Source organism: Moschus berezovskii, chromosome 1 (genome assembly GCF_049115385.1).
Source record: "Moschus berezovskii isolate FMDL1 chromosome 1, NW_MosBer_1.0, whole genome shotgun sequence".
Classification (NCBI taxonomy): Eukaryota; Metazoa; Chordata; class Mammalia; order Artiodactyla; family Moschidae; genus Moschus; species Moschus berezovskii.
In genome coordinates, this window is record NC_142460.1 from 17,519,685 (window position 1) to 17,663,863 (window position 144,179).

The 144,179-nt window shown below is 41.3% G+C and overlaps 1 protein-coding gene across 1 annotated transcript; it reads left to right on the forward strand.

Moving 5' to 3' along the window:
• The first annotated feature begins 352 nt into the window (after positions 1-352).
• On the forward strand, positions 353-66,766 carry LOC129545946 (ankyrin repeat domain-containing protein 26-like). The gene is made up of 24 exons (XM_088835511.1): positions 353-2,072; positions 4,927-5,041; positions 5,204-5,377; positions 9,796-9,902; positions 11,402-11,539; positions 12,783-12,850; positions 15,337-15,370; positions 16,627-16,696; positions 26,230-26,405; positions 26,661-26,720; positions 27,826-27,996; positions 29,965-29,998; positions 32,140-32,200; positions 32,289-32,479; positions 43,623-43,798; positions 45,221-45,391; positions 47,422-47,455; positions 50,480-51,433; positions 53,063-53,215; positions 59,097-59,252; positions 60,281-60,495; positions 61,733-61,961; positions 65,076-65,121; positions 66,244-66,766. Exons 1-24 carry the CDS (start codon positions 1,840-1,842, stop codon positions 66,315-66,317), a joined length of 3,840 nt encoding a protein of 1,279 aa, XP_088691637.1. The 5' UTR covers positions 353-1,839; the 3' UTR covers positions 66,318-66,766.
• The last annotated feature ends 77,413 nt before the right edge of the window (positions 66,767-144,179 follow it).

Here is a 144,179-nt window from a genome sequence, read left to right on the forward strand (position 1 = left end):
TAGCATATTCTCAAGGAAAACCTTTTTGTACAAAATTTAGTCTATTTTTACAGAGTTAAGGCTCTTACTGTGAAGTAGCTGTATAAGAGGTATCGGACGCAGTGTTTATAAACCTAGCAAACGGTGTTGTTTATTGAATTATAGTTGATTAACTATATTCTGTTAGTTTCAGGTGTACAACACAGTTACTGAGATAAATATGTATATGTGTGTGTATATTATATAAATGGGGCTTCCCTGCTGGCTCAGACTGTAAAGAATCTCTGCAATGCAGGAGACCTGGGTTCAATCCTTGGGTTGTGAAGATCCCCTGGAGAAGGTGGAGAAGGCAGTGGCAACCCACTCCAGTCCTCTTGCCTGGAAAATCCCATGGACAGAGGAGCCTGGTAGGCTGCAGTCCGTGGGGTCTCAAAGAGTCAGACACAACTGATCACCTCTTTCACTTTTCACTTTCATGCATTGGAGAAGGAAATGGCAACCCACTCCAGTGTTCTTGTCTGGAGAATCCCAGGGACGGGGGAGCCTGGTGGGCTGCCGTCTGTGGGGTCGCACAGAGTCGGACACGACTGAAGCAACTTATCTGCAGCAGCAGCAGCCTGGAGAAGGCAATGGCAACCCACTCCAGTATTCTTGCCTGGAAAATCCCATGGACAGAGGATCCTGGCAGGCTGTAGTCTATGGGATCGCAAAGAGTCGGACATGACTGAGTGACTAATACACACTCACTCACACACACACTCACACATACACACATATTCCTTTTCAGATACCTTTTCAGATTCAGGAGGGAAAGGCTACCCACTCCAGTATTCTGGCCTAGAGAATTCCATGGACTGTATAGTCCATGGCATAGCAAAGAGTCAGACACGACTGAGCGACTATCACTTTCACTTTTCGTGCTTTTCATAAGTGGCCTTTACTGTACTGAAGAAATTTCTTTCCTATTTTATTGAATTTTTTAAAAATCATGAATGGGTTTTGAATTCTGTCAGATGTTTTCTCTGCATAGTCTTACTTTTAATTCTTCTGGCCTAGAGAATTCCATGGACTGTATAGTCCCTGGCATAGCAAAGAGTCAGACACGACTAAGTGACTATCACTTTCACTTTTCGTGCTTTTCATAAGTGGCCTTTATTGTATTGAAGAAATTTCTTTGCTATTTTATTGAATTTTTTAAAAATCATGAATGGATTTTGAATTCTGTCAAGTGTTTTCTCTGCATAGTCTTACTTTTAATTCTTACTTGAATGTTGGTAGAATTGAGCTTTGAATCCACTTGGTCCTAAGGTTTTAGCTTTTGGGAATGTTTTGTTTTTTTTCTAATTAATATTTAAATCTCCTTATTTGTTACTGGAGTGTTGAGTTTTTCTATTTTTTCTTATTTTAGTCTTGACAGGGTGTATGTTTCTCAGAATTTATTTATTTCTTCTAGGTTTCCCAACTTGTAATTGTTCATCAATAATAATGGTCCCTTATGATTATGCTTCTTTACTTCTGAGGTATCTGTTGTAATGTCGCTTTCCTTTCTGTGTTTATTTCAGTTTCCTCTCTTTCCTTCTTACCTTAGGTAAGGGTTTATTGATATTGTTTGTTTCTTTCGAAAAATGCACTTCTAGTTCTTTCACATGCACACTGGGCATTCTCACACACGGGCAGTGTGTTTAGAGATGTTGCTTAGCAACGATCATTCTGGGATGAAAGATTCCAAACCGTTGAGCTTCCCAGCTGGGAGGTTGTGGCGGGACGGCTCAGGCTTACCTGTAGTGCTTGTGTTGGGTTTAGGGGACTGTGCAGAGCCAAGGGGGAGGTGAGGTGTGTTCGGAGCCCGTAGGCTCTGCGATGAAGAAGATTTGGGGCTACAGGAGTAAGAAGGGCTTGTTGCCCTTTAGCTCCTCCATCATCCCGGGGACAGAAAGAGGTCATCATAGAACCAACTTCGAGCCCGGGTACTACATCCGAGACAAGGACCTCGGAAAAATCCACAAAGCTGCCAGTGTAGGCAGTGTAACCAAAGTGCAGCAGTTTCTGTTGCTCAGAAAGAATGGCCTGAACGACAAGGACAAGATGAACAGGTAAGTGGGGAGGAAGGGCCTGGCAGGGGTCCATCCTGTGAGTTTCCCTCCCAAGGCTCACAGATACCTTTGTGGGATCCAGCGCCCCACAGACTTGATAGGCTGGAAAAGCCTTAGCTGGTTTCGGACCCGCTTATAATTCCCCTTAGAGAGCACTTTACTGGTCGTTTGAAAGGTATTTAACTGAATGTCAGTAATCACAGAACTGAAATAAAAGATGAATAGCATCTTTGTTTCTTCTTCTTCTTCCTCCTCCTCTTCATTTGTCATTATGCATGCGTTAACATGATGTACTCATGAGTAAGAGAGCTCAAGTTCTGTTAGTCAGTCAGTTCAGTCGCTCAGTCGTGCCCGACTATTTGCGACCCCATGAATCACAGCACGCCAGGCCTCCTTGTCCATCACCAACTCCCGGAGTTCACTCAAACTCATGTCCATCGAGTCGGTGATGCCATCCGGCCATCTCATTCTCTGTCGTCCCCTTCTCATCCCACCCCCGATCCCTCCCAGCATCAGACTCTTTTTCCACGGAGTCAACTCGTCACATGAGGTGGCCAAAGTACTGGAGTTTCAGCTTCAGCATCAGTTCTTCCAACGAACACCCAGGGTTGATCTCCTTTAGAATGGACTGGTTGGACGTCCTTGCAGTTCTGTAGCCCTCAAAACATCTTCTGGAACTCCCTGGCTCTCACATTGTTTTTCTCATGGGATTGATGAAAACTTTTCTTCATGGATTGTCCATTGTGGATATTGGCAGTGGACAGATTTTTGATGTTGTCAGCATCTTATTTTTAATGTACACATTTTTATACCATAATGTTACATATTACAGAAAACTGCATAGTGAGAAAAATAATCCCCATGACAGGTCAACTTCTGAGTTAAAAGTGCTTCAAATACAATATCCGTTTTCTATCAGTGTACACTTATGTGTTTGTGTCCCTTGCTGAAGGACCTTAGAAGACCGCTTTGAAGTAGGAAGCTGGCTGTGTCCTTGAATAGGAAGACATTTTCTTAGGATATATCATCTTTCCGTATTTAAACCAAATAAACATATCGTGGTTTTAAAGATTTTGGGTTATACATACTGTCTTTAATTGTTGTGATGAAATTGAAAGGTTTGTATAGCAGACAAGATTTGCCCTTTTAGATATTAAAATTTGCTGGATGACATTTTCTATCAGAAAAGATAAATTATGTGTAGATGGTGGAGAAATAACCTGGTAACTATTTAGAGAAAAGTAACTACATTTTTATATCACCAAGAAGTTTCACATGGAGTATGGATCAAAAATTTTAAATACACAGGGTGAGAAAAGTACCAGAAGAAAACTGAAATTCCTACCTATACATTTTCTGTGTGCTGACAAAGACCTTCTTTTTTTTCTGGTTCTACTGTTTATTAACCTTAATATTTTTTTTTAATTGGATGGTAATTGCTTTACCATGTTGTGTTGGTTTCTGCTGTACAACATCATAAATCAGTTGTAAGTATACATATATCCCACCCCAGAGACTTTCTCGGAATGATTTCAAAGGCACGAATTCCTGAGTTTCCTGGGTTTGGGCACCAAAAAGAAAAAAGGAATCTGACAGTTGATTTAAGTGAAGTGAAGTAGCTCAGTCATGTCCGACTCTTTGCGACCCCATGGACTGTAGCCTACGAGGCATCTCCCTCCATGGGATTCTCCAGGCCAGAATACTGGAAAGGGTTGCCATTAGCAACCCCCCAAATTTAAAAATCTCTGTAGATCAACCTATCTGTAGGGAAGTCGGATGAGCAGACAGGGCTTATCTTTCTGGCAATAATAGGAATGTGGCACAGGTACAAATTGTCGCTTTCAATTTAATTTTGAATTTTTTGTGAGGATTGGTATCCTGTGACAACTTTCAGCCTTTTCAAAAGTCAAGGGAATCTTGGGAATTTCCTGGCAGTCCAGTGGTTAAGACTCACTGCTCTGGGCCCAGGGATCGATCTCTGGTGAGGGAACTAAAATCCTGCAAGCTACAAGGATATATTGTCCAACATGAGGAATATAGCTCCTATTTTATAGTCACTTTAATGCAGTCTAACCTTTCACGATTGTGGGTCACTGTGTTGTGCACCTGTTTTATATCATAATATATAACATACATCATCTCTAAAGCAACCTTAGGCAAAAACACCTCATGGGAATTAGACCAACAGGAAAAATGAGAAATGAACAAACAAAAATGCTACAATTTATAGTTGTAAAGACTGTGAGTTTTAAATTATATTCCAATGTCAGAGATGTTAAAATGTGAGAAAATGAGCATATTAGAATCCTCAAAGTACAGTGTTGTCTCTAATCCTCAAAACAGGTCTGCAAAGGAGGTGTAATATCCTTTGACTTCATTCAGATGTTGTCCTTGTAAGAGAGTAGTAACAGTAGTAAGTATGGTAATATAATCTAAGAGTTACTAGCTGTTACCTGTGCGAGGAACCGTTCTGAACCCTGTGCATGGATCTCAGTGAGGCATCGCAGCGGTGTCCTGTGAGATAACTGCTACTCTCTCTCCATTTTGCTGATGAGGAAACTGAGGCACAGAGAGGCTGAGCGGCAGCTCCTGAGTGACAGAGTGAAAGTCAAGGTCAGACCCACGTCGAGCTGAGTCTCCAGGTCTTGCACATTCCATTCAAGTAGACTGTTCTTTCATTACTGTGTAAGGGGAGCTAAAGCTAATATATGCTGCTCTTTCTCCAGAAGAAAACGAAATATTTGTTTAGAGGGAAGGGAGTACCATGCTGCTGAGTGTTTTCAATCACATGAACAGTTGTTTGTTTTGGAACAGTTACACGGCAGTTTCCTGAAAACTGCTCTTGCTCTCGTAGGACGGCGCTCCACTTGGCCTGTGCCAATGGCCATGCAGCGGTGGTAGCTCTCCTCCTGGAGAGAAAATGCCTGCTGAACCTCTGTGACGCTGAAAACAAGACCGCGCTGATGAAGGTATGGGGCAGCGAACCATAACCCTGTGAGGGGGATGTGATTTAACTACTGAGACTAAAAATGAATTTATGTCATTGAACTATAGGGAACTGGTGAAGCTTGTGGAGTGTTTCCTTTGAATTCCTAGAATTTACACTCTTTTTCTTGGCATGACACTGACAGGCCATAGAATGCCAACAGGAGGAGTGTGCGACTCTTCTGCTGGAGTGTGGTGCCGACCCGAATGTCGTGGACGTCTGTGGCAACACCGCTCTCCACTATGCTGTCCTTTACCAGAATGTCTCACTTGCAGCAAAGCTGCTTTCCTATGACGCCAATATAGAAGCCAGGAACAAGGTATAGCTCAACTAACTTTATTGACCAAATATTTGCCAAGCATTTTTTTAAACTAGGTGTGTTTTACTGATAACAGTATGTAAATAGGTAGACTGAGTAGTGTCTAGCAGGCCCTGTTACCATGGAAACAACTCCAAAGCCAAGTCGGGGTGGGTGGAAAATGTCAGAGCCCACAGAAAGGGCCAAGCTCTCTTTCTCAGCCACCCTTCTACCCCAGAAGGAAGATTTTCCCACTAGAACGTGCTCAGGAGAGGGTGGTAGGCTCAAGTCCAACAAAAAATGAAGGCCTCGGGGGAGTGCAGTGGCGTGGTGGGTGGCTGCTTCCAGGGGCTCAGGGAATGGGTGCAGCTGCTTGGGGAGGGATGGGGGTGAGAGGAAGGAGACCCAGCGCCCAGCAGGGGAAGCTGGGGCGGCGCAAGTGGGCGGGGGAGGCACGGGCCTGCAGCCCTGAGCCCTCCAGGACCCCGGTTCTGAGATCGTGTCAAGTGGCTCAGGTCACGTGACGCCCAGCAAGGGCAGTCACTTGTGCTGGTGACCACTTGGCTTGCCAGAGACACACCTCGGGTCTCCCACGCTCAGCCCTGGGAGGCTGCTCGGTGGGGTTGCAGCTGAGTGAGGGGAGCTGGTGATGGTGAAGCTGCCCCTCCTGCTCTATCTCCTGTGGCTGCAGCCCCGCCAGGAGCTGCAGAGAGAGCTCCCCCACTCTCACAAGTGGACTCAGTTTTCATTGTTTGGAAGCTCCAGCCTTCCCTGAGTGAAAATACTTTGGAAGCACTTGATTGTCTAAGATGTCACTTTAAATCATGATATTACTCAAGAAGCATTAGAGAGTAAAGCGTTCTTTTTTGTGTTTATGGCAGATATCTGTGATAACACTGCACTCGTTAAAGGAAAAACTTTTTCCAAGTATTTTTCCCTTACTGAAAAAAAAATTGTTTTTTTCCTAATTAGTCTAAAATAACACAGTAAAGCAAAATTTGCCTTAGAAATAGACTTTGTCTTAAAACTCATACACGCATTTGACACCATCATAGAAATCTTGCTGCTGTTAACACATTCCAATTTTATGAAAAAATTATTTATATAAAAGTGATTTCTCTCGCATTGCTCAAGGCTTCCGAGGCTAAAAGGACAGGCAAAGGAGCAAGCAGGTGAAAAATGCAGATCAAGGTGGAATTTTGGCAGTTGGGGTATGCCAAGAAGAGGGTTTTGTTTTTTTTATTTAGCTAATTTTTTAAAAATTTATTTATTTCAATATTTATTTGGCTGTGCTAGGTCTTGGCTTCAGCATGCAGGATCTAGTTCCCTACCAGGGATGGAACCCAGACCCCCTACACTGTGAGCACTGAGACCCAGACACTGGACCACCACAGAAGTCCTGAGTTGTTGGTTTTTGTTTTTTATTTCCCCTTCACTTTATATATTTTGGTAAGGTGCTTTTCAGTGTCAGGGATAATAGTTGTTATTTTGAGAAAGAGATTGAGTGAATTGGAGACTTGCCTAGGTATCAATTTTAGGAAGACTCTGCAGAAATCAGATCAGCAGTGAAAAGGTGGTGATTAAGTTGGAAAGAAGAGAGAAGAACAAATATTTAACAGAAATATTATCCTATTCTGGCAGAAACACCCAGTTAGATAGGAGTCTAGACTCTGCTCTCAATCTGGGTCTGGATAGAAAGTAAGGGGTTTATAAACAATGAGATCAGGTTGCCTTTTGTGTTTATTAGTCCCTGTTCTACCACTATTTACCCAGGAAAATTTAATGCCGTTTTGATGACTCTTATGTCTCACGTGTTTCTTTTTTCTTCAAATCCTCAAGTAAGAGAAGGAATTGGCCATGTGGGTGAGAGATGAGACTGGAATGTTTTCTGCGCTAATTCTCAGCTAGATTGTGATGGTGAAAACCACAGTCACTTGGGAAAGCTTATAAAAACATTTATAAGCCTAGGCTGTTCCCTGAAGATTTTGATGGAATAAATCGAGGAAGGCCTGGACGTGTGTCTTTAGAAATATTTCCATGAGATTCTGATACGATCCTTGGTGAAGAACTATGGAGTGATTAAGTATAATTTCTAAGTGCACCTATCTCAAACATAAGTAATCTATAGAAGAGTTGGAGTTTGATCCAGTGCCAGCTACTTCCATCAGCTCCCTCCTCTGCAACACTATTAGCCTGACTTTTTCCTCTGCCTCTGTGATGGAGAAGTTAAAAGGAATATTTTTGGCAATATCTATTGGCTTGAATGATATAACTCCTTTGCCTTCCAACCACTAATTATTCAGTGACACGCCAAGAGTCTTTAGAGGTTTGGTCATGGCGAAGTTACTTCATCTGGAGTCTGACCCTTTAAGACTTTTGCACCTTCTGTTATCAACCAGGTCATTAGGTCAACAGATGTTTGTTACCAACAGGGTTTTCCTGAGTGCAGTAACAGTAATTCACGAGCCTTCTTTTGGTGTCAGCAGGACAGACTCTTGCAGTGAGTCTGCTAGATTTGCTGAGCCTTGGCATAAGCAAGATGATAGCTTTAAACATCAGAACCCATGAAGTTAGTACAGATGGGGATTGTTTTAATCATTTAGTTTCAGCAGTCTCAGGAACTCATTATCCATTTGGTTAATAATCTGGGAGAATCCTAGAAACAGATTGTAGTTTTAACAAGCAGTGGAAACATTCTTCAAGTGGGAATTTTGAGTCTTGTTTTTTAAATTTATTTTAACAGAATTATGAGTCCAGAGCAATTTTTACTACATACTGAGACCCACTTTTCTTGTGAAACATATGATACTAAGGAAAGGAAAGCTTTCACATACAAATATTTGCTTTATACCCACCTGTTTGGAAACAGCAGAATGTAAAACCACAAGTGGGCTACAGACCAAATGTGGTCCTTGGATATGTTTCGCTTACCTACCTCCACAAACTCAGTCAGCATTAAAAATTTAGTAACCTCATGCAGAAATCTGCATTTCAGGCTTCTCAGAGAACTAAATCTGGTCCCCGCTGAGCCCATTCTACTGTTTGGTCTGCATGTGGCGGCCTCCCCTTCTGTACGGGGCGTGTGTTCGCTGGTTTGCCAGTCTCTCCTGGCTTTTTCACTTACTCACGTCACCAGCTTTCCCTCCATAAGCATTTGAGTTTCCAATTCTTGTTTTATAGTTTATTTTGATAACTCTTTCAAGGTTTTAAAGACAGTCTAGTTAATCTATAATTGATTTCATATTGTAAAAGAATCTCTTAAGGATGGGATTGAATTTTTCAAATTAGAATTTTTAAGTTGTTTGTGGCGGTTTCACGCTGAATGAGCCTCCCAAACACACAGGATTCTGAGAGAGCGCAGGGAGAGTTCACGGAAGAGCAACTCCCCGAGAAAACGCTGAGTGCATATTTATTGGTAGCTCACCTCGTAATCTTTAACGAAGAGCAGTAAAGCAAGACAGAGACCAGAACTCTGGGATTAAGGCAGCTTCCTCCTGGAGGTCTGGAGGTAATCACGTGAGAGTCCTCAAGAAAGGTCTTTGAAGATAAGCGGTGTTGTTCTGCGTCAAAATGGCATCTAAGTAATGCTGACCCGTCAGTTTAACTTAAGGGCGGGGGAAGGAACAAGCAAGGGAGAACGAGTAAGATTAAATTTCAGGAGTCTTTCCTGAGAAAGCCGAAAAACAAGCTGCCCACAGTTGGTGTTTTGGAAGAAAAAAAAACAAAATAACTTTTCTCTTTGCATGTTCATGTAGAGGATAATATTCCCACTGCAATGTCTGTAACCTCCTGAGGTTACTCTTGGTCATCCTTGGACAGGTTATGCACGCTACAGATAATATTATATATTCCTGCCTCAGCACTGTTCCTAAAATATGCAGTTGATTTAGTAGCTAATTGATTTTCTCTGGAGGAGTGTTGAGACTAGTAATAGAGCAAGTAAATACTACAATATTCCTGATAAATACTCTGATAGAAGGAAAGATCCTTGGAACCAGTGAATGTTGAAAGTGAGTTTTAGAGAATGACTCTGTGGTTCATCTTTAGAAGAGGTAGAGGAGGAGCATTTTATTATTTATTTTTTCAAGAGACGTATTTGGCTGCACTGGGTCTAGTTGTGGCACGTGGGATCTTTAGTTGTGGCACGTGGGATCTTTAGTTTCGGCACGCGGAATCTAGTTCCCTGCCCAGGGATGGAACCTGGACCCCCTGCCTTGGGAGCTCAGGTCTTAGCCCCTGGACCCCCAGGGAAGGCCAGAAGGAGGAGCATCTTGAAGAGATAGAAGGTGCCCCGGGGGATGAGGAGGAAGGGCTCCCTTTTTTTTTTTTTTTTTTTTACTTTCTGAATTGTATGTTCAGAGAATCTGTTGCATGATTTTCAGTTCAGCTTAGAAATAGGTTAACTATATACATTAGAAATGGTTTTTCCCGTTTTACAGGATGACCTCACACCACTCTTATTTGGCATAAGTGAAGGGAAACAGCAAATAGTGGAATTTTTAGTAAACAAAGAAGCAGATATACATGCAGTTGATAACATGAAAAGGTACAGTTGTTCTTTTTCTTTTTAAAAACCTTAGTGCTGTTCTCTGGTGCTAACATCAAGATTAAATTAATAAGAGGTTTCATTTGTGATCAACGCTTCATCAGTTAGGTAGAAAATCAATTATTCTGACTGGGAATCGTGAAAAACTATATAGCAGAAATATATAGCAGGATTCATATTCCTTTTTAATATTGAGTGATGTCATATGCAACCTGTTCCTGTTTCTGGTTGATCTTGGAGTAGCTGAGGGATTTCATACTAGTTTCATTAGCTTTATAAAATATGGATTCTGCTTTTTAGTTTACCTTATGACAGTATCGAGTTTCTTAATGCTTTTATAATGATTGTTTCACCTCTACTTCGTATCTATTTTTCCTTAAAAGATGCATACTAGACATAAAGGGCTTGATTTTGTCTTTTGGGTGACTCTTTGCTTTCAGTTACTTTCTTTGAAAGATACTGATGTTATTAAATTGAAGAAAAGTCCTTCACAGTTTAGTGACTAAACAACAACAAAACAGTGATTAGTAATCACTGTCCCCAGATACTGTGGGGTCATCAGTTTTTATCCTTTTTCATTTCTAGTACATTTTGATGTTTTCATTTTCAATGAATGTAGAAGGAAGAATGATAGGTTTAATTGGATAAACCGTTCCTTTAAGAAAGATAAGTCAGAGGTGGATGATGCAGATGAAAATGATGGGCTTTAGATTCAGACTGGGTTCAACTCCTAGCTTTCCTACCTGTTAGGGTTATGACCTTCTGCACATAACTCATCATCAGCAAATACGTTTCCTGACACAAAAAGGCAAATAGTAACACATCCTTCAAAAGTGGCTGTGTGTATATATAGTATTTCCTTTAGTGAAGAGCACATGCTTGTCAACATCAGTAAGTGCCACGATGACTATTTTTATTTCCATTGTTGTTAATATTTTTGTTTCAAGCCTGCAAATAGCCTTTGCTTAACCCAACCTCTAGCTGACTTTGAAGTATAATACATCAGACTAAGGAGGAAATGGGGGATTCGTCCCTTAAATACTCACCTGCCTCAGATAAGCGACCTCAGCATAGTTTCTCGTCCATCAAGGACTTTGTTATTATTTTTTAAAAGCACTTATTTATTTGACTGCGTAGGGTCTTAGCTGTGGAAACTCTCGGTTGCGGCATGTGGGATGAAGTTCCCTGTCCAGGGATGGAACCTGGGTCCCCTGCATTGGGAGCCTGGAGTCGTAGCCCCTAGTCCACCAGGGGAGTCCTCATCAGGGACTTTTGAAATAGTAAGTGCTGCTACATGCCATCCCAGTGGGACAGGAGGCTTCTTTTCCATCCCTTCATTTTAGCCTTGGAAGTAATTTACGATGGTGTACACTTGAACATGTAAATGGTCCGCTCTTCATGGACGGGCAAGATGTTATCTTGGCAAAGCATATCAAATGAGCTGTTTCTGGAAGTTAACTCAACTTCCTGAGAGTGACGTTATCTATCTGTTGTTTTAGAACTGCCCTCATGCTTGCTGTCAATTCTGAATGTATAGATGTAGTCCGTCTTCTCCTTCAGCGAGGTGCTGACATCTTTTCTCGAGATCTCTTTGGATGGACTGCAGAAGAATATGCTGCTATGAGTGGTTTTAAAATGTAAGTGTTCACATTAAAATGCCAGTTCTCACTAAACTGCAGCCAAAAAAGAATTTTAACTGTTACTTGTTCCATGACCAGTGAGAGTTGTCTGTTTTTTGCAGGCAGCTTCTATCCTGTGGGGGCACCTTTCCTTAGGTCATAGGTTCCCTGTCATCCTTCCCAGAGTAGTGGGTGTCATCTTGCCTGAGATTCCATAGTTACAGTTGGCCCCCTTATGAGATCTGTTTCCTGTAATAATGAAAATCTTCCAAAGGATTTATCTGCCTTGACTGTAAATGTTTTCTGAGTCTGCCCCATTCACTGGAAATCCTTAAATCTCACGTAAGTTAATTCAGAGAGGAATTTAGAGAGGTAAGCCCTGCCTAGGACTTGCCAGCATCCATTGTAAGAGTAGGGTTATGTCTTCCAAGTGAATCGGAGATGCACATGGAGATTAAGCATCACTGTCAGAAAGATCTGCTGGTTGAGAGTTTGAGTAGGTGGAGAAGGGTGAGTAGTGGTCCAGGCCAGGTCTTGATTGTGATTAGTTTTCTGCACTTGGTGTAATTAGCTGCTGTAATGGGGGATAATTATGTTCTCTAGTGTAGTGAGTTCATATCTTATAAATAAATTTAGGTACCAATTATATAAGGGCTGAGATTCCCTAAACAACAAACCACAAAGAACAACTAGTCACCATAATTAGTCACAGTTTCCTGCAACCCTTGAATGCTAAACATAGAAGAAAACAGACATTGGTTTTGTTGGGATTTCAAAGTAGTTCCAGCAATAAAGTTCAAGAACCATTCCTTTCTTTGGCTGTCTCTGCAAGCATTTGGGGATATATTGCCTCAATGAGTCCTCTTAATCCCCTTGTGAAATAAGGCAGTAGGATCCCGGTTGTGCAGAGGAAGACTCTGAACTCAAGAGAAACAGCTTCTCCAGGAACACAGAGCAGCTGTTTGCAGAGCGGGGCTTTGCGAGTCTGAAAGGGTGTTCGTGCGCCAAGCCAAACCCAGTGAATCCACTGAGCTGTATCGCCCTCAGTGCATGACTGCTGCCTCTGCCTTTCCTTCCTCCTCTAAATCCATGCTGAGTGAAACGCTGTAGAACTTAGAAACGTGAAATGTAGGGCACAGTTGTAGTTTTGACATTATCGCTGACATTGTCTGTCTGAAATAATCTAAGAATTTAACATATATTTGGTAGTTGTTTTTCATATTAGTGTTAAAATATTATTTATCACATTTTCAACACATAGCATTTGCAAACTGATCTCTGAGTATAAAGAAAAGAGGCCTAAAACTCCTCCCGAAAAGAGCAAACCAGGTACGTCATCTGATAATAATGAATTACTCTTGGTGATTCTACCATAGATAAACTAGGAGTGAGGAAGTTTCAATAATGAAAGAACTATGATAAAGTTAGTGTAAATTGAATGTGTGTTTTATTTTTAAATTAATTTCTTAATAGTCTAGTATTCAGAATTGTTAAAGAAGTTAATTGTGTAATTTAACATCAGAGACAGTATTGTCTGGAAAGAATTCCATGTTTTTAATCACGGCCCCTAAAATCCTGTGTTAGATTTTGGTGTAAATGAGAAAAAAATGTTTGTTAGCATGATATATATGTCGTCTATAATCATATTATAGCAAATTGGACTTCTTATAAAAGTGGAACTTTAATTTTTATAAATAGTTTGCATTTAGTGAATGAATAGTTATTAGTTACTGTGTAGTGATTAGTCTCATTGAAAAAGCTACCATAGTTTAAACTGGGAACCTCACTCAACAATCCCTTCCTGGTAGGATAACTAATGATAAACAATGGCCTGTATCTCGTGCCTTTGTTGGTTTTCTGTGAGCTGTAGTTTCTGGGAAATGAGCAGCTCTCATATCTGTAACTCTTGTAACCCTGTCATTCGTGTGCCTTCTTTATGAGGATTCAGTGCAGCTAAGGTGCTGTTATCCCTCTGATAGGAACTCTAACTCAGTGTAAAGCCCCAAAGATCTGTTACTTATTTTTATTTTATATTGTACTATATTTTATTTATAGTGTTGTGTTTGTTTCAGGTGTATAGCAAAGTGATACAGTCATATACATATATATATATGAATTAACAAAAGCAGTTCCCGTCTTTTGATGGGGAGCTCATGGTTTATAATATAAATGGCATTATTTTGAGAGAGGGATAACTTAGGGAAGGCATTGGGTTTTTTTTTCTTTTTGCAGCTTGAGACAGTTGTAAAATAACTTAATGTAGCTGGAGAAGGCAATGGCAAGCCACTCCAGTACTATTGCCTAGAAAATCCCATGGATGGAGGAGCCTGGTAGGCTGCAGTCCGTGGGGTCGCTAAGGGTCGGACACGACTGAGCGACTTCACTTTCACTTTTCACTTTCACACATTGGAGAAGGAAATGGCAACCCACTCCAGTGTTCTTGCCTGGAGAACCGCAGGGACGGGGGAGCCTGGTGGGCTGCCATCTATGGGGTCACGCAGAGTTGGACACGACTGAAGTGACTTAGCAGCAGCAGCAGCAGCAGCTTTTTGCAACTGTGTATTCTATAGTATTTTTTTATTTGGTGATATTTTAACTGTTAATGTTTATGGCACTTTGCTAACTATTTATAATAATTAGTAAAAAAAAAAAAAAAAAAAGAACTGCCATGCTGAGCCAGTGTGCAGCATACCAGGAAGAGATTACTTTTGAAAGATACCTTCCAATACTACAGATTAGAAAAGCAATGCCTAGTTGAGAAGCACCGGTTATTTTGCCTGTTTTACCAACAAGGTCTCTATTACCAACTTTATTCCTCACAGATCCAAAAAGAGTGAGATACGTTGACTTTATTAGACCCAGATGTTTTCTTCTGTGTGTTGGATAACTGTCATGATAGTATAGTTTTGTAAGAACAACATGTTCTGTTGCCATTATTTAAAAGAGTATCATAATAGATTTTCAAATAGATCAACTTGGGACTCTACAGATTCTAGTAAAAGAGTGCAAACACTTCACATCAGCAAAAACACCACTATGTCCGCTCGATGTGGCATCTCGCACATTGTACGAGGTGTCTGAGAACACCTTTCAACTTAGTAGACCTCTATCTAATCAAAGGGGGCTTCCCAGGGGCCTCAGTAGCAAAGAATCCGCCTGCCAATGCCTGAGATACTGGTTTGATCCCTGGATCGGGAAGATCCCCTGGAGAAGGAAATGGCAACCCACTCCAGTATTCTTGCCTGGGGAATCGAATGGACGGAAGAGCCGGGGGAGCTGCATTACATTCGGAAAGAGGGCCAGGAAGACTTTGTTTCCTATGTTTTACCACGCTCTGAAGTTCAGCGCCTGTAGACCAGGCTTCCTTGTGATAGGGCGTTTTCATCCTGAACTGAGGAGCCAGAGAATTTGTGTCATGTCCCAGCAAGACACCTGCAGGCTCTGTTCTCTGCTCAGGGAATGGGAGTCCAGAAACACTGTGCTGTTCACGTGTGCCCTTGTCAGCTGACAGTGTTGATTCTAATGATGTAGTGTCATTTTCTGTCCGTCTCCTGGAGTTTGGTTAGGGTTATGGTCATTGTCCACAGCAGGTTTGTCCTCTTTTTTTCTGTTCTACATTTGATGACTGTAAAGGAGAGGAATGGTTCTTAGGCATTCATGGCCCATGAGTGTAGTACAATCAGTATTCCCTCTAGTGTGGGCTCCAGGTGTGGTCCTAAAGGAATACTTTTAAACACAACATCGGTCTTGAGGTTTTAATAGTCTGTATGTTTCTTTTGTTGATTTAAAATGTGTCTTACTTTTTTCTTTAATAGTGGATAAGAGTTCTGAAGAAGACTGTTTAAGCAGGTAGGATTTGACAGATTTTTAAAAATTGCATGTGTTGCTAAGAGAACACGCAGAGAAGAGAAGCTGATGTTTGCTGAGTGTTCTACCCTGAGTTAGAGACTGCATTATGTGCTTACCATTTGTGACCGCATGGAGTCATCGGAGGAGCTTTGGAAAGTAACTGTGTCCTACTTTTACTTAATTAGGCAACTGTGGTTCGGGGAGGTTGACGAATTGACCCATGATTCCATGGTTAAAATGAGTTGACCTGTGATTTGACAGCTGGCCTACCTGGCTGCAACATCCACACTCGTGTCCCTCAGCAGAGACTGAGAGGTACCCGTGCAGCCTATCAGTGAAACATATAAATTAGTTCTTTGACTTGTGTCCATTTTAAGTTTCAGACACTGCGGGGCACTCCTGTACTCCCTCTACAGTAAAGGGGAGGAATGGGGCCTTCTCCATAAGTGATTTCCCTGCTGAAGGACCAAGACTGCCATTCTTGATGGACGCAGATTAGTCTCTGAACCAGGGACAGACAGTGGAGAAGGAGCAGCATATCCTCCTGCTTTAAGTCATCAGGTTTATTCCACTTTGGGCAAGCAAAAGTTATGTCAGTCCATCAATTAGATTTTCAGTTCAGCTCTTAGGACTTGGTGAAAACATATTATTTTCAGGCTCTGCCAATATATTGGGGAAGGAAATTGCAACCCACTCCAGTGTTCTTGCCTGGATAATCCCAGGGATGGCGGAGCCTGGTGGGCTGCCGTCTATGGGGTCGCACAGAGTCGGACACGACTGGAGCGACTTAGCAGCAGCAGCAGCAGCCAATATATTGGCTGTCAGTCTTTGTTATGGAAACTAAGAATGAGTCTTAAACCTACATATGTCCTAGGCTGGGAGAGATGGAAGTAGAAATAGGTAACTAAAATCTGTTTTGGAGACTTCTCTGGGGGTGCAGTGATAAGATGGTTAATAAGACTTCTCCTTTCAATGCAGGTGGTGTGGGTTCAATCTCCTGTCGGTGGAGCCGAGATCCCACATGCCTTGGGGTCAAAAAGCCAAAACATAAAACAGAAGCAACATGGCAAGAAATTCAATGAAGACTTTAAAGATGGTCCACATCAAAATATCTTAAAATGTTTTAAAGCAGGCCAAATTTTAATTATGTCAAGAAACTTTGTTTACTACATAGATAGCCAGACTTGCTTTTTTTTTTTTTTTTTCGTTTAAAGAAATGAACTCACTCATTTTTGTTGTATGTTTTTGCTCTAAAGGCTTTCCAGCAAACCTCGTGTTGGTTCACGGCTTACATCAGATGATGAAGTCTTAGATTTTGAAACCAAGGTAAAGTGCACTCTTGTGAAGTTACTTTTCGTGCTCTGAATTTAGTTTCATGTAGTATTTACTCTTAAATTCAGCAGTGGTGTCCGTCTTACTGTTTTAGTTTGTAATGGAAAGTCCTTCAGAGCAAACTATTTTATAAAAATATGACTAGTTGATTTTTTTAATTTTTAACTTTGGTAAATACTGAAGGTGGGGTGAAGAAAACAATGGGCTGGAAAATATAGAGTGACAGGAAAACAGTATTGGGAAAGGTTTTCCCACAATAAAGGAAATAGGAATTTTGGTCAAGGATAAAGAGTCGTCCTGTGAATTTTAAACCATAAGGACATGACTTTCTGCCATAAGGGTAGTGTCATCTGCATATCTGAGGTTATTGATATTTCTCCCAGCAATCTTGATTCCAGCTTGTGCTTCTTCCAGCCCAGCGTTCCTCATGATGTACTCTGCATAGAAGTTAAATAAGCAAGGTGACAATATACAACCTTGACGTACACCTTTTCCTATTTGGAACCAGTCTGTTGTTCCATGTCCAGTTCTAACTATTGATTCCTGACCTGCATACAGGTTTCTCAAGAGGCAGGTCAGGTGGTCTGGGATTCCCATCTCTTTCAGAATGTTCCACAGTTTATTGTTATCCACACAGTCAAAGGCTTTGGCATAGTCAATGAAGCAGAAATAGATGTTTTTCTGGAACTCTCTTGCTTTCTCCATGATCCAGAGGATGTTGGCAATTTGATCTCTGGTTCGTCTGCCTTTTCTAAAACCTGCTTGAACATCTGGGAGTTCACGGTTTACATACTGCTGAAGCCTGGCTTGGAGAATTTTGAGCATGACTTTACTAGCGTGTGAGATGAGTGCAATTGTGCGGTAGTTTGAGATATGCAGATAACACTACCCTTATGGCAGAAAGTGAAGAGGAACTCAAAAGCCTCTTGATGAAAGTGAAAGAGGAGAGTGAAAAGGTTGGCTTCAAGCTCAACATTCAGAAAACAAAGATCGTGGCATCTGGTCCCATCACTTCATGGGAAAGAGATGGAAAAACAGTGGAAACAGTGTCAGACTTTATTTTTTTGGGCTCCAAAATCACTGCAGATGATGATTGCAGCCATGAAATTAAAAGACGCTTGCTCCTTGGAAGGAAAGTTATGACCAACCTTGATAGTATGTTAAAAAGCAGAGACATTACTTTGCCAACCAAGGTCCGTCTAGTCAAGGCAATGGTTTTTCCCTTGGTCATGTATGTATGTGAGAGTTGGACTGTGAAGAAAGCTGATCGCCAAAGAATCGATGCTTTTGAACTGTGGTGTTGGAGAAGACTCTTGAGAGTCCCTTATACTGCAAGGAGATCCAACCAGTCCATTCTAAAGGAGATCAATCCTGGATGTTCATTGGAGGGACTGATGCTAAAGCTGAAACTGCAATACTTTGGCCACCTCATGCGACGAGTTGACTCACTGGAAAAGACTCTGATGCTGGGAAATGTTGGGGGCGGGAGGAGAAGGGGACGACGGAGAATGAGATGGCAGGATGCCATCACCGACTCTGTGGACATGAGTTTCAGTGTACTCCGGGAGTTGGTGATGGACAGGGAGGCCTGGCGTGCTGTGATTCATGGGGTCGCGGAGAGTCGGACACGACTGAGCGACTGAACTGAACTGAACTGAACTGAAGGACATGACTTTTGCAATACTCATAATGATATCTTTTATTGGATATAATTACTTATTTTAATAATCTTGGAATCTTCCTGGAGCCTTTCAGTTCCAAAACTATATAGCATATATCATCTAATTTTGCCCCCTACCTGTGACCCCCGGACTTTATTTTGGTTTCTTAGAGTTGTTAGGAGGGCCTTTTTTTTTTTTTTTTTTTTTGTCTTTCTCTGTTTCTGTCGTGGCTCTACATTAAGACTAAAATAAAAGTTGAAATTATGGAGATTTAGAAATTTAAATTCTGTTTCTGCAAAATCCATATTATAAAGGGATTCCACTGTGTTTTCTCAAGCATTCCATTAAGAGTATATTCACAGTTCTTCATCTCACTGAAGAATACATGTTTGCCTAAAATAATCACCAGCTATATAAGCAGCTTCTCTTGTGGCTCAGACAGTAAAGAATCTGCCTATAATGCGGGAGACCAGGTTCAATCCCTGGCATGGGAAGATCCCCTGGAGAAGGAAACAGCTACCCATTCCAGTATTCTGGCCTGGAGAATGCCATGGACCGTATACTCCTTGGCGTTGCAAATAGTCGGACACGACTGAGTGACTTTCACTTCATGAAAGCAGAGACTTTTAGTAACCATAAGATAAAACTTACAACTTGAGATTTTTTTTTCTATTGTAGTTTAAAAAAAACCTATTCCAAGTCCTTGTGTCACATTCTAAGACTTCAGATTTCAGACATTTTCTATTACTGTGATTTAAGTATTCATCTTACAGCCCCGTATCAGTGTAAGCTAGTGGAGTTCAGGAAACAATTGTGCATCTCCTGGAGCATGTAGCATAGGACTCGAGTGTAAGAACCATGTTAATAGTTTTTGAATGTGACTAAATGAAGAGACAAATGGTATCCTATATAATGTTACAGGTAACATAGTTCAGTTGAGTTATGTTGAGGAAGGAGGTCCTGCATAACAAGGAAATAAAGAAGAAACACGTGAAAAGTATAGGGTTGCAGTATTTTTTTCAGTGTCCACCAATTGTGAGATGAGAATTTTAGGTTAAAATATTTGACCTTTTTAGCCCCATCTTGTGTTCCATTAAATGTTTCTTTTCAAGACATATGTCCTCCTCAGAATTTTGATTACCAGTTCTTTTCCCAGTGAATAGTTAAAAATATTTGTTAATCAATTTTTCTCTCTCTCAAGTAATACTTTACAACATTCAGGTACTGACTGATGACCATATGGGTCCAATCGAATGGCATTGTTTATAGTGGCAAAATTCAATTCTAATGCAGTAGTGTTTATAAACAAAAACTTTCAGAGTAATACAGATCGGTATACAAGGGCTATATTATGAACCAAAGCCTCTGTCTTAAATATGTTTTATGTAAATGTATGTTGATATTTTCATAAAACTTGAAGAACATTATAGATGCATAATTTATATATTAATAAAAGCATATAAAATATACTCCCTCCCCCAAATCTTCCCAGCATCAGAGTCTTTTCCAGTGAGTCAACTCGTCGCATGAGGTGGCCAAAGTATTGGGGTTTCAGCTTTAGCATCAGTCCTTCCAGTGAACACCCAGGATTGATCTCCTTTAGAATGGACTGGTTGGATCTCCTTGCAGTATAAGGGACTCTCAAAAGTCTTCTCCAGCACCACAGTTCAAAAGCATCGATTCTTTGGCGATCAGCTTTCTTCACAGTCCAACTCTCACATCCGTACATGACCACGGGAAAAACCATAGCCTTGACTAGATGGACCTTGGTTGGCAAAGTAATGTCTCTGCTTTTTAAGATACTATCAAGGTTGGTCATAACTTTCCTTCCAAGGAGCAAGTGTCTTTTAATTTCATGGCTGCAATCAGCATCTGCAGTGATTTTGGAGCCCAAAAACATAAAGTCTGACACTGTTTCCACTGTTTTTCCATCTCTTTCCCATGAAGTGATGGGACCAGATGCCATGATCTTTGTTTTCTGAATGTTGAGTTTCAAGCCAACCTTTTCACTCTCCTCTTTCACTTTCATCAAGAGGCTTTTGAGTTCCTCTTCACTTTCTGCCATAAGGGTACTGTCATCTGCATATCTGAGGTTATTGATATTTCTCCCGGCAATCTTGATTCCAGCTTGTGCTTCTTCCAGCCCAGCGTTCCTCATGATGTACTCTGCATAGAAGTTAAATAAGCAAGGTGACAATATACAACCTTGACGTACACCTTTTCCTATTTGGAACCAGTCTGTTGTTCCATGTACAGTTCTGACTGTTGCTTCCTGACCTGCATACAGGTTTCTCAAGAGGCAAGTCAGGTGGTCTGGGATTCCCATCTCTTTCAGAATGTTCCACAGTTTATTGTGATCGACACAGTCAAAGGCTTTGGCATAGTCAATGAAGCAGAAATAGATGTTTTTCTGAAACTCTCTTGCTTTCTCCACGATCCAGCGGATGTTGGCAATTTGATTTCTGGTGCCTCTGCCTTTTCTAAAACCTGCTTAAACATCTGGGAGTTCACGGTTCACATACTGCTGAAGCCTTTAGCAATGTTTTAATAAGTACACACCATTTTGGATTGTTTAAGTAGCAAGGGGGCTTCCCTCGTGGCTCAGATAGTAAAGCATCTGCCTACAACGTATTAGAAGAAGGTTCGATCCCTGGGTCGGAAAGATCCCCTGGAAAAGGAAATGGCAACCCACTCCAGTACTCTTGCCTGGAAAATCCCATGGATGGAGGAGCTAGGCAGGCTACTGGGGTCGCAAAGAGTTGGACACGACTGAAGTGACTTAGCAGCAGCAGCAGCAGAACATAAGATGACTGAATGTAGGGGCTTGCTGGGTAGCTCAGCTGGTAGAGAATCTGCCTGCAATGCAGGAGACCCCGGTTCAACTCCTGGATTGGGAAATTTCCCTGGAGAAGGGATGGGGTACCCACTCCAGAATTGTTGGGCTTCCCTGGTGGCTCAGACAGTGAGGAATCCGCCTGCAGTGTGGGAGACCTGAGTTCGATCCCTGGGTTGGGAAGGCATGGGTTGAGGAGGGTGTGGCAACCCACTGAAGTCTTCTTGCTTGGAGAACCCCCATAGACAGAGGAGCCTGGTGGGCTACAGTCCTTGGGGTCGCAAAGAGTCAGACAGGACTTAGCACACACATAACTGGATGTAAGCAGGTAAAATGTATTGATGTATAACACTATCATAATATATAATTTGCATTAAAATTTAGGAATTGGTTCCTCTTTCTGATTAGTGTTAATTGATTTTGGCTCTTGGTCACAGAAAGTTTGTCTGTTCACCAGATATTAGACCTTAAAACAGAAAACCAAAAACCTTCATGTAAGGGCGGACCTCAGTGGCCATTTTGACCTCTTCTCCTTCCCCCCTTCCCTTTTTTCCACTGGCGGAAAAAACGCTGACTGTTTTGCTCTCTTTCCTCATTCCCTCCCCCATTGCTGGAGTGTCCTTGATATAGCGGTTCCTGGTAGAAATCAACCCTCTCCTAACCTCCCCCTCCTGTCCAGAAACAGCATTCTACCCAGAAACAGCAAAAACTATTTCACTGCATCAGCCCAACCTTGAGCAGAACGGGCAACCAACCCAGTCTTTCCACCCGGCTAAGTGACCTATGAAGGACCACCACTCCAAATCTTGCCTTATCCGGGTAAAATTTCGCTGTTTCTTCCTGTAAAGCTATATAAGGTGCCTCTTGCCTTTGTTCGGGCGTGGACTTCCTCGACCTCACTTGCTTGGGTCCGGGAACCCCGCCAGGGAGCTCCTTGCCACGAAAGCTTGTTAAATCACCTGTTTGGTGTCTGAGTTCTTTTATCTAACATCATTGGGCCGTTTTGACCTTACACTTAACAGACGTGCTCTAGGGACTCCCTATATACGGTCGAGTGAGGTGAACTATTTTTAAGGGAAGAAGCATTTATAACATTAAAAATCATGTAATTCATTTTCGGTAGATTTAACATGTATGAATTGTTTAATTCAATCAAACCGTTGCAAAATTGGGTTTGTGAATGAATGTTTTTCTCCTATTTTTGGGTAAGACAAGTTATTTTTCACTTCTTAGTTGTGATCTGGTGATTTGTGATTAGTTTCATATAAATTAAGAAGTTTAATGAAATTTTAATAAGTTTCTTATTTTTCTTTACCCATACTGGATTAGTTAAAAATTATATTATTTTGCACACATGTACCCTGCCAGAAAAGACACCTGAAAATCAAATCAACTCAATTAATTTTCCTCTCTTGCAGCGGCAAAAATTACCTCAAGAACCAGAAATAAATAAGGAATATTGTAGACAGGACAGATCTGTATGTTCAGGGCCTCCTTATGTGGAGAAGTATGAAAACATGTGGATCAAACAAGGCAAATTAGAATGGAAGGAGAAGTCAAAACCATCACAAATGCATTAAAGCAGAAGTTAGGTGAAATTTGTGAGAAATAGAAAATTATTATTTGTCCTAAGGAGGAGTCACTACATGATCACCATAAAGAAGGAACAAACAGAAAGGAAATACCTCCTTCATAACAAATAATATACCTGATTGTGGGGAGAAAGATGCATTTGGAGTATCTGTCTCTCTAGTATTCCAAGTATGTCCTGAACAAAAAGAACCCAGTCTTGAAAATGTTTTCTTCGTCGAATACACTGTGGGTCCCCGGGATACGCTTGTCAGTCACCTTCAAAGCTTCGTTTCAGTGAAAATAAAATAGACCTTGAAAGTGATAAACTAGATATTGAACATGTGTTTATCAAAAATGAGGAGAGTTTTTATAATGATGTAGAAAATAAAAAATTAGGGGACCAGGTAGTTACATTTGAAGTGAAAGAAGACCAAGGGTTTGATATGACAATGTCAGACAATATGAGGCAAAATCCCACTAGTCGGAAGTTAGACATCGGAGAGACACATCAGTCTAATCTGTGGCTTGTCTGCTCCGGTAAGATGAAACACTTAACTCAAATAAAACCTCACGGTACTCCTGCAGTCATTAAAAATACTGATAAGAAAAGCAAACCAATACAGGACTGGTTCCAGAAGCTACTGCATGGAGATAATTGCAGGGCTAGTGACGATGAAAGCGTGGAACCCGAATTAGAAGATGGGAATTCTTCTCCACCGAAGAGTCACAGAGCATCCAAAGTGTATCTCAGTGAAGAATTGCAGAAGATTATGCAGAGGTTTAAGAAGGCAATAGACATGGTGCAAGTAGTGTTGTTAGCTTCAGAAAAAGAGAACATTCTGCTTCCCAAAGAGGTAGAGGTTCATTTGCTCTTGCTTTGGTTTCTCCCTTTCAGGATGATCTGGTCCATTTCGATTTTCTACTTATGCATAAAGTAGGGTCATCTAAATAGTTACTTGTGTAGAAATAGATTATTTCTGCCATCCAAATAATAGGAATTCAGGAAACTGTTTTCATGGCTTTTGTCCTTCAATCAGTCTAATTCTGTCTCTGTCAGTCTTTCATATGGCCTGGGAAACTCATGTAGCTACACACCATGTAACATCCTGAGCCAGAATAAGCACCGAGGAAAATGTTTAAGGACAGTGATCAACTAGGGTTTTGCAGTGTTTTTTTTCTTTTTAACTTTGTTGGCTTAAATATAAGTTGCATTTCCACAGAATGGGAAGAAAGCAGAAACTGTGTGAAGGGACAGAAACACACATTTCCTCTAATCTCTTCATTGTGGTTGAATATGTGTGACCTTCTCTGCTTTCCTCAGTCCCTGGGCACTAAGATATCCAACATGGCCACTTCAGGATGTTTGTAATAAGCAGTACATGTGCTCCCACCTATGCTTTAATCACCACTCTCAGTTGTCTCTTTTGAGAGATACCTCTTCAGTGTGTTGTTTACTAAAATGTAGTAAGTTTTGACATGTGTGATTTTGTCACATAGGTAGTATATGTGTGTGTGAGAGTTGGTCAGTCATCTCTGATTTTTTGCCACCCCATGGACTGTAGCTGGCCAAGCTTCCCTGTCCATGGATTTCTCCAGGCCAGAATATCATTGGAGAGGATAGCCATTCCCTTCTCCACAGGATCGTCCCAACCCAGTGATCGAAGCCAGGTCTCCTGCATTGAAAGCAGATTCTTTAACATCTGAGCCACCAGGGAAGCTCACATATAGTATCAATCCTCAGAAAAAAAGAAAAAAATCAAGTGATTATCTCCAAAAAAAAAACACGGATGTTTGAGATGCTGTGAGATATTTCTTTCTTCCAAGGTTTTTAAACTTGTTTGCTCTTTCGTGTAAGACAAAAAAAAAAGCAAGGAAATGTAGCTATTCTCCTTTAAAGAAAAAAGAGAATAAACCCTACCCCCAGCTTACGAATTAAATTACTTTGGCAAAGTCACGCTTTTCACTTACCTGATTCATTTGAGGAATTCGTTTGGTAATTTTATCGGATTCAAGATTACAGAATTGTATCATCTCTTTTGGTGCCATAAAATGTTAGGGAATGCCAGTTTAGGGGCTTTGAACAAATCATTTAACATTTTTTTTTATTTTAAAGCTGTTATTGGTAAATAGTGGGGCAAAGTTCAGTTCTGTTCAGTCGCTCAGTTGTGTCCGACTCTACGCGACCCCATGAATAACAGCACGCCAGGCCTCCCTGTCCATCACCAATTCCCCGAGTACACTCAAACTCATGTCCACAGAGTGGATGATGCCATCTAGCCATCTCATCCTCCGTCGTCCCCTTCCCCTCCCACCCCCAACCTTTCCCAGCATCAGAGTCTTTTCCAGTGAGTCAACTCGTCGCATGAGGTGGCCAAAGTATTGAGGTTTCAGCCTTAGCATCAGTCCCTCCAATGAACATCCAGGATTGATCCCCTTTAGAATGGACTGGTTCGATCTCCTTGCAGTATAAGGGACTTTCAAGAGTCTTCTCCAACAGCACAGTTCAAAAGCGTTAATTCTTCGGCAATCAGCTTTTTTCACAGTCCAACTCTCACATCCATACATGACCACGGGAAAAACCATTGCCTTGACTAGACGGACCTTGGTTGGCAAAGTAATCACTTCATGGGAAAGAGATGGAAAAACAGTGGAAACAGTGTCAGACTTTATTTTTTTTGGGCTCCAAAATTACTGCAGATGCTGATTGCAGCCATGAAATTAAAAGACGCTTGCTCCTTGGAAGGAAAGTTATGACCAAACTTGATAGTATATTAAAAAGCAGAGACATTACTTTGCCAACCAAGTGGATCAATGGTAGATAGTTATTTCTATACCCTCTAGCTATAAAATTTGATGGTTATTGAATGTGGAGTTGGGAAGCATTACTTATATTCCAGAATTCCACACTAACTAAGACCTCCTCAGCTTCATTCTACTCCTTGTGTTTTGGTAAGCTTTGGTTCGTATATCTCAGTGAACACCATCAGGTTATTGCTATCACCTGGATCCCAGTGAAAAAAGAATTGGAAAAGGCAGTGGGGAAAGAATAGCTTTAGTGCAGAAAGAAGAAAGATTGCTTTCTGTCTCTGAGGCACTAAGGTGTCACATCCTCTACATCTGACTGTTTCATGGAAAATCCAGGTGGTAAAGACCGAAGAGGGCAGATGTTGTGTGTGTTTGTGTCTCTATCTCTGCCAGTCAGATGGGGAAGACTGGATGTGAATAATTGTATCTTATTAAGAAGGCCTTTCTTGAAATTTTGGGAATTTTGTTTCTTTCCCTCAAACAGAAGCACGTTTTACAAAAATTTCAGTGACTTGTAAGTGATAAAATTAATGTAAGCACAAAAATATCTTTATCACTTAACATCAGGGCAAATGCTGAGTCAAATAATAAATTGAAAACAGAGTCTTTAGAATTAAGTCATAGCAATTGTTCTTAGTGTCAAACTTTCATTAAAGGTTGAAGAAGAAAAGAAGCACAGAAGTAGTGAAGTGGAAGCATCAGACAACGTGTGCCATGCTGCTGCACAGAGTCGATGGATTCAGCAGAAAAAAAGTGGAGGAAACCACAAGCAGGAGTTTCCTGCCATGCAGATTGAAGGTTCTGATAGGGAAGCCTCTATCAATATGCAACAGTAGGTCATTTTTTATTTTCCTGTAAAATCAAATCTAACTTGAGCTAATGCTTGTGATTGACGAATTTTATATTTTAAGAGAGAGATGGATATTTTGAATCCTCTCATTCTTTAGCCTTAATACTAGTTACTTTGTTAACATACCACCATGTTACAGTAGTAGAGTATTCTGGATTTGACTGCATACTTGCCTTAAACAGTGTGTTGTATGTTTAAATTTATTTCGTGTCACTAATGAACATCCTTTCATTTCAGTTTGGGGACTTCTTTCAGCGTTTCTTATGAGGTGGGACTAGTGGTGATGAGCTCCCTCAGGTTTGGTTTGTCTGGAAAATTTTAATTTCTCCTTCATCTGAAAGACAGCTTTTCTGGACAGAGCACACTTGGTTGGCAGTTTTCTCCTAGCACTTTGAGTGTGTCCATGGATGGAGGCCAAACTGTTGTTGGTGGCAAGAGAACTGACGAAGCACCTGCCTTTCATCCTTGATGCTGACATCACCCATGTGGGTGGTTTACAAGTAAACTGCCCCCCACCCGGCTAAATTTCATTTCTTTTTTCATGGTTGGATGTGCCACATGTCATTCTAAAAACCATCTAAATTGTTACTTTTCTCTTTGAGTTTTTTTTTTTTTTTCTTAATTTATTTGGCTATGCTGCGTCTTTGCAGCTGCAGTGCTTGGGCTTCTCATTGTGGTGGCTTCTCTTGATGCTGTGCATGGGCTCTAGGGTGCTGGCTTCAGTGGTTGTGGAGCACAGGATTCATTGCTCCATGGCATGTGCTATTTTCCCTGACCAGGGATCGAACCTGTGCCCCCTGCACTAACAGGCAGATTCCTCAGCACTGGAGTACCAGGGAAATTCCAAAATTAAACATTACCGTATTTAAAAGCAAAACAAAAAATATAGTGTAAATCTAATTATGGCTCCTATGTCTAAGAATCATTGTGTTTAGCCAGTGGACTCCAGGTTTTCAGGGTAGCCCTTGAGGTTCTTCCTAATGTCTTTCCAGATGCATCTCTACTTTCTTTCATGTGTTTTGTACTTTTCCTTCCAGGTTCCTAGGAAACAACCTAGATGTTGTGTGCCTGACCTGTGTGCTCACGTTCTAATCTCCCAGTGGAATGATTTCTCGCTTTTCTCTTCCTTTTGGCCTCCTCTCTTCACTTCGTCTGTGAATCCTTCCTTATTCCACTTATGACTTTCATATGTCAACTCTTACATATCATATTGTATCATAATTGTATATCTGTGTTTGGAGGAAGAATTTGTTTTCTTGCATATGGTTGGTACTTCGTAACTGTTTTGTGAATTAATTAATGACTTAAGATGGGTAAGATTTGGAATTTTAAAAGAGTTATTTTTTATTCTTTATTAGTTGAATTATTTGAAAACATTGGCATTTTTGTGGATTTTTTAAAGTAGCGATCCTGGCGTGCCCAGGAAGGAAATAGAGGAAAAGAATATTGGCAACTGGACACAGGAAGAATGTGTGATTGCACCAATATTTGAAAAGACCGATTCACTGACTGGTGGTCTGCTGCATGTGAATGATGACAGCATTTCAAGGAAAGTGGATCGAGATGATGGCAGGTAACACGGACAAATTCTTTATTTCTAGGGGAAAAAATATTAGCACTGAATACTTCTTCTGGAAATAGAGCAGCATAATATAGTATACAGGCCAAGAGAAGAGAATCCTCAACTCTACTGGATGAACACCACAGAATGGTTACGGAGAGGACCCGTGCCTTTGGCCGGAAGTCGTTTCAGTAAATAGTCCACTTGGAAGCTGGACTGTAGTGAATACACGTAAACAGCTCCGTAGGGAATATTTACTGGGGCAGGCAATGAAGAACTGGATGGTAATTGAAGAGGAATGTGGAGTTCAAAGGAGTTTCTTGTTTTATATTAAGAGGGGAGCTGGTAGAGTGTTTATGCTGTTGGAAATGAGCCAGCGGGGGAAGTGTTTATTGAGTTTAATCTTGTTTGCATTTCTAATATTAGAAAGCCTATTGATTGTATGACATTATCTTTAAACTATGACAATAAATTAACTGTACATTTTTATTATTGTACATGCTTTATTATCTACATATGTACTTCTGTAGCTATGTAGTTTTGGGGAAGGGCTAGTTCATTGGCTATGAAGCATAATATTCTTATGTAAATGAATATGTAGATGATTACTTAAGTTAATTCTACCATACATAGATTTTCTAAAATTATATATCATGAATTTACAGATATTTAGGTTATACTGAATAGGATTTAATCATTCCTTGATGATTCTATTTGATAGTATCATCGAGGGTAGCTCTGATTTTATAAGTACTGTGAAACATCACATCATGTTAACTTCATTCAAAAGGGGAGGATTTTGTTTATTTTCAGTAAAAACAATTAACAATCTTGTACGCTTTATTACTTCGGATGATAAAGATCTAAATGAGAAAAACCATGCTTCCTGTACTGAAAGTGTCGTTAACACATACTGTGTGCTCCACAAGTGTATGTCGGAAGCGTAAATAAGCAGCAGAATACTTGAATGAATGTGTATTGATGAATTTCTTTAGAAAAAGCAAATCTTTATTGAAAGTCGATTTCCAATATTGCCTACATCTAAAGTCTTTTTGTTTTGTTAGAAATATGTTTTTAGATTCAGAATTATCATTTGTACTTATAGCTAGACATGAGATGATAATGTAGATTCATGTTGTATCAAATTACTTAAAAAGACTTGACGCAGAGGGAGGATAGGGGGAGGAGGGAGGTGGGAGGGGGGTTCAAGAAGGGGAACACATGTACACCCGGGGCGGATTCATATCAGTGTAAGGCTAAACCAATATAATATTGTAAAGTAATTAGCCTCCAAAAGAAAAAAGAAAAAAATAGTTCAAGGTCAAGCCAATTAAATAAATAAAAAGAATTTTCAGTATCACTTTCTCAGCATATTTTGGAACAGCAGCATTCTGGCCAGATTTCCTGGGTTTGAATTCTGGGGTCTTGGTGAACTGCTGTGTGGTCTTGGGCAAGTGCCTCAGCCTTTCTTTGCTCCATTTCTTCCTAGCTAAAAGATCTAATATACTACCTATCTCCCAAAATGATCGTGAGGCCTAAAATGCCTTTATGGCATGGCAAATGCTTGTAATAATGCATAGCCATTGCATAAAAAGCCCTCAAGAAGCTAATAACATCGTGATAAAAAATGGGTTTCTTTCTTATAAGGACTTAGGGAATACTTCCGAGATAGGATTTATTTCCATAAAAGTTAGTTTTTATTAAAAATGACAACGGCAAAACCCCCTGTTATACTGCTTCTATCACATAGCACGAGTAATGTTAGGATTTTCCTTTTTCTTTGATCTAAATTTAATGTTTTATTACTATTACAGATATATTTTCTTTTTCCTTTAATGCTACTCTTTTTTATTATTTCATCCTTTTATAGAAATTACTTATGAATGCAAGGATGTTATATAAAACACAAACGTTTAGTTATTGCTTATGTTTTTGAGTTATTAAATTTTAGCCTGAAAAGAATCATTTGTGTTTTTTTAGGCCTGCAAGGAAAACTGCATATGAAAAGAAGAAGGTATAGTAAAATAAAAAAAATTAACTTTAACATATATTATTCTCTAAAAAATACTTCGTAAAAGGAATAGTGGCAAAATAGAAAATCTTCCTTTGTTGAAGAGACATTTACTCTGAAAACATAATTTAGAAACTCTGTTGATGAAGTTATCCTTTTGATAAAAACCTGTTCTTTTAAGAAGTCTCTGCTTTTGCTTTGAGAAAGGGATTTATCACCTTTGTACACTGGGTATATTTTATACATATTTTAAGGACATTGTGAAACACTATTGTTCATGTGTAGGTCAAAGAACAAAGTGATCACCTGAATTCCCTTGATGATTTAACTCAGTCATCTGAAACTGCTTCCGAGGATGGCGACATGCTTTCCTCTAAAAATTCCCCGTTGCCATCTGGCAGGTGCCTGAGCGTCGTGGACCCCTCCCTCTGTGCCCGTCAGCCCTCCAGTCCACCTGCCCCGTGAACAGCTCAGAGCTGGCTCCAGCTTTCCCAGCTGAGTTCTCCCTCACAGTAGAGTCCTCCAGGCCGGGTGTGGTTAACTGGCATCCTCGAGAGGTGCAGGAATGCTCCCCGTGGATTTTTTCCAGCAGTTGGTAGAAGCCAGACACTCTTGAAGTTGATTGTCCTTCATTCTGCAGAGTTCTCGAGTGGCATCTCAGAGCAGAGGAATTCACTGCCCCAACCGATGTCCCTCTCAAACACGGCCTGGGTCCCATCCCCGAGGTCCTGGCCGCAGATCTGCCACAACGAAAAGCTCTCGGGAAGAATGGGAAAGTAGTTATGTTGAGGAAGGAGGTCCTGCATAACAAGGACATAAAGAAGAAATGCGTGAAAAGTAAAGGGTTACAGTATTTTTGTCAGTGTCCACCAAATGTGAGATGAGAATTTTAGGGTAAAATTTTTGACCTTTTTAGCTCCATCTTGTGTTTCATTAAATGATTCTTTTCAAGCCATATGTCCTCCTCAGAATTTTGATTACCAATTCTTTTCCCAGTGAATAGTTAGGAATATTTGTTAATCAATTTTTCTCTCTCTCAAGTAATACTTTACAACATTCAGGTACTGACTGATGACCATGTGGGACTAATCGAGTACGTTGTTTATAGTGGCAAAACTCAACTCTGATGTGGTAGTGTTTATAAACAAAAAGTTTCAGAGTAAAACAGATCGGTGTACTAGGGCTATATTATGAACCAAAAACTTGAAGAACATTATAGATGCATAATCTATATATTAATAAAAACATATAAAATAGAGGCTTTGTTCATAGTATAGCCTTAGGAAACCTGATATATTACTGATCTGTTGTGTATGGATTTTAAATGTATGTGTTCTTCAACAAACCTTGTTATACTTTTTTTTTTTTCCTTAAGTTTGTACTTGACTAGGAATGTCTCTCTGTTTCTTTTCCCTCCTCCACTTTTTTTTTTAACTGGAACCTCATTTTTCCTTGCAGAATCCTTTTCTTCAGGGTCTGTTCTTTCTGTCCATCTCTCTCTGCGTCTATTGTGCACATGTTTGATTACAGCGTTCTGTTTAGTGTTTGTGGCTTTCATTTGTGATCATTTCCCTACAGGTTTACTCTTGGTTTTTTTTTCCCTTTTTCTTCGAAGGAGCGGAATGGAAACAATCATTTGTCGTTAGTTGTTTAACAAACAGAATAGAAGCAGCATATCCTGTTTGCGCTTGTAACCTATCTAAATAAGGTTCTACTGAAATCTAAACTTTCATATTTGCTTTCCCAAGTGATAATTCATGCATGTAGAATTCATGCAAGCAAATTTCAATATATAGCAATTAATTTAAATGCCTTAGTGTTTCAATAGTACTCTAAACTACGCCCAGGGATAATTCTTTTTTCTAGAACAGTTTGGCAGAGCAAATAATCTAGTGGGTGTCATGGTATTTGTCCAGCAGTCAGTTAGGGGTAAGGAGAGGAACATCCGGGGCTTCTGATGTCATCTGTCACAGTGCTTACCCCATGAGAAGGACAGTCAGTGGCAGAACTGGGGTTTGAATCCACATCTGAATGACTGCAGAGCCTGTACTCTTTGTGTTCGATCAGAGAGGAATGGGGGAGGTTATAATTCTTTTATCCGAGTTGATACTTGTCATTCTTCAAGCTCTTATTTTCTTCTCCAGCATGTCCCGAAATCAAACTTAGCAAGGCTAACGGAGGCTTTGCAGCAATTCAAGAGAAACAGTAAGTTATTTGAAGACTGTCCTCCTGGTGTTCTTCCCTGATTTGAAACGACCCAGGTTCTCATAACTTCCTGCTTTCACTGTATTAGAATGTGGCATTGTGAGGCCAGGGAGTACCGCCTTCTCTGAGGACAAGAATTCTGATCATGAAATTGGAGACGTGGTTGAAACCTTTCCCAAAACATCACCTGGAGTCCAGGGCTTCTCCCATCCTGCCTTCCCAAGGCCTGAGCCTCTTCCAGAACCACTCAGGACTCCCGCAGGCCTTGGTCTAGCAAAGGTTAGTTGTTTTGTTTTTAACTCTGTTTCCCCTGTACTTTCTCACACACCATTCCCTGGATGCTTATGATGACAAAACGGATCCCACCGCGGAAATGGAAGACTTCAAAGTCATGATACAAAATGATGTGATAAGAGCAATATATCTGCATGATTCAGATTTATAAACGTTGGCATACTAAGTATGCCATTATGAAAGAAACAAATTACAAAGCAATTAGGAAAAACAGCTAGATGAATATGAAGCTGGGAGGGCGATGAAGGGGAAGAATTCATTTAAGAAAGATAAGATGAATAGGAGATGGAATGAAGGTCAAGATGAAACAGATTATTTTAGAAACACAACCGAAATAGTGGGGGTAAGTCGGATGAGGTACTCTATGTTATAAATATGAGATGAATTATTTCCAATTCCACTTAGGAGAAAGTGAGGTTGTGAAAACTCAGTACTTATACTCTTCTGAATGGCATATAGCTGATTTTTGTGAAGAACTGAAAGAACGTTTGCTCCTTAGCTGTTTTGGTGGTTGTCTTTGAGGTTGATGGTTGTCTTTGTTTTTTTCTTTCATTGAAGTGTAGTCATTTACAATACTGTGTTAGTTTCAGGTGTATAGCAGTGTGACTTGGTTACGCTTGTATATGTATATATCTATATTGAATATGGTTCCCTCTGGAAGTTCATTTCAATTTGAAGTGAGTTCTCTTTTTAAAAGAATTCTCACTTTGAAACTAATGAAGCGATGTCTTCTATTTAATCTAGCAAAACTTTAATTCATACGCAGTTCTAGATGAGCTCTGTTTTAGGCCTTAGCAGATAAATTAAGAAGTTGTGGCCCTTCTGTTTCTTGTGGTTACTAACTTAGTGTTTGATACATACTTAATGTACTTAACTAATTTATCTTCCGGTTTGGTATAATCTTGGTGGAGGTTTTGGATCTTTTTGAAAATAAAGGGGAAATAAATAAGCATTTTATCTTGTCTTTTATTGAAATTTTAATTTATAATTATATACATGAGATTCTTAAACTCTCTTCATGACATGAGACAATTTAAGCTGCAACAGTCTTAAAGAAAAGATGTCGAACTTCCCCCCACGCCCCTCCCCCCGAGAGATTCTGATTTATCTTTTCCTAATATCTGCAAGTCATGGGCAATTACACCCATTAAATGAATGAAATCACAATTCATGATTTTTTTCTTATGTAGACTACTTGTTATAAAATCATAAGGAAAGAAGCATTACCAACAGGCTTTATAAAATTATCTCAGAAAGATAATGCTTTACTTTTTAAAATATCTCTAGTAATATGTATATTCCATTTTAAGAATTTTATTACAGAATAAAATTTAAAGAAGTTTATTTTTAAGAAGTAATTTTTTAAGTTAAGTTATTTTTAAGTTAGGTTTCAGTTTTAAGAAACTTTATTAGCTTCCGTATTTATAGGTGTTAAATTAGCATGTCAGTTCTTTGTTATGCATGTTAAACTAAAATGCAAATTCTTCCATATGTAAAACTCAGCCATCGTGGTTGCTTGATTTTTTCAGCTCATTTGTTCTTTCCTGATGTGAATATTTTATCCTGCTTGATAATCATAGATGTATGTGAAAACTTTTAAATCTCCGACTTGGATAATCATAGTTTTACTAATTTTCGTACATCCAAATTGTTGCTTCAGTCTTTATCTGCCGTTGCAGAAGGCATAGATAGAAAATCAGAGCCGTTAGTGTGCTGTTTACAGGGAAATAAGAAGAAAACGACGAAATTTTCAAATAAATGGGGTTTTTATAAAATGTATTTATTTTTTAATTGAAGGATAATCGCTTTACAGAATTTTGTTGTTTTCTGTCCGACATCAACAAGGATCAGCCATAGGTACACCCAATGTCCCCTTCCTCCCAAACCCTCCTCCCATCTGCCTCCCCATCCCACCCTTCTAGATCGTCACAGAGTCCCTTTCTGAGTTCCCTGGGCCGTACAGCAAATTCCCATTGGCTGTCTATTTTACATATGGAATTGTAAGTTTCCATGTTACTCTTTCCATCCATCTCACCCTCTCCCTCCTCCCCTCCCCGCCATGTCCGTAAGTCTGTTCTCCATGTCTGTTTCTCCATTGCTGCCCAGGAAATAAATTCATCGGTACCTTTGTAGATTCAGAATTTTTGTAGATTCCATATCTGTGCGAATAGTATATGATATTTATACTTCTCTTTCTGACTTGCTTCACTCCGGAGAATAGGCTCTAGGTTTGCCAACCTCGTTAGAACTGACTCAAGTGTGTTTCTCCTTATGGCTGAGTAATATTCCATTGTGGACCTTGTTCTAGTTCTGTGAAAAATGCCATGGGCAATTTGAAAGTGATCACACTGAATCTGTAGATTGCATTTGGTAGCATAGTCATTTTCACACTATTCATTCTTCCTACCCGGGAATATGGAATCTCTCTCCACCTGTTTATGTCGCCTTTCTTTTCTTTCCTCGGTGTCTTAGAATTTTCCGTAGACAGGTCTTTTGTCTCCTTAGGCAGGTTTATTACTAGATATTTTATTCTTTTTGTTGCAGTGGTGAATGGGACTGGCTCATTAATTTCACTTTCTGAGTTTCCATTGTTCGTGTATAGGAATTCAAGTGATCTCTGTGTATTGACCTTGTATCATACAACTTTGCTAAATTCATTGTTTAGCTCTAGTAATTTTCTTTTACTAGAAAATAGATAGTTTCTTTTGGGTTTTCTATGTGTAGTACCATGTCATTTGCAAAAGTGAGAGTTTTACTTCTTCTTTTCAGATCTGGATTCCTTTTATTTCTTTTTCTTCTCTGATTGCCATAGCTAGGGCTTCCAAAACCATGCTGAGTAATGGTGGTGAGAATGGACAGCTTTTGTCTTGTTCCTGATCTTAGAGGGAATGCTTTTCATTTTTCCTCGTTGAGAATAGTGTTTGCCGTGGGTTTATCCTATATGGCCTTTACTATGTTGGCGTAGGTTCCTCCTGTGTCCATTTTCTCGAGGGCTTTTGTCATAAACAGCTGCTGAATTGTGCCAAAGGCTTTTTCTGCCTCTATTGAGATGATCATATGGTTCTTAGTTTTCAGTTTGTTAAGATGGTGCATCACATTGAAATTGGTTTGTGTATATTGAAGAATCCTTGCATCCCTGGCATAAAGCCGAATTGATCATGGTGTATGAGCTGTGGAATGTGTTGTTGAATTGTGTTTGCTGGAATTTTGTTGAGGATTTTTACATCTGTGTTTGTCAGTGATTTTTTTTGCTAAGTCACTTCAGTCGTGTCCGACTCTGTGTGACCCCATAGACGGAAGCTCAGCAGGCTGCCCCGTCCCTGGGATTCTCCAGGCAAGAACACTGGAGTGGGTTGCCATTTCCTTCTCCATTGTCAGTGATATTGGCCTGTAATTTTCTTTTTTGGGTTCTCTCTGCCTGGTTTTGGTATCAAGGTGATTGTGGCCTCATAGAATGAGTTTGGAAGTGTTCCTTCCTCTGCAGTGTTTTGGAAGAGTTTCAGAAAACTAGACATTAGCTCTTCTCTAAATGTTTGATAAAATTCCCCTGTGAAGCTATCTGGCCCTGGGCTTTTGTTTTTGGGAGATTTTGGATAACATCTTCCATTTCAGTGTTTGTAATTGGCTTGCTTGTAATTTTTATTTCTCCCTGATTCAGTTTTGGGGGGTTGAACTTTTCTAAGAATCTGTCCCTTTCCTCTCAGTTGTCTCTCTTATTAGCATATTGTTGCTCATAACATTCTCTTGTGATCCTCTTCATTTCTGTGTTGTCTGTTGTAACCTCTCCTTTTTCATCTCTAATCTTGTCAGTTTGATTTTTCTCCCTTCTGTTCTTGATGAGCCTGGCGAGTGGTTTGTCCATTTTGCTTATCTTCGCAAAGAACCAGTATTTCGTCTGATTAATCTTTGCTATGGTTTCCTTCATTTTTTTTTTCATTTATTTCTGCTCTGATCTGTACCATTTCTTTGCTTTGGCTGACTTTGGGGGGTTTTGGTTCTTTTTCCAGCTGCTTTAAATGTAGAGTGTTGCCTGTTCAATGCTTTTCTTGTCCTTGAGGTAGGATTGTGCTGCTCTCGACTTCTCTCTTCAGTTCAGTTCAGTTCAGTTCAGTCGCTCAGTCGTGTCCGACTCTCCACGACCCCATGAATCACAGCACGCAAGGTCTCCCTGTCCATCACCAACTCCCGGAGTTCACTCAAACTCATGTCCATCGAGTCGGTGATGCCATCCAGCCATCTCATTCTCTGTCGTCCCCGTGTGCTCCCGCCCCCAATCCCTTCCAGCATCAGAGTCTTTTCCAGTGAGTCAACTCGTCGCATGAGGTGGCCAAAGTATTGGAGTTTCAGCTTTAGCATCAGTCCTTCCAGTGAACACCCAGGATTGATCTCCTTTAGAATGGACTGGTTGGATCTCCTTGCAGTCCAAGGGACTCCCAAGAGTCTTCTCCAGCACCACAGTTCAAAAGCATCAATTCTTCGGCCATCAGCCTTCTTCACAGTCCAACTCTCACATCCATACACGACCACGGGAAAAACCATAGCCTTGACTAGACGGACCTTGGTTGGCAAAGTAATGTCTCTGCTTTCTAATACACTATCCAAGTTGGTCTTAGAAGTGCTTTTACTGAATCCTGTAGGTTTTGGGTGGTCGTGTTTTTGTTGTCATTTGTTTCTAGGAATCTTTTGATTCCCCTTCTTATTTCTTCAATAACCTTTTCGTTATTTAGTAATGAATTGTTTAATCGCCATGAGTTTGTGTTTTCTGCCGTTTTTTTTTTTTTTTTTTTCCTGTAGTTGATCTCTGCTCTCATAGTGTTGTGGCCAGAGAAGATACGTGATATATTTTCAGTTTTTAAAATTTCCTGAGGCTTGATTTGTGGCCCAAGATGCGGTCTGTCCTGGAGAATGTTCCATGTGCAGTTGAGAACAAAGTGTATTCTTCTGCATTTGGATGGAAAGTCATGAAGATATCAGTTAGGTCCTTTGGGTCTAATGTTTCATTGAAGTTTTGGGTTTCCTTATTGATTCTCTGTTTGGATGATCTGTCCATTGGTGTAAGGGGGGTGTTAAAGTGCCCCACTATGACTGTGTTGCTATTGAATTCCCCTCTTATGCCTGTTAGTGTTTGCTTTGTGTATTGAGGTGCTTCTATGTTGGGGGCATAAATATTTCCAGTTGTTATGTCTTCTTCTTGGATTGATCCTTTGGTCATTATGTAGTGTCCTTCTTTGTCTCTTATAATATTCTTTATTTCAAAGTCTATTTTGTGTGAAATAAGGATTGCCACACTGGCTTTCTTTTGGTTACCATTCAAATGGAATATCTTTCTCCATTCATTTACTTTCGGTCTGTATGTGTCTCCAGGTCTGAAGCGGGTCTCTTGTGGGCAGTATATATTTGGCTGTCGTTTTTTTATTCATTCAGCTATTCTGTATCTTTTGGTTGGTGCGTTGAATCCACTTACATTAAAGTAATAATCAATATATACGTTCCTGTTGACATTTTCTGAATTGTTTTGGGTTTGCTTTTGTAGGTCTTTCCTTTCTCTTGTGTTTACTGGCTGTAAATCCCTTTAGTGTTTGTTGTGAGGCTGGTGTGAAAGTGAAAGTGAAAGTCACACAGTCGTGTCCGACTCTTTGTGACCCCATGGACTGTCCATGGAATCCTCTAGGCCAGAATACTGGAGTGGGTAGCCTTTCTCTTCTCCAGGGGATCTTCCCAACCCAGGGATTGAACCCAGGTCTCCTGCATTGCTGGCAGATTCTTTACCAGCTGAGCCACAAAGGCTGGTTTGGCGGTGCTCAGTTCTCTTAACTTTTGCTTTGTCTGTAAAGCGTTTGATTTCTCCCTCCATTTTGAATGGGATCTTTTCAAATAGGCTTTCTATTTCTTTCTTATGTCATAGTAGTACTTTAAACTGCCTCATAATTCCATCCTCACATAAGCATTTCTCTTCGACAAATTAAAACGTGTCTTTTAAGGTCAGTTTTAAAATAGAGTCTTCTTGTCGCGTCTTGAATTGGTGTTTTACAATTAAACCTTTTCATTAAACTTAAAAATGCTTATTATGGTAACATGACAGAAACGAGTATTTGCATATATTTATAACAGTATATTTTTATATCCTTGAAACATGTTGAAATATATAATTGACAGTTTTAGCCTCACAGCTTTCCTCCCCTGGTATTGTTTTATTTTCAAAAGTTCAGAATTCTGCCTAGGTTTGCATTAATTATGCCAGGTTAGTATCTTTTACAAATAATTATCTTTACAGTATATGTTTTACCTGAATAAGTTTATCTATGTCTAATTCAAATGTATTTACCCAACTCCTTTCTTCTGAGTCCCTTGCACGCCTCAAAATAATTTATTACACCCCAAACTGAAGGCATTGTCTCTGACGCTTCCCTCATCCCTGACTCTTTGTAAGCTATCCCTTCATCTGTCCTCCCCATCCTAGTAGACAGCATCACAGCAGGAAAAATCCTGGACTGCAAACTTCCTTGAAAATACCACCTCCAGTCAGTCAGGAAGTTCAGTATTTTCTGCCTGCTTATCATTTGTCATATCTTATCAGCATAACTCACCGTCTCCCCTATAATCTTGAAATATTCCTTTCTAGTTTTGCTACCCTGAAGTTCTTTTTTGCGTTGCTGCCAGAGTAACCTTTGTAAAATATACTTGTCAATCTTTTCATTCCTCCTGGCTCTGCAGTTTGTTTTAGAATGACTGTTACCATTTTTATTTGGCTGTTCTAAAAGCCAAATTTGCTTTTTAATTCCAGTTTCACGGACACTTTGGGAGATGTACGGCGTCTAGTGTGCTTACTGTCCACTCAGGAGCATTGCTTATAGTTTTTTTTTAATTGTATTTTTAATGCTCTCCTGTAAAATACGGTCATATTTTCTACTTCCTTCAATCTCAGTCTGAATTTGGCTCTAAGGAGTTCATGGTCTGAGCCACAGTCAGCTCCCGGTCTTGTTTTTGCTGACTGTATAGAACTTCTCCATCTTTGGCTGCAAAGAATATAATCAACCTGACTTCGGTATTGACCATCTGGTGATGTCCATGTGTAGAATCTTCTCTTCTGTTCTTGGAAGAGGGTGTTTGCTATGACCAGTGCGATCTCTTGGCAGAACTCTATGAGCCTTTGCCCTGCTTCATTCTGTACTCCAAGGCCAAATATCCAAATCGGGAAAGGGGTACATCAAGGCTGTTTATTGTCACCCTGCTTATTTAACTAATACGCAGAGTAGTACATCATGAGAAACTCTGCGCTGGATGAAACACAAGCTGGAATCAAAATTGCCAGGAGAAATATGAATAACTTCAGATATGCAGATGACACCACCCTTATGGCAGAAGGCAAAGAGGAACTGAAGATCGTCTTGATGAAAGTGAAAGAGGAGAGTGAAAAAGCTGGCTTAAAACTCGACATTCAGAAAACTAAGATCATGGCATCCGGTCCCAACACTTCATATGACGTAGATGGGGAAACAGAGGAAACAATGACAAGCTATATTTTCTTGGGCTCCAAAATCACTGCAGATGGTGACTGCAGCCATGAAATTAAAAGACACTTGCTCCCTGGAAGAAAAGTTATGACCAATCTAGACAGCACATTAAAAAGCAGAGACATTACTTGGCCAACAAAAGTCCGTCTAGTCAAAGCTATCATTTTTCCAGTAGTCACGTATGGATATGAGAGTTGGACTATAAAGACAGCTGAGCGCCAAAGAATTGATGCTTTTGAACTGTGGTGTTGGAGAAGACTCTTGAGAGTCCCGTGAACTGCAAGGAGATCCAACCAGTCCATCCGAAAGGAAATCAGTCCTGAATATTCATTGGAAGGACTGAGGCTGAAGCTGAAACTTTGGCCACCTGATGTGAAGAGCTGACTCATTCGGAAGACCCTGATGCTGGGAAAGATTGAAGGCAGGAAGAGAAGGGGACGACAGAGGATGAGATGGTTGGATGGCATCACCGACTCAACGGACCTGAGTTTGAGTAAACTTTGGGAGTTGGCGATGGCCAGGGAGGCCTGGCGTGCTGCAGTCCATGGGGTCACAGAGAATCGGACACAACTGAACGACTGAACTAAACTGAACTTGCTACTTCCTAGTGCAGTGCAGTCTTTCCCGTCATTTGAATAAAAGCGTGGCACCACCAAAACAAAATATGTTTGTGATGATGTGATGCCTTTACTTGTTTAGTAGATCCCTGTCACCGGAAGGAAGAAGATGACACTTGCTTTTTCCTGTTTGAACCTGGTCCTCCAGTTTTGTCTCTCTATTCAGTTCCCAGTACCTGTGATCTGGTTTTCCACGTGACTTGTTAACGTTGTTGCGTACCTCATCTGTTGGCTCGGGCCACCGTTCTAGAATCCCCTCACCCCCCCGGCTCTGCACTCTCCATCTTCTGAGACACACCCCTTTGTCACAGCGGTCCTTGAGCTCGCAGGTACACCTGCCTCCTCTCTCCTTGGTGCCCCTTCCTGTGCTCTGTCCGCTTCAGCTGCAGAGTTGTCGGAGGATACTCTTCTGCTCTTGTTTGTTTCCATATGTCTCTGCCTCGGATAGACTATGGGTGGCCGGGATACGCTTGTCAGTCACCTTCAAAGCTTCTTCAGTGAAAATAAAATAGACCTTGAAAGTGATAAACCTGATATTGAACATGTGTTTATCAAAAATGAGGAGAGTTTTTATAATGATATAGAAAATAAACAAGTAGGGGACCAGGTAGTTACATTTGAAGTGAAAGAAGACCAAGGGTTTGATATGACAATGTCAGACAATATGAGGCAAAATCCCACTAGTCGGAAGTTAGACATCGGAGAGACACATCAGTCTAGTCTGTGGCTTGTCTGCTCCGGTAAGATGAAACACGTAACTCAAATAAAACCTCACGGTACTCCTGCAGTCGTTAAAAATATTGATAAGAAAAGCAAACCAATACAGGACTAGTTCCAGAAGCTACTGCATGCAGATAATTGCAGGGCTAGTGACGATGAAAGCGTGGAACCCGAATTAGAAGATGGGAATTCTTCTCCACCGAAGAGTCACAGAGCATCCAAAGTGTATCTCAGTGAAGAATTGCAGAAGGATATGCAGAGGTGTAAGAACGCAGTAGACATGGTGCAAGTAGTGTTGTTAGCTTCAGAAAAAGAGAACATTCTGCTTCCCAAAGAGGTAGAGGTTCATTTGCTCTTGCTTTGGTTTCTCCCTTTCAAGATGATCTGGTCCATTTCGATTTTCTACTTATGCATAAAGTGGAGTTATCTAAATAGGTACTTGTGTAGAAATAGATTATTTCTGCCATCCAAATAATAGGAATTCAGGAAACTGTTTTCATGGCTTTTGTCCTTCAATCAGTCTAATTCTGTCTCTGTCAGTCTTTCATATGGACTGGGAAACTCATGTAGCTACACACCATGTAACGTCCTGAGCCAGAATAAGCACCGAGGAAAGTGTTTAAGGACAGTGATCAACTAGGGTTTTGCAGTGTTTTTTTTCTTTTTAACTTTGTTGGCTTAAATATAAGTTGCATTTCCACAGAATGGGAAGAAAGCAGAAACTGCGAGAAGGGACAGAAACACACATTTCCTCTAATCTCTTCATTGTGGTTGAATATGTGTGACCTTCTCTGCTTTCCTCAGTCCCTGGGCACTTAGATATCCAACATGGCCACTTCAGGATGTTTGTAATAAGCAGTACATGTGCTCCCACCTATGCTTTAATCACCACTCTCAGATGTCTCTTTTGAGAGAGCCCTCTTCACTATGTTGTTTACTAAAATGTAGTAAGTTTTGACATGTGTGATTTTGTCACATAGGTAGTATATGTGTGTGAGAGAGTTGGTCAGTCGTCTCTGATTCTTTGCGACCCCATGGACTGTAGCTGGCCAGGCTTCCCTGTCCATGGATTTCTCCAGGCCAGAATATCATTGGAGTGGATAGCCATTCCCTTCTCCACGGGATCATCCCAACCCAGGGATCGAAGCCAGGTCTCCTGCATTGAAAGCAGATTCTTTAACATCTGAGCCACCAGGGAAGCCCAATGGTTGTATCAACCCTCAGTAAAAAAAGAAAAAAAAATCAAGTGTTTATCTCCAAAAAAAAAAAAAAAAACACGGAAGTTTGAGATGCTGTGAGTTATTTCTTTCTTCCATAACAGATTTTTAAACTTGCTTGCTCTTTCGTTGAAGACAAAAAAACAAGAAGAAAATGTAGCTATTCTCCTTTAAAGAAAAAAGAGAATAAACCCTACCCCCAACTTACGAATTAAATTGCTTTGGCAAAGTCACGCTTTTCACTTACCTGATTCATTTGAGGAATTCGTTTGGTAATTTTATCGGATTCAAGATTACAGAATTGTATCATCTCTTTTGGTGCCATAAAATGTTAGGGAATGCCACTTTGGGGGCTTTGAACAAAACATTTAACCTTTATTTTAAAGCTGTTATTGGTAAATAGTGGGGCAAAGGTAGATAGTTATTTCTATACCCTCTAGCTATAAAATTTGATGGGTATTGAATGTGGAGTTGGGAAGCATTACTTATATTCCAGAATTCCACACTAACTAAGACCTCCTCAGTTTCATTCTGCTCCTTGTGTTTTGGTAAGCTTTGGTTCGTATATCTCAGTGAACACCATCAGGTTATTGCTATCACCTGGATACCAGTGAAAAAAGAATTGGAAAAGGCGGTGGGGAAAGAATAGCTTTAGTGCAGAAAGAAGAAAGATTGCTTTCTGTCTCTGAGGCACTAAGGTGTCACATCCTCTACATCTGACTGTTTCATGGAAAATCCAGGTGGTAAAGACCGAAGAGGGCAGATGTTGTGTGTGTTTGTGTCTCTATCTCTGCCAGTCAGATGGGGAAGACTGGATGTGAATAATTGTATCTTATTAAGAAGGCCTTTCTTGAAATTTTGGGAATTTTGTTTCTTTCCCTCAAACAGAAGCACGTTTTACAAAAATTTCAGTGACTTGTAAGTGATAAAATTAATGTAAGCACAAAAATATCTTTATCACTTAACATCAGGGCAAATGCTGAGTCAAATAATAAATTGAAAACAGAGTCTTTAGAATTAAGTCATAGCAATTGTTCTTAGTGTCAAACTTTCATTAAAGGTTGAAGAAGAAAAGAAGCACAGAAGTAGTGAAGTGGAAGCATCAGACAACGTGTGCCATGCTGCTGCACAGAGTCGATGGATTCAGCAGAAAAAGAGTGGAGGAAACCACAAGCAGGAGTTTCCTGCCATGCAGAATGAAGGTTCTGATAGGGAAGCCTCTATCAATATGCAACAGTAGGTCATTTGTTATTTTCCTGTAAAATCAAATCTAACTTGAGCTAATGCTTGTGATTGACGAATTTTATATTTTACTAGAGAGATGGTTATTTTGAATCCTCTCATCCTTTAGCCTTAATACTAGTTACTTTGTTAACATACCACCATGTTACAGTAGTAGAGTATTCTGGATTTGACTGCATGCTTGCCTTAACCAGTGTGTTGTATGTTTAAATTTATTTCGTGTCACTAATGAACGTCCTTTCATTTCAGTTTGGGGACTTCTTTCAGCGTTTCTTATGAGGTGGGACTACTGGTGATGAGCTCCCTCAGGTTTTTTTGTCTGGGAAAGATTTTATTTCTCCTTCATCTGAAAGAGAGCTTTTCTGTACAGAGCACTCTTGGTTGGCAGTTTTCTCCTAGCACTTTGAGTGTGTCCTTGGATGGAGGCCAAACTGTTGTTGGTGGCAGGAGAACTGACGAGGCACCTGCCTTTCATCCTTGATGCTGACATCACCCATGTGGGTGTTTTACAAGTAAACTGCCCCCAGCCTCGCTAAATTTGATTTCCTCTTTCATGGTGGATGTGCCACTTGTCATTCTAAAAACCATCTAAATTGTTACTTTTCTCTTTGAGGGTTTTTTTTTTTTTTTCTTATTTATTTGTTTGCGCTGCGTCTTTGCAGCTGTGGTGCTTGGGCTTCTCATTGTGGTGGCTTCTCTTGATGCTGAACATGGGCTCTAGGGTGCTGGCTTCAGTGGTTGTGGAGCACAGGATTCATTGCTCCACGGCATGTGCTATTTTCCCTGACCAGGGATCGAACCTGTGCCCCCTGCACTAGCAGGCAGATTCCTCAGCACTGGAGAACCAGGGAAATTCCGAAATTAAACATTACCGTATTTAAAAGCAAAACAAAAAATATAGTGTAAATCTTATTATGGCTCCTATGTCTAAGAATCATTGTGTTTAGCCAGTGGACTCCAGGTTTTCAGTGTCGCCCTTGAGGTTCTTCCCAGTGTCTTTCCAGATGCATCTCTCTACTTTCTTTCATGTGTTTTGTACTTTTCCTTCCAGGTTCCTAGGAAACAACCTAGATGTTGTGTGCCTGACCTGTGTGCTCACGTTCTAATCTCCCAGTGGAATGATTTCTCGCTTTTCTCTTCCTTTTGGCCTCCTCTCTTCACTTCGTCTGTGAATCCTTCCTTATTCCACTTATGACTTTCATATGTCAACTCTTACATATCATATTGTATCATAATTGTATATCTGTGTTTGGAGGAAGAATTTGTTTTCTTGCATATGGTTGGTACTTCGTAACTGTTTTGTGAATTAATTAATGGCTTAAGATGGGTAAGAGTTGGAATTTTACAAGAATTGTTTTTTTATTCTTTATTAGTTGAATATTTGAAAACATTGGCTTTTTTGTGGATTTTTTAAAGTAGCGATCCTGGCGTGCCCAGGAAGGAAATAGAGGAAAAGAACAATGGCAAATGGACACAAGAAGAATGTGTGATTGCACCAATATTTGGAAAGACCGATTCACTGACTGGTGGTCTGCTGCATGTGAATGATGACAGCATTTCAAGGAAAGTGGATCGAGAGGATGGCAGGTAACACGGACAAATTCTTTATTTCTAGGGGAAGAAATATTAGCACTGAATACTTCTGGAAATAGAGCAGCGTAATATAGTATACAGGCCAAGAGAAGAGAATCTTCAACTCTACTGGATGAACACCACAGAATGGTTACGGAGAGGACCCGTGCCTTTGGCCGGAAGTCGTTTCAGTAAATAGTCCACTTGGAAGCTGGACTGTAGTGAATACACGTAAACAGCTCCGTAGGGAATATTTACTGGGGCAGGCAATGAAGAACTGGATGGTAATTGAAGAGGAATGTGGAGTTCAAAGGAGTTTCTTGTTTTATATTAAGAAGGGAGCTGGTAGAGTGTGTATGCTGTTGGAAATGAGCCAGCGGAGGAAGTGTTTATTGAGTTTAATCTTGTTTGCATTTCCAATATTAGAAAGCCTATTGATTGTATGACATTATCTTTAAACTATGACAATAAATTAACTGTACATTATTATTATTGTACATGCTTATTATGTACATATGTACTTCTGTGCATATGTAGTTTTGGGGAAGGGCTTGTTCATTGGCTCTGAAGCATAATATTCTTATGTAAATGAATATGTAGATGACTACTTAAATCATATATAGAATTTTTTAAATTATATAATCATGAATTTACAGATATTTAGGTTATACTGAATAGGATTTAATCATTCCTTGATGATTCTAGTTGATAGTGTCATCGAGGGTAGCTCTGATTTTGTAAGTGCTGTGAAACATCACATCATGTTAACTTCATTCAAAAGGGGAGGATTTTGTTTATTTTCAGTAGAAACAATTAACAATCTTGTATGCTTTATTACTTCGGATGATAAAGATCTAAATGAGAAAAACCATGCTTCCTGTACTGAAAGTGTCGTTAACACATACTGTGTGCTCCACAAGTGTATGTCGGAAGCGTAAAGAAAGAGCAGAATGCTTGAATGAATGTGTATTGATCAATTTCTTTAGAAAAAGCAAATCTTTATTGAAAGTCGATTTCCAATATTGCCTACATCTAAAGTCTTTTTGTTTTGTTAGAAATATGTTTTTAGATTCAGAATTATCATTTGTAGTTATAGCTAGACATGAGATAATAATATAGATTCATGTGGTATCATATTACTTAAAAAGACTCCCGGAGGGAGGATAGGAGGATGAGGGAGGTGGGAGGGGAGATAATAATATAGATTCATGTGGTATCATATTACTTAAAAAGACTCCCGGAGGGAGGATAGGAGGATGAGGGAGGTGAGAAGGGGAACACATGTACACCCGGGGCGGGTTCATATCAATGTATGGCAAAACCAATATAATATTGTAAAGTAATTAGCCTCCAAATAAAAAAGAAAAAAAAATGTTCAAGCTCATGCCAATTAAATAAATAAATAAAAAGAATTTTCAGTATCACTTTCTCAGCATATTTTGGAACAGCAGCATTCTGGCCAGATTTCCTGGGTTTGAATTCTGGGGTTTTGGTGAACTGCTGTGTGGTCTTGGGCAAGTGCCTCAGCCTTTCTTTGCTCCATTTCTTCCTAGCTAAAAGATCTAATATATTACCTATCTCCCAGAATGACCGTGAGGCTTAAAATGCCTTTATGGCATGTCAAATGCTTGTAATAATGCATAGCCATTGCATAATAAGCCCTCAAAAAGCTAATAACATCGTGACAAAAAATGGGTTTCTTTCTTATAAGGACTTAGGGAATACTTCCGAGATAGGTTTTATTGCCATAACAGTCAGTTCTTATTAAAAATGACAACTGCAAAACACCCCTGGTATACTGCTTCTATCACATAACGCAAGTAATGTTAGGATTTTCCTTTTCCTTTGATCTAAATTTAATGTTTTATTACTATTACAGATATATTTTCTTTGTCCTTTAATGCTACTCTTTTTTATTGTTTCATCCTTTTATAGAAATTACTTATGAATGCAAGGATGTTATATAAAACACAAACGTTTAGTTATTGCTTATGTTTTTGAGTTATTAAATTTTAGCCTGAAAAGAATCATTTGTGTTTTTTTAGGCCTGCAAGGAAAACAGCATATGAAAAGAAGAAGGTATAGTAAAATGAAAAAAATTAACTTTAACATATATTATTCTCTAAAAAATACTTCGTAAAAGGAATAGTGGCAAAACAGAAAATCTTCCTTTGTTGAAGAGACATTTACTCTGAAAACATAATTTAGAAACTCTGTTGATGAAGTTATCCTTTTGATAAAAACCTGTTCTTTTAAGAAGTCTCTGCTTTTGCTTTGAGAAAGGGATTTATCACCTTTGTACACTGGGTGTATTTTATACATATTTTAAGGACATTGTGAAACAGTATTGTTCATGTGTAGGTCAAAGAACAAAGTGATCACCTGAATTCCCTTGATGATTTAACTCAGTCATCTGAAACTGCTTCCGAGGATGGCGACATGCTTTCCTCTAAAAATTCCCCGTTGCCATCTGGCAGGTGCCTGAGCGTCGTGGACCCCTCCCTCTGTGCCCGTCAGCCCTCCAGTCCACCTGCCCCGTGAACAGCTCAGAGCTGGCTCCAGCTTTCCCAGCTGAGTTCTCCCTCACAGTAGAGTCCTCCAGGCCGGGTGTGGTTAACTGGCATCCTCGAGAGGTGCAGGAATGCTCCCCGTGGATTTTTTCCAGCAGTTGGTAGAAGCCAGACACTCTTGAAGTTGATTGTCCTTCATTCTGCAGAGTTCTCGAGTGGCATCTCAGAGCAGAGGAATTCACTGCCCCAACCGATGTCCCTCTCAAACACGGCCTGGGTCCCATCCCCGAGGTCCTGGCCGCAGATCTGCCACAACGAAAAGCTCTCGGGAAGAACTGGGAAAGTAGTATTTGTAATTCAAATCCATTTGTCTACAGCAGTCAGGTAGGGACACACGATGGCCTCACTCAAGGAGAGTGAGAGCTTTAATATTTTCCATAGAAATTGATCTCAAAATTTTTGCGACTGTCTCGCAGAGCTGGGGCCCTGATTGTGGTTTAGGCCAGGCAGACCGTATGAGCTCCACCGACGACTGCGATACCCGACCAAGTCCCTCTGCTCTGGAGTGAGCGTGTCGGTCACACCACGCATGTCATCATCTTCAGTGTTTAAATCAGAGTCTGTTCTTGACTCCACTGTCACTTTTGTAACCAGTACCCTATCAACCGCCTTTTCATATCACTTACAGTTTTTCAATTCGTAAAAACTGCGACATCTGTTGTAAAAATTGTTTTGTACACTTTAGAAAGTAGTTTCTTTAGAATAAACTTATAAAAGTCCCCCTCCCACCAAGGGAAAAAAAAATAAAATCTCTTGCTACTAACGGTAGCTATTCTGGTATTTGGTAGTGATTTCCCTTCCTTGGTGGATGATTAGGTTAGTTTATCACTTCCACAGAAGGTAAGGCGAGAACTGTAGGCAGTTCAGAGACCATGCTTTGGAAGTCATTCTTGTGCATGTGAGAAAATGACCCTCTGCTCTGTGGAGTGTCCTGTGTCAGACAAGGAACTTTTGAGAACAGTGATAGATAAGCCATCGTAGACCTTCAGTGATAATTATTGTGTTTCTCATTGTGTTTCCCCCATCTTGCTATTTTAAGCAGTATGAAGAGGTAATGAAAGTTACTGCAGCAGCAAATAATCTCATGATTCTCTATGACGAGCTCTCTAAACTTTTCCTTATTTGCCGTGAGTGTCTGCACCAAGAATGAAATAGGAGGCTTGTTTGTACTGATATGTTTGTTCTAGAGAAGTGCCTGTGGTTTGATGTAAGAGGACTAGTCGAGGCAGAGACCTGGTGAAAAGCCTGCAGTGTACTTACGTGATTTTAGCTTCTTCCTTCCCAGAATCATTATAGCTAATGTGTTAACTGATGTTTGTAGAAGTGCTTAGTGCAGCTGTCAATAGGTATAAGCCTTGCAATTGCCTATTAAAATGTTAGAGAGGTAGCAGGAAAACAATTTTTGTATGAAATTTCATCTATTTAAGTATATACAGAGCTAAGGCTCTTGTGAAGTAGCTGTATAGGAGGTATCAGATGCAGTCTTTTTAAAGGGAGCGAGTGGTGGTGTAATGGAATTATCGTTGATTTACAATATTGTGTTAGTTTCAGGTGTGCAGCGCAGTGATTCAGAGATATATGTGTATGTGTGTGTATATTATATAAATGGAGCTTCCCTGCTGGCTCAGACAGTAAAGAATCCACCTGCAATGCAGGAGACCTGGGTTTGATCCTGGGGTCGGGAAGATCCCTTGGAGGAGGAAATGGCAACCCACTCCAGTATTCTTGCCTGGAGAATCCAGCAGAGCCTGGCAGGCTACAGTCCATGTGGTCGCAAAGAGTTGGACATGGCTGACTAACACACACACACACACACACATTCCTTTTTAGATTCTTCTTGTAGAATGTTAAATGTAATTCCTTATGTTGTACAGTAGATCCTTACTGGTTATTTTGTACACACTTGTCTATATAAAATGGTGTGTGTTAAACCCAACCTCCTGATTAATCCCTTCCCCTACCCCCTTTCCCGTGCAGTGACTCAGCTTGTTTCCTATGTCCGTGGGTCTGTTTCTGTTTTGTGAATAAGTTCATTTTTGATTTCACATGGAAGCGGTATGACTTGTCTTGGTCTGACTGACTTCACTTAGTGTGATCAGCTCTAGGTCCATCTTTGTTGCTGCAAATAGCATTATTACATTCTTTTTCATGGCTTCGTAGTTTTCCATTATATAAATAGACCACATCAGATGCAATTTTTCAGTGTAGTCAGATCTAAATCTTTTATTTTAAGCTTTCTGGGTTTGTTGTAATTCAGAGAAAAGCCTTTCCAGTTCTGAGCTGCTTGAAAAGTCCCTTGGGCTTTCTTTTTCCTTTCATGGATTCATTGTCTTCAAATAAATTTTTGGACCTTTGGGAATTTCTGCTTGTATAAGGTCTGAGGTTGGTATCGAGCCTTATTTTTTCCATTTGGAGATCCACTTGGTGCAGTCTTTTCACTGGATAAACATACAGGTTAGTCTTTCATTTCAGAGGAAATGATGAAATGTCATTTTATTGAGTACTAACTGAAACTCTCCTTTGTCTCACTTAGGCTTCTGATAGTGGTAGAAAAGCAAAAGTTCTGTTGCGCAAAAACCACAGGCAGGATGAAACTGCCATGCCAAGACTAGAAAGAGACACAGTGAAAAACCAGAACCAGGAAAAAGAAAAGAAATCTTTTGAGGACATTGAAACTCTAAAAGGAGAGAATGATTATCCTCAAAAGGCAATAAAATTGAACAAGGAAGTGCTGACAATTACCACATTCCAGCACACCAGCCAGTTTAACATTCCGGTAGCTGAAAATACAGTGCTAAACTCTGAGCTGGAGAACGCAAAACAAAGCACACAAAGCCTGGAAACAGAAGTGGAATCCTACCATTCTAGACTGGCTGCTGCCATGCACGATCATCATCCAGGTCAGACATCACAAAGAGACCTGGAACTTGCCTCCCAGAAGGCAAAAGACAAGAGGTTACGCTTGCAGGACCAAACGAAGTTCGATATGGCTAAGCTGAAAAGTGACAATGAGATGCTTTCCCAGCAACTTTCTAAAGTGAAAAATAAATTCAATAAGCTAAAAATCAAGCTGCATCAGACGAGAGATGATCTCCGAGAAAAGACTTTGATGTTAGAACATGTCCAGACAGACTTATGGCAAGCAGAGTGTCAAAAGCAGGATATCGAACACATGTATCAGAGCGAACAAGGCAAAGTGAATGAATACCTTGGAAAGCAGGAATCCTTAGAAGAGAGATTATCTCAACTCCAGTGTGAAAACATGTTGCTCCGACAGCAGCTGGATGATGCACGAAACAGAGCCGACAGTAAAGAGAAGACGGTCATTAGCATCCTAGACCAGTTTCAGCAGTTCGTGAGAAAGCTTCATGCTGAAAGTGAGAAACGAGATCTAATGCTGGAGGAAAGAAACAAGGAATTAGTCAACCAACATGATCATTTGAAAGAGAGACTATGTCAGTGTGAAAATGAGAAAGCAGAAAGAGAAGTAAGTATCCAGAAGGAGAACTAATTCTCCGACTTCCTGAAAGAAAATTCAAAGTGATTCTTAATTCTGGCTAAATGTTGAATCTAGCTGAATATAAAAAATACACAGGCTGTGAATCTATGGTCCCTGAAACAGAAGTAAAAGCACACCTGTATCCAGCAAATAAAATTAGACCCGAGAGATGCTTCACTTTGAGTAGAGACATCGTGTCGCTTATGAAATGTTAAGAGATGAAGTTCTAAATTTTTAGTATAGACAGGTGTTAGTAAGTTACTCTTTTACTATTCAGACAATCAATTTAATCTCCATGTGACCACATGTCAGTATCACGATGAAGCAGATAAAAGAAACACTCAAACCTAAAGGGAATATTGTGAAATTAAGCTTCAGTTACACGGATTACCTTGACAGTCAAGTCCAGGTTTCCCAGAGGCTATTACTTATAAACTGTACTTTGGCTTCAGTAGCTTGTCATACCTTTTTGTCATATTTGTTGGTATAAGTTTAGCTTTATTCATGTCAATTTGAAGTAACTTGGAAAACATTTCAGGCTTGACTCATTTATTCTTATGGCCTCTCAACTCTTTAAAGAGTTGTCATTAAATTGAGAATTCATTGACAAGTCATTTAAATATACTTGTCATTAAATCATAATTTGGGACTCAAGTGGTGAGCTTTAACCAAGCTCTTCTTGATTTAATCTCCCCACTGCTATTTCTGCTATTTACTTAGAACATGTTTACAAACAATTTGCTCATAATTCTCATTTTAAGGGTCAATTACTGTCATTCGAATACCAGTTTGCCCAATACAAATGGAGGCTGGCAGGATTCGTGAGCAGCAGGGATGGAGTGAGTCAGGAGAGGGTTCTAGGGGCTGCGGTCCGGGGGCAGGTGGACGCCAGGTTATCGAGGCTCCTTGAAGGCATGGGAGAAACCTCATTTTTAAAATTTCATTATTCTTTTATATTGGAACATAGTTGATTTACAATTTTGCGTTAGTTTCAGATGTACAGCAAGTTGATTCAGTTATAGGCATACATATATCCATTCATTTTCAGATCCTTTCCCATGTAGATGCCTGCAGAATATTATGGTTAGCCAAGGGGAAAGGTGGGGAGGAGGGATAAATTAGGAGTTGGGGATTAACATAGACACACGACTAGACATAAAATAGATAAGCAGCAAGGGAATGGCCTCATTTCTCTGCTGAGGAAGGAATCTATTGGAAAGATCTGAGCACTGGATTGGATATGTGAGGATCTCCGAGGTTAATCGAAGCCTCTAATAAAGAGGAAAAGTGTTTCCACAGCGTGGAATTTTCCACCGCTTGTCCCACCTACACATCTGTTTCGTCCTGGAGGTTAGGTGGTGACGCTCTGCAGATTTATCGGGAGGTGGGGGGCAGGGTGTGGACAGTGGGGCTGCCTCCTTCGTCTGAGGAACTTAGTATCAGGAAGGCCGGTGAGGAGCCCTCCTGGGTCTGTAACCACATTCAGGGAGGCAGAAAAGAAGGTGAGTTGCTGTCCATGGTGATAGTTTCCAAAGTACCTATGTTGGAGTCATCTGTTACTAACATAACGTCATAGTAAAGTGGATTTGATAAACTCATGACAAAGCGTCTTCTTAGGCAGTGGTGAGACACCGTCAACAAGAACTGTATGACAGCGTCAAAAAGCAGTCTGCGCTGGAGGCGTCCCTGGATGTCATGTCACGTCATCCTGCCAAGTTAGAAGCTGAGGCACGGGATTTAAAGAGCAAGTTCCCTCAGCCCCCAAGTCAGGTATGTGTGAAAGTGAATGTGTCGACAGTTAATACATAGGATAAAGTGTTTTAGGACGCTCATTTTCATGGACAGCTTTTTTATTTTCATTACTAGTAATTTACTATAATTTTATTATTCTTTAAGTGCACTCGTTTCTTAAACTGTGACTTTCATTCTGCCATTTGCATTATATATATATATTTTTTTTTTCGTATATTATATACCCTTGAGAAAGTGGAGAATTGTGCATCATTCTTCACACAAGTTGAGAGACTTTTTTTTTTCTATTGAACAATATTTTACTTCGTGATCTCGGTATTACCATGATGAGGCAAGCCAGATAAAATCAGAGGATAATGTTTAATGGAATGTTCCAGAAAATTATCATTTCTCATCTTCACTTTTGTGAATGACTGTGGAGTTCTGTATATATTTCAGTTCAGTTCAGTCGCTCAGTCGTGTCCGACTCTTTGCGACCCCATGGATTTATTTTGTGCATTTCAGAATAACTTGTGCAGAAAGTGTATTATACAAACCAGTTGAAATTAGGCACTGCCTTCTTTTCTTTTCATTTTAGATACATCGTTAAAGCATGGAGGTACTCAGATAGAGTATAGTAGGTACATCAAAAATAGAGAATTAAGAACATTATCTAGATAGTGCCTTTGGATTTTTAAAAAAGCTATTGAGATATAATTGACGTATCATATAATTCACCCATTCCAAGTGCGTAGTTCAGTATCTCTTAGTCTAGAGAGGTGTCACCTGTAACCACAGTCAATTTTAGAGCATTTCCATCACCCCCAAGAGGAACCCTGCATCCCTTAGCCACCACCTATGGACCCCTCATCTCCCTCAGCCCCAGCAACCCCCAGTCTAATATCTGTCTGTGTCGACAGCCTGTTCTGGGTATTTCACATGAATGGAATCACACAGTGTGTGCTCCTTTGTGGTTCACTTTTCCCATTTGATGTCATGTTTCTGCGGTTCATCCATGTTATAGCACGTATCAGTTCTTCCGTTTCTGTTGATTGTCAAACAAGAAACAGTATGTGGCTAAGCCATTTGTCCATTCATAAGTTGTTGGGAGATTTGGGTTGTTTCCCCTTTGCAGCTACGAACAATGCTGCTGTGAGCATTGACTTACACGTTTCTGGATGGACATGCTTTTATTTCCCCGTGGTGGGATTTTGTCCTCAGAGTTCCCTGGCTACTTTCTCCTTTTCTGGCCTTTGCTCAGACTGTCATGCCGTCTTCACAGTTTCTGTTCCTCTTGGGTAGTTCTCCATTTATTCAGACCTGGTGCCCAGTCTCTCCTCCTCCAGAGCTTTCCTGACTGTCCAGCTCTCATCGAGCCTTTTCTCTTCAGCCCTGTCGTCTAGTCTGTGAAGAACAGTTTAGCCCTTCATTTTAAATTGTTGTCATTTTTTCATGAGGGAGAATCTTGTTTAAGGATACATTAGTCTAACAGGGAATATTTCTTAATATGCACAGCACTTGTCTTGCATAAATGGAAAATCATTTAGCTTAACAATTGTTAGGATATTACTAAAGTACTTCATCCGTACCAGTAATTTCTTCTTTGAGATGCTGGTTTAGTAAAACTTTTATTAAAGTGTATTTTAAGTAATTAAATGTAAAATTGAAAGTGCTTAGTCTCATAGAGGAGAATTGTTCAATTAAATGCTCATTCTCCCCCCTGATTCTGGTAGTAAAATGTAAATTTGCCTTCCTTCATTATGCAGCCAGAAGTGGGATTTACGGCTATCTTGCCTTTCAGGCCCCAGTGGATTTCTAATCTTCCCAGCCTCAGGTTCTGGGGATGGCTTCTCTGATATGCATATCTGGTAACCTTCATCTTCTCATCCGAGTACTTGCTAGGCATTAACAGTTGCTGGGAATGAATTGATTCAGAACTTTCATTTAGCAGTCGGGTAATATTTCCATGGCCGTGACTTCACCCTTCCTCTGATGGTCGTGTAATGTTCTGTACCACTCTGTCCAGGAGGTGCTATTTGCATATTAACCGATGGTCATTGTCCACTGCGTAGTACAGAGAGGAAGTAAGCTACAAATTATTGTAAGTGGAGAAAAGTACAAAAGTACTAGTTGGTTAGTGGAGTCAGTGAACGTTTTTGCAGTACTGGACATGTGTGTTTTGGGCCTCATGCTCCCCATTACTGCCCCTTGCAACGGTATGGAGAGTGAGTTCCCTGTGACTTGTGTAGATGACCACTTCTGCTGGCATGCCGTCTGCCTGAAATACCAAATTGTTTTGCAGGCAAAATAGAGCGACCGTAATAACGCCAATTACAAACAAAAATGACCTCTGTCTTTAGGTGAGTCATGTTTCCTAAGCCAGGTTCCTCTTTATTGAACTTCTAAGAAAATCCCACGGCCTCTTCTCCTTTTGTATGTCTTGGTCTCTCGGTTGGACTTCCCTGGTGTCTCAGACAGCAAAGAATCTACCTGCAATGCAGGAGACCCAGGTTTGATCCCTGGGTTGGGAAGATCCCCTGGAGAAAGTGAAAGTGAAAGTGGCTCAGTCGTGTCTGACTCTTTGAGACCCCATGGACCATACAGTCCATGGAATTTTCCAGGGCAGAATACTGGAGTGAATAGCCTTTCCCTTCTCTAGGGGATCTTCGCAACCCAGGAATCGAACCCAGGTCTCCTGCATTGTGGGCAGATTCTTGACCAGCTGAGCCACAAGGGAAGCCCAAGAATACTGGAGTGGGTGGCCTATCCCTTCTCCAGTGGATCTTCCTGACCCAGGGATCAAACCAGAAATCTCTTGTACCACAGGCAGATACTTTACCAACTGAGCTATCAGGGAAGCCCTATCCCCTGGAGAAGGAAATGGCAACCCACTCCAGGGTTCTTTGCCAGAGAATCCCATGGACAGAAGAGCCTGGTGGGCTTCAGACGATGGGGTCACAGAGTCAGACATGACTGGGCAACTCACACTGGGTCTCTGTTAGGTCAAACAAACAAGCAGGGTTTTTGCTGCCAAGGTTCTCTTTAAAGCTTCTAGTGTCCTATGAATTTGATTGGGGTTCATGCCATTGGAAAAGTTACCCTCGAAAATCTTTTTTGAAGGAAGCACTGCACCTTGGGCTTTCTGTGAAACTTTGCAGGATGACACCTTTAACGTTCTTTTGCTCTTAAGATCCTTAAAGGAATCTGAGGCACCACCTTAAGTCTTTCCAGGGTCTTACACTTACAGTCTACAGGTTTTACCTTTAGACCATGTTTTCCTGGCAGCACCCTAGATTTGATCTTAGCCCAGAAGCCATTTCTGTCCTTTGGCATCATGTGACAATTGGGCATGTGGAGATGCTGTAAAGGGGATACAGATATTGAACCCAGTGAGTCTTGGTTCCTTTATATTTAATAGCATTTTTTAATTTTTTTGATAGCTTATCCCTCTCATTGATTTATTTTCAGCTGCTTCATAGCTAGAGTCTCTGCCCCCCATGTTTCAGTGTCATTTTCTTCTCTTGCCTAGAAGTCGTCACCGGCAGCCTCTTCAAGGACCGTCAGGCTTCTGTGTACAGTGTCATCAAGCCCATTGGGTTTTCATTTCTTTCTCTGCAGCCATTCAGGTGCCACCTACCTCCAGGTTCAAAGGCATTCTGACATGTTTCAGCTCTTTTTTAATGGCAGTACCTCATTTGGGGGCACCACCAACTCGATGGACATGAGTTTGAGCAAGCTCTGGGAGTTGATGGTGGACAGGGCAGCCTGGCGTGCTGCAGTCCATGGGGTCACAAAGAGTCAGACATGACTGAGTGACTGAACTGAACCCCATTTTTAATATCAGTAGCTGTACCAGTTATTTATTGTTAACAAATTGCGTTAGAAACCACCTCAAAGCCTAGTGACTCAAAACAGCATTTCCTTTGATCACAAGTCTGTGTTGGGGCAAGGCTCAGTGAGTGGGCCCAGCTCATTTCTTCTCCAGTCGCATCAGCCGGGATGTCGTGAAGGGGGGAACCAGAGTCATTTGAAGACTTGTTCATGCACACGTCTGGCAGTTGGAGCTGGCTTTTGGAGGGGACATTAGGTGGGGGCGGTCAGTGGGGACACTGACATGTGCTCAGTATGTGGGCTGTGCTTCTGCACAGCAAAAGAGTTGGCTTCCCCACAGAGCAAAATTCAGAAGCTATTTAGCTTTAAAACTCACACAGCAGTTTCCCCAGACACTGTCCAGGAGGAATCGGTTACTAGGACTAGCACATACTTGAGGAGAGGGAATTTCATGAGAAAAGTGTCAAAGAATTTGTAGACATGTTTGAAAACCACCAGCTCCACTCACGTCGACTTAAAAAGTAATCATTCTGTCTAAAGGAAAGTTCTTTCCAACTCACTGTCACTGATCGTTCAGGAAATAATTTTTGTTTCCTTTCTTTGGTATGTTCTCTTATTCTGTGGAAAGTAACAAAGGGTTACAAGAATGAGGTATTTTTGTTGTTGTTGTTCAGAAAAATGTATGGATCACCTCACTAAACTCAGGAGATGGGATTTCTTTAACCTTGTGAATCATTTCTGTTTGGAATGCAATTCTAATTAGCAGAAACTGTTTGTAGTTCAGAGAAAGGCTTATTGGATTAAAATCCATATTTACAGGATTTAGTAATTAGAGTCTTACTTTCACAATCTTCTTTTGGGAAGCATTTATTAACTCAGCCCTAGATAACTCAATACAAGATACCTCAAACTTCTTTAAAAACCATGGGACAAGATGGGGGGAAGGAGTAAGAGACATTCTGTTAGGAGGTGACTTGCAGTCATTCTACGGAGGAAAGATAGAAAAGCATTACTGTGGAACAATGAAGGCGTGTGCAATCGAGTGCAGATGTCGTGAGACTAAGGTGGTAGTGAAGAGTGTATTGTGTGACCCTTGGTGGTTTGAACTTCTTTCTTGATCCTCTGGGTTATTCCAGGTCCTGCATTCTACAATACAGACACCATCGTATGTGTCAGATCCTTGGTTTGAGTTAGGCTGTGCTCAGTCCACTTCCCTCAGAACCAAATGGTATTGTTTTTTGTTGTTGCTGTTCTTTCTTTCTTTCTTTTTAATTTTAATTGGAGACTAATTACTTTACAATGTTGTATTGGTTTTGCCATACGTTGACATGAATCTGCCCCGGGTGTACACGTGTTCCCCGTCTTGAACCCCCCTCCCACCTCCCTCCCCATCCCATCCCTCTGGGTCATCCCAGTGTACCAGCCCCAAGCATCCTGTATCATGCATCGAACCTGGACTGGCGATTCGTTTCACATATGATAATATACATGTTTCAGTGCCATTCTCCCAAATCATGCCACCCTCGCCCTCTCCCACAGGGTCCAAAAGACTGTTCAGTACACCTGTGTCTCTTTTGCTGTCTCGCATACAGGGTTATCGTTACCATGTTTCTAAATTCCATATATATGCGTTAGTATACTGTATTGGTGTTTTTCCTTCTGGCTTACTTCACTCTGTATAATAGGCTCCAGTTCCATCCACCTCGTTGGAACTGATTCAAATGTATTCTTTTTAATTGCTGCGTAATACTCCATTGTGTATATGTACCACAGCTTTCTTATCCGTTCATCTGCTGATGGACATCTAGGTTGCTTCCGTGTCATGGCTATTATAAAAACAGTGCTGCGATGAACGTTGGGGTACATGTGTCTCTTTCACTTCTGTTTCCTCGGTGTGTATGCCCAGCAGTGGGATTGCTGGGTCATATGGCAGTATTTCCAGTTTTTTAAGGAATCTCCACACTGTTCTCCATAGTGGCTGTACTAGTTTGCATTCCCACCAACAGTGTAAGAGGGTTCCCTTTTCAAATAATGATAGTGAAAATGATCCAAAATCTTGAAAACAAATGGTATTGTTTTATTCTTGCAGATTGATCACCTTCCAACAGAGCTGGAAACTGCATGTTCACAATGTCTGCACCTGGATGCAAAAAATCAAGTTCTTCAACAGGAGTTATTGTCAATGAAAGGAAGGCAAAGGAAATGTGAGAAACGAGAGAAAGAGAACAGGAAGTTGGAGCAAGAGGTAGTGAGACTCAAAACTCATATAGAACTGAATATGATAGAACACACTCAAGTTGAGCAGTATAGACGGGAGACTGAAGAAACAGCAAGACAGGATCTCGTAGAGAAATGAAAAGAAGCCAACCTATTTTTGCAGCTTAATTTGCTGACCTGTCATGTACTTGAATTCACCTCACTGTAAATTACATTTTGGGTGTATACAGGTTATGTCGTTCCTCTGCTTCCCTTAGAGCAGTGTGTTTTATAGATTTCTGGAAGGAAGGGGGCACTTGTTTCTCCTTGTAAAAATTTCAGTTTCCATCACAGTTGATCTCAGAATGCTTCTCACTTAGAATCCTTTTACTTATAAGACCAGTTGGTTGATATAAAACAAGACTATGAGGAGGAAAAGAAAATGTGGTTTAGGACTGGCACCATCCTCTTGAATTATTCTTAAGTTGTCTTGTTCAGTTTCTGAATTTTCACTTCATCCTCTTAATCTTTGAATTATCCGGTTCCTTAAGTACTACTGTAACATTGATTCCACATTAATTTTATAATTCAGATTTAATTCATGTCACATTGATGATTATTTTAAAGTTCCGCTTTTCTTATTTTCACATTTAAAATCGCTCTCTGACACCAAAAGAGACACAGATGTATAGAACAGTCTTTTGGACTCTGTGGGAGAGGGCGAGGGTGGGATGGTTTGGGAGAATGGCATTGAAACATGTATGTTATCATATGTAAAACGAATAGCCAGTCCAGGTTCGATGCACAATACAGGATGCTCGGGGCTGGTGTACTGGGATGACCCAGAGGGATGGGATGGGGAGGGGGGGTTCAAGATGGGGAACACATGTACACCCGGGGCAGATTCATGTCAATGTATGCAAAACCAATACAATAATATAAAGTAATTAGCCTCCAATTAAGTAAATTAAAAAAATAAAATCGCTCTCTGAATTACTGAGTCAAAACTAAATGTAACAAATACAATTATTCAGGTTATAATCATTAAAAAAATTTATCTTTTAAAATTTGACTTAGATACCAGCAGCATCTCAAGAAAACTTACAGCAGTTCCAAGAGGACCATATTGCTTCTGTAAGAAGTCCCATGGAACTCAGAATTAAAGACTTGGAATCGGAACTCTCCAAGATGAAAACTTCTCAAGATTCTGATAAAGCGGAGTTGGAAAAATATAAGAAACTCTACCTAGAGGAACTGAAAGTTAGAAAGGGACTGGAAAGTAAACTAGACAAGTAAGTCAAAACCCAGAATCACAGAAATCTAGTCCATTAATTTGTCTCTGAAGCCTAATTTTGATACAGCTTGTTTCCTGAGATTAGTAGGAAGTGAAAGCTAACACGATAGTCACTGCTAGAGGGCACCCTAAGAAAAATGAGTATATCCTTGTAAGTTTTCCTTACTTATCCATGTAAGTAAAAGCATGCTTGTGAACTAGGGGAATATTCACACGGGGGTGAAAGGCAGGGTGATTGACAAAGTGTCTGAGACTAACATGGTGACCTGACGGAGTGGGGGTGTGGAGGCTGGAAAGGGCAGATTCAACCTGCAGTGCCGAGTCCAGATTTCCCTGCCAAAGCAGAGCACTCCTAGGAGGCCTTTCATTAAGTGAAAACAGCATACAGCAAAGAAGCAGGTACCCGAGGACATGTGGTGCTAGTCGATGCCTAAAATAAGTGTACACATGGGAAGCACAGGTGCTCAGACAGGGTTCAGGGCTGTGGAGACTTGATACTGCGATGTGGGGTGTAGCTCCCAGAGAAGGAGCTCAGTGGGGCCGGTCTCCCTACTTGGGGAGTGCGATGCCTCTCACTGTAAAGATATATACTGAACGCTGTTTAGAGTTTTGCTTTTTGAAATGAAACCAAAAATTCTCTTCAGATTTTTTTTTTTTGATTATGAAATACAGGGGCCGATATAGGCCCTTCGTAGACGTGAAGCAGCATAAAATGAACTTTGGAAAAGCGGGGGATACTTGCCATTGTTCCTGGGGTGTTTTAGCCCTTTTGTCACCCACTGACTTTCTCGTCCTCCCCTCGAGATTGTGGCTCTAGGTGATTCCTCAGAGCCAAATGCTTAATGTCTCCGACGTCATGAGTGAAACGTATGTACAGGGTGGTGCCAGGAAACACTTGAACGTGACTTTGTGGGATGGCGTGTCTCTTCAGCCCTGAACTGTTTCCTGGAGGCAGGTGTGTCCCAGAGGCAGCAGGTGTCACTGTGAGGCCACCTCCCTTTCTCTCTGACGCCCTTTCTCTCCTCTCCCAACCTTGACTTGTTACGTGAGGAGCCCCAGACACATGTGTGCTTCTTTAGAACAAGGATACAGCTATCATTGTTTACAGGAGGTCTGCTCTGTGCTTTCAGGGTTCAAACAGTTTAATGGGACATTCCATTTACTATTCCGCAACTTAACAAATGCAAATCATTTAGGGAGGCATGAATGAAACCGGTGTTTTCCATCTTCCGCAGGACTCTTGAGAGGCTGGCAGAAATGAGCACCAAACGTGAGGTAGAGAAACAGCAGAACAGATCTGTACTCAGCACTCCTAGCAGGAGGCCAGTCCTGGAGCCGCCTTGCAGTGGAAACTTCAGGAATACCGTAATGTTCAATTCAAATCTTTGTCCAAGAGCAAACGTAGAGTTTTCCAGTTCAGATCCACTCCCTTCAAATCACAGCATGGTGACTCACTTGCTCGAGGTTAGTTCTATTATTTTCTTTTCCTTGGGTTTTAGATTATATGAATGATTCTTGGTTTTAATTTGAACTACTGAGTTGTTTATTTGACTTATGCACACTAAGTAAAAACCGTAATTATTAAATATTTTGATTGTGTTTTCTCCTAGATTTCTCATTTTTGAGAGATACTTATTAACTTCTTAACTTTCTTGAAAATCTGGATTTAAATTCTACTATAGAAATGAAATCTTATTGCCAAGTAACCAAAAGTATACTTCCAGATGTTTGACTTACTTTCTAATTGATTTCACTTTGGCAGTGGTTCATAATCATTTCCGACCTCTGCTGCACCCACCACAGTTTTTTTGCCCTTAAGCCTAAGTGAATGACTGGCATCTAAAGACTAGGCCATATGGGTGATTTTTTATTTGAAGGAATCCTAGATAAATCCTTCTTATGAATTAAACAAACTTGTAATACTAAATCAAAAGATTAATTTCTAGTTTTAGGTTATCATTTTTGTCATTTTCTTACATCTTTAATTGCTGTTTTACTGACAGAATTTTGATTTAAATGTCTAAAACATCTTGGTGAGCAGTTGTAGAATGTTTCTAAGTTCGTACTTAAATCAAATATTTAAAACTTGTAAATGGAGCTCACTTTTGTCTCTGTCTTGACATCACCTGGATGAATGATGACTAAGATAGTAATGACGGGGAGTCTTTAAATTGGAACTAGTTTTCATCGTGTAATCATTGTGATTAAAATATCCAGTCAGAGCACACGGGTTTATGGTTTGGATGGTGTTTTCATGATGTTGGTGATGCAGAGAAAAGTTCAGTTCATTTCAGTCGCTCAGTCGTGTCTGACTTTTGCGACCCCATGGACTGCAGCACGCCAGGCTTCCCTGTCCATCACCAACTCCCGGTACTTACCCAGACTCACAACCATCGAGTCGGTGAGGCCTTCCAACCATCTCATCCTCTGTCGCCCCATTCTCTCTCCTCCCGTCTTCAATCTTTCCCAGCATCAGGGTCTTTTCCAATGCGTCGGTTCTTCACATCAGGTGGCCAAAGTTTTGGAGTTTCAGCTTCAGCATCAGTCCTTCCAGTGAATATTCAGGACTGATTTTCTTTCGGATGGACTGGTTAGATCTCTGTGCAGTCCAAGGGACTCTCAAGAGTTTTCTCCAACACCACAGTTCAAAAGTATCAATTCTTTGGCGCTCAGCTTTCTTTATAGTCCAACTCTCACATCCAGAGAAAAGGAGCCCTTGTTAAATGCAATCTCAACCTGTTTTCTCTTTTGGCTTCTTGCCATCATAGAAGAGCAACCTGAGGTTTCTTTGACAGCACTTCGGCTATGTTGGGTCTTAGTTCTTGAGAGCCATGAACCTGGAGGACGTGCTTTAGCTGTGCAGTCACAGCGGGCCTCCAAACACTTCATCCCAAGTCAGACACCTCCCCACGCAGGCCTAAGAGGAGGAAGCAAATGCGTGATCCCTGTCCCTGGGGCAGGCTGCCTACTGCAGACCCAAGTTCTCGGTGCTGTGGGCACATACGTCTTTTCAAAGAGGAGATTGGGAACCATGCAAGCACTTCTTCATTCCTTCTCCCAAACTCACCCATTAAGTAAATCTCCTCTCTTCTCATGAGGAGGGTAGGAGTATAAGTCATCCTCTTGAAACTCCAGGCTGAGGGAATGAAGTTCAACTGCAGTTTCTGACTGGATTTAGATTATAGTTGACATTATGCTCATACATTTTTGTATATACTAACTAATGATGACAGCTTGGATAGAAGTATATTAGACAGTAAAGAGAGATATGTTTTGGGTTTTACATTTTGTCCTAAATAATGCAAAATGTGGAAAATTCATTTGTTGACAAATTTTAATAAGCCAGGTTTGTTGTTTTTTTTTTAATCTGGAGGAGATGAACATCCTTTTATGGATGAATGTCTTCAGTTTGGGCCTGCTTGATTCAACTAAAGATTTTCTCCTTCAAGTTCCCTGTCCTGTGTTTAAAAAACTGTTACGCTGTATAAATTAACTATATCGACTGCTACAAATAGGAGTTCGATAAAAATTTATTCTTGTTCATGCCTTTAAAACATATAATTTAGTTAGAAAGCTACTATGTCATGTCATGCCACAAGCATTATTGAACTATATAATAAGGTTTTACATATTCATTTTCTCTATATTTTAGTTAGAATTTATGTGTTTTTTTCTTAATATGAGGAAGTAGTTGGCATAGGACTCTGGACTCAGTAAGAAGGCCATTGGCTTTGTTACTACTTTTGTAGAGTTCGGAACTTTGACTAAATCAATGACTCTCATACCTTAAAAAAAATTTTTTTTTTTTTTTCAAAATAGACAACCTTTCTTTAAAACAACAAAAACTGTTGTGTGGAACCATATTATATAAAACGGAGACAAGTATAGAGCCCTTTAGATAAGGAGTGTTCAGAGCACATGCAGCTGTGACTTCTGTTCCTAAGCGCTGCAGTGACCCCTGTGGGACCTTCTCCCTCTGTGGGACATAGTTCAGAAACTAGCACTTGTGAGAGAATTCTTCTCACTAAACGTGTTCAGAATTAAATCTTGCTGGTACATGGTTTGCTTGTGTATAATCTTCTAACCTGTCTGTGTTTTCGTTAAATGGAAAAGTTTACAGAAAATTGCAGATGTGTTCTCCTTGTTAACATTCAACTTCAAACTACTTCCTCCATTTCAACACGACGCTCACCTAGAAATTGAAATAAAGGTCTCAGAAGAACATATTTAGGGCAAGAGCTGTTAGAAGAGAATTTAGTGATCTTGTGAGTCGTTCTTAGGATTATGGGTATTTCCGTAACCTCTGAAATGATGTGTACTCGATAGACTGACATTTATTGTACTTTTATCAAATTAATCTAAATAGCATTCCATATATATGTTCTCTGGTATCTAAAAGCAGAGTAAGTAGGAATTCATTTTCTTCTATTTATGTGATCATTTTCTGCTACGTAATCTTCAAGTTAGGTCTAGTCTCTAAAAGTATTATTTAAATGTCACATGTATTAAGTTGTGTATCATTTCTCTGATAACATCTCTTGTTTAACTTAAGCGTAAATAATATTTGACTTATTTCAGACGCCGCGGAAGTTGATGGAGAGTATTATTAGAGAACTAGAAGAAGGTAAGTTGCTAAAACATATAAATTAAATTTAGACATTGATTTCTGAAATACTGTAAAGAGTAAGTGGCATCTCTTTTCATTGCTTGAATAACAAATGCTATGTTATATACTTTTCCTTATACATAGCTCATGAAAAATGTGAAAACATGAGCAATCATAGTGAAAAATATCCTTATTCCTTATTTATTTATTATGTTCCAGAGCTTTAAAAAAATCTGGAAAGGTCTGTGTATTTCTTTTCATTTCTGGCTGTGTCCTTCCTCTACTTCTGCCATCTCTGTGGAACTGTCAGCCTGCACCCTGACACTATTCTCAGAAAACGTGGAGTTCATCAACGTCTCGTGTCTGGTAGTGGTTAAGGCTAGGAAACCCAGACTCAAGCAATCATGTTTGTGTAGCTGTCACTTGGTGAGTGACTTTAAAATTTCCCTGTCATTCACTTTCTCACTAGTTTATCTTTTGCCCTCAGGAAAAACTCCAAACACCCACATCAGTTTGGGTCCTGCCAAAGTAGGCGGCCTTATCTCCTGACCACCATCCTCTGCCTCTTAGCTCTGCATCTAAGCAGCCAGACTGTGTAGGATCCCACACGTGCGCTTCCTCACCGCCGGTCTTTGTATTGCTTCTCCCCTCCATCTCCTGTGCTTTCTCCTGTCCTTCAGGTACCTACTTCCACAGCACCTCCACCAAAAAGCTGGCAGGATTGACAAAAACTGGCTGTCCCTTCTAGTGTTCCTTGTGCCATCTTTTGTATCTGTCTTAGTACTTATGACTCTGTATGGAAATTGCCTGTTCATCTATTTTTCCACTTGATAGCGTATCGTTTTCAGGGTGCACTGGGTCACCTTCATCGTGTATTTCCAGTGCTTGTCACAGCACCTTTGCGCATAGTTACTGAGTGAATGAGTGAAGAGTGAGAAAGCCAGCAGCTCGGATGCTCAGCCACACGTTCAACCGTGGGCAGATAATGCAGCCCTCTTGTGTTTTGTGTCATGTCATGTATAGATATGTTTCATTCTTCAGAACACTAGGAAAGGTCTCAGGTGTTTTTTGTTTTGTTTTAGCTAACACTTTGTTAACTCAAGAATTTTAGATAAACAGTATACTTCTGTCTCTTTCCAGGTGCTGCTGAATGTGAATATGAATTCTCTAGATTTTCCTCTCTATTAGCTAGAGGTGGATCAAATCTGGACTGATGCTAAAGCTGAAACTGCAATACTTTGGCCACCTCATGCGACGAGCTGACTCACTGGAAAAGACTCTGATGCTGGGAAAGGTTGGGAGCGGGAGGAGAAGAGGACGACAGAGAATGAGATGGCTGGATGGCATCACCGACTCTGTGGACATGAGTTTGAGTGAACTCTGGGAGTTGGTGATGGACAGGGAGGCCTGGCGTGCTGTGATTCATGGGGTCGCGTAGAGTCGGACACGACTGAGCGACTGAACTGAAATGAACTGGATCATATCTGTATCAGGACCTACCTGTGAAAACATCAAATAATATATACAGATTTTGAAGAAAAAGTATATGATTTGAAAACTCAATAGTAAAAATTTCCCTACTGGACTGTTTTCATGAGATTTTAGTTGTTTCCCGTTAAACATGATGAGAAAATCTGTATTAAAGGAAACTCTTTTTGTATTATGTGTGTATCATGAAAATTTAGATGGCATTTTAAGCCATGTTTCTCTGCATCTAACTTACTTTTAAGTAGAAACATCAGCACTGTTGAGTTTTCCATGTTCAAAGTGAAGGTGTTAGTCACTCAGTCGTGTCCGACCCTTTTCGAGCCCATGGACTGTAGCCCACCAGGCTCCTATGTCCCTGGAATTCTCTAGGCAAGAATAATGGATTGGGGAGCCATTCCCTTCTCCAGGGGATCTTCCCGACCCGGGGATCAACTGGAGTCACCTGCATTACAGTTGGATTGTTTACCATAAGAGCCACCAGAGACGCCCTTTACAAACTCAAAGTGAGCCCTAATACCAGCTGTTTAAACAGCACCCAAAAAACCAAACTTATCATTACTATCTAGTGGTGTTGATTGATAGCTTTTTTGTATTTTCCGTTTTCATGTGAAGAGTTGACTCACTGGAAAAGACTCTGATGCTGGGAGGGATTGGGGGCAGGAGGAGAAGGGGACGACAGAGAATGAGATGGCTGGATGGCATCAACGACTCGACGGAGGTGGGTTTGAGTGAACCCCGGGAGTTGGTGATGGACAAGAAGGCCTGGCGTACTGTGATTCATGGGGTCGCAAAGAGTCGGACATGACTGAGCGACTGAACTGAACTGAACTGAACTGATAGACCTAAAGATTTAGCTACTGCTGTTATGTCTACTGTCAATGTTTTGAGGTATAACTGTTAATAGTGGCATAAAACTTACTATATGTACCCTTAAACACTGATTCATAGATCTTTCCTCATGGGGAAATAAGATTTGCCTGAGTTTTTGCCTTTTAAATGGATTAACTTTTCCTAATTTTTTTTTTTTTAATCAGAGGATAATTACTTTACAATATTGTGATGGTTTCTGCCATACATCAGCCTGAATCAGCCATAGATATACATATGAACCCTCCTTCCTGAACCTCCCTCCCACCTCCCTCCAGATTCCAGCCCTCTGCTGCTAAGTCACTTCAGTCGTGTCCGACTCTGTGCGACCCCATAGACGGAAGCTCACCAGGCTCCCCCGTCCCTGGGATTCTCCAGGCAAGAACACTGGAGTGGGTTGCCATTTCCTTCTCCAATGTGTGAAAGTGAAAAGTGAAAGTGAAGTCGCTCAGTCGTGTCTGACCCTTAGCAACCCCACGGACTACAGCCAACCAGGCTCCTCCATCCATGGGATTTTCTAGGCAATAGTACTGGAGTGGCTTGCCATTGCCTTCTCCGCCCTATAGTTTGTCACAAACCACCGGCTTTGGGTTCTCTGCATCATACAGCAAATTCCAAAAAAAACACATGTACCCCAGTGTTCACTGCAGTTATGTCCATAGCTTTAAAAAAGTCTGAAATGTCTATGGATTTCTTTCATTCTTTTCGTTCTATGTATTTCCTAGCATTTACAATAGCTACGGCATAGAAGCAACCTAAATGACCATCAACAGATGAATGGATAAAGAAGTTGTGTATTATTCAGCTCTAAAAAGGAATGCATTTGAGTCAGTGTTAATTGACTTTTGATTTACTTTTGGAAAGAGTCTTAAAATTAGAGAAAAGTTCCTCACAGATAAATAAGATTTGCCGAAGACTTTTCACCTTTTCTTTACCTATCAACCTATTTTTGTTTCAGTTTGGAAACAGTCTTAAAATTAGAGAAAAATTCCAAGCGCCAGACAAACATTTTCACAAAACTCCCCTGTCTCCCATATATATCCTCCTAAAGTACCATTTATCTTTCCGAAATGTTATTTGTTCTCCCATAAGTGCCCCTCCTCCCCCACGTCACCTGTTTTCCAGAAGATGCCTTTACCTCTTACTCCCTGTCTTTTATTGAGTAGTATAGCAACTCCCAGTTGTAGCCTCCCCTTCAAGTCACATTTCTGTGTTAAGCTTTGCATGTTGTTGTTATTGTCCAGTCGATCAGTTGTGTCCAACTCTTTGTGACCACGTGGACTGCAACACGCCAGGATTCCCTGTCTGTCACCATGTCCCAGAGTTTGCTCATATTCATGTCCACTGAGTCGAAGATGTCATCGAACCGTCTCATTCTTTGTCGCCCACTTTTCCTCCGGCCCTCAATCTTTCCCAGCATCAGAGTCTCTTCCAACAAGTCGGCTCTTTACATCAGGTGGCCAAAGAATAGGAGCTTCAGCATCAGTCCTTCCAATGAAAATATTCAGGGTTGGTTTAAGATTGAATGTTTCGTTCTCCTTGCTGTTCAAGGGACTCTCAAAGAGTCTTCTCCAGCACCCCAGTTTGAAAGCATGAATTCTTCGGTGCTCAGCCTTATGGTCCAAATGTCACATGTGTACATGACTGCTAGAAAGCTATTAAGTGTTTTTTCTCATGGTTATCTGCTTTTAACAATTTAATTTGCAGATTCCCGAACACTGAACCTAAGAGGGTGGAGGAAGTGTTTTCCTCCACAATTCCAAGAGCTGACAAGTTACCAATGCTCACTTAATCCTGATCCCCTTTTCCTTCTGTCCCCTCAGTGTCTGACTTGGCAGAACTCCAGTTTCATGTGAGACTGCTGATCCTTCCCCCTCACTCTCTCCAGGCGACTCGATGCTGCACTGCCCCGTGCTCCTGCTGCTTTATGTCGTTACTTTGTATCTTCTCATGATGATTTCAAATCTCCTTTCTATAAATTTCTCACCCTGCTCTTCCCCTCTCACTTGTTCCAGAAAATCTTAGGTCCCATGACAAACTTCTTGAAAGGTTTGCCTATATCTCTAGCAACTCTAGACTGTCTTCCCTTTCTTTCCCTCAGAACGGCTCCCAAGTCACTGATGACTTCCACGTCGCTGAATCAAACCCACACCTTTCCAGTCCTTGTTTGTCTGAATTTCTCCTTCCTCTTGGCGTTCACTGTCACTCACCTCTTTGAGACACTCTTTTGGCTGGACTTTCAGTATTCATTCCTTTTATCCTGAAGGCACGGACAGGTTATTGCGATCAGAGACACAGTGCTTATTAAATATCTCACAGTAAACATACAGATGTTGCCCCCTCGCCCAGGACTGCACCTGGGGCCGTGTGTTGAGAGCAGGTCAGTTGTTCCACACCAGCAGGTGCAAGACGGCAGGAAACCTTGTCCCTGATGCTTCTGCAGGGCCTTTTCCTCTCCTGGGTAGGATCTCCTCCTTGTTACTCGGCCTTTGATATGTAAGTAAAGCTGTTACCCACCCCAAAAGTGTCCTTCTGCCCAGTGTCGCTCTGCCAATGGAATGAGTTGTGTTGAGAAGCAAAGGAACTGAAAGGTGGGAGCTCTGCTGTACAGCCCATGCTCTCCAATAGGCCTCGGGCGGGGCTGCTCCACAGGGCTTTCCTCGGCAGGGCGGGAGTGGAGTCGGAGCGCTCTGGGAGCAGAGACAGGCGCAGCTGCTCCAGGTAAGGGGGCTCACAGGGCTCGTTGCCATCTTGCATTAAGGTGTCCAGTGCAGCGTCTATGCACACGGCCCCTCTCCCCCAAGCAGGAGCATCGGCCAAGCAGGTTCACACCAGGAACTGCGGTCTTTGAAGGGCTGGGAGCAAGGCCTCTGCAGGTATCACCCTGTGAGCAAGAGAAACCTGACTAAGCACAAGGGAAAGGAGGTTAATATTTTTATTCCTAAGTTGGTTTTTTTCTTTCCTTTTTTTTTTTTAAACCTGGTAACTGTTCATAGACTTTGCTGGTAACAGATACTCTCAAGGAGCTAGATCTTGGCCTCATCCCTCCTTGAAATATAAATTCTTAATGAGACGGAGCGCCTTCGGGGGACCTACCCTAAACTATAATATTTAGTCTCCTTGGGGAGATGAGAGTATGAATCCTTTCAGGTTGGAGCAATTAATGAGATGAGTGGCTGGAGATGTGAGAGACAAAGAGCCTCTGAGAAATCCCAGGGAAGTTTATTTCCCCACAATTTCCCCCCTTGTTCCGAGAAGAGTTTTAGGCTGCAATTCAGCCACTGTAACCAGTCCAAGGAAACTTGAAGTTGATGGGCACCAAATCCTTTTGGCTTGTCTTCGGCAAAGAGTCTGATGTTAGGAAGGATTGGGGGTGGGAGGAGATGGGGACGACAGAGAATGAGATGGCTGGATGGCATCACCGACTCGATGGACATGAGTTTGCGTGAACTCCGGGAGTTGGTGATGGACAGGGAGGCCTGGCGTGCTGTGATTCATGGGGTCGCAAAGAGTCGGACACGACTGAGCAACTGAACTGAACTGAGGCAACATTTTATCAGCAAGACCCTTACCTAGCAAAAGAAATTGGTCTCAGCTAAAGTCCCCCAAGTCTCAGATTCAGGCATCTAAGCAAGTCCCCCAAAACTTTCAGGACTATTTTAGGAAGCAGGTGACTTCCTCCTTGGGGTTCCGTATTAACTTTTTCTACCGCATCCAGGGCATTGTAACGAAGCAAAATTTGTCACCCCAAAATGTGTCTCTTTGTCAAGAGGATGACTCTAGTCGGAGTATTTTTAAGAAGCAAAAGCCTCAAAGTCTTTCTTTTGACTACCTCCCTAACTGTTGAATAGTTTAGATAAAGGGGCTGGCCCAGGAAGAGAGCTACCAGAGTACCGAGAAAAGGATGTGAGCCAGCGGTGGTCAGGGGAACTGCAGATCTTTCCAGAGAGCTCCAAACACTTGCTTTTCCATCTCCGTGTGAATCACCTTCCTCCACTTTGAATTCCCAAACCACTACCCACAACATCCTCCTTTGTCTCTAACTGAAGATGCCATTGAAGGTGAGGGTTTCAACCATTCTGATGAGTTACTCAGGTTTTCTGGGACTCACCCATATGTACAGAAGTATATATGTTGTTAACCTTTTGTTTGCTTTTCTTCCTGTTAATCTGTCTCATGTTAAGTTGATTCTTAATTCACCAGATGAATCTAGAAGGGTAAAGTTTTTGCCCTCCTCAACAGCGCACACACCTGAGTCCAGGGAGCTATGCTAATTTACAGCTGGCACAGGCTTTGTCTCGTCTGCAAGGAAGAGATCTCTGGCAAACTGTGATCCATACAGCAGCACCAGCCAGTGAGCTGATGCTCACCTGAAGGCCTTAGACATAGGTAGGGTCATTGTGTTACCCAGCCGCACTGCTTCCTGCAGGATAGGCCGATAAATCAGGAGATGAGTTGTTGGGGCAAGCAATAGCAACTTTGTTTGGAAAGCTGGTAGATCAAGGTAAAATGGTGGACTCATGTCCCCAAGAACCATCGTGGCTGAGTTAGAATTCAGGCTTGTTTTACACTAAAAGGGGAAAGAGTAAAGTCAAACCCTTCCTGGTTCCCGTCAGCCTCTGAAGGGGCTGTGTTACTTCCCTTGCTGCAGTCACTGACAGCCTGCGGGGAGCCGGCCTGAACAAGGCCCCAAATGTTGGCCCTGGGAATGCCTTGTAAGTGCTGTTCCCTGTCCCGCCACCCCTTAAGAGAGTCATAAAACGTTTACCAGGCCTTATTTGTTCTTCCTTGAGAAAAACACAGCAAATAACCCTTGGCTAGGTTTCTTGTTTTTTCCCCCAGATTTATGTAGGGATGTTTTCCTTATCTCTTAAAATAGATTAAGAATGTACTCCCTAATCTTTATAGCCTGCGCACTAGTTTTTCTTATCTCGTGAGCATTAGTCTAAATGCCAAGCTTGTCTTAGAAAGCAAACAAGCCTTTGTAATCTTCTATAGATGCAATAACTAACCTGGTAAATGACTTGGTATTTTTATGTACCCTGTTCCCTGTCTCACTTTGTATAAAAACCCTGGCCCTTTTCAATAAAGTCGCTGATTTGCCTCACAAGCATTCGGCCCTCTCGACCCCATTCTTTACTCCTTAATTCTTTTCTCAGGCTTCTACGTCGTTGCGGTCCGGACTTGTTCTCTTTGCCGGCTGGCACCGGTAGGTGGCGCCCGAACAGGGACTTGATCGGACTACGTAGTCGCAGCCGCCCGAACCATGATTAGGAGGGGATCCCAGAAGATAAAATAAAAAGACCTAAAGTTAAAAGTTTTTGTAAAGGGCGGAGAGGGTTTCAGTCGAGAGTATAAACTATGGGTCAAGGTAATAGTAGACAACTTTTTGTAGCTATGCTTAAAACCATGCTAAAAGTTAGAGGGATAACTGTCGCTAAAAATAAGTTAGAAAAGTTTCTATCATTTGTGGAAAAAGTTTGCCCCTGGTTCGCAGAAGATGGTACTGTTAATATTGAGACCTGAAAAAAGGTGGGGGAACAAATTCAGCAATATTATTCTTTACATGGAGCTGATAAGGTACCTTTGGATGCTTACTCTCTGTGGACCTTAATTCGAGATTGCTTAAATCCTAAACATGAGAGTAAAAAACTAGAGGCCACATTAAAGGCCATTATCAACAGGCCTACAACTTTGCCCACTGCCCCCCCCCCCCCGGAGCATATTAATGATACACCCTAAAAACCTCTTGCTCCATCCCTTTCTGGCTCCGACTCGGAGTCAAAATCTGCCAATCAGGCAGATTTAAAAGAAGCTGCGGCCCATCACTCTGAAAGAAAACCCATGGGAAGTATTCACAGCTGAAAAAACCATAAATACATCCCCTTTCTCAGGGATTAAAAAATTGCTTACCACTATAACTAAATGTCTTGATACCCTCAGTTTTAATTATCCCCCCCAACCTACGTTCCTCTCTGATCCTGCGCCCCCACAGCCTCCTTCAGTCACAGCAGGATTAGATCCACCATCAATGGGTTTAATTAAGGAACCAGAAGCTCCTTTTTTGGTTCCCACTAACAAAAATCCGGCCCCTATTACCCAGACTCTCTCCCCTTTACAGCTCACCGTTCAGCAGGCGAGACAGCATGGAGAGACGTTAAAAGGTTTTCCTATTTTATTCCCTGTCCTTGAGGACGCTCAACAGAAGAGATATTATGAGCCTCTACCATTTAAACAGATAAAGAAATTAAAACAAGCCTGTGCTCAGTATGGGCCAACTGCCCCTTTTACAGTGTCCATCATTGAAGCTTTAAATAGCCAATACTTGCCGCCCAATGATTGGAAACAAGAATCTTGAGCCTGTCTCACAGGAGGAGATTATCTCTTATGGAAGTCAAAATCTGGAAAACAATGTGGGATTTTGGCAAAAAAAAAAAAATAGGTTACAGATAAGCTTTAAAATGCTTATGAGAAAAGGGGTATATAGGGTCACTAATCAACAATTAAATTACCCCCCTGAGGCATATCCCCAGATTAATAAAGCAGCGTTAATAGCCAAAAAACTGCCCACATCTAATAAAAAATCAAAAGATTTCTCAAAAATAAGGCAGGGCCCTGATAAACCCTATCAAGATTTCGTGGCTCGACTGCTGAAATCAGTCTCACAAGTCATAAGAGATGAAAAAGCCGGTATGGTAATAACTCCACAGTTGGCCTATAAAAATGCTAATTCTGCTTGTCAAGCGGCTTTGAGGCCTTACCAGAAAAAAGGGGGAATAGCCGACTACATTCGAATTTGTGCCGATATTGGGCCATCTTATATGCAAGGCTTAACCATTGCAGCTGCTTTGCAGGGAAAGAATGTAAAAGAAATATTATACCAACAACCTGCAAAAGGAAGAATCAAAAATAGAATTAATGGGCCCCCCGGGAGTTGTTTTTCTTGTGGTAAGATGGGACATCGAGCCATACAATGCCCCCAACAACAAAAGGGGATACTTGACAAGCAAAATGAAGGTCCCAAAATTTGCCTGAGACATAAAAAAGGACGACATTGGGCTAGAGATTGCAGGTCTAAAACTGATATCAATGGAAAAACTCTGGCGCCTATGTCGGGAAACTGGGTGAGGGGCCAGCCCCAGGCCCCAAAACAATGCTATGGGGCACTCCAGAAAAATCACCCAGAGATGATGGCAAACCTAGAGTTAGAGACCTCCACAGAGCTACCTCAGGCAGCGCAGGGTTGGACCTCTGTTCCTCCTCCTATACAATATTAACTCCAGAAATGGGCATGTAAGCCTTGCCCACCGGAGTTCATGGGCCGCTGCCTCAAAATTCAATAGGGTTATTATTAGAAAAAAGCAGCTAGACTATGAAAGGTTTGCAGATTGCCCCCGGAGTAATTGATTCGGATTTCACAAGAAAAATAAAAATAATGGCCTGCGCCCCCCAAAATATCATCAGTATCCCTTCAGGACAGCGAATAGCTCAATTAATCATACTACCAACTATACTTATTGACAAAATTAAAACAGCTCAGCCTAGAGAGGGTGCTTGTTTTGGTTCCTCAAATGCATATTGGATTCAAAATATAAAAGAAACGCGTCCTGAACTGGAACTTATTATTAATGGTCATAAATTTATCAGAATTCTAGATACTGGGGCCAATGTCTCAGTGATTTCTTTAGATGACTGGCCAAAAAATTGGGCAAAACAGGTAGCTATATCCACTTTACAAAGAATAGGTCAATCCCATAGTCCTAAACAAAGCTCTGAGTTGCTTCTGTGGAAAGATGCTGAGGGACATGAAGGACATATACAGCCCTATATTTTACCCAATATCCCGGTTAAATTATGGGGGCGAGATGTTATAAAACAAATGGGAGTCTATATTTTTACACCTAATGACACAGTAGGTCGGATGCTAATGGACCAAGGTTTATTGCCAAAGCAGGGATTTAAAAAAAACGAAAAAGAAATCCATTGCCTGATCAAATTAAGTCCTTGCCTCATCGATCAGGTCTTGGGTATTTTTAAGAGAGGCCATTGCATCTCCTGCGGCTCATGCAGATGCAATCGCTTGAAACAGTGATGTCCCCATGTGGGTCAATCAATGGCCTCTTACAAAAAAAAAAAAAAAATTCAAGGCCGCTAAACAATTGGTGCAAGAACAATTGGCACTTGGTCACATTGAGAGCTCTAACTCCCCCTGAAACTCTCCTATTTTTGTTATAAAAAAAAAAAAAAACCAAAAAATGGAGGCTGTTACAAGATCTCCAAAAAGTTAATAAAACTATGGTTGTTATGGGTCCTTTACAGCCTGGTTTACCTTCCCCCATTGCTATCCCAAAAGGGACATTTAAATTAATTATCGACTTAAAAGATTGTTTTTATACTATTCCCCTAGCACCCCAAGACTGCCCCCAGTTCGCGTTTAGTGTTCCCTCTAATAACTTCCAGCAACCCATGAAGCATTATCATTAAAAAGTTCTTCCTCAGGGCATGGCTAATAGCCCTACTTTATGTCAAAAATTTGTTGCTAAAGCTTTAAAACCCACACGTTTAAAATATCCCTCACTGTATATGGTTCATTCTATGGATGACATCTTGTTAGCCCATGATAATGAAAGTGTTTTATTATCTGCCTTTTCTGGTTTACAAGCTGATTTGCAACATTATGGTCTTCAAATAGCACCCAAAAAAATTCAGCGTAGTCCTCCATATTCCTATCTGGGATTCCGGCTGGAGGGGGAAACGTTTAAAGCTCAAAAATTAGAACTTCAATAAGATAATCTAAAAACACTTAATGATTTTCAAAAATTACTAGGAGACATTAATTAGATTCGACCTTATTTAAAAATTACTACAAGGAAACTAAAACCTTAAAGGACCAGCAGATCCGACCTCCCCCAGATCATTAACTGATGAGGGACGCAAAGCATTACAGATAGTAAAAGAGGCTTTAGCCTCTCAAACCAGTTCCCGTTATAATTACACAAAAAAATGGAGATTATATATTTTTCCTTCCAAACACTCCCCTACTGCTGTTCTTTTCCAAGATTCCCCAATGTATTAGATACATTTGCCTGCCTCCCCCGCCCGAGTACTAACTCCTTATTTCGACTCAATCAATTCCCTCATCGCCAAAGGTCGACAAGAGTCTCGGAAATTACTTGGTAGAGACCCTCATTTTATCTGCCTGCCTTATACTAAAGAGCAACAAAACTGGTTATTCCAGCTTAGTGATGCTTAAAATGCTGCCCTGGCTCATTTTGCTGGTCGCCTAAAAAATCATTTCCCAGTTAACAATCTGCTACATTTTGCTAACCAACATGAGTTTGTTTTTCCCTCCACCGTTGTTAATCAACCTCTTGCAGACGCTGTAACTGTGTTTACTGATAGATCTTCAAATAAAAAAGCTACATATGTTGTCAATAAACAAATTACCTCTTGGTTTACAGGCTGTACTTCTGCACAAAAAGTAAAACTTTGTGCCGTATTTGCTGTTTTGCAACAATTTCACTCTGAACCTTTAAATGATTTTTCTGACAGTCACTATGTCGTTCGGGCACTTAAAGTAAAAACTGTTCCATTCATACACACTGTTAATTCTGTAATTCAACAGCTCTTTCAAGATATTCAAATCCTTTTACAGCATAGGACTTACAAATATTTTTTTGGCCACATCAGAACTCATTCTGGCTTGCCTGGACCCCTGAGGTCAGAAAATAAACTGGCTGATTCTGCTACTCACATCTTTCTTTCCCAAACACAAAAGGCAAAACAATCTCATCGGCTTCATCATCAAAACAGTCATACCCTCAGGTTACAATTTAAAATCCCCTGAGAGACAGCCAGACAAATTGTTAAACGCTGTCCTGTCTGTCCTCAGTTTCTTTCAGTCCCTCACTACGGCGTTAACCTCCGGGGACTTCTGCCTAATCACCTCTGGCAAATAGATGTTACGCATGTCCTATCGTTTGAAAAATTAAAATATGTACATGTTAATATTGATACTTTTTCTGGTTACATTTTTGCTTCCTTACAAACTAAAAAAGCTGCTCGACATTGTATTGCACATTGCCTTGCGGCTTTTTCTGTTATGGACACTCCTAAAGTCATAAAAACAGACAATAGACCTGGCTATGTTTCGCAAACTTTTCTTAATTTTTGTTCTCATTTTTCCATTTCTCTAAAAACAGGTATTCCCTACAATCCTCAAGGATAAGGCATAGTAGAATGCGCCCATCAGACTCTAAAACATCAACTTTTAAAATTAGAAAAGGGGGAATTGTACCCCCTGACACCTTATAATTATTTGCATCATGCTCTTTTCATTCTTAATTTTTTTAATTTAGATTAAAAAAAAAAAAAAAACCGCAGCACAACGATTTTGGATGCCCATGACCTACAACAAACCCCTCGTAAAATGGAAAAACCCCATTACTAACCAATGGCATGGCCCCGATCCTGTTTTAATATGGGGACGGGGGCATGTTTATATTTTTCCACAAGATGCCAAAGCGCCGCGCTGGCTCCCAGAGAGGTTGGTACACTAGGCGAAAAAGACCCCTGACGGCTCAGATGAGGTGGCTACAAATAGGAAAAAAAAACGTCCTGCCGACAAATCAACAATTACATAAATTTGTAGAGCAAGCAAGGCGTATTTCAGTTAATACAACCCAACCACACGTTTCTCTATCCTATTTGGTGCTTGCACTAGCCTGTGCAGTAATAAATCAAGCATTTCCCCGAGCTGAAAAAAATGTTTTTCTATCCTGGGCTCATTCTTATGCTGATTTTCACAACAGCTCCGCCTGCTGGGTTTGTACTGCTATGCCGTTGTCTGTAGTTGATGGGTTTCCTTGGTGGGTATCCCCTATACAGCAAATACATTTTCCTACAGTCTGTGACTTTTTAACCCAGTATAAACAAACTCACAAAAGTCTCAACACTCTAAATGTCTCTGCCCTTCCCGAGTGTAATGACACGGGTAATCAAAAGGCGAGTTCCTCGCTACAGTTCAACGTTAATGCGAGTTATAAGGCTGTTGAAGATACATACCGCACTTATTCTAATACCAACAAAAATAAGACTCGTACGAGTCGATTTTTTAGAAATTATTATCAGATCTGAAATGAGTACTTTTAGATGACCCCGAAAAAAAGACAGTTACTGAGACAAGCGGACATTTGCTGAAAACAACAAAAACATCAACCCCGTTTTGGGAAAAAATATTTTGGCAAACATTTATTAAAACATGTGGGTATTACCCTTATTTCTATGTATACTCAGGTGACTAATGTAACCTTTAATTATAATGCTCCCACCCTCTGGCCGAGATCCGATTAAAAAAACAGTCCCGGTATAAAATGGGTGGCTCCTAACGGGACAAAATGAATTTGTGGCTCTAATGTTTGGCCCTGGCTTCCCATTGGTTGAGTGGGACACTGTAGCCTTGGATTTGTATTTGCTCCTGGCCAAATCACTCGCTCTCCTATAAAAAACCCCGCTAATCTTCCCCTTTTAAAAACACGTTGGTCTCGAGCTGTGTTCCACTGGTATGATTATTTAGAGGCAGTATTTGTCCCTTCTATTAAAACAACCGGAGAAGGCAATGGCAAGCCACTCCAGTACTCTTGCCTGGAAAATCCCATGGATGGAGGAGCCTGGTAGGCTGCAGTCCGTGGGGTCGCTACGAGTCGGACACGACTGAACGACTTCACTTTCACTTTTCACTTTCACACTTTGGAGAAGGAAATGGCAACCCACTCCAGTGTTCTTGCCTGGAGAATCCCAGGGACGGGGGAGCCTGGTGGGCTGCCATCTATGGGATCGCACAGAGTCGGACACGACTGAAGTGACTTAGCAGCATTAAAACAACAGATATAATGGCCCATGTAGACGCTTTAACAAATTTTACTCAGCAGGCGTTACTAGACACAAAAAAGACTATAAAAACATTAAATAAAAAGCAAAAACAAATGCGTAAGGCTGTTCTACAAAACCAAATGGCCCTAGATATTCTTACAGCTGCTCAGGGAGAGACCTGTGCTGTTATAAAAGTAGAGTGCTGTGTTTATATTCCTGATCTGTCCTCCAATATATCTGATGCTGTTGATGACTTACAGCATCAGATCAGATCTATGCAAGATCCCTCTCCCCCCTTTTGGAAACAAGTTAAATCCTGGTTCCATAGTAATTGGTAAAAAACCTTACTTATAATATGTGTAATTATACTTTGTCTCATTTGTTGTAGACCATGTTTCCTGCAATGTATTATAAATTTAGTTACTAAAAAAATCATGACGTTTTCACATATTACTAAAAAATGACTGCCTTTTCTCATAAAACAAAGAGGCTGGTCTTTTTTCTTTTCTTAATTAAAAAAAAAAAAAAAGGGGAGAGATGCGGGGAGCCAGCCTGAACAAGGCCCCAAATGTTGGCCCTGGGAATGCCTTGTAAGTGCTGTTCCCTGTCCCGCCACCCCTTAAGAGAGTCATAAAACGTTTACCAGGCCTTATTTGTTCTTCCTTGAGAAAAACACAGCAAATAACCCTTTGCTAGGTTTCTTGTTTTTCCCCCCAGATTTATGTAGGTATGTTTTCCTTATCTCTTAAAATAGATTAAGAATGTAATCCCTAATCTTTATAGCCTGTGCACTAGTTTTTCTTATCTCGTGAGCATTAGTCTAAACGCCAAGCTTGTCTTAGAAAGCAAACAAGCCTTTGTAATCTTCTATAGATGCAATAACTAACCTGGTAAATGACTTGGTATTTTTATGTACCCTGATCCCAGTCTCACTTTGTATAAAACCCTTGCCCTTTTCAATAAAGTCGCTGATTTGCCTCATGAGCATTCAGTCCTCTCGACCCCATTCTTTACTCCTTAATTCTTTTCTCAGGCTTCTACGTCGTTGCGATCCGGACCTGTTCTCTTTGCCGGCTGGCACCAGCAACAGCCGGGCTTGGTCAGGATGGTTCCTTGGAGCTAAACACAGGTGCTTTATCTTAATGTTCATTGTGTGGGAAGCGGGGCTCCCAGTGCTGAGCCGCTGTGTGTGATTAAAGCTCACAGACAACAGCCCTGTAGTGGTGCACGCGTAAGAGAACACAGAAGGGTCTTCCCTGTTACAGTTGTTCACTCCAGCAGAAGTCAGAGACAGGTTTCATAGTGCCTTCCTTTGAATAAAAATCATGGAGTCAGTCCAGTTCAGTTCAGTTCAGTCGCTCAGTCGTGTTTGACTCTCCGCGACCCCATGAATCACAGCACGCCAGGCCTACCTGTCCATCACCAACTCCCGGAGTTCACTCAAACTCATGTCCACAGAGTCGGTGATGCCATCCAGCCATCTCATTCTCTGTCGTCCCCTTCTCCTCCTGCCCCCAACCTTTCCCAGCATCAGAGTCTTTTCCAGTGAGTCAACTCGTTGCATGACGTGGCAAAAGTATTGCAGTTTCAATACAGATGTCCTTCCAATGAACACCCAGGATTGATCTCCTCTAGAATGGACTGGGTGGATCTCCTTGCAGTACAAGGGACTCTCAAGAGTCTTCTCCAACACCACAGTTCAAAAGCATCAATTCTTCGGCGATCAGCTTTCTTCACAGTCCAACTCTCACATCCATACATGACCATGGGAAAAACCATTGCCTTGACTGGACGGACCTTCGTTGGCAAAGTAATGTCTCTGCTTTTTAATATGCTATCTAGGTTGGTCAGAACTTTCCTTCCAAGGAGTAAGCGTCTTTTAATTTCATGGCTGCAATCAGCATCTGCAGTGATTTTGGAGCCCAAAAAAATAAAGTCTGACACGGTTTCCACTGTTTCTCCATCTATTTCCCAAGAAGTGATGGGACCAGATGCCATGATCTTTGTTTTCTGAATGTTGAGCTTCAAGCCAACCTTTTCACTCTCCTCTTTCACTTTCATCAAGAGGCTTTTGAGTTCCTCTTCACTTTCTGCCATAAGGGTAGTGTCATCTGCATATCTGAGGTTATTGATATTTCTCCCAGCAATCTTGATTCCAGCTTGTGCTTCTTCCAGCCCAGCGTTCCTCATGATGTACTCTGCATAGAAGTTAAATAAGCAAGGTGACAATATACAGCCTTGACGTACTCCTTTTCCTATTTGGAACCTATTGCCAAATTCAGACTTAAATTGAAGAGAGTATGGAAAACCGCTAGACCATTCAGATATGATCTAAATCAAATCCCTTATGATTACACAGTGGAAGTGAGGAATAGATTTAAGGGACTAGATTTGATAGAGTGACTGATGAACTCTGGATGGAGTTTCGTGACATTGTACAGGAGACAGGGACCAAGACCATCCCCATGGAAAAGAAATGCAAAAGAGCAAAATGGCTGTCTGAGAAGGCCTTACAAATAGCTGTGAAAAGAAGAGAAGCGAAAAGCAATGGAGACAAGGAAAGATATAAGCATCTGAATGCAGAATTCCAAAGAATAGCAAGGAGAGATAAAAAAGCCTTCCTCAGCGATCAATGCAAAGAAATAGAGGAAAACAACAGAATAGGAAAAAGAGATCTCTTCAAGAAAATTAGAGATTCCAAGGGAACATTTCATGCAAAGATGGGCTCGATAAAGGACAGAAATGGTATGGACCTAACAGAAGCAGAAGATATTAAGAAGAGGTGGCAAGAATACACAGAAGAACTGTACAAAAAAGATCTTCACGACCAAGATAGTCACGATAACGTGATCACTGACCTAGAGCCCGATATCTTGGAATGTGAAGTCAAGTGCGCCTTAGAAAGCGTCACTACGAATAAAGCTAGTGGAGGTGATGGAATTCCAGTTGAGCTATTTCAAGTCTTGAAAGATGATGCTGTGAAAGTGCTGCACTCAATATGCCAACAAATTTGGAAAACTCAGCAGTTGCCACAGGACCGGAAAAGGTCATTCTTCATTCCAATCCCAAAGAAAGGCAATGCCAAAGAATGCTCAAACTACCGCACAATTGCACTCATTTCCCACGCTAGTAAAGTCATGCTCAAAATTCTCCAAGCCAGGCTTCCTTCAGCAATATGTGAGCCGTGAACTCCCAGATGTTCAGGCAGGTTTTAGAAAAGGCAGAGGCACCAGAGATCAAATTGCCGACATCCACTGGATCATGGAGAAAGCAAGAGAGTTCCAGAAAAACATCTATTTCTGCTTCTTGACTATGCCAAAGCCTTTGACTGTGTGGATCACAATAAACTGTGGAAAATTCTGAAAGAGATGGGAATACGAGACCACCTGACCTGCCTCTTGAGAAACCTGTATGCAGGTCAGGAAGCAACAGTCAGAACTCTACATGGAACAACAGACTGGTTCCGAATGGGGTCAGTAATCCTCCCTAATTTGAGCAAACTCCATGAGACAGTGATGGACAGGATAGCCTGGTGCACTGCAGTCCATGCAGTTGCAAAGAGGTGGACATGACTTAGTGACGGGATGACAGCAGTGCTCCCTAAAGAGCTCTCTGAAACAGAGCCGGGAGGCCATTAAGGAGGCTGACACGTGCACGTCTCAGCCTGGAGGGAGTCTGAGCTTCAGATCATTTATTTTCCTCTTTGAAGTCCTCCAGAACATCTGCCAGAAATTCAAGCTACTTCTCGGACCACCCCTGCCCTGTATACCTTGTGATTCTGTAAGGCCAAATATTTCCTGACTCGTATGATCGTCACAGTTCTTTCTCATCAGGCAGTTTTTGACAACCTGTGGCTTTTTGTCTCTGTAAGCCCTCGCTTCTCTTTCTCAGAAGACTTTCAAGTTCAACCTGAATCTCTTTCTTGAATTGCACTTTTTTTTCCTTTCAGTTACGGATTTAAATACTAATCATATCTGAAATATATCTTCAGAAAAACATCAAAACTGATATTTGACCAAACAGCTGGGATCATAAGAACCAAATCGACACATAAATTAACCCTCACACTAGCCAGTTATTTTAACTCTCAATCTTAAGGAGAATATTGAAATCGTCTAGTGTTTCTCCAGTGCTTGGCTGGGTTTTGTGGAGAACCTAGCACATAACCTGTACGTTGCCTCCTGTCTTCCTGCAGGACTTGGTTAGAGTTTGTTACCCACCCAAACTCGAGTCCATTTGCCCAATGCACAGTCAGACCAATCTGCTGACACCAGGTTGTGATGAAGGAAATTGTGGTGTTTATTCCAAGGTGCCCAATGCGGGGCCAGGCAAGGAGAACAGAAGGCTCCTTCTCCAAAGACACAAACTCTCTGATGGCTTCCAGGGAAGGGTTTTATTGTTGCCGTTGATGTTGTTTTTAATGTCAGTGACTTATTGTTAAAGCAGGGCAAGCTTCAAAATGTTGCACAGCGTATTTGCAGTAGGGAGAAACAGCTAGATATAGACACACATAAACTCACACACAGGAGTAGGTATACAGATAGCAGTATAGAAAAATATGTCCCCAAGTTTTATGTTAAACAGTTAATGTTTTCTTTCCAAGGAGGGTAGGCTGGTTTATGAGAGAATTAACAAAATCTTAAACCTTTCCTGATAGAGTATTTTTGAAAAAATAAATGCAGTTCTTGATAATGTACAATGAAGAAAAATATGCGATTTAGGTTTCCTAAGGACAGACCCATTTTTCAAAATACTTATTTTCTGTTGGAGTAGAGCCAGTGGACGAAAGGGTGATAGTTTCAGCAGCGATAATAACGCAGCGAGTGACTCCGCCATATTCACACATGGATCTCTTCTCCCCCAAATCAGGGGAGGGTTTTGAAAGGCAACGTTAGGGGTACGGGTGTGAGGTGCCCGACAGCTGGTGTACCTCCTTCTGGACTGGTTGGTGGTGAGCTAACTGGGTGGTTTTAGGAGTCAGTATCATCAACCGTGACCAGGTTTCAACTGGTCTGGGGTCAGCATAGGTGTAGCCAGCATGCAGTTAACTTCTTCTACCTGGTGCGGGTGTCAGTATCTGCAGAAGAACTCACGGATATGGCTCAGGAAGTTCTCTGCAGCCCTTGAGGAAGAGTCAAAGGTCCTTGACTTTGATTGAAGGTTTAGCTTGTTATTTTGTCTCGCTCCACTGTTTCCATTTGTTTCAGCATCTTCTCTCTTCTCTGATTACGTTTGCTCTTTGGGACTCTTGCAAAACCTTGGAGGCGAAAGCTTTTCTACAAACAAGTGGGAGGGGCCACGGGGAGGAACCCACAGGGTCCAACTCCATTCCCATTCGTTCTTCTTTTTAGTGTGTCCTCCTTTATTTTTAATAGATTCAAGCGGCGGAGGGAAAGTGCCTGGTTAGGAGCTTCTCATTCATATCTCACCTAGGCTGAGAAGTCTACAAAAATTAGGAGTATGGGATTAAGAGGTTCAAACTACTAGGTATAAAATAGATAAGCAATGAGGATACACTGTGTACAGGGAATTATACCCGTATCTTGTAATAAACTGTATTGGAGTAAAATCTGCAAAAATACTGAATCACTATGCTGTAGAACTGACACTAACACAATATTTTAAACCAACTATAGTTCCATTTTAAAACTTAAAAAAAAAATCATAATTTAAATGTTGAAAAAAAAAAAATCTCTCTTCTTGAAATAATCTGTGTGTCTTATTCCCCCATCTCAGATATTCAGTGTGTATCATGTCCTTCAAAAGCCACACAAGCAAAGCCAACCAATTTCAGAGTCTTGTCTCTGCGCTGGATGTTACAGATGCAAAAACAAACAAAATGTGGCTTCTCCTTTCTTGTTGGTTGTTACTGGTTGTCACTGCGCCATGATCTTAGTTTTTTGAACGTTGAGTTTTAATCAACTTTTCCCCTCTCCTCTTTCATTTTCATCAAGAGGCTCTTTTGTTCTTCACTGTCTGCCATAAGGATGGTGTCATCTGAATAGCTGAGGTTACTGATATTTCTCACCGCAATCCTGAACCCAACATGTGCTTCCTCCAGTCTGGCATTTTGCAAAATGTACTCTGCATAGAAGTTCAATAAGCAGGGTGACAATGCACAGCCTTGATGTACTTCTTTCCCAATTTGGAACATTGAGGTGCTTGCATCTTTTTAAATTATGGTTTTCTCTGGATATATGCCAACGAACCACGCAAAGAGGTGTGGCTGTGAGGAGCTACCCCACGTCTGAGGCCAGGGCCGGTGGCCGAGAGGAGCTACCCCACATCCAACAGGCAGTGGCTGCGTGGGCGCAGGAGGGCCGAGAGGATCTATTCCGTGTTCAAGGTCAGGAGGGGCGGCCTTGAGGAGATATCCCTCGTCCAAGGTAAGGTACAGCGGTTGCACTTTGCTGAAGCGGCTGTGAAGAGATTTTCCATGACCAAGGTAAGAGAAACCCAAATAAGACGGTAGGCATTGCTAGGAGGCATCAGAGGGCAGACAAACTGAAATCATAATCACAGGAAACTAGCCGATCTGATCACATGGACCACAGCCGAATGTGCTCCACTGGAGAAGGGAATGGCAAACCACTTCAGTATACTTGCCTTGAGAACCCCATGAACAGTAACAAAGGGCAAAATGATAGGATACTGAATGAGGAATTCCCCAGGTCGGTAGGTGCCCAGTATGCTACTGGAGTTCAGTGGAGAAATAACTATAGAAGGAATAAAGGGATGGAACCAAAGCAAAACCAATACCCAGTTGTGGATGTGACCAGTGATAGAAGCAAGGTCCGGTGCTGTAAAGAGCAATATTGCATAGGAACCTGGAATGTTAGGTCCATGAATCAAGGGAAATTGGAAGTGGTCAAACAGGAGATGGCAAGAGTGAACGTCGACATTCTAGGAATCAGTGAATTAAAATGGACTGGAATGGGTGAATTTAACTCGGATGACCATTATATCTACTACTGTGGGCAGGAATCCCTTAGAAGAAATGGAGTAGCCATCATGGTCAACAAAAGAGTCCGAAATGCAGTACTTGGATGCAATCTTAAAAATGACAGAATGATTTCTGTTCGTTTTCCAAGGCAAACCATTCAATATTACAGTAATCCAGGCCTATGCCCCAACCAGTAATGCTGAAGAAGCCGAAGTTAATCGGTTCTATGAAGACCTACAAGACCTTTTAGAACTAACACCCAAAAAAGATGTCCTTTTCATTCTAGGGGACTGGAATGCAAAAGTAGGAAGTCAAGAAACACCTGGAGTAACTGGCAAATTTGGCCTTGGAGCACGGAATGAAGCAGGGCAAAGGCTAATAGAGTTTTGTCAAGAGAATACACTGGTCATAGCAAACACCCTCTTCCAACAAAACAAGAGAAGACTCTACACATGGACATCACCAGATGGTCAACACCGAAATCAGATTGATTATATTCTTTGCAACCAAAGATGGAGAAGCTGTATACAGTTAGCGAAAACAAGACCGGGAGCTGACTGTGGCTCAGATCATGAACTCCTTATTGCGAAATTCAGACTTAAATTGAAGAAAGTAGGGAAAACCACTAGACCATTCAGATATGACCTCAATCAAATCCCTTAGGATTATACAGTGGAAGTGAGAAATAGATTTAAGGGACTAGATCTGATAGATAGATTGCCTGATGAATTCTGGACGGAGGTTCGTGACATTGTACAGGAGACAGGGACCAAGACCATCCCCATGGAAAAGAAATGCAAAAGAGCGAAATGGCTGTCTGAGGAGGCCTTACAAATAGCTGTGAAAAGAAGAGAGGCGAAAAGCAAAGGAGAAAAGGAAAGATATAAGCATCTGAATGCAGAGTTCCAAAGAATAGCAAGGAGAAATAAGAAAGACTTACTCAGTGATCAATGAAAAGAAATAGAGGAAAACAACAGAATAGGAAAAGCAAGAGACCTCTTCAAGAAAATTAGAGATTCCAAGGGAACATTTCATGCAAAGATGAGCTCGATAAAGGACAGAAAAGGTATGGACCTAACAGAAGCAGAAGATGTTAAGAAGAAGTGGCAGGAATACACAGAAGAACTGTACAAAAAAGATCTTCACGACCAAGATAGTCACGATAATGTGATCACTGACCTAGTGCCAGACATCTTGGAATGTGAAGTCAAGTGCGCCTTAGAAAGCATCACTAGGAACAAAGCTAGTGGAGGTGATGGAATTCCAGTTGAGCTATTTCAAGTCTTGAAAGATGATGCTGTGAAAGTGCTGCACTCAATATGCCAGCAGATTTGGAAAACTCAGCAGTGGCCACAGGACTGGAAGAGGTCAGTCTTCATTCCAATCCCAAAGAAAGGCAATGCCAAAGAATGCTCAAACTACCGCACAATTGCACTCATCTCACACGCTAGTAAAGTCATGCTCAAAATTCTCCAAGCCAGGCTTCAGCAGTATGTAAACCGTGAACTCCCAGATGTTCAAGCAGGTTTTAGAAAAGGCAGAGGCACCAGAGATCAAATTGCCAACATCCGCTGGATCATGGAGAAAGCAAGAGAGTTTCAGAAAAACATCTATTTCTGCTTCATTGACTATGCCAAAGCCTTTGACTGGGTCGATCACAATAAACTCTGGAACATTCTGAAAGAGATGGGAATCCCAGACCACCTGACCTGCCTCTTGAGAAACCTGTATGCAGGTCAGGAAGCAACAGTTAGAACTGGACATGGAACAACAGACTGGTTCCAAATAGGAAAAGATGTACGTCAAGGTTGTATATTGTCACCTTGCTTATTTAACTTCTATGCAGAGTACATCATGAGGAACGCTGGGCTGGAAGAAGCACAAGCTGGAATCAAGATTGCTGGGAGAAATATCAATAACCTCAGATATGCAGATGACACTACCCTTATGGCAGAAAGTGAAGAGGAACTCAAAAGCCTCTTGATGAAAGTGAAAGAGGAGAGTGAAAAGGTTGGCTTGAAGCTCAACATTCAGAAAACAAAGATCATGGCATCTGGTCCCATCACTTCATGGGAAATAGATGGAAAAACAGTGGAAACAGTGTCAGACTTTATGTTTTTGGGCTCCAAAATCACTGCAGATGCTGATTGCAGCCATGAAATTAAAAGACGCTTGCTCTTGGAAGGAAAGTTATGACCAACCTTGATAGTATATTAAAAAGCAGAGACATTACTTTGCCAACCAAGGTCCGTCTAGTCAAGGCAATGGTTTATCCCATGGTCATGTATGGATGTGAGAGTTGGACTATGAAGAAGGCTGATCGCCGAAGAATCGATGCTTTTGAACTGTGGTGTTGGAGAAGACTCTTGAGAGTCCCTTATACTGCAAGGAGATCCAACCAGTCGATTCTAAAGGAGATCAATCCTGGGTGTTCATTGGAGGGACTGATGCTAAAGCTGAAACTGCAATACTTTGGCCACGTCATGCGACAAGTTGACTCACTGGAAGAGACTCTGATGCTGGGAAAGGTTGGGGGCGGGAGGAGAAGGGGACGGCAGAGAATGAGATGGCTGGATGGCATCACCGACTCTGTGGACATGAGTTTGAGTGAACTCCGGGAGTTGGTGATGGACAGGGAGGCCTGGCGTGCTGTGATTCATGGGGTCGCGGAGAGTCGGACACGACTGAGCAACTGAACTGAACTGAACTGGATATATGCCCAGGAGTGGGATTGCTGAATCATATGGCACGTCTATATTTAGTTTATAAAGAAACTTCCATAGAGTTCTCCACAGTGGGTGTACCTAGTTACATTCCATAAGCTGTGTAGGAGGGTTCCCTTTCCTCCACACTCTCGCCAGCATTTATTATTTGTAGATTTTTTGATGGTGGCTATTCTGATTGGTGTGAAATGATACCTCATTGCAGTATTTCTGCATTTCTCTAATTATTAGTGATGTGGAGCATCCTTTCTGAGCATCCGTTCATGTGCTTTTTGATCATCTGTCGGTATTCCATAGAGAAAAATCTACTTAGATCTTAAACTCATTTACTGATTGGGTTGTTGTATTTTGATATTTAGCTCCCTGAGCCGATTGAATATTTTTGAGATTAATCCTTTGTCATTTGCATCATTTCCCAATACTGTCCCCCAATCTGTGGGTTCTCGTCTGTCTTGTTTATGATTACCTGTGGTGTGCAGAAGCAAAGTTTAATTAGATCCCATTGGCTTATTTTTGCTATCATTTTCATTCCTCTAAGAGGTGGGTCAAAAAAGATACTGCTGTGGTTTATGTCAGAGAGTGCTCTGGCTATGTTCTCCTCTAATAGTATTGTGGCGTCTGTCCTTATATTTAGGTCTTTACTTTGAGTTTATTTTTGTGTATGGTGTTAGGGAGTATTCTAATTTCATTCTTATGCTTGTAGCTGTCCATTTTTATCAGCACCACTTACTGAAGAGGCTGTCTTTTCTCCATTGTATAGTCTTGCCTCCTTTGTCCTAGATTACTTGACCGTAGGTGCATTGGTTTCTCTCTGGACTTTGTATCTTGTTCCATTGCTCTATGCAATATATTTCTGTTTTTGTGCCAGACTACTTTAGCATGTAGTCCGAAGTCAGGGAACCTGATTCTGTCAGCTCTTGCTTTTTTTTTTTTTCTCAAGATTGCTTGGCTCTTTGCGGTCTTTTTTTCCCATTCACACTGTAAAAGTTTTTGTTCTAGTTCTGTGAAAAACACCATTCGGAAGGTGATGCATTCAATCTGCAGATTGCTTTGGGTAGGATAGTTATTTTGACAGCAGGAAACAATTTGTTCAAGGTGGTTCTAGGTGGTTCTAGAAAAGGAGAGCATCTTAAACCATTCATAATGTCTGTCTGCTACCCTTTCTTTTGCTACATTTTTGTGTGATGTGGGTCAAAATGAGAAGCAGACAGGAAAATAGTTGTCTCTCCTGGCATGTTGTAACATTGTGGAATATGAAAATAGAAGTCAGACACAGAGACAGCCCAGTAAACAGCACCTAAACACAGAACTGATGTGGGAACTTGTGTGTGTGTACTTGTGCTTCTGAGAAAGATTATACAAGTAAAGAATGGAAGTAATGAAACATAGTTCAGAAAAAAAGGTAAAGTGAAAATACTGGAGAAAAACTTATAAAAAGAATAAAAACTTGGAGACAAAAGAGAAAGAGCTCAAGGGAGCAAGAGACCAGGGAACATGGGTTAAAGTACTGACAGGGAACTCCAGGAGGTAAGATCCTATTCGTCTATTTCTTGTAGTTCTAATAATAGCAATTGAATTTCAGATGAATATCATACAGGTAGAGGACAAGAAAAAATACACCAAGTCATCTGAAATCAATTCAATGGAATTCTTCATTCCGTGGGACTCTCTATACTTTTTATATAGTATATTTTACATATCACTTACCTACTTTATATATGTTTACTTTTAATACGTATATATACATGACAATGTCAAGTGGTAAGTTTTGAATTTTCAGTGATACCAAAGAGAGAGTTGCAGGAATTTAGGAGACGGTGTGTGGATGTGAGCCAGTGTGGTCGGGAGAGAAGGACAGCTCTGGGAGGGGCTGGGACATGGCCTGGGCCCTGACTGATGGGGAGTGAACAGGATATTTGAGGTGAACAGAATTTGCTTCCTATGATAGTTGTTAAGCAAGGAGATTATGAACATTCACAAACCTCCAGTAAAGATGCAGAGTGGCAAAGCATGGCCAGCGAGTAAAAGAATAATCTTGTTAATGACCTTCAGAGGAGTTATAAAGGATGAGAAGCCTGAAGACTCATGCTCAGACTCAGCAATGTCATCTCCTTGTTTTTCCAGTGTTCTGGTGCCAACTGTACCATTTTTTTAAAAGGACAGTTAACAAGTCGGTAAATGGTAGGAAAACTTGACATGGCATATTTATTATGTATATAACCTGTTCTTCACAGATCCATATTTATTTTGTCCAGCTGCTTTTAAAAGTTAAAACTATCCACACATGAAGGGCGTACAGAGTTAACATCTTAAGAAGAGGATCAGGACAATTTGAAACCAAAGGAGGAAGATTAGTCTAAGTAAAAGTTAGACTAATAAAGAGAGTTGTATTCCTCAAGACTTACGCTTGGACATATTATTTTCAGCTACATTTTGCCTATCTCATTACATGAAAAATTTGAATCTCGTTACTTTGTTTTCTTTACTCAGCTCTTCTTCCCAGCATCCTGCTGAAGCATTGAAAAAATATTTAGGCCGATTTTGTCCAGGAGTTTTCACTGAGCTTGTGGAGAAGGGGTGTTTCTGCATCATACCACGCTTGGTGGGAAAGGAGATCTACTCTGCAACCTGCCTATTGGTTTTTTTCCCTTTGTGGTCGATGTTTGGTTTTTCTCACCTGTTTTCTAGAGCCTGTTGTAGTGTTGCCCATTAGCAATATTGTGACAGTTTCAGGTGCACAGCTAAGGGACTCAGCCATACGTATCCACAAGGGGCCATGGTGGTCCTCAGAACACAAACATGCCACCACCGGCCCCACATGCTCAGAAATCTCCCCTGGTGTCGCCCTCGGCCTGCTCACTAACTTCCAGCCACACTGGCCTTCGGGAATGACCAGGTCCCTGGGCATGCCACCCTCTTTCAAGACTCAGGGCCTTTGCACACGCTGTTTCCTCCAACAAGAATGCTTTCTGCCCACAGTTACTTCCTCGCTGAAACTCCCTTCCTCAGGCTCCAGCTGAAGAGACTCTTCCTCGGAGAGAATTTCCAGGATTTCTCATCTACCAATACTTTCAGCGCATGACTCTCTCTCCCAGTGTGATGTTTTCTTTCACAGCAGGTACTCTGGCCTGGTTTACCTGCATTTAACATCTGCCTTCTGCATGACACTGTTGAGGGCCACAGGGGCAAACCTCTTGATTCTGCTGTTTACAGTTGGAACACCAGAGCCCGTTATCAGCTCGTAACTGCTGAGTGCATATCTGCTGCATGAACAAATGAAGGACTTGGGAACCTGAGTGCAGGACTTTCCATTTCCCTCACATTCACTGCAGACCTCTTGCAGATGAGTTCCTCGCTCATCAGTATCTATCCTTAAACCCAGTCACTGCAAAGTGTCCCTACTGTTCTGTGTACTCCACACACCCTAACAGCACGCTACTGATTTCTATGCCCAACTAACTGATGGAAACACTGCCTGACAAGGCCAGGGACGAAATCTCAACTTGCAGACATACTTTTCTCCAGGATGAGCTCTCAATAACTCCGTTTTCTCCAGAAGTCAGGAGTCTTGTGTCTTGTTCTTCACCCAATCACAGGATCCTCTGAAATCTGTCATTCAGCTCAAATTCTTCTCTATGCCAACTACCCTGTTAGGCTTTAAACACTCTGCAACTCCAGAACCCTCTAGCCTATCAAGCTGTAGTGTCCTGCAGCACGAGTTCCCAGCCAACTTCAGTCAAGCTTTCGGAAGTCACTGCTGCTCCTGCCAATTTTGCAAACCGCCTGTTCTCCCTTTAAACCCACTAAGGCCTCACCTGAGGAAAACAAGCAGCGGAAACAATACACTTCACTCGTTAGGTCTGTTATTGCTCCGGGGTCATCTCTTTTGCATCCACCCTAATTCCTTTCAAGTCATACCAGTCAAACAAGAAGTATTTATCGAACATTTACCATGTGCCAAGCACTGTTTTCGTCCCTAGAGACATAACAATCATTAACACAAATCCTTCTACTTCTGTATAGCTAGGGGATGATCAGGCTCACAGAGAATTAAAAAAGAAAACAAATCATATCTAAAAACTAATGTTAAGGTGATCTGACATCAATATCATATTTCTTAAACTGTTTTAAAATATGAACTTACCAACTTACATATCAGGTAGGTTTTGTTCGTATAAAGCTTTCATCTCCTCTAGAACTTGCCTCAGTCCATCCTCCTGGAACATATAAAATTACACTCATAATTCCCCCACTAAGTTCGTAGCCATACTCGATGCTTATGTACCTTATGAAAAGCCAGTAGTCCTTTCACACCTACTAAGATGGCTCTAATGACAAGTGTTGAAGAGGATGGGGAGAAACCGGAACCCTTGTCCAATGCAGGGAGGAACATAAAATGGCACAGCCCTATAGAAAACAGCCTTGTGAGTCCAAAAAAGTCAGATTTCGAAGTCCCATCCTATCCACAATTCCTCTTCTAGGGATACACTCGAGAACTGAAAACCTATGTTCATACAAAGTATGTCTATTCAATGGAATAGTACTCAGTCCAAAAAAAGTGCTGATACATACAACAACAAGAACTTTGAAAACACCGCTTAGTGAAATAAGCCAGACACCTTAAAAAGGCAGTTATTGTATGATGCCACTCATCTGAAATGTCTAGAATAGGCAAACTCATAGAAACAAAGCAGATTAGAGGCTACCAGGCTGAAGGGGGAGAAGAGTGGGTAGTTACTGCTTAAAAGCTATAGAGTTTATTTGGGGTTATGAAAAAGCTTTGGAAATAGAGGTGATGCTTGCACAACGGTGGGAATAGAATTAATGCCACTGACATGGACACGGAAGAATGGTTAGAAATGGCACCGGTTAAGTTTTGTATTGTTTACCACAATTTAATAAAATAAAAAGGAGTGAATTACCAACAAAATACACAATCAACATAGTCATTAAGGATAATCTTTAAGACACTGTACTGAGAAGTCAGACAGAAAGGAGTACACACTGTATGCTTCTAACTGGCCCTGTACAGAAAAGTGTGCAATTGCTGGCATGCTGACTCCAGAAATACAATAAAAAAGACAAATATAATCTGTAGGGGCAAAAAACTCCTTGGCTGCCTATGGCTGTAGATTGGAGGTAGCCAGTGCCACAGAAGAGAAAAGGGAATCCCTGGGATAGCAGAAATCTTGGGTTGCTGGTTACAAGGATTGTATACACTTGTCAAAACTCTTAAAATGTGTATTGTGTTGTACATAAATTACACCTCTATAAAACTAATGACAAAAACCCAATAGCCTACAGAAGTAGTAACACATGACAAAAGCATATAAATAACTTATTTTTTATTGCAAAAGGATCTTAAAAGTTACTACTAAAAAAAAAAAAAAAACCTACACACTGCGAGGATAGGAAACAGAAAGTTCAAAGGAGTTTTTCCACATTTCTACTTTGGCAAATTTATTTAAAAAAATTCCCTTGGAAGGATAAAAACATTAGAATTATAAAATCCATAAATGCTACACAATGTCTGTCAACAAGCAACCCCTACACCTGAAACGCTGTAAATAAACTACATTTCAATTAAAATTTTTACCAAAGAAAACCCAATAATGCTATAACAATGATAACCAAAAAATAAAAAATAAAACCCTCAAAACAATGGTAAGCAACCCATCTACTGTCAGGAGCCAGCATGAGAGACCCAGCCCATGACAAGGTCTTGGCTTGAGGAGCTGGCACGCAAGGCCATCCAGACCTCCAGGGATTTTTGGGGGCCGCCCCATCATCTACTCCCGGGCCTCCGTCTTTTATTCTTCTGATGCTTGGTAGTCCTCTGTGCTTTTTAAGAATTTTTTTTGATTCCTGCTCAAATATCCCCTTTGAAGCCTTTGCGTGGCAGTAATATGAGCCCTATAAATAGGCCAGGAACGAAGAAAATATTTTTACACAGAACATCTTAATCCTTCTGGCCCTGTTGGGGTTATAATTGTCAATTTAGAATTTGGAATGCTCAGGACTGCATAAAGCGCCCTGGGCAGAAAACTAAGTTTGCTAACAATAGGCCTAAACATTCCACAAGCGAAATAGACACAAAGCCTTTCATGAGTTTAGAAGGGCCCCTTAAAGAGTAAAATCTAGAGGGAGCTCATGAGACTCTTGGCCTTCAAGGTCACATACCAGTGCTTGCTGATGTGTCTCCCTGCCCCCTGACCATGGTGTGCCTGGGAGTACACTAAAAGAAAACATAGAGATAAAGGTTTATAACAAAATAAATAAGCATATAGTATTAGTATAAGAAATTGTCTCTGCAGATGTATTGGGGGTAGAGCCCAAAAACAGATACCATGCTACCTAGGGAATCACAAAGTCTGCGCAGAACTGAGACTCCCAAGATAAGGCTTGCTAATAGTTTTTACAGTTGACTAACTGCTACACAGATAAAGCCATTTTCTCATGCCTTGTGCCCTTGACGTCTTAAAAGCCCATTGTTTAAGAGTTATGCGTGAAGGTGCTGACTGTTCTAAAAGATGGTCTATGACTGCATTCCTGACACAATTGTATCAAGACAATCCCTCCTCCCTTTTTAGTATTGCCGGTTTTAGGGTATATAAATAAGCACTGAGGTAAAAAAATAAAGCAGCCTTGATTCTGCACTCAACCAAGACTCGACTCGCCTTGTTTTCTTTCTTTTCTGGCCGACGCCGCTCATCCTGAGGGTATCCCTGGACTCTGCTGAGGCTAGACCCCGGCAATCTACTGTCAGAGCCAAAATAAATGCATTAACAGTACGGGTATAACTACAAAATTACACTATTTAATGCTGCTTGGATGGAAGAAATGATTTCTAATGAAAAAAGAAAGCATGACTTCTACCTACTCTTTCATCAACTGGTTAAAAAGATATCATGGAATAGTTTGATTTACTAGAATTCACTTAAATATTCCTTTTATCCCAAATATTATTTTAAGGCACAGATGAAACTCTTGCACGATTAGGAGACCGGCAGGTATACAAAAGACTAGTATGAAATAAACTTGTAAAGATACAACTGAGTTTTCAGATTTAAATATTTATTTATTCTTTTAAGACTTAAATTTTTAAAAATTACACTGGGAATTGCATCATTTTGTGCTCCCACCTCCAGCTGTAAGCCCCTGGGAACTCAAGATAATTTTCCTAAAGACTCAAACGATTAGCAGTTCTCCAGATACAAAGTGCATCATTCCGATTTGCCAAACACAGCACCTAACCATGAGGGATTCTGGAATGAAAAAGGCAGAGTCCCTGCTCTAACCCAGCTACCATCTGCCAGGGAAGAATGATTCTCGAAAGCATGTGTGCGTCCAGGGTGTGAGGGGTCGATCAGATCAAGACCAATTCTTAGTCTAACCCAGCTCAGCTGTCCCAGTGGCCAGCCCCCAAAGGCAGCCAGGACTGCAAGAAAAGGTGCAGTGATGTTACACGTCTAAGTTCACTCCTGTTAACCCCCTTCCACCCTGCCGCTTCCCAAAGTGGGAAACCAACACTTCAGGTCTGAGCGAAATAGACAGCTGGACTCACAGTCTGAAAAGCCAGCACCTGTGGGCACTGTCTGTGCCTTTGGACTCCTTTCTTCCCTGTGGCCACCTAGTCTTCCCAACCTTGTGGGGACTTATTGGAAAGCCTCCAGCCCTCTCAAACATCTGGCTTAAAACTCAGCATTCAAAAACTAAGATCATGGTATCCGGTCCCCTCGCTTCATGGCAAATAGATGGGGAAAAAATGAAAACAGTGGCAGAATTTATTTTCTTGGGCTCCTAAATCATTGCGGATGGTGACTGCAGCCATGAAATTTAAAGACCCTGGCTCCTTGGAAGAAAAGCTATCACAAGCCTAGAGAGCGTTTTGAAAAGCAGAGATACCACTTTGCAGACAAAAATCCCTATAGTCAAAGCTATGGTTTTTCCAGTAGTCATAACGCATATGAGAGTTGGAGCATAAAGAAGGCTGAGCACCAAAGAACTGATGCTTTTGAACTGTAGTGTTAGAGAAGACTCTTGAGAGTCCCTTGGACAGCAAGGAAATCAATCCAGTCAATCCTAAAGGAAACCAACCCTGAATATTCCTTGGAAGGACCGATGCTGATGCTGAAGCTCCAATACTTTGGCCACCTGAAGCAAAGTCCTGACTCATTGGAAAAGACCCTGATGCTGGGAAAGATTGAGGATATGACCAAGGAGAAGGGGGCGACAGAGGGTGAGACGGTGGATGACATCACTGACCCAATGCACATGAATTTCCGCAAACTCAGGGAGACAGGGAAGGACAGGGAAGCCTGGCATCGTGCCTCAGTACATGCCGTCATAAAGACTGGGGCATGACTTAGGGACTGAACAACGACAACCCTTCTGAGTTCTGCGTCTCTAGTGAACCTCCCACCGTGGTCTCCTAACTTTTTAGATAAGGTAACTGCCTGAAGTTGCAAGAATAACGGACTGGAACCGAAGACTGTTCAAGTGGGGGCTCCGCTTCCAACAGCTGCAAGTTGAAACAAGCCCTTTAACGTGATCCCTAATTCCAGTGGCTCAGCTTCCCCATCTGTTAAATGGCCCAAGAGTCAGACTAAGTGCTCTTGAAGGTTCAAACCAAAACTCACTCACCCAAAGGCTCTTCCTGCTGACCGCCAGATGTTTACTCTGCTCCTGAGAGAAGCCTCCAGAGACGCGGTCCCCTCCCCTCCCAGGCTACTCCTCTCCTCTCCACCCCTGTCCTTGTACCGACAAGTCCTGTCGCCTCAGGACGTGGTGTTCAGCGACCCCCGACCGGGCTGTGGACCGCATCCATCTCTCCTGCTGTCTATTATAACCCACTCAGAACCAGTCTTTCTTCTATCCCATCCATTCCCCAAAGGGCTGCGTGGTGGTTTAGTCCCTAAATCGTGTCCGACTCTTGCAATCCCATGGACTGTAGACTGCCAGGCTCCTCTGTCCATGGGAGTCTCCAGGCAGGAATCTGGAGTGGGTTGCCATATCCTTCTCCAGAGGATCTTCAAACCCAAGAATGGATTCCGGGTCTCCTGCACTGCAGGCAGATTCTTTACCGACTGAGCTATGAGGGAAGCCCCTTAATTAGTGGGGAAGCCCCTTAATTGCTGAAGTGAATGTCGCTCAGGCTGACTCGTTGCGACAGTCCATGCCAGCACACTGGAGTGGGTAGCCTTTCCCTTCTCCAGGGGATCTTCCCTTCTCCAGGGGATCTTGAACCCAGGTCTCACCATTGCAGGCAGATGAGCCACTAGCGCTGCCACAGCTATCTAAACACAGAGCAATCCCCTGGCGCCTCTGAAATGCCTTGTGAGTGAAGAGCGAGCTTCCCGCGCCGGAGCCCCCTTGATGCCCGCCCTTCTCCGGCGGGGACAGGACGGTGTTTGCACAGCCGGCTCCCTGGTGGGGCTACACTCACCGCGGTCCTCACGCCCGGGTGACCCCGTCCCCACCTCCCTGGTGTAACACGCACCTGAGCTCCAGCCGCCCGTCTCCCGGTCTCTCCGCGCGTCACCAGGGCGAGTCGCCCAACGCGCAGCCCGCGCGCGCAGAGGCTTCGAGGACGCGGGGCTGCGGGCGGCGCTGAGAAAGTGGCGGCGACCCCCCGCGCGGGAAGACGCCGAAACCGACCTGCCCGCAGCCACGGAGGGGGATCCACAGGCACACCCGCCGTCCCGCTCGCAGCTGTGCAGCCCCAGAGCAGCGGCCCCGAGAGGCGCCGCCCGCCCCCGCCCTCACGGCGCCCCGCCTGAGGCAGCCTTCCCTCGGCCGCGCGGGGCGGAGAGCTTAGGCCGGGCCCCTGCGAGGGCGGGCGGCGAGCAGGGGGCGTGTGAGCCGCAAACGGCGAGCAGGGGGCCTGACGGTGGGAAACGCGCGCCGGCGCCCCGCGACCCTGTGAGCCGCGCACAGGGCCCTGTGAGCCGCGAGGGCGGGCGGTCACAGTCTGGCCTGCTGCTGCTGCTGATGCTGCTGCTAAGTCACTTCAGTCGTGTCCGACTCTGTGCGACCCCATAGACGGAAGCCCACCAGGCTCCCCCGTCCCTGGGATTCTCCAGGCAGGAACACTGGAGTGGGTTGCCATTTCCTTCTCCAATGTGTGAAAGTGAAAAGTGAAAGTGAAGTCGCTCAGTCGTGTCCGACCCTTAGCGACCCCACGGACTGCAGTCTGGCCTGAGGGGAGGGCAACTGGTGGTGGAACCCGGGCGCCCTCCACCTGGGGCCTGCAGGGCGCCTGGAGAAACCCATGAGGCGCCAGCGGTGGGCTTGGCCAGTGCGTGCGTCCCGCCACTGGGCTCCTAATTGTTTTTAATTTGAGGATAATGCCAATATCCTGATTTTTATACCCTACACTTTGGGTTCTGAAGTGACAGTTATCTAAACATTGCTGCATTATTGCAGGTGAGTCTATAGCCAAAAGTTTGTGTCTCTTCCTTCCGTTCTCCCCTCAGTTTTTATTGGAGCGCAGTTGATTTACAGTATTGTGTTAGTGCCAGGTATGCCGCAAAGTGAATCAGTTATGTGTGTATATGTATATCCGCTCTTTTTAAAAGCATTTTTTGCATATGGGCTGTTACAGAAGGTTGAGTTCCATGTGCTATACAGTTGGTCCTCATTAGTTATCTATTTCATACACAATAGTGCGTAGTGTGTGTGTGTCAGTCCCAGTCTCCCAACCAAGTCTATGTTTCTTTGGTACATGTGCGTGTGTAAAACTGCTAGAGAGCGTCAGAGAGAAACAGGCTGAATTGTGGGTTTTTTTTTTACCATTTCGGCCTTGAAAAAGATAGTTCTCGAAACCTGAAAGTATTAGTGCGTTTGGCTTGTCAAGTTGATCTGCAAGGAACATTTCAAGAGACGCAAGAGCATGGCAGGTAGCGGTAAATATGTGGGCTTATGACAACAGCAGTTTGCTTTAGTGATGTTTTACCAAGGGCTTCGCTGATCACTCAGTTGGTAAAGAATCCGCCTGCAATGCAGGAGACCCCGGTTCGATTCCTGGGTCGGGAAGATCCCCTGGAGAAAGGAAAGGCTACCCACTCCAGTATTCTGGGCTGGAGAGTTCCATGGACTATATAGTGCATGGGGTGGCAAAGAGTTGGACAGGACTGAGCGACTTTCACTTTGACGCTAATAACGCAAAGCATTTTGGACGTGCAGAGTACGGCTTATGGCAGCCGAACCTGAAGTAACAGAGAGTAAGGGTGCCCTGTTTGAAAGTGGCACCGATGGAAGGAGATAGGAAGGGCCTGCTCTCTTCGTTGCAGGCGGCTGCTGCCTGGTGATCCAGCACGGTGCCTGAAGTCAGCATCCTGGTTCTGACACTTAGCAGCTGTGGGATCTTGGCAAAACCTGTCGTAACTGGGGTAAACGTGGGCAGTTTTTGAAAGTAGGATATTTTCTTAGAAAGGGTTTAGGAACTCTTCATGCAACTCAGTATTAATTTTAACAGAGTATCTCTGCGAGCCTTCCACAAAAGTATATGGATCGTTTATCTGGAGCTGCTGGTCAAAGAGGAAAAAATACATTAAATGGACAAGTAGAAGGTAAGAACTGGATTTGATAGAAAAGTCACTTGACAGAACGTTGAATTAAGAGGGGACTGCAGACCTATTCTAATAGCCAAAGCAAATCACCTGTTGGATGCCTAATGACGAAAACGACGAGGAGGGAAATAGTGTATTTTATCATGTGTCAAACACAGATTAAATTGAGAATGCCATTTGAGCAGCTAAATTATGAGTTCCTGGACTTCCTTGGAGGTCTGGTCTGATGGTTAAGACTCTGTGCGGTTTCCCATGCAGGGGGTGCAGTTTCGATCCCTGGTCAGTGTGATCCATGGCCGAAAGAAAAAAAATGATTAGTTCTGTTTCAAGATACTCTACAATGTCAGGAAGGTTGAGAAATAAGAGGAAAGAGGGAATGAAGGATGAGAGAGGCATAGGGTACAGGGAAGAAATGAAGGAACAGGAAGCACGGGTCTATGGGGGAAGGTGGCAAGAAATAAGATAGGTCTTTAGAAAAAGGGAGAGTATTTGCATGGGCGATGAATTTGAAGTGAGCTTGTCCGAGAAGAACAGCAGAATTTTCCCCGTCTTCTTGTTTTCCTGGCTGTTAGAAGGCATTCAGGATTGAGGTCCCTGGGCACGCAGAGCTGTGTTAGCCTCTGTGCAGGATCACGGGCATAGGTACTCAGCTGTAAATGTGTGCAGATTGATGTCATATGAGATGCTGCTGCTTTATAGGATGGTGTCCTGTAGGCCAAAACAAGAGAACTGGAAAGACGGAGAAAGCAGGGGCCGTGATGGGGAGATCAAGGAACCTACAGCGTGATACAGTGTCCACTGGAAGGTTTCCAACTTCTAATGCAGTTTCAGTTTGGAAGGTGTGTCTCCCAATTGAGGGTAGAGTGAAGGTAAGTTCCTGGAGAAGGCAATGGCAAGCCACTCCAGTACTCTTGCCTAGAAAATCCCATGGATGGAGGAGCCTGGTAGGCTGCAGTCCCTGGGGTCGCTAAGGGTCGGACACGACTGAGCGACTTCACTTTCACTTTTCACTTTCACACATTGGAGAAGGAAATGGCAACCCACTCCAGTGTTCTTGCCTGGAGAATCCCAGGGACGGGGGAGCCTGGTGGGCTTCCGTCTATGGGGTCACACAGAGTCGGACACGACTATCGTGACTTAGCTGCTAAGAGTCCCAGGCAAGAGTACTGGAGTGGGTTGCCATTGCCTTCTCCGGAGGGTAAGTTGAGGCTAAGATTTTACAAGAATAAATTAAGTTGAAGTCATGTAGAAGCAGATGCCGTGTAGACCAGAGTTTCTCACATTTGAATTAGTTGCCTGGGGACCTTGTGGGACGTGCACTTGCTGAGTAGCAGGTCTGAGTTTGTAACAAGCTCTCTGTGTAGCAAGGGTGTAGCCTTGCCTTTAGAGAAATCTGGAAGAGGAGCATTGGATAGTGCAGGACAGAACAGGGTCAAGGAAAAGCCTTATTTTGTGTTTCTTTCTGAGAGTGTTTATAGCCAGAGGGAAGCAAGGAGTTGAAGTAGCAATTACAGGTGTAAGATACCATTGCTAAGCAAAGAGGGAGAAAGAAGTGGAGAGATTATCCAAAGAAAGAATGTAAAGGGGGAAGAATTCAGACCACAGATCCAGAGATTACCGTTTGGAGAGGAGAGAATCTGGTGAAAGGAGGAAGGGAGGAAAGTAAGTCCTTAGGGCGGTGAGTTTGGAGTTGATGAGGACACTTGAGAGAATTCCTTTTCGATGGCTTCAGTGTATTTACACTGAAAAGAGAGAAGATCCTTGTTGCTCCAGAGAATCCTGGGGGTGGGGGAGAAGGGTTGTGGTGCTAGAAGTAGGGGAAACCCCAGCCACTCCAAGCAACTCTCAGGCATCACCTGTGTGTTGTACTGGTATTTGTTATTCGAGGTAGATTAATTTGAATATGGAAGGCATTGACTGTTTTTTCTATTTTAAGATAGCTGTTTTTTTGGCAGTTGTTTCACAGAAATGGTTTGAAGCATTAGCATGATGTAGCAAACCAAACTTTGGAAACAAAACAGATTAATAGGGTTCATCCCCCAAATGCTAGAATAGTTATTTTCAATAAATGCTACACTGATTTTGAAACATGCAAGATTTTTAATACCTAACAATTCTGTGGCAATTAAATTATTCATAAAGTTCTTGTAGAATACAGAATAGGGAACAGACTGAGTGAATCGATGTAAGTAATACTAGAAAAGTAAAAGCAGAAAAAATGAGACACACCAGTTAGCATCTCTTCATGAATGGCATTGACGTGTAAGACACAATAAGCTGTGAAGGAGTAGTGAGTTTGAGGGGAGAGGACGTGGAAGTGATTCTCTGAAATAAGAGTTTGTAGGAGGTAGTCAGAGTTGTGTTCTTACTCATATTTAATAAATAGAGACTCTGTTTTCAGGTTTTTCACGTTGGGATTCTACTAGTTTGAGCCTCAGTAGTGAGACTTGTCAAAGAGCCAGGCATTTGCAAGTTGATGATCAGTATCTGTTGATTTCACAATCAGTGACCAAAAATCAGTCGGCATCCACAGAATTGGGACAGATGGCCTTGTTAGGTAGTTAGAATAGGAAAAAAGAGAGTCCAGAATGGCTGTGGCTAAAAGACAAGGAAGGGCCGAGCCCGCAAAGATAGACCAAAGGAAGGTCCGAGGACTGGAGTGAGGACCTCAGGTGGAACAAACAGCACTCCTGGCTAGCCCAGTTTACATGGGGCAAGCCCAGGGGGAGGAAAATAACTTGTGAAAAGAGGGGTCAAAGGGCCGGGGGTCTCTCTCCCATGCGTGCGCGCACTGTCTCTGTCTCTCTCCCTTTCCTGGGACAGGCAATGGAGAACTGGATGGTATGTGAAGAGGAATGGGGAGTTCAGAGGAGTTTCTTGTTTTATATTCAGAGGGGAGCTTTTAGCGTATATATGCTGTTGGAAATGAGCCAGCAGAGGATGTGTTTATTGAGTTGAATCTTGTTTCCGTTTCCAATATTGGAAAGCTTATTGATTGTATGACATTATCTTTAAACTATTACAGTAAACTAATTGTACATAATACTTCTGTTCATGTATAGTTTTATGGTAAGGGCTTGTTCATTGGTTCCAAAGTGTAATATTCTTGTGTAATTGAATATGCAGATGATTACTTCAACTAATTCTATCATACCTAGATTTTTAAAAATTATAGAATCATGTACATACAAGCACTGAATAGGATCAAATCATTCCTTGATGATTCTGGATGATCGTATCATCGTGAGTGGCTAGGGTTTTGTAAGGTACTCTGAAACATCACAGCATATTAACTTCATGTTGTTTCTGGATTCCTGGGAAAAGGGGAAATTCTTGTTTATATTCAGTAGAAAAAGCTATTGACAATGTTTCATTAATTATTATTTTTGGATCATAAAGTTCTAAATGACTAAAACCATCTTTCCCACACTCAGAGTGTCGTTAACACATGTTGTCTGCTCAATAAGTGCATGTCAGATGCATGAAGAAACTGCAGAATGGTTCCATGAATGCCTATTGATGAATTTCTTTACAAAAAGCAAGTCTTTATTGCAAGTAGATTTCCAATATTGCCTCCATGGAAAGATGTTTGATTGTTTTGGAAATATGTTAAGAGTCAGAAATAGTTATTTTTAGTTATTGGTAGACATGCGGTAATAATATAGATTCATTTGCTATCATATTAGTTGCAAGGACTTATTAAATCTTACGTTCTCAGCGTGTTTTGGAACCGCAGTGTTGAGGCCAGATTTCCTGGGTTTGAATTCTGGGTCTGCTGGTGACCTGCTGTGAGGGCAAGATCCTCAGCCTTTCCGTGCTCCATTTCTCCCTATGTAGAGGAGCTAATGTATTACCTATCTCCAAGAATTATTGTGAGGATTAAAAACGCCTTAAGACATGTCAAGTGCTTATAATAATGCGTAGCAGTTGCATAGGAAGTCCTCAGAAGGCTAATATCATGGTTACTATGGTTTTCCTAAAAATGGGTTTCTTACTTATGAGGAATTAAGGAATACCTCCCAAATAGGTTTTATTGCCATAAAAGGTAGTTCTTATTGAAGATGACAACTGCCAAAAACCCTGGTATACTGCTTCCTATCAAATAACACAAGTAACGTTACGTTTTTCCTTTTCCTTTGATCTAAATTCAATGCTTTATTAGTATTATTCATATATTTTCTTTATCCATTAATGCTGCTGCTAAGTCGCTTCAGTGGTGACCAACTCTGTGCGACCCCGTGGACTGCAGCCTACCAGGCTCCTCCGCCCATGGGATTTTCCAGGCAAGAGTACTGGAGTGGGCTGCCATTGCCTTCTCCCCATTAATGCTACTCTTATTTATTGCTTAATCCTTCAGTAAAAAATTACTTCCCAGTGCAACGGTTTTATGGAAAAAGCCAAAGTTTAGGTATTGTTTGTATTTTTAAGTATTTAATATTAGCCTGAGAAGAATCATTTGTCATTTTAGGGCTGCAAAGAAAACATCTAATGAAAAGAACAAGGTATAATAAAAAAAAGTTAATTCTAAAGAATATTATCCTAGTAAAAAATATTTTGTAAAAGGAATAGTGGCAAAACAGAAAATCTTCATTTGTTGTAGAGACATACACTTGGAGAACTTAATTTAGAAACAATATTGATCACATTATCGTTTTGATAAAAATCTGTCCTTTTAAGAAGTGTCTGGTTTTCATTTAACGACGAGTTATTTATCAACTTTCTACAGTTCGTATATTTTATCAATAGTTTAAGGACACTGTGAAACAGGATTATTTATGTGTAGGTCAAAGCACAGGTTAATGCCGTGAGCTACCTGAATGACTTCACTCAGTCATCTGAAAGTGCTTCCCAGGATGGTGATGTCTTTACTCTAAGAATTCCATGTTGCAAGTAGAACCACTTGGCTTGAGGTGTAAAGCTAGGACCGTGGTGTGAATATCAATACGGAGCCTGTTTGTGTATAGTGTAGTAATGCATGCTCACCTTGTCTAGCACTGCTCTAGAGCGACGGATATAATACGGTGCTGTGCATCTTGGAAATATGTTTTGTGTTGAAAGACAGTGACAGTGAGTGTATCCGCTGAGCCAGTGACAGTGAGTGTATCCGCTGAGCCTCTGATCATTCTTGCTGTACCTGAATTTATAATGATTATATATATAGGTATGTAATTATTTTATTTCTCTTTCTCTTCTACTAGACTGCAAGCTCAGCAAGAGCCAGGGTCGTCTGTTTTATCTGGAGAGCTTCCAATACTGTCTTCCACGTGGTCCACACTCAGTGTTTGTTCAGTGTATGGAGGCGTGACCATGAAAGGCGCATCCTTTATGCGCAGAGATTGCTCACATCAGTGGGTTTCTATTTCTGTGTGTTTTCTTCTTGCTGCAGATTGTGTTGCTGCTGCTACTAAGTCGCTTCCGTCGTGTCCGACCCTGTGTGACATCTTGTTGAAAATTCGGGGGGCAATTCTTTGGTGTGAAAGATAAATGGAACTTTAAAAAAGCCACTGTGAACTACTTCAGTTCAGTTCAGTTGAGTCGCTGAGTCGTGTCTGACTCTTTGCGACCCCATGAATCACAGCACGCCAGGCCTCCCTGTCCATCACCAACTCCCGGAGTTCACTCAAACTCACCTCCATCGAGTTGGTGATGCCACCCAGCAATCTCATTCTCTGTCGTCCCCTTCTCCTCCTGCCCCCAATCCCTCCAGCATCAGAGTCTTTTCCAGTGAGTCAACTCGTTGCATGAGGTGGCCAAAATATTGGAGTTTCAGCTTTAGCATCAGTCTTTCCAATGAACACCCAGGATTGATCTCCTTTAGAATGGACTGGTGGATCTCCTTGCAGTCCAAGGGACTCTCAAGAGTCTTCTCCAGCACCACAGTTCAAAAACATCAATTCTTCAGCGATCAGCTTTCTTCGACATCCATACATGACCACGAGAAAAACCATAACCTTGACTAGACGGACCTTTGTATGTCTCTGCTTTTTAATATGCTATCGAGGTTGGTCATAACTTTCCTTCCAAGGAGTAAGCGTCTTTTAATTTCTTGGCTGCAATCAGCATCCGCAGTGATTTTGGAGCCCCCAAAAATAAAGTCTGACGCTGTTTCCACTGTTTCCCCATCTATTTCCCATGAAGTGATGGGGCCAGATTCCATGATCTTCGTTTTCTGAATGTTGAGCTTCAAGCCAACCTTTTCACTCTCCTCTTTCACTTTCATCAAGAAGCTTTTGAGTTCCTCTTCACTTTCTGCCATAAGGGTGGTGTCATCTGCATATCTGAGGTTATTGATATCTCTCCTGGCAATCTTAATTCTAGCCTGTGCTTCTTCCAGCCCAGTGTTCCTCATGATGTACTCTGCATAGAAGTCAAATAAGCAGGGTGACAATACACAAACTTGACGTACTCCTTTTCCTATTTGGAACCAGTCTGTTCTTCCATGTCCAGTTCTAACTGTTGCTTCTTGACCTGCATACAGGTTTCTCAAGAGGCAGGTCAAGTGGTCTCGATTCCCATCTCTTTCAGAATTTTCCAAGTTTATTGTGATCCACACAGTCAAAGGCTTTGGCATAGTCAATGAAGCAGAAATAGATGTTTTTCTGAAACTCTCTTGCTTTCTCCATGATCCAGTGAATGTTGGAAATTTGATCTCTGGTGCCTCTGCCTTTTCTAAAACCTGCTTGAACATCTGGAAGTTCACAGTTCATGTACTGCTGACGCCTGGCTTGGAGAATTTTGAGCATGACTTTACTAGCGTGTGAGATGAGTGCAATTGTGCGGTAGTTTGAGCCTTCTTTGGCATTGCCTTTCTTTGGGATTGGAATGAAGACTGATCTTTTCCAGTCCTGTGGCCACTGCTGAGTTTTCCAAATTTGCTGGCATATTGAGTGTAGCACTTTCACAGCATCATCTTTCAGTATTTGAAATAGCTGAACTACTTAGAGGAGAAATTTAAAAACTGGAGAATAAGGTTGGTGAGCTACAGAAAGAACTGTCCGAAAGAAAAGAAGGGAATCACAGGGCATCAGAAAGTGGAGTGGCAACGAGAGCTCGGCAGCTTGAGGTACTGCACATCCTAGTCTTAAAGAAATATTTGAACTGTTATTTCCTTTAATACTGCAGAGATGTAGCTGTGTTATAATTTTTAACTTACCCTCTGGGATTTTACAGGGGAGAATATGTCCTTAGTATTGTGGAGTGTGAAATTCGTGGAATTAATATAAGTTCTTAACAGTGAATGCTTCTAATGACTTAGTGTATATTTTTCCAAATCTTCATTTTCATGATCTTACCGAAGTCCACCATAACAGAAACCTCATTCATGATTCAACAGATTGACTTTCGGTTGTTTTTCACTTTTCTGTCTCATGTTTAATACTATAAGGAACATCTTTTCTACAGATTCATTTCTACATTTCTAATTATTTTGAATTCATTTTCTTTAATAATAGTGTATTATTTGGTTAAAGCATGAGAACGTTTGGATGCATTCTTTGATCCATATTTCTAAAATATTTTTAAGAAAGTTTAGATAACTTTTCATTCGCTCCCACAGAAGTATGAAGTGGCCGTTTTTCTCAAGACAGAAAAGAACAAAAAATGTACGCTGTTTCATTCTCAACCCTCTACATGAAAACAGTGATCATTCTTAAGTGTTCTTCATTGTATTTCCCCCCATGTTACTATTTTAAACATTATGAAGAGGGAATGAAAGTTACTGCAGCAGCGAATAGTCTCATGTTTTTTTAAGAAGAGCTCTATAAATTTTGCAGATTGACCTTCAAGCAAGAAGAGGAGAATAGAAGCAATGCTGATATGTTATATGAAAAAATTAGGGAGCAGTTAAGAAGAAAGGAAGACCAATATAGTAAAGAAGTTGAAACAGCAACTTGAACTCACTCTCAGAGCACTAGATGGAACTGAACACTGAGAATGATCTGAATCGTTCTCTGACTCTTCAAATCCATGAACATGGTATATTTCTCCATCTATTAGTGTCCTCTCTGATTTCTTTCACTAATGTTTTATAGTTTTCTATATATAGGTCTTTTGTTTCTTTAGGTAGATATATTCCTAAGTATTTTCTTCTTTTCATTGCAACGGTGAATGGAATTGTTTCCTTAATTTCTCTATTTTCTCATTATTAGTGTATAGGAATGCAAGGGATTTCTGTGTGTTGATTTTATATCCTACAACTTTACCATATTCATTGATTAGCTATAGTAATTTTTTGGTAGAGTCTTTAGGGTTTTCTGTGTAGAGGATCATGTCATCTGCAAACAGTGAGAGTTTTACTTCTTCGTTTCCAATTTGAATTCCTTTTATGTCTTTTTCTGCTCTGATTGCTGTGGCCAAAACTTCCAAAACTATGTTGAATAGTAGTGGTGAGAGTGGGCACCCTTGTCTTGTTCCTGACTTTAGGGGAAACACTTTCAGGTTTTCACCATTGAGGATAATGTTTGCTGTGGGTTTGTCGTATATAGGTTTTATTATGTTGAGATATGTCCCTTCTATTCCAGATCCTTGTTTTAAAAGGCTACTGACTTTCAACAGTTTTATTTCATTTTATATTCTTCTTCTAAGCTTTTAACTGTTTTTTTTTTTCCTTTTAATGATATGGGCCCCAAAACGTCATATAGTGTCTCTGCAGGTTTTGGAAGAGCAACATATGACACTCAGAAGCAGCTTTCTGGAGACCAGAATGCCAAAATCTTACAGGAGGGAATCCTGGCCAATCAGCTTGCCAAACAAAAGCAGAAAGAAATGGCTAATAAAGAAATGAACTCAGGTATTTTCTGTAGTCATGTATGTGTGTGTATGTATATATTTTATAAAGGAAGAGTATGTACCATAGAAAGTATAGAGGCTTGTGAAAGCCTATACATCTATATTTTGAGGACGGATGACATTTTTCATGTGTCGGATAAAGTAACATTTGTAATTCTGATCCATTTGTCTACAGCAGTCAGGTAGGGACATACAATGAGCTCATCCAAGGAGAGGCCTTTAATATTTTCCATAGGAAGTGATCTCAAAATTATTGCAACTATATCGGAGGATGCTTTCTAAGGCCCACTTGACTTCACATTCCAAGATGTCTGGCTCTAGGTCAGTGATCACATTATCGTGACTATCTTGGTCGTGAAGATCTTTTTTGTACAGTTCTTCTGTGTATTCCTGCCACCTCTTCTTAATATCTTCTGCTTCTGTTAGGTCCATACCATTTCTGTCCTTTATCGAGCCCATCTTTGCATGAAAAGTTCCCTTGGAATCTCTAATTTTCTTGAAGAGGTCTCTTGTTTTTCCTATTCTGTTGTTTTCCTCTATTTCTTTGCATTGATCACTGAGGAAGGCTTTCTTATCTCTCCTTGCTATTCTTTGGAACTCTGCATTCAGATGCTTATATCTTTCCTTTTCTCCTTTGCTTTTCGCCTCTCTTCTTTTTACAGCTATTTGTAAGGCCTCCTCAGACAGCCATTTCGCTCTTTTGCATTTCTTTTCCATGGGGATGGTCTTGGTCCCTGTCTCCTGTACAATGTCACGAACCTCCGTCCAGAGTTCATCAGGCACTCTATCAATCAGATCTAGTCCCTTAAATCTATTTCTCACTTCCACTGTATAATCCTAAGGGATTTGATTGAGGTCATATCTGAATGGTCTAGTGGTTTTCCCTACTTTCTTCAATTTAAGTCTGAACTTCGCAATAAGGAGTTCATGATCTGAGCCACAGTCAGCTCCTGGTCTTGTTTTTGCTAACTGTATACTTGGAATGTGAAGTCAAGTGGGCCTTAGAAAGCATCACTAGGAACAAAGCTAGTGGAGGTGATGGAATTCCAGTTGAGCTATTTCAAGTCTTGAAAGATGATGCTGTGAAAGTGCTGCACTCAATATGCCAGCAGATTTGGAAAACTCAGCAGTGGCCACAGGACTGGAAGAGGTCAGTCTTCATTCCAATCCCAAAGAAAGGCAATGCCAAAGAATGCTCAAACTACCGCACAATTGCACTCATCTCACACGCTAGTAAAGTCATGCTCAAAATTCTCCAAGCCAGGCTTCAGCAGTATGTAAACCGTGAACTCCCAGATGTTCAAGCAGGTTTTAGAAAAGGCAGAGGCACCAGAGATCAAATTGCCAACATCCGCTGGATCATGGAGAAAGCAAGAGAGTTCCAGAAAAACATCTATTTCTGCTTCATTGACTATGCCAAAGCCTTTGACTGTGTGGATCACAATAAACTGTGGAACATTCTGAAAGAGATGGGAATCCCAGACCACCTGACCTGCCTCTTGAGAAACCTGTATGCAGGTCAGGAAGCAACAGTTAGAACCAGTCATGGAACAACAGACTGGTTCCAAATAGGAAAAGGTGTACGTCAAGGTTGTATATTGTCACCTTGCTTATTTAACTTATATGCAGAGTACATCATGAGGAACGCTGGGCTGGAAGAAGCACAGGCTGGAATCAAGATTGCTGGGAGAAATATCAATAACCTCAGATATGCAGATGACACTACCCTTATGGCAGAAAGTGAAGAGGAACTCAAAAGCCTCTTGATGAAAGTGAAAGAGGAGAGTGAAAAGGTTGGCTTGAAGCTCAACATTCAGAAAACAAAGATCATGGCATCTGGTCCCATCACTTCATGGGAAATAGATGGAAAAACAGTGGAAACAGTGTCAGACTTTGTTTTTTTGGGCTCCAAAATCACTGCAGATGCTGATTGCCGCCATGAAATTAAAAGACGCTTGCTCCTTGGAAGGAAAGTTATGACCAACCTTGATAGTATATTAAAAAGCAGAGACATTACTTTGCCGACCAAGGTCCGTCTAGTCAAGGCAATGGTTTTTCCCGTGGTCATGTATGGATGTGAGAGTTGGACTGTGAAGAAAGCTGATCGCCGAAGAATCGATGCTTTTGAACTGTGGTGTTGGAGAAGACTCTTGAGAGTCCCTTATACTGCAAGGAGATCCAACCAGTCCATTCTAAAGGAGATCAATCCTGGATGTTCATTGGAGGGACTGATGCTAAAGCTGAAACTCCAATACTTTGGCCACCTCATGAGACGAGTTGACTCACTGGAAAAGACTCTGATGCTGGGAAAGGTTGGGGGCGGGAGGAGAAGGGGACGACGGAGAATGAGATGGCTGGATGGCATCACCGATTCTGTGGACATGAGTTTGAGTGAACTCCGGGAGTTGGTGATGGACAGGGAGGCCTGGCGTGCTGTGATTCATGGGGTCGCGGAGAGTCGGACACGACTGAGCGACTGAACTGAACTGAACTGAACTGATATCGGAGGAGCCGGCACCCTCCTCCAATTGCGCTTTAGGCCAGGAAGACGGCGTGTGCTCCCCCATCGACCGCGCTCCACACCTAGTCCCTCTGCTTTGCAGTGAGCGTGTGGGTCACTCCGTGCACGTCCTCACCTTCAGTGTCTAACCCAGCGTCCGTTCTTGGCTCCACTGTCATTTCTTTAGCCAATGCCCTGTCAATGACCTTTGCATATCATTTACAGTTTTCCAATCTGTAAAAACTGCAAGATCAGTTGTAAAAGCATTTTTGAACACTTTAAAAAGTAACTTCTTCAGAATAAACTTATACTAGTCCTGCCTCCTCTGCTCCCCGCCCCCCAAGAAAAACTATACCTCGTGCTACTAGCAATAGATGCTCTTAGTTTCTGGCAGTGATTTCCCTTCCTTGATGGATAATTAGGGTGGTTTATGACTTCCACTGATGGTGAGGAGGAGCGTCTGTGCAGTTCAGAGACTGTGCTGTGGATGCCATTCTCGTGAGAAAATCAACACTGTGCTTTCTGTAGTGTCCTATTTCAGTACAAGGAACTTTTGGAAACAGTGATGGATGTGACATAACATGTATTTAGTGATCATTAGTGAGTGTTTTTCGTTGTCTTTCGCCCTGTCTTACTATTTTAAACATTACAAAAATGTATTGAAAGTTATGGAAGCAGCAAATAATCTCATACTTTTCTAGGAAGAGCTCTCTAAATTTTACCCATCTACCATGAGTGTCTGCACCATCAGTGAAGGTGGAGGCTTGTTTTGTATTGATGTGTTTGTACTAGAGAAGTGACTGTGGTTTGATGTAAGAGGACTAGTAGGGTCAGAAGACCTGGTGAAAAGCCTGCAGTTTACTTATATTTCTAACTTCTTCCTTTCCAGAATCATTATAGCTAACGAGTTAATTGATGTTTGTAGAAGTGCTTAGTGCAGCTATCAATAGGTATAATTCTTGTAGTGGACTATTACAATGTTAGAACGGTAGCACATTCTCAAGAAAAAAATTTTTACAAACTTTAGTCTGTTTAGCTATGTACAGAGCTAAGGCTCTTACTTTGGGGTAGCTGTATAGGTTAGGTATCAGATGTATTTTTTTTTAAGCTAGCAAGTGGTGGTGTTTATTGGAGGTATTTTTGATATTTCTTGGGATGTTTATTTTTCTTCATGTCAATTTAATCTGGGAAATATTTCAGCCTTGAATCATTTACTCTATGGCCTGTCAACTGTTTGAAGACATCTACTTGTCATTCACTCATAATTAGGGACTCAAATGGTGAGCTTGACTCAAACACTTCTTGATTTACTCTTCCATCTGCTACTTATGATTTACTTAGAACATTTTTGCAAACAATTTGCTCATAACTGTGATTTTCGATTCAATCAGTTCAGTTCAGTTCAGTCACTCAGTTGTGTCCGACTCTTCACGACCCCACGGACTGCGGCACGCCAGGCATCCCTGTCCGGCACCAACAGTTGGAGTTTATTCAAACTCATGTCCATTGAGTTGGTGATGCCATCCAACCATCTCATCCTCTGTCATCCCTTTCTCCTCCTACCCTCAATCTTTCCCAGCATCAGTTCAGTTCAGTCACTCAGTCGTGTCCGACTCTTTGTGACCCCACGAACCGCAGCACACCAGGCCTCCCTGTCCATAACCAACTCCCGGCGTCCACCCAAACCCATGTCTATCGAGTCGATGATGTCATCCAACCATCTCATCCTCTGTCGTCCCCTTCTCCTCCTGCCCTCAATCTTTCCCAGTTTCAGGGTCTTTTCCAATGGGTCAGCTCTTCGCATCAGGTGACCAGAGTATTGGAGTTTCAGCTTCAGCATCAGTCCTTGCAATGAATGTTCAGGGCCGATTTCCTTTAGGATGGACTGGTTGGAGCTCCTTGGAGTCCAAGGGACTCTCAGGAGTCTTCTCCAACACTACAGCTCAAAAGCATCAATTTGTCTACGCTTCCCTTTCTTTATACTCCAACTCTCACATCCGTACATGACTACTGGTAAAACCATAGCCTTGACTAGACGGACCTTTGTTGGCAGTGTAATGTCTCTGCTTTGTAATATGCTGTCTAGGTTGGTCATAACTTTCCTGCCAAGGAGTAAGCCATCTTTTCATTTCATGGCTGCAATCACCATCTGCAGTGATATTGGAGCCCGAAAAAATAAAGTCAGCCACTATTTCCCCATCTATTTGCCATGAAGTGATGGGCCCGGATGCCATGATCTTAGTTTTCTGAATGTTGTGCTTTAGCCAACCTTTTCACTCTCTTCTTTCACTTTTATCTACAGGCTCTTTAGTTCTTCTTCACTTTCTGCCATAAGGGTGGTGTCATCTGCATATCTGAGTTGTTAATATTTCTTCCAGCAATCTTGTTTCCAGCTTGTGCTTCATGCAGCCCAGCATGTCTAATGATGTATTCTGCATCTAAGTTCAAAGAGCACGGTGGCAATATACAGCCGTGCTGTACTCCTTTCCCAATTTGGACCCAGTCTTTTGTTCCTTGTCCAGTTCTAACTGTTGCTTCCCAGCCTGCATACAGATTTCTCAAGAGGCCGGTCAGGTGGTCTGCTCTTCCCATCTCTTTAAGAATTTTCCACAGTTTGTGGTGATCCACACAGTCAAAGGATTTATCATAGTCAATAAAGCAGAAGTACTAAGATCATGGCATCTGGTCCCATCATTTCATGAGAAATAGATAGGGAAACAGTGGAAACAGTGTCAGACATTATTTTTTGGGCTCCAAAATCACTGCGGATGCTGATTGCAGCCAAGAAATTAAAAGACGCTTACTCCTTGGAAGGAAAGTTATGACCAACCTCGATAGCATATTAAAAAGCAGAGACATGACTTTGCCAACCAAGGTCTGTCTAGTCAAGGCTATGGTTTTTCCCGTGGTCATGTATGGATGTGAGAGTTGGACTGTGAAGAAAGCCGATCACCGAAGAATTGATGCTTTTGAACTGTGATGTTGGAGAAGACTCTTGAGAGTCCTTTGGACTGCAAGGAGATCCACCCAGTCCATTCTAAAGGAGATCAATCCTGGGTGTTCGTTGGAAGGACTGATGCTAAAGCTGAAACTCCAATACTTTGGCCACCTCATGCAAAAAGTTGACTCACTGGAAAAGACTGATTCTGGGAAGGATTGGGGGCGGGAGGAGAAGGGGACGACAGAGGATGAGATGGCTGGTTGGCATCACCGACTCAATGGAGGTGGATTTGAGTGAACTCCAGGAGTTGGTGATGGACAGGTATCGGACTGTTCAGGCGCCACTTATCGGGGACCTGCCGCGATATGGACCCAGGGTATCCTTGGGATGAACGGCGTCGGCGTCAGCGAGAGAGAGAGAGAGAGAAAGAGAGAAAGGGGCTGATAATTCCTTGGTTTACGCAGGAAACCAATAAAACCCCAGCACAGGCTTTGCTCTGTTTACGTAGGCTGCAGACGCCCTCTCGAATCACTGGAGGCACCCCACCAGGGCACCCCCTCGAGTGGGTCTTAGAAGCCCAGGCAGATAAGTAAACGCAGAGGGCCCAGTGCTCCAAGGATCTCAACCAGAAAAAGGAGAATAGACAAAAGGATGGAAAAAGAGAAAAAACGACACGGGGAGACCAAGCTTCAGTGAGCAAGGCCGAAAACTTTATTTTCCAGTGCTGCTTTTATACCCTAAGTTGTGCACATAAAAAATAGAGACAGAGAGGTATAGAGTCACGCCAGAATCACGTGGGGTCAGCAATCTTGACCCTTATCACGATCAGGGCTTATTTTGGTATGTCTCATGATATACAAAAGTTTTAGGTGGTTTACATCATCTTCTGGCCAGGAGGCCTGCTAAAAGTTTATGGCCCTCTCTCCTAACAAAGGTTAGTTAGCTAGAAAAAGGCTTATATTCTTTCAAGGTGATTTTCCTAAGTCAGGCGCTATTCTCCAAAGACACATGACAAGGTTACATTCCTATAAGGCAAGGGTGTAGTGAGCTACAAGAAAGGAATTTGTTAACTTAAGATCTGATGTGGTTAAATCAAAGGCTACTACTTATTTTCTCTATATGTGATTAATATATTTCCAAGGATACAATAGAAAATATGGAAACTTTGCAGCAAGCATTGATTCAACAATGAAATCTTTTTTAGTACTATTCTAATGATTTTAACTTCTTCAACAAATTCCTGTGTTTTAGAATATTAGGCTTTCTGTCCTTGCATGGCTGGGAGGCTGTAAACAGTCACATTCATAGTTGTAAGAGCCCGGACAAACTTGTCAGGCAAGTTAGAAAGCTATCGGAGGGGCTTGGATTGGAACACTCCTATTAAGCCGAGGAGAACTTTTTAACTACAGCTCTGAATTAATGTTTTCAGAGAAAGGTGGTTGGGGGGAAGCCCCCATAAGTATTAGAGGACTTGGTAAGAGACGTAAGATAGTAAGGCAGTCAGACTCCGGTTTTCTTTGGGGTAGATCCTCAGGTAAGTCCAGGGGGTTCCTCGAGTCCTGATTAGCCTTTGCCCGTCAGGCCTCTTCCCCAATTGACCTTTGCCATGGGTAGGATTTCCCTCGCTGGCTCCCGGCAGGCAGGGAGGCCTGGTGTGCTGTGATTCATGGGGTCGCAAAGAGTCGGACACAACCGAGCGACTGAACTGAAAGCAGAAGTAGATGTTTTCTGGAACTCTCTTGCTTTTTCAGTGATCCAACGGATGTTGGCAATTTGATCTCTGGTTCCTCTGCCTTTTCTACAGCCAGTTGAACATCTGGAAGTTCACGTTTCACGTGGTTTGAAGCCTGGCTTGGAGAATGCTCATTTGAAGGATGAATAACTATCGTTTGGATACGCGCGTGTCCACTAAGACTGAAGGGCGGCAGGATTTGAGAGCAGCAGGGATGGAGTGAGTCAGGGAGTGGGCTGTAGGGGCTGCGGTCAAGAGGGAGGTGGAGGCCAGGTTATCGAGGCTTCTTGAAGGCCATGGGAGAAACCTCATTTTTTAAATTTCATTTTCCTTTTATGTTGGAATGTACATGATTTGCAAATTTGTGTTAGTTTCTGATGTACAGCAAGTTGATTCAGTTATTTGTATGCATATATCCCATCTTGTTTAGACCCTTTTTCCCATGTAGGTGACTACAGAATATTGAGTAGAGTTCCCTGTGCTATGCTGGTCCTTGTGGTTATCCAAGGGCAAAGGTGGGGAGGAGGGATAGATTAGGAGTCTGGGATTAGCAGAGACACATGACTAGATAAGCTACAAGGGAATGGCCTCATTTTTTCGCTGAGATAGGAATCTGTTGGAAAGATCTGAGCACTGGATAGAATATGTGACGATCTCTGAAGTTAATCACACCTCTAATAAGAAGGGCACAATGTTCCACAGCATGGAATTTCCCACCCCTTGTCCCACATTCACACCTATATCTTTCTGGACATGAGGTGGTGAAGCCCTGCAGATTTATAGGGAGGGGCAGGGCGTGGACACCGGGTCTGCATCTTTTCTCTGAGTAACTTAATATCGGGAAGGCGGAGGGTGGCCCCTTCTGTGTCTGTAACCAACTTCAGTGAGGAGGGAAAGAAGGTGAGGAGATGTCTGTGGTGATTGTTTTCAAAGTCCATCAGTTCAGTTTAGTTGTCGCTCAGTCATGCCTTGACTGTCTGCAATCCCTGGACTGTATGCAGCACATCAGGCCTCCCTGTCCATCACCAACTCCAGGAGCTTGCTCAAACTCACGTCCATCGAGTCGGTGATGCCATCCAGCCCTCTCATCCTCTGTCATCCCCTTTTTCCCCTGCCTTCAGTCTTTCCCAGCATCAGGGTCTTTTCCATGAGTCAGTTCTTCGCCTCAGGTGGCCAAAGTATTTGACCTTCACCATCAGGCCTTCCAATGAATATTCAGGACTGATTTCCTTTAGGACTGACTGGTGGGATCTCCTTGCAGTCCAAGGGACTCTCAGGAGTCTTCTCCAACACCCCTGTTCAAAAGCAGCAGTTCTTTGGTGCTCAACTTTCTTGATGACACAACTCTCACATCCATACATGACTACTGGAAAAACCATAGGTTTGACTAGATGGACCTTTGTCAATAAAGTAATGTCTCTGCTTTTTAATAATGCTGTCTAGGTTTGTCATAGTTTTCTTGGAAGAAGCAAGCATCTTAATTTCATGGCTGCAGTCACCATCTGCATTGACTTGGAGCCCAAGAAAATCAAGTCTGTCACTGTTTTCACTGTTTCTCCATCTATTTGCCATGAAGTGATGGGACCAGATGCCATGATCTTAGTTTTTTCAATGTTGAGTTGGAAGCCAGCTTTCTCACTCTCTTCTTTCACTTTCATCAAGAGGCTCTTTCGTTCCTCTTTGCTTTCTGCCCTAAGGGTGTTGTCATCTGCATATCTGAGGTTACTGATATTTCTCCCGAAAATCTTGATTTCTGCCTGTGCTTCCTCCAGCCCGGCTTCGGCATGATGTCCTCTGATCTACGTTAAATAAGCGGGGTGACAACGTATAGCCTTGATGTACTCTTTTCCCAACTTGGAACCAGTCTGTTGTTCCATGTCTGGTTCTAACTGTTGCTTCTTGACCTCCATACAGATTTTCCTGGAGGCAGGTATGGTGATCTAGTATTCCCATCTCTTGAAGAATTTTCCACACTTTGTTGTGATTCACAGAGTCAAAGGGTTTGACCCAGTCAATAAAGCAGAAGTAGATGTTTTCCTGGAACTCTTGCTTTTTCTATGATCCAGTGGATGTTGGCAATTTGATCTCTGGCTCCTCTGCCTTTTCTCAATCCAGCTTGAACGTCTGGAAGGTCTCGGTTCACGTACTGTTGAAGCCTGGCTTGGAGAATTTTGAGCATCGCTTTGCTAGCGAGTGGGATGAAATCAAAGTAAATATGTTGGCATTGTGTATTAGTAACATAACGTAATAGTAAAGTGATTTGATAAACTCAGTGACAGAGCATCTCTTTAGGCGGTTGTGAGACAACTCCGACAAGAACTGGTTGACACACGAAGAAAGCAGTCTATTTCGGAGACGTCACTGGAGGTCACGTCACGTTACTGTGCTGACTTAGAAGTTGAGGCACAGGGTTTAAGGAACAGCTGACTTCAACTCGCAAGTCAGGTAGGTGTGAAATTTGATGTGTCAGCGGTCAACACATAGGATAAAGTGTTTTAAGACACGAATTTTCATGGACAACTTTCTTTTGTATTTTCATTACAAGTAATTTACTACAGTTTTATTATCTTTAAATGCACTTGTTTCTTAAACTCTGACTTTCATTCTGCCATTTGCACTGTATCTTTTTTTCTTAGATTAGATACCCTTAGAAAAGTTGGGAATTGTGCGTCATTCTTCACAGAAGTTGATAGACTTTTTTTTAGAGTAACTGTGATGAGGCAAGCCAGATAAAATCAGAGGATAATGTTTAATGAAATGTTTCAGAAAACTGTCATTTCGCATCTTCACTGTTGTGAAAGGCTGCAGAATTCTGTGTCTATTTATTTTGTGCAATTAAGAATAACTTGTGCACAAAGCGTTTTAAACAAAGCAGTTGATATCAGGCATTGCCTTCCTTTCTTTTCATTTTAGATATACTGTAAAGGGATGGAGGTACTCAGATGGTGTATATTACGTTCATTCAAACTGGAGAATTAAGAAGATTATCTAGATCCCGCCACTGAATTTTTTTTTAAAAGCTGTTGAGGTATAATTCAGGTATCATGGAATTCACCCCCTCAACATGTGTAGTTCAGTATCTCTTAGTCTAGATGGGTGTCACCTGTGACCACAGTCAATTTTAGAGCATTTCCATCAGCCCCCAACAGAAACCTTGCATCCTGTAGCCACCACCTATGCTCCGCCCCATCTTCCTCAGTCCCAAGCACCCCCCAGTCTATTATCCGTCTCTGGAGACGTGCCTGTTCTGGGTATTTTGCATAAATGGAATCATACCATCTGTGCTCCCTTGGGATTAACTTTTCTCCTCTGGCGTCATGTTTTCGAGGTTTATCCATTGTGATGAGCTCCTGGGGACCCCTGAATGTGTTCTCCAATTAGTTTCGCATTTTCCAGAATGGCATGTGAATAGAATCATGTATCTTGCTTTTTTTTTTTTTTTTAATGTTGTCCTTTATCTAGGTTTTATTTCTCTTGGGTAAATGCCTTGGATGGGTTTGCTCGATCGTAAGTGTCTGTTTGCCTTTATAAGATAATGCAAAACTGTTTTCCAAGGTGACTCTACCCTTTTGCATTTGCATTAGCCTGTGTGAGGTGTCCAGTTGTTCTTCATGCTCATCTGTACTCGGTATTGTCAGTTTTAAACAACTGGATATTCTAATCTGTGTGCGGTGCAGTCTCAGTGTGGGCTTAGAAATAATTCTACCTGTGAGTGCGACCGGACAGTCTTTGTCTTTTTCTGAATCATATCACTAAACGCGCTGTTTTCAGGGTTCACCTGTGTTGTCACAAATGCAGGATTTCCTTCTTTCCTGTGGCTGAATAATATTCCATTCTGTGTATTAATACATATGCCTCATTTTTCTTCTTTTGTTGATGGATACAGGTTGTTTCCATGTCTTGGCTTTTGTGATTCATGATTCAGTGAACACGGTACTGATTTCTTAGAGGTCCTGATGTCATTTTGTTTGTATATATACTCAGAAGAGGGTTTTCTGGATGGTCGTTCTATTTTTAATATTTTGAGGGTCCTGCATTTGTACTGTTGCCCATAATGACTCCCAGTTGCCATTTCCACCAATGATGCACAAGTGTTCTCTTTTCTCCAAATCCTTGCTAACACATATTATCTTTCATTTATTGGATCACAGCCATAGTAACAGGCTTCCCTGGTAGTTCAGACAGTATGGAAACTACCTGCAATGCAGGAGACCCGGATTTGACCCCTGGGTCCCGGAGATCCCCTGGAGAAGGGAATAGCTACCAATTCCAGTATTCTTGGCTGGAGAATTCCAGGGAGAGAGGAACCTAGTGGGCTACCATCCATGCGGACACAAAGTCAGACAGGACTGAGTGACTACCACAGTCATACGGCCATAGTAACAGGCAGGAGGTTCTATCCGATTACGGCTTTGGTTTGCATTTCCTTGATGGTGAGCTGGTCATCTGGTATGTCTGTTCAGAAGCTTCACCTGTTTTTCAACAGTCAGGTTGTTTTGCTGTTTACTTGTACGAGTTCCCTATATATTTTGGACCAGATTGATGGCTTGCAAATTATTTCCTCTCAGGCCATAGGTCGCCCTTTCATTTTATTGTTTCCTGTTATGACAACCCTAGACAGCATATTAAAGAGCAGAGACATTACTTTGCCAACAAAGGTCCGTCTCATCAAGGCTGTGGTTTTTCCAGTAGTCACGTATGGATGTGAGGTTTGGAATGTAAAGGAGGCTGAGCGCCGAAGAATTGATGCTTTTGAACTGTGGTGTTGGAGAAGACTCTTGAGAGTCCCTTGGACTGCAAGGAAATCCAGCCAGCCCATCCTAAAGGAGATCAGTCTTGGGTGTTCCTGGGTGTTCACTGGCCACCTGATGTGAGGAGCTAACTCATTTGAAAAGACCCTGATGCGGGGAAAGATTGAGTGAAGGTGGAGGAGGGGACGACAGAGGATGAGATGGTTGGATGGCATCACCCACTCAACGGACATGAGTTTGAGTAAACTCCGGGAGTGGTGATGGACAGGGAGGCCTGGTGTGCTGCAGTCCATGCGGTCACAAAGAGTTGGACACAACTGAGCGACTGAACTGAACTTGCTGCACAAAAGCTTTTTATTTTGGTGTAATCCAATTTATCAATTTTCCCTTTTGTTGCCTGTCTTTTTAGGGTCCTCTCTAGAAAATAATTGCCCACACCAGTGTCAAGTTGTTTGGTTTTTTTGTTTTTGTTTTTTCTGTTTTCTAGATTCAGGTCTTACCTAAAATCTTTACTTTGAGTTAGTTTTTGTATATGGTGTGAAATAAGGTCAGTTTCATTCATCTGCATGTGAACACCGTTTACCCAACATAATTCGTTAAACTAATCTTCCCCATTGTATGCTCTTGGAAGCTTTAGTGGAGATTATTTGACTGTAAAAGTGTGTATTTATTTTTGGAATCTCGATTCTGTACCACTGCTCATTGGTTTTCATGTCTGTACCATGCTGTTTTCATTTCTATACCTTTTAATATAATTTGAAATCAGGCACAGTGATGCCTCCAGCTTTGTTCTTTTTTGGAGGTTCTTTGGCTATTCAGCATCTTTTGCAGTTCACACAAAGTTTAGATTTTTTTTTTCCATTTCTGTGTAAAATGCCACTGAAATTTTAATAACGATTGCTTTGAATTTCTAGATCACTGTAGGTAATGTGGGCATTTTTAACAGTACTAGTTCTTCCAGTCCATGGATATGGATATCTCTCCATTGATCTTTGTCTTTCTCATCAATCTCATAAAGTTTTGAGTGCATAGATGGTTCACTTCCTTGGTTGAATTTGTTCCTAGGTATTGTGTTCTTTTAGGTGCTATTATAGATCAGATTGTTTTCCTCATTTCCTTTTCAGATAGACTGTTGGTGGTGTAAACAAAACTGCTTTTTTGCGTTTTTTGGCATGTGGATTTGTATCCTGCAACTTGATCGGATACATGTATCCTAATCCTTTTGTGTGTGAAGTCTTCAGGGTTTTTTGCATATAGAATCATGACATCTGAGAACAGAGATAGTTTTACTTCCTTTGTTGCAATTTAAATGCTTTTTATGCCTTTTTGATGATTGTCATTCTGACTGGTGTGAGGTGGTATCTCGTTGTGGCTGAGCCGTAAAGAATCTGCCTTCAGCGGGAGGCCTGGGTTTGATCCCTGAGTCGGGAAGGAGGGCATGGCAACCCACTCCAGTATTCTTGCCTGGAGAAGCCAATGGACAGGGGAGCCTGGCCGGCTTCAGTCCTTAGGGTCGCACAGAGTCAGACACAACTGAATCGTCTGAAGAGCAGCAGCAATAGCAGACTTTTGGATGATGGCCATTCTGACTTGTGTGAGGTGGTACCTCATCGTAGTTTTGATTTTCATTTCGATTGTGGTTTTTTTTACCACATCGACGTTGACCAGATAGTGCTTGAAGCTACATTTGTATTGTCTGGTTGATCTGCAAGGAACATTTCAAGAGAAGGAAAAGTATGGGAAATGGTAATCGATATGTGGGGCTATAATAACAGCAGTTAGCTTTAGTGATGTTTTAGTAAGTGCAAACCGTTTTGGATAGCTTAAGTAGCACGTGCAGCATACCTTTATGGCAGCCGTACTTGAAGTAACGTAAAGTAACGGTGCCCTGTTTGAAGGAGGCAGCTATGGAAGGAGATAAGAAGGGCCTGATCTCTTAGATGCGGCAGCCCCTGCTTGGTGATGCAGCATCGTGTTTGTTTGAATTCAGCATCCTGGTTCTGTCACATAGCCACTGTGGGATCTTGGCAAAACCTGTCTTAACCAGGTTAAAAGTAGGGTACTTTCTTCCAAAGGGATTAGGAACTCTTCATGCAACTCATGGTTATCATTCATTCTAGCGGAGTGTCTCTGAGAGCCTTCCACAGAAGTATGTGGATCATTTACCTGGAACTGCTGGTCAAAGAGGACAAAAGACATTAAATGAGCAAGTAGAAGGTAAGAACTCTGTTTTAGAGAAAAATCATTTGACTGAACGTTGATTGAAAATGGGAATGCTGATATATTCTAATAGGCAAAGAAAATCACCTGTGGGATGGGTAGTGAGAAAAAAGATGAGAAAAAGAGGGCACTTATGCATCTTATCATGTGTCTACCACAGATTACATTGAGAATCCGGTTTAAAGAACTAAGTTATTAGTTCTTAGACTTACTTTGCAGTCCAATGCTTAAGACTTTGTCCGGTTAAGACTCTCCAATGCAGGTGGTGCAGTTTCGATCCCTGCTCAGGGAATTAAGATTCCATGTGACACATGACCGAAAACAAATTATTAGTTCTGTTTCAAGATACTCTACAACCTAAGGGAGGTCACGAAATAAGAGGCAAGAGGGAATGAGGGATGAGAGAGGCAGAGGGTACAGGGAGGGAATGAAGAAAAGGAAGCACAGGTCTGTGGGGGAAGGGGGCAATAAGTAATGAAGGTCTTTAGATAAAGGGAGAGTATTTGACATGGACGATGAATTTGAAGTGAGCTTCTGGCACCAAAACTTGTCAGAGAAGAACAGCAAAGTTCTCCCCTCTTCCTGTTTTGCTCGTTCTCAGGAAGGCATTCAGAACTGCGGTCCCTGGGCGTGCAGAGCGGTTGTCAGGCTCTGGGGGAGCGTGGGCATAGGTGCTCATTTGTAAATGTGTGCAAGTTGGTGTCCTATGAAGTGTTGCTGCTTTCCAGCATGGTGTCCCATGGGACAAAACAAGAGAACTGGAAAGAAGGAGAGAGAGGGGGCGTGACGGGGAGACCAAGGAACCCACAGCCTCATAGAGAGTCCACTGGAAGGTTTCCAACTTCTAATGCCATTTCAGTTTGGGGGGATGTGTTCGCATGAGGAAACGGAGGCTGAGATTTCCGGAGAATGAATTAAGATGAAGTCATGTAGAAGCAGACTCCCTGTAGACCAGCTTCTCTCATGCTGAGCAGGAGGTCTGAGATTCTGCATTTCTAACAAGCTCTCCGAGTAGCAAGGGTGTAGCCTTGCATTTAGAGAAATCTGGAAGAAGAGCATTGGCTAGTGCACGACCTAACAGGATCAAGGAAAAGCATTATTTTGTGTTTCTTTCTGAGCGTGTTTATAGCCAGAGGGAAGCAAGGAGTTGAAGTAGCAGTTTGCTAAGCAAAGAGGGAGAAAGAAGTGGTGGGGATGATCCACAGAAAAGATGTCAAGGGGGAAGATTTAAGTCCGCAGATCCAGAGATTCCCCTTTAGAGAGGAGAGACAAGTGAAAGGACAAAGGGGGAAAGCGAGGCCTTCGGGAGGCGAGTTTGGAGGTGATGAGGACACTTGATAGAACTCCTTCTAGGTGGCTTCAGCGTATTTACCCTGAAAAGAGATAATATCATTATTGCCCCAGAGAATCCTGGAGGTGGGACGGGGTGCTCGAAGTGGGGAAACCGCAGCCCCTCCGAGTAACTCTTAGGCATCAAAGATATATATGTTGTACCGGTATTTGTTATTCAAATTAGATTAATTTGAAAAAGGAGGCATTGACTTTTTTTTTTTAAGACAGCTGATTTTTTTGAACGTTGTTTCATAGAAATCCTTTGAAGCATTAGCGTGATGTACCAAAGCAAACTAAAATTTGAAGCCAAACAGATTAATAGGGTTCATTCCCTAAAGGCTAGAAATACTTTTAATAAATACTATACTGATTTTGAAACCTGCAGGATTTTTACTTTCTAATAATTCTGTAGCAATTAAATGTACTATTTCCTTTTTTTATCATACGTTATTTATTATTTATTATACAAATTATTGTACAATTTATTATACATTATTTCCTAGATGTGTCTTATATACCTTCTTGCATGAGTGGATTGAGAAACTTTAAGACGGCTAGACTAGAGGAGCCAGACATGTAGGCATACCAGTAGGCCACATGGATATGGGAAAAAAATGAATATTTTATGAGCCATTTTTCTACAAGTGCATATCCAGGCTAATCAGTTCATTACTCTGTCTTTGATGAGAAATGTATTATACATTCTGGTGACCTGTCATCCCCACTGTGCACTTCTTATATGACTGGACAGATTGAAGAACATGAGAAATACTTAGCGTATAATGGTGGAAATGATAACTGCTGTGTTGCATTCAGGATGTGCTGTTGCATTTTACCATCAGCTTTCACATTTGTCTTCTTGGGGTCATGGTTTGCTCCTCGGATTAAGATCCATATTCTCCTCATCTGTCAGCATGTTCACATCGATCTGTGTGCTCTTTGATATTTTCTAAAGTCATTGAAAACATGATGTTACTTTTGAAATCTTACTGTCTGTTTTGGTGAACCTGTATTCCTATTTTTCTTCACTATCTATAATGGATTCATATGTCTGTCTTACCAGAGTCCTAAGATCCCCCTCAAAAGAAGACACTAAAGCTGAATGTCTTCAGTGCCAAGGCCAAGTGCGAGGATTCTTCTCGGTACTAACTCTGTATGAATGTACAGCTGGCTTTCATATTTACATGTAATTAACTCTATGTCCCTTTTGCCTTTTAGAGTCTCCTGAGAAATATCCTAACGTGAATGTAAAAATGTTTATGTTTTTCTCTTGAATTATGAGCTGTGGATTGTATCAAGTGTACATTATTTATTAATGAACTTACTTCCAAACCCGTTCAGCCTGCAGTCTTAGTGAAAGATTCTGTTCCTAATAAAATAGTTGGAATTAAGGATTTACAAACATCCACTTCAGGTAAATTTTGCAATACACACGTAACTCAGAAAAGAGGGGGGACACTGAAGTATTTGAAATGCTCAGTCTTCATATTGCTAAGTTTTTTTTTTTTTTTTTTGCAAATTTAATTGAAGCATTTTACATACATAAGGCAAATGTTATTATTGGTATCCATGTTTTGGGAAAAAAGATATGTGCAAGCACAAGAACAAGAAATTTTTAAAATGTAAACTTGAACTCAATATGTTTCTTTATATGTTTCGATACCCTGAAGTTCTCAGTTTGGAATCTGTATACTTCTTAGGGATTCTCAGAAATTATTAGATCCTAAGATTTTTCCAGTGTCCACAAATGCTTATTTGACTCTGACCTTTCTTTACCTAGAGAAAAGCTTCTCTTACTAATATGTCAATTGTATTTAAGCTTATCATTATTTCATTTTAGTGTTGTTACACAGATGAATGTAGGCCAACCAGATGTTCTGTTTAGCGGACTTTGTGTGTCTGTTGGGTTTGTGGTGTCTTTGATTATTAGAAGCAGGGGAAGTACTCATACTTTAATAACTTTTTGATAGATATAATCTTTTAAAGCAGTGATTCTGAAAGTTTTGGCTTTAGGATCATTTTATACTTCTAAAAATTATTGAGACTGCCACGCAACTTTTGTTTAAGTAGGTTGTATTTATTGATGTTCACTGTATTGGAAAACAAAGCTGAAAAACTTAAAATACAAGAACACAGAATCATAATGGCTGATTCCATTTGTCATTAGAGTTATAATATTGCATATTGTGTCTGTGAAGAACTCCACTGTGCACTCAGAAGAGAATGAGAATGGAAGTAACATTTAGTGTTGTTGTGAAAATAGTTCTGACTTCTTGGACCCCCTGATTCGATGGGTCTCTGGACTTCAGGGATTCTCAGGGCACACTTGAGAACCACAGTTTTAAACTGTTGAAGTGGTTAGATGTGAAATAATAAAGGGGGCCTTGAGGGGGGCAGGAGGAGAAGGGGACGACAGAGAATGAGGTGGCTGGATGGCATCACCGACTCGATGGACATGAGTTTGAGTGAACTCTGGGAGTTGGTGATGGACAGGGAGGCCTGGCGTGCTGGGATTCATGGGGTCGCAAAGAGTCAGTCACGACTGAGCGACTGAACTGAACTGAGTTGAAACAGAGTTTAAAGTTTCACTTTTGCATTTCTTGCTTGTTTCTTTGCCTTCTCTTAAGACATTTAGACCTGACAGCTTTTTGTTTTTGAAGCAAATATTTCTGTGTTGCGTTCATTCTTGTCTCAGGCTCTGTGCTCTTTGGATCCAGTGTGGTCCTCGACTATTTTCTCGTGGAAACAATTAGTCACACACAAACCTATCATTTCTTATATGTTTATGATGTTTATCCAAGGCTTACAAAATGGGTTCTGAAGATATTGATACATCGAGAAAAGGCTGTCTCATTGTAATTAAAGTAGTTGTTGTTGGTGGTGGTCAGCCGCTAAATCGTGTCCAACTCTTTGTGACCCTGTGGACTTGCACACCAGGCCTCCCTGTCCCTCACCGTCTCCCCGAGTTTGCCTAGTCATGTCCACTGAATCAGTGATGCTATCCAACCATCTCACCCTCTACTGTCCCCCTCTCCTCCCCTCAGTCTTTCCCAGCATCAGGGTCTTTTCCAGTGAGTTGGCTCTTCACATCAGGTGTCCAAAATATTGGAGCTTCAGTTTCAGCATCAGTCCTTCCAGTGTGTATTCAGGGTTCATTTCCCTTGGGATTGACTGGTTTGATCTCTTTGCTCTCCAGGGACTCTCAAGAGTCTTCTCTAGCACCACAGTTTGAAAGCATCAGTTCTTTGGCACTCAGCCTTCTTTACGGTCCAACTCTCACATCCCTCTTTGACTACTGCAAAAACCATAACTTTGACTGTACAGACCTTTGTCGGCAAAGTGATGTCTTTGCTTTTTAATACATTGTCTTGGTTTGTACCATTAATTAAGGTAGAACCATTCATTTAAAGTGTTTTTAAAACCATGGTCTCTAGAACACACAATATTGCCATGCATAATTAAATGTAAAATAAATGCCATAAATTTTGTTAATAAAAAATTTGTATGTTGAAGAAAAATAATTATTAATAAAGTTCTTATGGAATACAGAATATGTAATAGAGATTGAGTGGATCAAAGTAAGTAATACTAGAAAATTAGCAAGTAGGAAAAATGAGACACTAGTTAAGGTCCCTTCATGAATGGCAGTGAAGTGTAAGATATAATAAACTCTGAAGGACTAGTGAGTTTGAGGGGAGAGGAAGACATGGAACTGATTCTCTGAAGAAAGACTGTACAAGCTAGTTAGAGTAGTATTCTTACTGACATTCTAATAAATGGAAGCTTTGTTTTCAGATTTTTCAGATTCCGATTCTCCTAGTTTGAGCCTCAATAATGAGACTTATCAAGAGCGGGGCATTTAAAAGTTGATCAGTGTCCACTGGTGTCATAATCAATGACCAAAAATCAGTCAGAATCCACAGAATGTGGACAGATGACTGTAATAGATAAAATATGACTATTGGAGCGGTGTTTCTGGTAGGGAATTACACACTCCATGACCTGTGCCAGTCTCAGCTGCCAGAAAACAGAAAAAGCAAACAAGGTAACGTAGAGGCCCAGGGCACTCAGCAGTGCGCCACCTGGGTACGGCCTAAGTGTTATTCTGGTGGTTCCAGATTAGATTTTGCAGCAAAACACAACTTGCGCTGACTCCTTTCATGCAACCTACAGCCAAGCAGTACCTCTTAGCAAGGTGTGTGCAGTCTCCCTCTGACCATAGTAATACAACAAATACAAAGAGAGTTAGGAGAAAGTAAGTTTGTTTAGCCTAGTATTTAGCATACCCCTGAGAGTGAGTAGCAGGATTATATTTAGAACTCTGGGACTAGTTGGGAGACCTTGTAGACATCTTCGAGATTGCCTTCTCAACATGTAACCTCATAGCAATACTGAAAGAGTGCTGTATCATTTAAAAGCAGTATATAGAAAGTCAATTCTGATTCTACTAGGATGCCCAGTCTATTGCATAACCATGTCTAATATGTGTTGTCCATAAATACCAACTAATTTAGCACTTTTAATCAGTCATATGGCCAGAGATATAGTAAGAAATCATATACTGTTTCTTTTTTTCACTCCTAGTTTTTTCTTTTCTATCCTCACCTATAAGGTTAACTTTGCATTTACAAAAGATTCTCAGTTATTTCCTAGAATAGTGACTACAAGCTATCAACTCAAAGTGTTTTGTTTTTTTTAATCTATGGAAGTGACTTGTTTGCCCTTATTTCTCCATTAACTTGGTATGTCCACAAAACGCAAATTCAGTTAAAACCTATCCAGTCCCTTCAACAGAGGAAGATGTGAAATAGGAAATCTACAAATAAATAGAAGCAACTTCAGACCATTCATGTAGATCATTTCTCATCTCAGATGATACCTTTTATAAGGTAACCAGCAGAGTCTACTCCTTTGGGGTCCCCGGATTTGTACATTTATTCATTTCATAAAGATTTATTCTATACTGGACTCAGAACATTTTATATCCTAAATATTTCTGGAAACGCTCCCCCAGTTCAGGCCTGCATCACCTTTGATTTTTTCCATTAATAACGCCTTCAGATTCATCTCCCTCCATTTGTTTGTATGCCCTTGTATACAAGAGTTGATTCCTCTTGTAGCATTTAGAGTCACCTCTCTCAAAAGCAAGTGTGACTGTGAACCACTCTTCAAATCACATTAATGTCCAGGCATCATAAAGTGACACGTGAGGCTTTCATAATCGGACTTCTGCCTGACTCTGCGTCTCTCGCCCTTTCTGTCGTTTGCTATGGAATTCTGAATTGCTGGTGATGCCCTCCTGACCTGTCTCTGTCCTTTCGACAGATATTTACCCTGTTGTGTGTGTGCTTCTCTCTTGTCTTCTGTCTTGTTACAGCCTTGCATGCCTTCCCTCTCCTTCCCTTGAACTGTGTAAGTCTCCGCTCAGGCATTATCTCTAGAAAAGCATTCCCTGATATCTTTTATCTACATTTTTCTTTAAGCTCCAGTGTCTAGCACAGAGCAGAAAGCTGATAAATAATTACTGAATAAAATAAATAAGGACTATTTATACAAAAGTGACTTTTAAGAGCTTGTCCTTTGCAGTTAAGGAGCCAAGAAGAGAGACATGTGAAGAAATGATTTACAATTCAGGTGATGAAGATACACTCGAAAAATCTATAAAGTGCTAAGGTAGCTACAAGGAAAGGGATAGCTGTTTATCTGGGGAAAGAGAGCTGTAATCAAGGACAACTTCCCAAAGCAGGTTGAGTCTTAAAAGATGAAAAGTAATTTGTCAGAAGAGTACAGGGTAGCATTTCAGATTAAGGAATGGATAAAAGCATAAAAAGTGAGAGGAATTTTGTAAGCCATGAAAATGCTGCAGTTGAAGCTTGGCATGTTGTTAAAAAGGTACTGTTATGAAGTAGAGAAGAGAATGTATTGTGACTTTATATGTCTGTCCTGTATTTTGAAATTTTGTTTGGTTTCTGATTGTTTTGTTCATTGATGTTTGGATGATTTTGTGAATGAATCTTTGAGCTGTTTGTGTGCCTGTATACTGGTGACATCTGGTGTTTTCCAAATTGTTTGTTGACATGTTAGATCTTTGGAAGTATTTCTTAAAGAAGTAAATATTCAGCTGAAGATTAAGATTGATTTAAGATGTCACTTGATACAGTGTTTTAAATCTATGTTTTAAATCAAAATTATGTCTTTTATCTAAATATTCTAAGTAATTTTAACTAAACATACAGATTTGTCGGCAGAGCTAGACTTAGAAATGACATCAGAGGAAGAAGAAGAAAGACCTGTTGGAGATGAAAATAACCATTCCCAGGTAGGTAAAAATGTAAATTTAAATTTCTGGTTTCATACTGTTTACTATGCTTCAACAGCATAATACAGTGTGTAACAGAGGTCATAACAAATAAAATTACCTTTCAAAATTAGCCTTTTAGAGTCAATAGATAATAATTTAATAGTTTTTATGGCACCTTAACTATAAAACTTCAAATATTGTTAGAATCTATTATATTTATAGTTTGTTTTTGGAATTGAGTGAAAAAAAAATTTCCTGACTATTGTTTACTTCTTCCATTTTTATAACTTCATTACATGATTATGAAGGTGATATCAAATACTAAATTGCAAGAGTAAACAGTTGAAATTATGAACAATATGACAATGATGATCCCTGACCTAGATACATGTAGAGAGAAGTCATTCACCGTGGTTCAATGTTTTCCATTGAATTAGCCAGTCACAGTGATGCCAAGATGAAAGATTCATTCTGTCTGTGATCTCAGCATAATTGATTAGGAATGTACATTCAGGGAGAGAGTGGGGTCATAGAGTCAACCCAGTTACCTATTGAGAGAATCGAAGCTTCCAGATTGAATCTTTGTTGTTAGGGTACAAATAATAACTTTCTAGTTTATCTCATTTTGGGGTGAGAAATCAGTAAATATTACTAAAAATGCTTTATCCACTTTCATTGGTAGATATTAGAATATAATATAACTGAATGTAGGTGAGTCCTTGGTAGCTCAGCTGGTAAAGAATCCACCTGCAATGCAGGAGACACCCGTTCATTTCCTGAGTCAGGAAATTCCCCTGGAGAAGGGTTCGGCTACCCACTCCAGTATTGTTGGGCTTCCCCGGTGGCTCAGATGGTAAAGAATCCACCTGTAATGTGGGAGACCTAGGTTTAATCCCTGGGTTGGGAAGATACCCTGGAGGAGGGCATGGCAGCCTACTCCAGGATTCTTGCCTGGAGAATCCCAATGGACAGAGGAGAAAGAGTCAGACATGACTGAGCACACACATAACTGAATGTAAGCAGATAATATGTGTTGATGAATAACAACATCATAATATATAATTTGCATTAAAATTTAGGGATTTGTTCCTCTTTCTGATTGTTGTTAATTTGATTTTGGCTCCTAGTAAAAGCAGAGACATTACTTTGCCAACCAAGGTCCGTCTAGTCAAGGCTATGGTTTTTCCTGTGGTCATGTATGGATGTGAGAGTGAGACTGTGAAGAAAGCTGATCGCCGAAGAATTGATGCTTTTGAACTGTGGTGCTGGAGAAGACTCTTGAGAGTCCCTTGTACTGCAAGGAGATCCACCCAGTCCATTCTAGAGGAGATCAATCCTGGGTGTTCATTGGAGGGATTGATGCTAAAGCTGAAACTGTAATATTTTGGCCACCTCATGCGATGAGTTGACTCACTGGAAAAGACTCTGATGCTGGGAAAGTTTGAGGGCGGGAAGAGAAAGAGACGACAGAGAATGAGATGGCTGGATGGCATCACCGACTCTATGGACATGAGTTTGGGTGAACTCCGGAGTTGGTGATGGACAGGGAGGTCTGGCGTGCTGTGATTCATGGGATCGCAAAGAGTCAGACACGACTGAGCCACTGAACTGAACTAGGCTAAGGCAAGTTATTTTTCACTTCTTACTTGTGATCACGTCATTGGTGAGTAGCTAGGCATAGATTAAGAAGTTTAAGAGTTAAATTTTAATAAATTTTAGATTTCCAACATGGACACTTCAGGATATTTTTAATGACAAATACATGTACTCCCTTCCCTTTATGTATTTAATAACAAATTTGATAACAATAAATAAAATAAACAATAGAATAAAGAATACAGAACAAATTAAAAAAATAAAAAATTTAATAACAAATACATGTACTTCCTTCTCAATACATGTATAAGGCTTCCCTGTGGCTCAGCTGGTAAAGAATTTGCCTGCAGTGCAGGAGACCTGGGCTCGATTCCTGGGTTGGGAAGATCCCCTAGAGAAAGAAAAGAATATCCACTCCAGTATTCTGGCCTGGGGAACCCCATGGTCCATATAGTCCATAGGGTTGCAAAGAGTTGGACACAACTGAGTGGCTTTCACTTTAACTTTCACATGTACTCCCATATATTCTTTAACCATCACTTGCAGATGTTTCTTTTGAGACAGACTTTTCCATTATGTTGTTGACTAAAATGTAGTATGTTTTGACACATGTGATTTTGTCACATAGGTAGTATAAACTCCGAGCCCTCAAAAATTAAGTCTTCTCTTCAAAGGAGAAAACTGAGTATTGAGATGCTGTGAGATTTTTCTTCCTTCCAGTAATACATTTTTAAAGTTCTTTGTTTGCTTGTTTGCTCTTTTGTGTAAGAGGTGCCTTGACTGAGTTTTAACAACAGACAAAAATCTGTAGGTATTCTCCTTTAAAAGAAAAAGGAGACCAGCCCTATCCCCAGCTAAGGCATTAAATTACTTGGGCAAAGTCACGCTTTTAACTTATCTGATTCATTTGATGAATTCATTTGGTAATTTATCAGATTCAAGGTTACAGAATTTTATTATCTCTTTTGGTGTGATAAAATGTTAGGGAATGCCACTTTAGGGGCTTTGAAGAAATCATTTAGTTTATCTTTGTGTATGATGTTAATAAGGGTTCTAATTTCATTCTTTTACGTGTTCAGTTCAGTTCAGTTCTGTTCAATCTCTCAGTCGTGTCCGACTCTCTGCGACCCCATGAATCAGAGCACGCCAGGCCTACCTGTCCAGTTTTCCCTGCGCCATTTATTGAAGAGGCTGTCTTTGCCCCATTGTATATTCTTGCCTCCTTGGTCAAAAATAAGGTACCTATAGGTGCATGGGTTTATTTCTCAGCTTTCAGTCTTGTTCCATTGGTCTATATTTCTGTTTTTGTGCCAGGGCCATACTGTCTTTGTTACTGTAGCTTGGTAGGATAATCTGAAGTCAGGAAGGTTGATTTCTCCAGCTTGATTGGATTAAAATTGATTAAAGACCTAAATGTAAGACTAGAAACTATAGAACTCTTAGAGGAAAACATAGGCAGAATACTCGCTGACAGAAATCAAAGCAAGATCATCTGTTACCCACCTCTTAGAGTAATGGAAATAAAAACAAAAGTAAACAAGTGTGACCTGATTAAAATTAAAAAAGCTTTTGCACAGCAAAGGAAACTATAAGCAAGGTGAAAAGAAACCCTAAGAATGGGAGAAAATAATAGCAAATGAAACAACTGACAAAGGATTAATTTCCAAAATATACAAGCAACTCATACAACTCAATAGCAGAAAAACAATCCAATGAAAAAGTGGGAAAAAGACCTAAATAGACATTTCTCCAAAGACAACATACAGATGGCTAACAAACACATGAAAAGATGCTCAACATCGCTCATTATTCAGTTCGTTATTAGAGAAACACAAATCAAAACTACAATGAGATATAACCTCCCACCAGTCAGAATGGCCATCATCCAAAAGTCTACAAGCAATAAATGCTGGAGAGGGTGTGGAGAAAAGGGAACACTCTTGCACTGTTGGTGGGAAAGTAAATTGATCCAGTCACTATGGAAGACTGTATGGAGACTCCTTAAAAACTAGGAATAAAACTACCATATGACCTAGCAATCCCACTCCTAGGCATATACCCTGAGGAAACCACAATTGAAAAAGACACATGTATCCTATCATTCACTACAGCAATGCTGCAATAGTTAGAACATGGAAGCGACTTAGATGTCCATCAATAGAAGAACGGATAAAGAAGTTGTGGTTCCTATACACAATGGAATATTACTCAGCCACGAAAAGGTACGCACTTGAGTCAGTTCTAATGAGGTGGATGAACCTAGAACCTATTATATAGAGTGAAGTAAGTCAGAAAGAGAAAGATAAATATCATATTCTAACACATATATATGGAATCTAGGAAAACAGTACTGAAGACTTTATTTACAGGGCAGCAGTGGAGAATCCTATATGCAGGTCAGGAAGCAACAGTTAGAACTGGACACGGAACAACAGACTGGTTCCAAATAGGAAAAGGAGTACGTCAAGGCTGTATATTGTCACCATGCTTATTTAACTTATATGCAGAGTACATCATGAGGAATGCTGAGCTGGAAGAAGCACAAGCTAGAATCAAGATTGCCGGGAGAAATAACAATAACCTCAGATATGCAGATGATACCACCCTTATGGCAGAAAGTGAAGAGGAACTAAAAAGCCTCTTGATGAAAGTGAAAGAGGAAAATGAAAAAATTGGCTCAACCTTCAGAAAACTAAGATCATGGCATCTGGTTCCATCACTTCATGGGAAATAGATGGAGAAACAGTGGAAACACTGTCAGACTTTATTTTTTGGGGCTCCAAGATCACCGCAGATGGTGATTGCAGCCATGAAATTAAAAGACGCTTACTCCTTGAAAGGAAAGTTATGACCAACCTTGATAGCATATTTACCAACCAAGGTCCGTCTAGTCAAGGCTATAGTTTTTCCAGTGGTCATGTATGGATGTGAGAGTTGGCCTGTGAAGAAAGCTGATCGCCGAAGAATTGATGCTTTTGAACTGTGGTGTTGGAGAAGACTCTTGAGAGTCCCTTGGACTGCAAGGAGATCCAACCAGTCCATTGTAAAGGAGATCAATCCTGGGTGTTCATTGGAAGGACTGATGCTAAAGCTGTAACTCCAATACTTTGGCCACCTCATGCGAAGAGCTGACTCATTGGAAAAGACTCTGATGCTGGGAGGGATTTGGGACAGGAGGAGAAGGGGACGACAGAGAATGAGATGGCTGGATGGCATCACCGACTTGATGGACATGAGTTTGAGTGAACTCAGAGAGTTGGTGGTGGACAGGGAGGCCTGGTGTGCTGCGATTCATGGGGTCGCAAAGAGTTGGACACATCTGAGCCACTGAACTGAACTGAAGTGAGTGGAGAATCAGATGCAGAGAATAGACTTATAGACTTGGGTCGAGGGGAAGAGAGGGTGAGATGTATGGAAAGAGTAACTTGGAAACTTACATTACCATATGTAAAAAGATAGCCAAGGGGAAGTTGCTCTGTGGCTCAGGAAACTCAAATAGGAGTTCTGTATCAACCTGAAGGGGTGGGATGGGAGGGAGGTTCAAAAGGGAGGGGATGTATGTGTACCTATGGCTGATTCATGCTGATGTTTGACAGAAAACAGGAAAATTATGTCAAGCAATTTCGTTCAATTAAAAAATAAATTAGTTTGAAAAAAAGAAAAAGTCAAAAAATATCACTTAACCTATCTTGGCTTTACTCCTATTTCTAAATAGGTAATTATTTCTATACCCTCTAGCTATAAATTTTGATGGTTATTGAATGTGGAATTGGGAAGCATTATTTATATTCCAGAATTCCACACTAACAACGCATCAGTTTCACTCTGCTCCTTGTGTTTTGGTAAACTTTGGTTCATATATTTTAGTGAACACCATCACTTTTTTGTTATATCCTGGATCCAGATGAACAACAACAACAAAAAAAGTAAAAGGCAGTGGGGAAAGAATAGCTTTAGTGTTTTTGAGGCATTAAGGTGTCACATCCTCTAAATCTGGCTGTTGAATGGAAAATACAGGTGGTAAAGACTGAAGAGGACAGATTTTGTATGTTTTGTCTTTTTATTTCTCTATCTCTGCCAGTTAGACAGGGAAGACTGGGGATGAATAATTGCATTATCTTAAGAAACCCTTTTTTGAAATTTTGTTTCTTTTCATCAAACAGGAAGTAGGATTTACAAATATTTCAGTGACTTGTTAGTGATAAAATTAAAGTAAGCACAAAAAGATTTTTTTATCACGTAAAGTCAGGACAAACCCTGAGTCAAATAATAAAATTAATGAAAACAACAACAAAAAAAAGATGGTTATAATTAACTAACAGAATTTCTTAGTATCAAACTTTCATTAAAGTTTGAAAAAGAAAAGAAGAAGCACAAAAGTACTGAAGTGGAAGTATCAGACAATGTATGTGATACTGCTGATGAGAGTGGATTGATTCAACAGACAGAGTGGAGGAAACAGCAATCAGGAGTTTGCTGCTATGAAGAATGAAGATTCTGATAGGACTGCAAGGAGATCCAACCAGTCCATTCTAAAGGAGATCAGTCCTGGGTGTTCATTGGAAGGACTGATGCTAAAGCTGAAACTCCAATACTTTGGCCACCTCATGTGACGAGTTGACTCACTGGAAAAGACTCTGATGCTGGGAAGGATTGGGGGTAGGAGGAGAAGGGGACGACAGAGAATGAGATGGCTGGATGGCATCACCGTCTCAATGGACATGAGTTTGAGTGAACTCCGGGAGTTGGTGATGAACAGGGAGGCCTGGCGTGCTGTGATTCATGGGGTCGCGGATAGTCGGACACGACTGAGCGACTGAACTGAACTGAACTGAAGCCTATTTAACAGCAGGTTATTTGTTATTTTTCTGTGAAGTAAGTTTGGATGTGAGAGTTGGGCTATAAAGAAAGCTGAGCGCTGAAGAATTGATGCTTTTAAACTGTGGTGTTGGAGAAGACTCTTGAGAGTCCCTTGGACTGCGAGGAGATCCAAAAAGTCCATTCTAAAGGACATCAGTCCTGGGTGTTCGTTGGAAGGAATGATATTGAAGCTGAAAGTCCAATACTTTGGCCACCTGATGCGAAGATCTGACTCATTGGAAAAGAGCTTGATGCTGGGAAAGATTGAGGGCAGGAGGAGAAGGGGACGACAGAGGATGAGATGGTTGGATGGCATCAGTGACTCAATGGACATGAGTTTGGATAAACTCCAGGAGTTGGTCACGGACAGGCAGGCCTGGCATGCTGAAGTTAATGGCGTCGCAAAGAGTCAGACGCGACTGAGAAACTGAACTGAACTGAGCTGAGCTAATGATTGTGATTATCACATGTTACATTTTGCTAGGGATATAGTTATTTGTATTCTTTTGTCCTTTAGCCATAATACTAAAGTTAATTTCTTAACATACCACCATATTACAGTATTAGAGTATTCTGCATTTGACTGCCTACTTGCCTTTACCAGTGTGTGGTATATTTAAATATATTTTATGTCACTACTTAACATCTTTTCATTTCAGTTTGAGGACTTCCTTCAGCATTTTTTATGAGACAGGTCTAGTGGTGAGGAACTCCCTCAGCTCTGGTTTCTCTGGGAAATTTTTTATTTCTCCTTCATTTCTGAAACATAACTTTTCTGGATAGAGTATTCTTGGTTGGCAGGTGTTTCCCTCATATCGTTTTGAATATGTCCATGGATGGAAGCCAAATTGTTATTGTTGGTGGGGGAACAGATGAGGTACTGGTCTTTCAGCCGTAATGCTGAAATCACCCCATCATGTGGGTGGTTTAAAAGTAAGCTGCCTCGCTGCCCCCCCCTCCGCCACTAAATATTTCCTTGATTTTTTTCTTTCATGGTATATGAGCCTCATGTCATTTAAAAAGTCATCCAAATTAAGCGTTACTCTTTTCTTTGAGGTTTTTTTTTTTTTTTTTTTTCCTTTTGGCTGTGCTGGTTCTTTGCTGCTGCCATGCTTGGGCTTCTCATCGTGGTGGCTTCTCTTGAGATGCTGAGCACAGGCTCTAGTGAGCTGGCTTCAGTAGTTGTGCAGCATGGGTTTAGTTGCCCCATGGCATGTGGGATCTTCCTGGACCAGGGATCAAACCAGTGCCCCCTCTCATTGGCAGGCAGACTCCTAAGGACTGGACCACCAGGGAAATCCCTAAATTAAGCATTACTGTATTTGAAAGCAAAACAGAAAATATAGTGTAAATCTAATTAAGACTCCCATGGGTAAGAGTCATTGTGTTTAGGCAGTTAACTCCAGGTTTCCAGTGTAGCCCTTGAGGTTCTTCCCAATGTCTTTCCAAAGATGCATCTCTCTGCTTTCTTTCATGTGTTTCGTATTTTTCCTTCCAGGTTCCTAGGAAATAACCTAGATGCCACGTACCTGATCTTTGTGCTCATATTCTAATCTCCAAGTAGAATGATTTTCTCCCTTTTTTCTTCTTTGTAACCTTCTCTCTTCACTTCTTCTGTAAAGCCTTCCTTATTTCACTGAGAGCTTTCATATATCAACTCTTACATATCACATCATATCATAATTGTATATCTATCTGTCTTTGAGGCAAGAATTTGTGTTTTCTTGCATATGGTTGGTACTTCATAACTATTTTGTGAATTAATCAATGATTTAAGATGGGCAAGAGTTGGAATTTTACAAGAATTTTTTTTTATTCTTTATCAGTTTAATTATTAGAAAACATTGGCTTTTTTGTGAATTTTTTAAAAGCAGCGATCCTGGCGTGCAGAGGAAGGAAATAAAGAAAAAGGACAATGGCAAATGGACACCAGAAAAATGTGTGATTGCACCAATATTTGAAAAGACCGATTCACTGACTGGTGGTCTGCTGCATTTTCTTGATGACAGCATTTTAAGTGAAGTGGATCGGGATGATGACAGGTAATATCTACAACTTCTTTATTTTCTAGAGGAAGAAATAAGCACTGAATACTTCTGGAAATAGAGCAGCATAATATAGTGTACAGGCCAAGCCAAGAGATTCCTCAACTATAGTGGACAAACACTGCTGGAAGATTAAAGTGAGGACCAGTGCCTTTGGCCAGAAATCGTTTCAGTAAATAGTCTCCCTGAAAGCTGAACTGTAGTGAATACATGTAAACAGCCCTGTAAGGAATATTTGCTGGGACAGACAATAGAGAACTAGATGGTAACTGAAGAGGAATGTGGAGTTCAAAGGAGTTTCTTATTGTATGTTAAGATGGGAGCTTTTAGAGTATGTATGCTGTTAGAAATGAGCCAGCAGAGGATGTGCTTATTGAGTTTAATCTTGTTTGCATTTCCATTATTAGAAAGCTTATTGATTGTATGACATTATCTTTAAACTATGACAGTAAACTAATTGTACATAATACTTCTGTTCATATATAGTTTTATGGTAAGGGCTTGTTTGTTGGTGCTGAAGTGTAATATTCCTATGTAGCTGCATGTGTCGATGATTAGTTCAGTTAATTCTATCCTACGTAGATTTAAAAAAACTATATAATCGTGAACTTACAAGCACTTAGGCTATACTGAATAGGATCTGTTCATTCCTTGGTGATTCTAGTTGATAGTAACATCGTGAGTAGCTATGATTTTGTAAGGTACTCTGAAACATTACTTCATATCAGCTTCATAGCTGTTTATAGATTCCAAGGAAAAGGGAAAATTTCTGTTTATATTCAATAGAAAAAAAACTACTAACAATCTTTCACAAATTATTAATTTTGGTTTATAAAGTTCTAAAGTAGACAAACTATGCTTCCCGTAGTAAGAGTGTTATTAACACATATCGTGTGCTTAATAAGTGTATATCAGATTCATGAATAAACAGCAGAATGGTTGAATGAATGCCTGCTGATAAATTTCTTTACAAAAGCAAGTCTTTAGTGAAAGTAGATTTCCAATATTGCTTACCTCTAAAGTCTTTTTATATTAATATAATATATATTATAATATAATATTAATATATAATTCACAAATTATTATTTATGGTTATAACTGGCATGGAATAATAATATAGATTCATTTCCCATCATATTACTTAAGAAGACTTATTTAAATATTACTTTCTCAGCATATTTTGGAACTGCAGTGTTGAAGCCAGATTTCCTGAGTTTGAACTCTGAGTCTGTTGGTGACCTGCTCTGTGGGCTTGGGCAACTTACTCAGCCTTTCAGTGCTTCATTTCTTCCTATGTAGAGGACCTAATGTATTACCCATCTCCCAGAATGTTTGTGAGGATTAAAATGCCATTAAGACATATAAAGTGCTTATAATAATGCATAGCAGTTGCAAAGGAAGTCCTCAGAAGGCTAATATCATGGTTATTAAAAATGGGTTTCTTTCTTCAAAGGACTTAAGGAATACTTCCCAGATAGGTTTTATTGCTGTAAAACATAGTTCCTATTGAAAATGACAACTGTAAGAAATCCTGGTATACTGGCTCCCTTCACATAATGCAAGTAATGTTATGTTTTTCCTTTTCTTTGATCTAAATTCAATGCTTTATTATTATAAATATATTTTCTTTGTCCTTTAATGTTTTAATCCTTTTATAAAAAAATTACTTACCAATGCAAATGCAAAGGTTTTATATAAAAAACAAAGTTTAAGTATTTGTATTTTTAAGTATTTAATATTAGCCTGAAAAGAATCATTTGCTTTTTTAGGCCTGCAAAGAAAACATCTAATGAAAATAACAGGGTAGAGTCAAAAAGTTAACTATAAAAAATATTTCCCTAGTAAAAAATACTTTGTAAAAGGAATAGTAGCAAAATATAAAATCTTCCTTTGTTGTAGAGACATATACTTTGACAACTTAACTTAGAAACACTATTGATAAGGTTATCCTTTTGACAAAGACATCTGTCCTCTTAAAATGTGTCTGTTTTTGCTTTAATGAAGAGATATTTATCACCTTTGTACAATTAGTATGTTCTATAAATATTTTAAGGACATTATGAAATAGTATTATTTATGTGTAGGTCACACATAAACACATGGCTTGAAGCTCAACATTCAGAAAACAAAGATTATGGCATCTGGTCCCATCACCTCATGGGAAATAGATGGAAAAACAGTGGAAACAGTGTCAGACTTTATTTTTTGGGGCTCCAAAATCACTGCAGAAGCTGATTACAGCCATGAAATTAAAAGACGCTTACTCCTTGGAAGGAAAGTTATGACCAACCTTGATAATATATTAAAAAGCAGAGACATTACTTTGCCAAACAAGGTCCGTCTAGTCAAGGCTATGGTTTTTCCCGTGGTCATGTATGGATGTGAGAGTTGGACTGTGAAGAAAGCTGATCACCGAAGAATTGATGCTTTTGAACTGTGGTGTTGGAGAAGACTCTTGAGAGTCCCTTGTACCGCAAGGAGATCCAACCAGTCCATTCTAAGGGAGATTGATCCTGGGTGTTCATTGGAAGGACTGATGCTAAAGCTGAAACTGCAATACTTTGGCCACCTCATGTGACGAGTTGACTCACTGGAAAAGACTCTGATGCTGGGAAAGGTTGGGGGCGGGAGGAGAAGGGGACGACAGAGAATGAGATGGCTGGATGGCATCACCGACTCTGTGGACATGAGTTTGAGTGAACTCCGGGAGTTGGTGATGGATAGGGAGGCCTGGCGTGCTGTGATTCATGGGGTCGCGGAGAGTCGGACACGACTGAGCGACTGAACTGAACTGATGTGTAGGTCAAAGAACAAATTAATTCTGTGGATGACCTTGATGACTTAACTCAGTCATCTGAAACAGCTTCCGAGGATGGCGAGTTGCTTTACTGTAAGAAGTCCATGTTGCTAATTGAACAACTTGACATGGGGTGTAAAGGTAAGACTGCAGTGTAAATATAAATACAGTGCCTGTTTGTGTATGGTGTACTAGTAATATATGTACACCTTGTCTAATACTGCTCTATAGCCACGGATATGTGATACTGCTATGCATCTCAGAAGTAGATTCTGTTTTAAAAGAACATGAAAGTGCGTGTATACTCTGAGCCACTGGCCTATGATCCTTCTCACTCACTGAAGCTTCTGTTGACTCTTCTTTCCTGTGCCTTCACCCAAGGTCAGGTTAGCATCACTTTCCTCCTAGAATAACTGAAATAATCTCAGAACTTCTTTCCCTGCCGTTCTACCTCCCGGGACTTCAGTCCACACAGCAACTATAATTATTACCTATTTTTAAAAATTCAGATCTCATCATGTTACCCCTTTGCTTAAAGCCCAGCTGTTGCTTCTCTTTGCTTCATGGTTAAAGGTCATAATTGTCTAGCTTCATCTTGTTTTATTTTTTACCCTTCTTTCCACATGAATTTTAGAATCAGCGTGTCAATTTCCTAAAATGTCTGCTGGTCTTACGTTTTCATTTTCATTCAGTTCAAAATACTTTGTAATTCTTCTTTTCATTACCTCTTTGATCCAAGGGTTATTTAGATCCGTGTGATTTCATTTCCAAATATTGAGAGTTTTCCAGAGATCCTTCTGTGCTCTTGCTTCTTATGATTTGTTAGGTGCATCCAGAGGGACCCTGGGGCTAGGGCTGATTATTTCCTGCCTTGGAGGCAAGACCTTACTGACTACCTTGTTCGTTCTACTGTAAGGAGATGTTTTTCCAGCCCAGCTCATGAGAATAGATAGAATTCCTGGGACTAAGTGAGCACCAGGCACAGGTTCCTGTAGTCTTTTCAGATGGTCTCAGGTGGTTTCCCCCCAATGGGCGCTGTTCGTTCCTCTGCTGAATACCCGAGGGGCTCCTCCTCAGATCTCCAGGGTCTTTTTTTCTGTTCCACTCTCTCCTCTCCGCGGTTCTGATCTGTGATCTCTGCCCACTTTGGTTTCACCAGACTGTCAGCTTCATCACCTCCTGTCAGGGAGTCTGGCTGACTCAGCTTCTGTTCCTTCTCCCCGTGTTGGGGCCTGGAAATTCTCTCCAGGCAGTGAGCTGGAGCATTCCTTAGGTTAACCTCCTGTGTTTCCAGGATCATTGTCCTTCAGTCCCTGAAGTCCTTTGTCATGAAAATCATTGTTTAATGTCTTTTGTAGGCATTGTGTTTGCTCGCTGCACTCAGGAAGGTAAATCGGTAGCTGTTCCCTCTGTCTTGGTTAGAAACATATGGCAGCTGGAGACTGTCCACAGGGTTGTTCCTCCTGCTCCGCTTACTACTTCCTGCTCCTCCTTCATTTCTCAGTGTGATATCTCTTCTCCAGGGAAATCTTTCCTGGACCCAGTCTGTGTTAAGTTCTGTTATGTGATCATAGAACTCTCTTTTCTTGGAGTATCCTTCTGAGTTCATAATTATTTTATTTATCTTTCTCTTCTACTAGACTTCAAGCTAAACAAGAGCCAGGGGCGCCTGTTTATCTGCAGAGCTTAGAATAATGTCTTCCACATTATAGACACTTAATGCTTGTTCGAGGTGTGGGTGCGTGAACGTGA

Bases quoted from the DNA above. Each gene is read 5' to 3' on its own strand.
- LOC129545946 (XM_088835511.1), top strand. From the start codon at position 1,840: ATGAAGAAGATTTGGGGCTACAGGAGTAAGAAGGGCTTGTTGCCCTTT. The intron at 60,496-61,732 runs GTAAGTCAAAAC...CATCTTCCGCAG, and splicing joins CTGGAAAGTAAACTAGACAA to GACTCTTGAGAGGCTGGCAG. The intron at 65,122-66,243 runs GTAAGTTGCTAA...GTCTCTTTCCAG, and splicing joins TATTAGAGAACTAGAAGAAG to GTGCTGCTGAATGTGAATAT.